The following is a 144179-nucleotide window of genomic DNA, read 5'->3' on the forward strand; positions in this document are numbered from 1 at the left end:
GATCCTACTCAACTCTCCTCCACATAGCCCGATAGGTGCTTTCTCCCCACTACGCAAACTACCTGTTCTTTTGGAGACCCCGCTATCAGATGAACTGGTAAAGAGAACACATGAGGAAGTGTCAACAATGGAAGTCGACCATGCATTGATCACATTGAAAGATTACTGTGATCAGCAAAGAAAAAAGAATCGAGAATTGCAAAAGCAAGTGCAGAAATTACAGAGAGAGAAAGAGGCAACAAATTGTTAACTTCTTAAACATATTGAACTTGAGCAGGAGCTGGCTAGTGCACATGTAGAGCTTGTTGAGATGACTAAAGAGTACAATAACTCTAAGGAACAGCAAAATAAGTACATAGCAAGATTGACAGGGCAGGTCAAAGTACAAAAAGAGTGCATGCCCACTATTAAAACATGGCTGCAAGAAATGAAGGATGAGTTTTTATTCAACTTGACAAAATGGGCGCTGATAAGAGAGAATTACAGATTGAGAATACACTTCTCAAAGGCCGCATCGACGTGCTTGAAAATGTTGAAATCCAACTCAGGGAAATGGGAGCAGAAGTCGACGGTGTGTTTATGACAACATCTGATGTCACTGAAATGAAGAATCACCTCAGCAAAACTGCATAAGAACCTGGGACAATCTTAAAAGTAGCATTTTGCAATTGCTACATGCCCATATCAAGCATTTGCTTTAGCTGCTTATGCATATGAGGCTACGGCACACGAGCTCAAAGATCTCTGAGCAAAAGTAAAGGCAGGAACTCATAAACAAATGCCATTTGAGCAAAATTTTTCCCTTCCAGAAGAAGAACCAGTTAGCACCTCAGCACCTCCTACAATGCAAGCACAAGAGGCTCATTAATCTGTCAAGGTAGAACCGAAGATGCCAGTAATATTTGCACAAGCTGATGCTCTGCACAGCCCAACTTAATCATGGTGTGCTAGTCCACCTAAGTGTTAGATATCAATGCTCCACTCTCGTGTAACTACGCGGGAACTAGCTAACTCTACTTGTAAGCCCCCCATATGAGGAGAAGGCATTTGAGTAGGTCGGTTATCTGGTAGGTCCTGGTTTGGACACCAGATGGGGGCCATGTGTGGCCTGATGGTTGGACAGCTTCATATAGAGTTGGCACACTGCCAACTAGGCTACATGCAAGTGCGGGAAGGCATCCCATGACTGACCGCACTGAGGGTAGATGGAGCATTTCTCAGGGCAGCCCACACTCTCGGGTTGCGGGGCCTGTTTGGAGCCTCAGATGATCTCGGATGGCTCTGGGCCGAATAGATGATCTCGGATTGCTCTATTTTGCACACCGGTTCTATCATGTGGTCGGTGGCCTATTTTGGGACCGACCCCCAGTCGGTTGTTTTGGGCAGACTGGGTCGGTCACCCAATTGGCTCTAACCGACTACTTGTGGTGGGTATATAAGAGCAAGCCCGTGAAGCCCATTTCATCCTCTGGCTACAGCAACCCTGATTCCTTAGCATCCAGCCTCCGTCCTCTACTGTTTCTAGCATGCCATTGAAGCTTCTTTCACAGGAGCGCACGGCTGGGAGGCAGCGCTATCTATTGTATCAGTTTTATAGTAATCAAATTTTTGATTCTCCATACTATCTATTTTCTCTCTTGCGTACGAGATCCTGTTATCTGTTAAGCACAGACGTTGTATTGTTTTCTTACACTAAGACCATAGTAGTAGCAGAAAGTACAGATGCAGAGCAATGTGGCACAGAGGATGCTATTGTCACTTAGAGTATCGAAATTGACCTGGCAGTGATAGTTTTAGGCTTGACCTGAAGGATTATTTCCAGTAAAGGGTTCGAGTCTCCAAAAAGTCTCTCCACTAGAAGTGCCAGGTGTTGAAGACTTAGTCTCCACCTATGTGGCCAATAACCTAGGGTCAGCATAGGATAAGTCAGTCCCATGACAAAAGGCGGTTACTAAGCAGGTAGTGAATACCACTGTCTGTAACGGATAAGTAGTGGGCTAATGCAATAGTATGATGTTTTGTAACAAGGGCTGTTACTAAAAAATATAACTGACTGCAAACTTATAACAGTCGGAAGGGATTTGGACAGCTATAAAAGTCCTGTAACACCCATTTTGAGGTTCAGTGGTCCTCCCTATGCTCCTCTCCTGCCTATACTGTCCACACTCACCTACTCCCATCAGTTCCCTATCCATTAGGGTAAAGGGGCTAGTACACCCATAACTATTTACTAGTGCAAGGGGTGCACCTATTGATTTCTAGAAGTTTTGTGAAATGTAAATGCATCGCATGGACAACCATAGAGGAGGGATATAATGTTTCCAAAAAAAAGAGAGAAAATTTTGGCTTCATGGGAAACGTAAGTATCCAGTACCAAAGGCATTGGTGGGCCAGTACTCTACCACATGTCAACCTGTTATAGGACATCTAACCATTTTCCCCCCTAATCCCATCAACCATAAGGTCATTATCTCTAGAGATGTAATCTTTGATGAGGAATCAGAATGGAAAACCTCAAACACACAAGAGATAGACTCACCAAATACTTAGTCATCTACAGAAAATTTTGATGAAGAAGAGCAAGAATTGCCAAAAACACCCCAAGCAAAGCCACAGCAGCTCAGATGGTCTACTAGGGAAAGCATACCACCTTAGATTGACATATGCTCAGGAAGGCAAAGCAGTTCAGGTTGAAACCACCAACTATGCTCTTATGACTACCATCATGGCTACAGAAGAGCTAGTGTACTTGGTGACATTGATACCCAGAGATCAACCTCTGGATATTGTTTCTTACTCTCATTAGGAGCCGTGTCATGGCTGAGTAAGAAACAACCGACTGTCACCCTTTCATCTACAGAGATGAAGTACAGGGTTGCCTATACAACGGCAGTGGCATGTGAAGCATTGTGGCTCAGGTGGATCTTGGAGGACATGAATGTGGCCCAAGAAGATGCGACTACAGTTATGTGTGACAACCAGAGTTGCATAGTGTTCAGGGTACATTCAACTAATGAAAACACAGAACACACGCCTTCTTAGGTGTGGCAGAGAATTGATAGAGCAATCCAACTACGAAGGAAATGTCTGGTCGAGTATTGGTGAGGTAAAGCAAACTCCCCACCAAGTGTTGATATAGTGATGAATCAACTGTCTAAGATGGATCACGCACACCCAGCTTCAGACCCGTTTCCATGGGAGTCACTATAGCTTTGCAATTTTCCATCTCAAAGCATTTGAGTAGTTCCCTGCAATACTTCTCCTATGAAATAAAGATATTGCTCTTTCCTTGTTTCACCTCAATCCCAAGGAAGTAGTGAAGTATGCCTCAGTCAGTCATCTCAAACTCCTCCATAAGAAGTCTCTTGACCTTAGCAATCTTCTTTATATGATCCCCAATAATGATGAGGTCATCCACATATAGAATCAATACTAGCCGCAAATCCCCCTCTTTGTCGAGATAGAGATTTGCCTCTGATGGACTCCGCTTAAGTCCGATCTTTTGGAAGAACACATCTATCCGCTGGTACCAAGCTCTAGGGGCCTGTTTTAGCCCATATAAGGCCTTCTTCATCTAAAATCCTTGTGGCTATGCCACATATACCTCCTCCTCCAGGTTACCATTCAAAAATGCAGACTTGACATCCATATGAAATATAGGCCAATTGTGATGAGCAGCCAAGGCAATGACTATCCGAATAGTCACCATCCTAGCTGTGGGGGCAAAGGTCTCATTGAAGTCAAGCCCTTCAGACTATGCATAGCCTTTTACCACCAATCTTGCTTTGTATTTGTCCAAGAACCCATCTGACTTGAACTTAAGCTTGTACACTCATTTCGTCCCAATGACCTTTCGCTTGGTTGGTTTGGGCACTAAATCCCAGGTGTCATTTTTCAAAATGGCTTCCATCTCAGCCTTCATGGCTTCCTACCCTTCTGGTATATCCTTCACTTCCTGGAAGGAACGGGGCTTAGCAAGTTGAGCTACCAAAGCGAAGTTTATGGAGGGAGTCTTTATGTTTCTTTGAGACCGTCGCGCTTTTGGAACTGCCCTCGGGTATGTCCGTGACCTGTGAGTCTACTAATGTCTTCAAATACCATTGAGGTAGCTTCTTCTCAGATGGAGGTACTTTGGATGAAGTTGACTTGGGATCTGGCTCTGGAATGGCATGCTTCTCCTCCTCCTCCTCCTCTAGATCTGTTGGCTCCACCTCGTGGATGGTGACTTTGGTGGGGGTAATGCTAGAAGTTCTGGAACCTCCTTGGTAGGCTATGGCTCAGTCTCTTTAAAGATCACATCCCTGCTGGATAAGGATCTTCTTCTTGTCTGGGTCGAACAGGCGGTAGGCTTTGGACTCTTCGCTATATCCTACAAAGATATAGCTCCAACTATGGGGATCCAGCTTTGTTCGATCATCTTTGTGTCCATGCACAAATGCTTTAGAATAAAAAACCCTCAAATGAGAAATGATGGGCTTCTTACCATAATAAGCTTCATATGGAGTCTTGCCATCAACAGCCTTGGTCTAGTGCTGTTGAGGATGTGAAGGTAGTGTTCACGGCTTCACCCCAGTAGGCTTTCAAGAGATTCCTCCCTCGCAACATGGTCAACTCTGTCTCTGTGATGGTCCTTTGTTTCCTCTCAGCATCTCCATTCTGCTGAGATGTGCGAGCTATCTCTTGATCCCTTGCTTCTTGTAGAATCCATTGAACTCGATCGAAGTGAACTCCCCCCCTCTGTCGGTGCGGAAGTCTTTGATTACCTCCCCACTTTCCTTCTCTACATGGGCCTTCCTGACTTTGAATTTTTCGAAAGCCTGAGATTTCTTGGCCATGCAAATACCCATGTCATGCGACTGAAATCATCAACAAGTAAGACAGAATACCACAAACCTGTGAATGAATTTGTTGACATTGGCCGCAGATGTCGGCGTGAACCAACTCGAGCGGCTTCTTGGCCTGTGATGAGGCCTCGTGTGGGAACTTGTCCCTGTGTTGCTTGCCTTCCATGCAAGCTCTGCAGACATGATCATTGCCTGCAATCGATGGAAGTCCATCCACCATCTTTGTCTTCTACATCTTGGAGAGAGTGCCATAGTTGACATGACCGAACCGCTCGTGCCATAATCTGGATCTTCCATGGTCCTCGTGCACCACCAAAGTGTTGAGCCGATATAGCCCATGCTCCTCGACACCTTGAGCCACCACTTGTCCATTTGCCTTGGATGTGATAGTGACCTTGCCATTGTTGAATAATACCGACATATTGTGCTTGTCCATCTGACAGACAGACAATAGGTTCTTGCACAAATTTAGTACGTACAGTACATCGAAAATCAGCTCCTTGTTTCCAATAGTCGTAATGAACGGATACTACCAACACCCTTCACAGGGCATGACCGGTTATCTCCAATAGTGACCTTGGAATTGGGATGCGTACCTTCTATGGTTTTGAACCATTCCTTCTTGTTGGACATGTGCTTTGAAGCTCCACTATCCACATACCAACCTTCCTCTCCCTCATTGACTGCATACGCGGAGCAGTACTCAGTGATGATGAAGAGAGCAATGGTCGTGACATTTGCTGATTCAGTCTTTGGCTCCTCCTTGGACTTGGACTCCTTCTTCTTGAGGTCCGCCTTCTTCTTGTGGCACTCTTTAGCAGAATGACCAAGCTTCTCACAATAGAAGCACTTCATCTGCCTCTTTTTCTCTATATCCTTGGTCTTGTTTTTGTTTTTGGAGTCTTTGAACTTACCCTTGTCGGGCTTGTCCCTCGCCATGAGAGCCTTCTCATTCGATTGTGAAAACAGCTTTTCCCGAGCCTCTTCCTACAATAAGAAAGGCCCAAGCTCCTCAAAAGTGCGAGGCTTGGTCTTTGTTCTATAGTGACCATAGTCCCAAAACTCTTAAAGCTTCTAGGTAGCTTGTGTAAGGTCAACAATGCTAGTTGACTTGACTCTACCTTCTGACCAATTGCCGCGAGCTGGTCCCTCACCATCTTGACTTTTGTCAGATGGTCATGAACATTGTCACCTTCATTCACGTTCAGGTTGTACAGTTGGTGTTGAAGCATCAGAATCCGAGGTGTATTGTCCGTTTCATACAAATCCTTCGGGATAGCCCATTCCTCTAGAAATGTCTCGGCTACCTGGATGTGCGAAAGAACAGAGTCTGCCGTGGTCCCTATGATTAATGCTAGGGAGTGGGCATATCTCTCTTCCCAATTCTCAAGTTCTTCACCATCCACTGGAATGAGAATGTTCCCCTTGTTATCCAACAAGTCTTTCAGTTTTGCCTCCACCCCTGTCGTCAGCTTCCACAACTTCCGGGCCACAAGATGGCTTCGGATCTTCATTTTCTAGATTGGGTAGTTCGACCTATCTAGCTTCCTTGACTCTCCAAAGTTCAGGATTGTAAATGCGAGGAATCTGGAGGAGGAAGGAAGAGAATGGACTAAAGAGGTAATAGTAGAATCTTTGTCCTCCATCCTTGATGTAATAAAGAACAACAAACTGAATATATAGTGGAGAACTTGACCACGCACCTAAACCTGAGTGTCGATTGGAGTCGCCCTCTAGCAGAGGTACTCCGATCTAGAGATGTGGACCTAGCTCTGATACCATGTTGGAAATAGAGGATATAATCACTCACACCTCACTTCCTCTCTAGCTCATACAACACTCAAAAAACTAAAAGAGAGATAGGCCAAAACTCAGACATATTCCCCCACAATCGTGGGCAACAAAAGCTCAAGAGAGAGTCTGTACAAACAACTCGAGTGCTATCCAAAAGATGCTGAGTCTCTTCCTCTCCCTGTGCACTTACCTGTGTGCAAGGCTGTAAGTGCAAGTGATGAGGAATGAGGGGGGAAGGGGGGGCTATTTATAGGAGGGGCTAGCCCCCCTTGATTTGGCCTACCAGGGAGTTAGCTCCTTGCCCTAGACACTGCCCTGCCAGCCCACCAACCGACCTGGCTGGTCAGCCTTTACTGGTTGGTCAAGTCGGCTCAGGTCTGCTACCCTACTGCCCTATATAAAGGGCCCCCTATATAAAGGGCCCATAAGCCTTGCTTATGGGCTGCTATTGCAGCTGCCAAGTTTGCCCGTGCATAGGTCCAAGAGCACCTCAAACAGCGTGTCATCTTCTTGTTGTTGTGCAGGTTGTCGGATAGGTCCGTCTTCTTCCCTTTTCATCTTCCCTACCCCCTATGGTCTCTTGCCCCCTTGTCCCCTCAAATCGGGGGCTCACAAGTGGGGCAGTGACCTTCTAACATATGGGACTCTCCTTCACAGTTACATTTATGGTACTCAGAATGGAGGAAAGAGATTGTGCATATTCCATGTTATTGGGCAGGCCGTGGTTAAGGGCTGCCAAAGTAAAACAAGACTGGGGTTTAGAAAGAATTATGATCAGGAAAGGAAAAAAGAAGTTCAAAATCAATCTCTCTTCAAGGAGAAGCTTTCCAAAACAAGCTCAGCCATTACAAGTAGAGGGCATTAAAATGATAGCAGAATTTGAGGAGGAAATTTTCCTTAGGAGAAATCCCATGGATTTTCCCATATTTGGAATTGATGTAATCAAAATTATTGATTAGTATACATGCTCCAATCAAAAAATAGAACCATTCAACCTACATCCGACCACGGTAGAACCGCACATAGTCGAAAAACAGTCAGAACCAAATTCTATCAGCACCAGCATCAAAAGTGATAATCAGGCCTAGCCAAATGACCCACTCCATGAGAATAATTAGAAATCAGCTGCACAGGCCATCCTAGAATTTGAAGCTCAATTTGAATAACATATGCAAAAGAGTGCTAGAGTCCGACAAGATGACTTAGAGGAGATGAACCTTGGAGACCCCTACAACCCCAAGACAGTTTTGGTAAGTACAGGTCTACCCCCACCTTTCAAAATGGCTTTAAAAGACTTATTGATAGAGTATAAGGATGTCTTTGCTTGGCATTATACTGATATGAAAGGAGTAGACCCCAAGTTCTATCAGCACAGAATCAACCTAAAGCAAGATGCTGTGCCAGTGATTTAGGGAGAATACATAATGAATCCTAAGTATGCAAAACAAGTTAAAGAGGAAATTAATAAGCTATTGAGAGTTGGTTTTATTCATCCTCTCACACATGTTACTTGGCTTTCACCTATTGTGATTGTGTCAAAAAAGAATGGAAAACTCAGAATACGTGTGGACTACAAAAAGCTCAATGCTATCACAATTATTGATCCTTTTCCTCTACTATTTTGTGATTCTTACTAGATGTTGTAGCAGGTCATGAAATCTATAGTTTTCTTGATGGTTTCAGTGGATACAACCAGATAAGAATGGCACCTAAAGATAAAGACAAAACATCATTTGTCACTGAATGGGGAGTATTTGCCTCTAATGTTATGACATTTGGTCTTAAAAATGCTCCTCCCACATTTCAAAAATACATTCAAGAGGTATTTGCTGAGTATCTTACATCTTTTATGAAAGTTTTCCTTGATGATTTTTTGGTATTTGGGAAAAAAGTGGAGCATCTACAACAGCTGAGCTTATGCTTTGCCAAGTGTAGAATGGTTGGTCTAAGCTTAAACCCAGTCAAATGTGCATTTATTGTAAGTAGAGGAATTCTACTATCCATGCAAATGCTCTCTGATACACATAAAAGTTTGAAGTATAAAAATTTTACCCTCATTAATTCCTAAGAAAAGTATCATACACAACCATATCCAGTTTCCTCTTCATCATCACTCTGTGGCTTATTTGTGGGTAGAGGATTGCTAGTAAAATTCAAATTTTGACATAATTGATGTTAAAAAGCTTAAACAAGATTCAGAAGTTGATCCAATGTTATTTGAACTTTGTTGGACTCCAAAAGCTCTTTAAAGAAGAGTGTGGGATCTTCCTTTTCATGCTTGTCCTTTTGTTGTATCTGACTTCTATTTTTGAGCGTGGTGTCTAGAATTGGAACTGTCTGTCCCTCTGTGATTTTTGTCATCTTGACTTTGTCACCACTGTTTTGTTGCTTTGTTGAATCCGAGCTAGTTCCAACCAGCAAATCTCGTTTATCTTTTGGAATATATCTCTGTTTGGTGGAAGCTTGAACTCTTGTTTGTGTGTCTGGAGGCTTGTCAAATTGATGTATGTTGCCATGCTGAAGTTGACTCTAGTTTTAGCTTGATGTCAAACGTTTTCTATCTAAAGACTATCGGACTGTGTTTGGAGTTATCCGAGGTCGAGCTTAGCCTTACCTTTGTTTTGGAGTTGGGATCTTTGTGCTTCTGACACTGTATTATTCTCAAGTATTTGCTGTAGAGCTTGATTTTTGACCTGTGTCTAATTGGGCCAGTTCATTGGCTTTGCTGTCGTTCTTGGTGCATCTCCAATGCCGAGCATGGGCTTTGTACCTTTAGATCTAGTCACTGCCAGTGCTTGTATATTACTCTAACTTCTTTGAGTTTGTTTATTGTAATCCTCATTTATAGGATCCAAGTACACCATATGAACTCCTGGTGATGGTTGTTGTTGCTAATTCTGAATACCTCTTGCATTATAGTTGATAATGGGGATTCCTCTTTCTCCTCGATGCTTGCACCAAAGTTCACACTGCGGACCTTGTTTGTGTCCTTCCATGCCACAATATGTGCATGGTTGATTCTGGCTTTGTCCTTGTTGATTTTCCCAATTCTGTTGATTGGGTCTTCTTGGTTGTGGATTGTTGAATCGTTGTTGTCCTTGGCTACTGACTGCAGTTTGATTGGCTGCCACAGGTGGGGCTTGGTTGTTTGAATTGTGTACATGAGGAACTGTCCCCCTGAAATTTGGATTATACCAGCATCTTTCTTTCTCATGATTGTCCTTCTCACAAAATGCACAAGTAATTTTAGGTGGAGGTGGGGGCGTTTTTAAAGTTTCCAATTGCTCGTTGATCATTTGCTCTAACTTAGAGAGCTTGTCTATTTTCTTCTTGCCTTTTGAATTGTCTTTGTCTTTGCTCTGTCTTTTCTTTTTCTTGGACGTCTCTTCTTCATCACTCTCTTCATCTTTTGTGTCATTTGCTATTGCATCACTTTCCTCTTCTTCTGCATCAGTATCTATTTCTGTTTCAAAATCTATGTCAGAGTCAGAATGTCTTTTCTTCTTTTGTTTCTTAGACCTTGACTTTGTGCCAAGTCTTCTTTATGCTCTTTGTGTAGCATCAACCATGTTGTTAAAATCATTTACTCCTCCAAGTTGATCTCTACCAGGTACTGCTGTTCGTAATTCCTTATTGAGTCCTTTACAAAAATAGTCTCTCAACTGGTCATTAGTTGGTTGTTGATTGTTTGTCAACCTCCTATTCAGATTTTTAAACATTTGTGCATAGTCCTCAACTAACAGATGTTTTCCTTCATATTTCGAAGCTTCTTGAGTATGTCTTCTGGAGTTTTTTTCTTTACAAAAATGGCTTAAAAAGGCAGTTTTCAATTCATCATAAGATTGAAAATGAGCTACACCATATTGCATAAGCCAATTCATTACCTTACCATTAAATGTTGCTGCAAACTGTTCTTTTTTGGTGAGGTCCGACAATTGTCCGAATCCGCTTGTAACCCATCTTGTCTTGAACTATTCGACATGACTGTCTGGATCTTGTCCTTTCTTGATGGTGAATTTAGATGATTTCACCAAGGGATTCTGCATTCTTGGTTGTTGTTGTTGTCTTTGAGGTGGAGCTTGTTGTCTTCTTTTTGGAGGTGGAGGTAGTGGATTGAAGTCGAAGAGTTTCCTTTGAGCTCATAAAAATAAGTGTGCTACAAAATTTGTCGCAATACTCCTCTTAATTAATTCTTTAGCAGGTGATTGCACCATCAATTGGGTAAGTTTGAGCTGTACTTCACTTACTTCTGTGCCATGCACAAAATTGTCAAAGGAACTTGTTTCACTTAGTGTGTAATCTAGATCGTGGAAAATGTCATCCTGATCATCCGTCTGTGTGCTCGCTTCTAGTCTAGTACGGTTTTTGATTTAGTAGGCATAGCCAATTCGGCAAGGCGACGTTTGCTCCTGAGAGTTATCCGACATGGACCAAGGCACTCGCCATGTAAGAGAAAAATAGAGCACTTAAAGTAGTATGCTCAACCTATAGGGATAGTACCTCTGCATTTACCGTGGCATGTGTATCTTCTAACGCAGAGTGCCACTCTGGATCTCCTTGTGGTCTTGTTCTTGGCTATCCTCCACTCTGCTCTATAGAATGTGAACTGGCTAGATAGTCATGGCTAGTTTGGAGTACACTTAGGTCCTATGCCAGCTTATCTTGCTATGTTGTATGTGTGGATAGAAATATTTGGAGTTGAGATTCCCTATGATGCAGTTCCAATGCATGTTGCACTTTCAGCCTATCCATCTCCATGTTATAGGCTCTCTCCTTGTCTTGGAGTTGTTTGATGTATTGCTACTCCTAAGCTCATGCTTCTTTTTCCTTTTCTAGTTTCAGATGTTGCTTCTGGCACAAAAGCATTTGTGTATGGCATATTGCGTTAAAGACAAAAGCCCCTAACTAGGCAAACGTGTCATCCATGATACGTTCATGTAAGTGCAACGACCTTTTAGCCTAGGCATACCTGTCTCAGTAAAGGACGTGCAATCAACTGTATTTATAATGTTGCCTAGCTCTTCAAATTTGGCTTGCATGTCTTTCTACTCCACTGGCTCCAAGGCGGCCACATGTCCTAGATTATCAAGCCCGATGTAGTCAGTAGGTGCTCTGGTAGCACCGTTGTTTCGTGCCAAGGTCTCATATAGAGGGATAGTGAATATCTCATCAATGTTCTCTTCTTTAGGGTTCACAAGAGACCTTTTTCGTTTCACTCCCCTCAAACACCTATAATCTTCCTCCTTTATACGTATGTGCCACTATGGAGAATGATTTCCAAGATGATGAAGTAAGATAAATGGACATCATATTATTCTCAGGCACAGGAGGACACTCCATAGACTACGACAAACCACCACTGTCAAAGATATAACCTGGAATAGAGTCGACCTGTGTAGCAACACTGGTACATGTGACATCGAAAGTACTGGGTGCAACATAGCTAGTACGTGGTTGGCGAGGAGACATGGCAGTGGAGGGCGGTAGGAGAGATAAGTGAGGAGCCTGTAGCTGTGAGGAGGGAACCAAGAGTGCCCGTTGCCCATTAATAACCCTATCCCTACCCATGCCCAATGTAAGATTGAGATTGAATGAATGAGTGGGCTGTGGTGTACTAGTTGATCCAACCTCCTGAGATGTAGCACAGACCTACGGTGCACATGATGTAAGGATCCGCGAAACAAGGAATGAAGTTGTATCGAATGGGTGGTCATTGGAGTGGTAAATCAAGTGGATCCAGAGTATCCTCTCCCTCCCGAAAAGTAGCAATACTAGAATCCATGATTGTGCTTATCACTGAGGAGACCATTATCAGATGAATGGATGGAACACCCAAAGAAGATGCCAAAGCCACAGAGGAAGTATTTGGCAAAATAGGTTGACTCGCAACCTGTGCAAAACTGACCACTAGCTGGGCTCCTTAAGCGCATGAAGTAGGTGGATCCTCCTGAGAGAGACATGATGGTAGTGGTGGATGTAGTAGCACTAAGAAAATTATGGCACTGTCAGGGGAGGTGGAAGAAGGTGAGGAAGAATATGCCACCCAAAAAACAAAAGGGGCTAGGTGGTTAGATGGGAGCCGTGCAGCTACAATAGGAAAAGGGGTAGCCTACCATTGCTAGAGAAGCTGGGTAAGATGTGGCCCACATGTGCATGGATATGTCCTCCTGTGACATTTTCTCTCAATGGCACGAAAGGTGGAATGAAACAGAGAGGTGAAGTCAAAAGGAGTCGAGGGCGTTCAATGCGAAGCAAATTCTCCATATGATAAAGATATGGCAAGACAATGAATACAAACGTGCAAAGAAATACATGGTGAGTACCTCCTCTCTCATCTGCCCTTCCACAACTTGTCGGCAATCTTCTCCCCTTCTGTGCCACCTACACCCGCGAGAAAGGATGTTAGGTACTCGCAAAATGCCAAGCCCCATCATGGAGTGGGGGAGGGTGAATAGTTGGAGCCCCAATGATTAGAACTGGAGTCGCTAGAGTAAGTGGGAGAATGAGCTGCAGGATGATCCCTGTCCTCAGCAGAAATTACGGTGATGTTGGGGCCCGATGGAGCAGATGGAGATGTATAGCGGAAGTACCATGTTGAGCACAAGTACGTGTAGGAGAATCTGGGCCAATAGAAGGATCATGTGTATCATACGTGTAACTGATGCACCTAGGGTTAATGGAGAAGAAGTCTTGGTCTTCTTGAGGAGCTATCCAGATGTAGGGGAATTCATGGAGCTGCTTGCCTGGGTGGCTTGTGTCGCTGGAGAGGGACCTGCTTGCCTAGGTGGCCAGTGTCACCTGAGAGGGGCGTGAGGGGGACTCCTGAGAAGTCATCTTCACATAAAAGGGAGTGAATAACTTGTCTTTGGGCAAGCGAGGTTTGTATTTGGTGCACTGCTCTGGCATAGAGGAGAAGGAGATAAAGGAGATGCCAGGGAGGAGAGAACTCAGCATGAGCATGAGGGGAGGTGATATCCACATAAGAGGTAGGTGGGGGCAATTGATGGAGATAGTAGGGGGGCGAATGAGGCACCCAAGAGAAGGGGGGAGGGGATATTTGGATGTTGGTGTGAAGAGGTGGAGAGGGAGAAGCGTAAGGGGACAACCAGGTGATGGTGCAAGGGGGGTTGTAGGAGCGAGATGTATGGAGCAAGGGTGAAAGCAAAGGGGGGTTGTAGGAGCAAGAGAAGGAGGCAAGGGGGAGCTGTAGGTTGCGAGAGGAGAAGGCAAGGGAGGATGTAGAGAGGGGCTATAGGCAAGTAGAGTAGGAGGAGGAGGGGAACCTGTAGGTTGCAAGGGGAGAAGGCAAGGGGGGTTGTGCACTATAGGTAGGGGGAGCAGCTGAGGGAGGAGAGAGTGGTAGGAGGAGAAGATGAAGGGGGGGTTGGTGCACTGTAGGGAGGGGGAGCAATTGAGGGAGGAGAAGGCGAGGGGGCTTGTACGTTGTAGGGAGGAGGGAGCAGTTAAGGGAGGAGAAGGGGGTAAGAGGAGAAGGCGAGGGGGACTGATGCACTATAGAGAGGGGGAAGCAACTGAGGGAGGAGAAGGTGGTAGGAGGAGATGGTGAGGGGGGGGGGTGCACTGAGGGAGGGGGAGTTGGTGCACTGTAGGGAGGGGGGAGCAGTTGAGCAAAGAGAAGGGGGTAGGTGGAGATGGAGGGGATGAAGGTGTAGGAGGAGCCTGGGTACGAGGGGGATTGCAGGAGGATTTACGATGGGGAGGGGTGGTGAGGGTAGGGGATCGATTGGAAGGGGGCACAATGGAGGAAGAGATGGCCGTGGAGAAGGGTGATAGAGGGGAGGAAGAACAGCAATGAAAAGGTGAAGGAGGTGGCAAAAAAGTAGATTCGCTAAAATTAGAGGTAGTTCTAAAAATAGCTTAGGGAGCTATATGTGAGGGAGGTAGAGAGAGGTCATTAAGGGAAGGAGAGTGTGCAAGTAAGAGAGAGGTGATGGCTTTGAGGTGCTCTTCACTATCAAAGCTAGAGGTCATGAATTGACCCTTCGCATCCACCACCGAAGCTAAAGGTCATGAATGGACCCTTTGCATCCACCACCGAGCCTAGAGGATACAGAACCTCCTTCTTCATTCATTACCGAAGCTAAAGGACACCGAGCCTCCTTATTCACTCCACCGTCGAAGCTAGAGGATGCCGAGCCTCCTTGTTCACTCCACCACTGAAGCTAAAGGACATTGAGCCTCCTTATTCACCCATCACTGAAGCTAAAGGACATGGAATGTCCTAGAAAAGGTCCTTCTGCATGAGGAAAGAGAAGGTTGGTCTTCACCGAGAAGAGAGAAAGTCTTTCTGCATGAGGAGAGATAAGGTGCTTCCTTTTGCACAAGAGAGAAGAGTTGGTATGCACCACCAGGAGAGAGAAGGTCCTTGCCACTGCCACTAACTCCTTCTGCACCAGGAGAGAGAAGGGCCTTTTGCACTAGGAGAGAGAAGGTTGTGTTGCACCACCAAGAGAGAGAGAAGGTCCTTTTACTGAGAGAGAAGATTGGTTGCACCACCTGGAGAGAGAAGGTCCTTTTGTACCAAGAGAGAGAAGAGCCTTCTGCACCAGGAGAGAGAAGGTTGTGCTTGGTGGAGAGAGAAGGTCCTTTTACACCAGGAGAGAGAAGCTTGGTTGCACCACCTGGAGAGAGAAGGTCCTTCTACACGAGGAGAGAGAAGGGCCTTCTACACCAAGAGAGAGAAAGTTCTTTTACACTAGGAGAGAGAATATTGGTTGCACCACCAGAGAGAGAAGGCTCTTGTGCACATGAGAGAGAAGATCCTTTTACACCAGGAGAGAGAAAGTTGGTTGCACCACTAGAGAGAGGTCTCTTGTGCACAAGAGAGAGAAGGAAAGAGAAGGTTGTTGTGAACGAGGAGAGAGAAGGTTGTGTGTACAGGAGAGAGAAGGTTGTGCACATGAGAGAGATGGTTGTGCAAAGGAGAGAGAAGATTGTTGTGCACGAGGAGAGAAAAGGTTATGTGCACAATAGAGAGAAGGTTGTTGTGCACGAGGAGAGAGAAGGTTGTGTGCACAGGAGAGAGAAGGTTGAATGCTGAGGATAGAGATGGTGGTTGTGCACGAGGGGAGAGAGAAGATTGTGTGCATGGGAGAGATATAGTAGTGTGCACTAGGAGAGAGAAGGTTTATGTGCACTGAGAAAGTTTATTTTTAGAGAGAGATGGGGCACATCTAGAGATGATGCATTTAGAGAGAGAGAGAGAGTGAGTAAAACGTTTGAGAGAGGGTGTGTGTCTAGAGAGAGGGTGCATTTAGAGAGAATAAGAAAATGTTTCTAGAGAGAGAGTACATTTAGAGAGAGAAGTGAGAAAAGTTCTTTAGAAAGAAAGTGCATCTAGAGAGAGAAAGTGAAAAGTTTTATAGAGAGAGATTGCATTTAAAGAGAGAATGAGAAAAGTGACCACACGTCGTCTCCCATGTCTTATGTCAACATGGAAAAAAAACCATTGCACCATGGACTGAGTGTAGATATGATACATTGCACAAGTTGGCGAGTGACAGCGTCATGTTGTATCCTTGTCCCAAGTGATTAATGACATATGTCCCAAGTCTTGTATCCTTGTTCCAAGTGATTGAGTCATGATATGACATATGACCCAAGTCTTGTATCCTTATTCCAACATGTCATGATATGACATATGACCCAAGTCTTGTATCCTTGTTCCAAGTGTCAAAGACCAAGAAGGATTTGTGTTGTGAAGCTTGAAGGTGGCCCACTTACACCCCATGAAACCGATACCATTAAGGGGAGAAATGCACCAAAAATGTATTGAAAAAGTAGGATAGAGTGAAACGTAATGAAAGCTAACTAATTGAACAGCCACACCTTTTTTTTTGGGGGGGAAATGATATATACGAACTCCTCTAGAAGAGTTTAAGCATGTTCATATCTCTTCACTCTGGAACCATTTACTAGGGCTGGAAGCACCATATCGTTCAAAGTGGCCAAATACACATGGCCACTAGGAAGAAGCTTGGAGATGAAGTAAGGTCCAGTCCACCCACTAATAAATTTAGGTTTATGGTTCAAAAACTTGTTGGAATACAAGAGAACCATTTTAAACTCATGGCGATGGAGGTTCCTATCATGCCACGCCCGTTGCCTATTCTACCAAACTTCCTGTGCAGGAACGGCCTCCTGTCAATGCTCTTCTAAGGCTTCAAGATCCCAAAGTTGTTCAAGGGTGCAGGCCTCCAAGTTGTCATCCATCTCAAAAATGATCCTAGTAGTCTTCATATGAAATTCATAAGGCATAACTGCCTCAAGGCTGTAAACCAATTGAAATGGTGAATACCCACCAGTATTGGCCTTATATGCGATCTTGTAAGCAAAAAGAGCTGCAAGGAATAAAATATCCCACTCCGCTAGAGAATTAAGACACAATCAGGTCATGATACGACACTTGGTCTTATTAGAGCTCTCAGCCAAGCCATTGGCACAAGGGTAATATGAACTAGATGTCTTGTGAATGATTTGTATTTGGGTGGTGAGGTCAGCAATGACATCATTCAAAAATTGGGTGCCTCGATCGCACATCAATTCCACAAGGCATCCAAATCTAGAGATGATTTGATCATAAAGAAATGTAGCTACCACTGAGCAGTGCATGCCTTCATAGCCTTGGCCTCAACCCATTTGGTGCCATAGTCTATGGCAACCAAGGCCTACTTGTTCCCTCTTCGAGTGGCAGGAGAGATGGGTCCAACAAAGTCCAAGCCCCATCTATAGAAGGGGGTCATAGGGCTGAATGGATTTAGGGGAAGGTACTCAACGTCGGGTAGGCTTGACAGCTCATTGGCATGAGTCACACCGGCACAAATGAACATAGCAAATTTGGAACAACTTCAGCCACCACAATCCGACGTGCATTATCTTTCGAACAGTGGCCTCTGAGGCCCCCCCATGCCTAAGTAAGCCTCTTCAAGAATGGCCTGTGTTTCATGGGGAAGTACGCACCGCCAGAGGATATGGTCTTTACATAGCTTGTACGATTGTCCAACAATCAGTTCGAAGGGGGCAACCTGAATGATATGTTTCCTCTTTTGGGCTGGGGTTAGCGCTTTAGGAAACTCACCTGTGGACAACAAATGTATAATTTTTGCATACCATGGTGGAATGGAGCCCACAATCGAGCTTCCTTGCACTTTTCAAAACCCATCTCAACTTATTTATGTGATCCAAGAATACCTCAAGAAACCTTCCAATATTCTCTTGGAAGAGTTTGGTGATGAGACGTTAAAATGTTGCCAAGGCATTGTAGAGACCAAAAGGCATCATCTTGTAGGCATACGTTCCCTGTTGGGTGACAAAGGTGGTCTTCAATTGATCTTGTCCTCGGACCCAAACTTGGTTGTACCCACTGTACCCATCCATGAAGGAGTATAGAGCATGACCAACTATTGTCACTAGCACCCTATCGGTGAAGGAAAGGGGAAATCTATCTCGTCTTGTGGTGGCATTTAAACTCCAATAGTCAACACACACCCAGAGCTTGCCCGCCTCCCTTTTGCGCATGATTACAATTCCACTGACCCACTCAGAGTAGTTTACGGGATATATTAACCTTGCTTGTTCCTTTTTTTTATGTCCACTTGGACCGCCTTGCAATAGTTGGGATTTATGCGGTATGGGCCTTTGATCATTGGGCATGCCTCTGGGTATAGGTCGCTGCGGTGCTCCATGAACTCAGTTAGGACACCCTTTAAGTCTTTCTAGGACCAAGCAAAGACATCCACATATTCCATGAAAAATTGGTTAAAGCAACAAGAAGATACTCGTGCTCCCAGACAACTTGCTACCTTCAAATGTTGAGGTTCGTCCTCAGCCGATGTTGAGGTACTGCCAATCCCATGCCTGATACACGTGGTGAACACTTGTGGATGTGGCGGGAGTATGTTCAAGGGAAAATTCCCCACTCACTTCCCTCAACCGGGATGGAGGAAAGAATGCTGATGTGATCTCTGGAACTGGTTGAGATGTAGAAGGGGCATTAGAAGAGGACTTCTTTTTACCTTTTTGAGCCTACTTGAGCATCCCATGGTATGGTAAGCCTTCCACCTCATATGTGGTTACGGGAACATCTTTTGTTGTACTGAGATCTGCTTCCAAAAGGTACAAGTCAAGCAAGGTAAGGTTCCTAACATCTCCTTCTTTAGGTGCAAGGCGTGTTGGCCCAATGCTCGAGAAAGCTTTAACTCTAATGCCTATGTGAACTACTCCCCTTAGGTGCTCTCCTTGCTCTTGGTTTTGGCTATGTCCAGCCTCATGCTTGAAAGTGCTTTGTGTCCATGGAGGAGGTAGTGCCCACACCACTGGTCTTTTGCCGACACTAGTCATGTTGTGGTGAGGCCCGGCTTGCATATCAAACTAATTTGAATAATCATACACCCATCTAGTACACTCTAGATCCTCTACATTAGTGTCATTGATCTCCATTATACTATTAGTATCATGAGTCTGCTTATCCGCAATGGTTGTGGACTGGCCCCCTTGAGGGTTGGTGCTACCCATGTCGTGTGTCAAGATTGGACCTAGCTCTTAAGGGTTGGTGCTGCACATGTCATGTGTCAACCTTGGACTTTCCTACTCATTGGCTCTGATGACGCTGGCAATCTCAGCATCAACCTCCCCTATAGTTGTGTGAACCATCCGCTGATATATGTGAGGATTGTCGCAGAGACCAAAGGGCATTGTGTGATAGGTGAGCTCGCCTAGACCAAGGGTCGGAGCTCTATCAAGGCTTGCTACTTTCTGGTTCCTTTGACTTGGAGGTTGGTCATCATCTGGAGAACTTTGTTCCACCATGTTAATGGACAAGGAGCCCAAGGCTCCCATCCAATCTAAGATAACCGCTTCATCCTCATATGGCTCAGCATGATCCAACAAGTAGGTCAAGCTTTCAAAATCATCCACAGCTTGTGCTTCCTCTCCTCCATCTTGGTCATCTGCCATGGGCCAGCCCCCAAGAGCCCAATGCTCCTCTTCCATTCTAGCTTGTTCTTCAAAATCCTCTTCCCCTTGTTCGATGGGTCAGTGTCGTGTCTTTCCTGAAACCATATCTATTTCTAGGGATGTGGATCCTAAGGGCAACCTAACTTCACATGTGGACCAATCTTGAATGGTCTTTGCTAACCACAACCATGGTCGACCAAGAAGTAAAGGATAGGTTTTGTAATCCTCGGTCATGTCCAAAACAACAAAGTTGGACAAGAATGTCACACCGCCCATCTTCATGTTAACACCCTTGACTACCCCCATAGGCTTCACTCTATGTTGATCAGCCATGCAAACTTGGAAATAGACGTCACTGGTCAACTTCAAGCCCAATTGTTGTAGCATACCTTCGGGCATGATGTTCATGGCTACACCCCCATCCAAGAAGACATCCTTCAGCTCCACACCATCAATATCCACAGTGAGCCTAGACTTTGTTCACATGTTAGGGCAACATAAGCCAAGCAGTGATCTCCATCTTCAATCAGTCAGGTCTCTAGTGTGGGCTCGCCCTGAACAGGTCCCTTATGTCGACTTCCTGCCATGCAGTTCGGGAATGCAATGGTCTGGTCCTTGATTTATGGGGACAACAAACAAAGTTGACATAAGGTAATGTTAGGCTTGAATTCCATCAGGTCTTGGATTAAGGAGTAGGGCTGGGTAGTTGCCTTTTGTAACCTCATTCTCCTAGCTTCTATCTGAGGGTCAAAGCTCACGCGAGATGGACAGTGCAAATGTGAATGTCTAGTCATTGACTCATGTAATGTTTCTTCCAGCACCTACTTCCCTTTGTCTTATGATGTACCATGTCTCAAATGTACAGTTTGTGACTCATGTTATGGTTCTTCCATCACCTACCTCTCTTTTTCTTGTGCCGTACCATGTCTCAATGGCCGTCTCTCTTGGAGAAGATTGGAAGGTCCTGTTTGCTCCTCCTTACCCTTGTTTTGTCCTATGGTTGTCACCTCCTTTGCGAACTTCATTGTTCTGAACTTTCGGGAAGGAAACTGAGGTGTGCTTCCCTCCTCGTAACTACTAGTTTAAAGATAATTGATGGCACTCTTGACCACCGCCTGATACCTTGAAGTCATAGATTGGTCGCCTGAGCTTCCGCATCCTCATGGACTTCTGAGTCTTCACATGGACCTTGTTGAGTAACTCAAGAAGTCTAGCTTTTTCTAAAGGACTGAGAACCACCACACCCACCCCAGAGGTTGAAGTGGGTGCAAGAGTTAAAGGGCATCCTGAGGGAGCAGTACTAAATGTGGGTACCATGGAGACATACGGTGGAGAAGCTGATAAGGCAACACCCCGTGCAGAGGACCACACTCGTGAAGTCACTATTGATGTAGCCATAGAGGAAATAGATGGTACTGCATATGTTGCAGGCAGTATCATTGCGAAAGTAGATGGTGTGGACATAGGAAACATCGGGTTCAATGAGGATGCAAGGGCAGTTGGAAAAGAGAAGGATGGGGTCGAAGCCATGTATGATGGATAAGTAGTAGGAAAGGACACAGATAATGGAAATGGCAACATAGAGGGTAGGGACATGACCAGAGCAAAATGAGAACTCATGGGTGTCATGGATGTAGAAACTAGACTCGACGGACCGGGGTTATGCATAGGAGATGAAGCTTGACCACTAGATGTCAAGTCCGGTGCTCAAGAAGGCACTACTCCTGTTGAAGTGGCTGTTGATGAAGACATCATTGATGAACTGGTTATTGCAAGAGGAGAAGAGGTGATGTATTGACCTTGATGAGCTCCTGAGGAGCCTTCGTCCTTCGTACTTTCCTCTTTCACCAACTCTCTGCTTTGTACTTCTTCTTCTCCAGAGTCCGGATCTGACCACTAGGGATCTTGTTGGTCCAGAACAATGAGAGTTTCGATGAAGTTACTTGCTTTGGCTACTACTCCAATGGGTTCACTTTGTGCTCTTCTAACTACTCCATGTGCACCGCCTACAGCCACCCTGTATTTGACAAGGAACCGCCAGATGAAACATCTGTGCCACCTATGAGTCAGGTCTACAGAGGTTGGCAGAGGTCGATTGCGTGACATGAAGACCCTTGACACATGCCCATGTGCTTGGGTGATGTGTCCTCTTGATGACCATGTCCCCATGTGACTATGCCATCCTAGTGACCATGTCCTCTCCATGACTTGTGTCATCTTCTGACCATGTCCTCCATGACTTGTTGTCACCTCCATGACTTGTGTCATCCTGTGACCTTGTCACCTCCATGATGACTTGTGTCATCTTGTGACCTTGTCACCTCCATGACTTGTGTCATCCTTGTGACCATGTCATCACCTGACAAAGTGACTGGACATAGTTGGTCTTGCATGATTATTGTATAACAAACCCCCTTACAAAAAAATAAAAGGCTCGGAGAAAAAGGGCATAATGCCCAGAGCTGACAGTGCCAAAGGAGTAAGGAGATGCTAGTAGGGGTGAATATGACATCACTGATACCCTGACTAATCATAGGAAATTTCTTTCTTGTCACAACGACAAGATCCACCAATTTGGTTTTTAGAAGCCCTAAGAGCATACTTTCATAGTACCCTGAAATGACCCTGCTACCAAACACCATGTGGTTTCATCCTCTCACACCGCCAATAGAACAATTGTGCTCAAATAGGGCCTTACCGTTGTTGTAGGGGGGCGAATATGTCCTTACCTCCGGCCTATCGGATCATCTTCCGCTATTGTGGTGCTTCTCCTTGCCAGTGGTGATTGGGAGATCATTTGATATTCCGTTTAAGTTCAATAAGTAATACTTGCTCTATGAAGAATGCTATGGTTGATGGCATGAGTGCCGGGTCTGGCATTGCAGGCCAAAGCTCTATAAGGTGGGACCGGCAACAAAAGCCATCTCTGAGAGGTTTGGTTGAAGGGAGGTTGCCCGAAATTAGGAAATCAATCTAGCAACCCTAACGTTGTTCACAAAAGATCTTGCCCTTTTAACGTTGTTGGTGGAAGTAGAAGTTGCTTTACAAGTGTGTGTTGGGGAAAGGGCGGAACAAGCCAGAGTGAAAGTAGATAGCTATGGCCTCGAGGGTGTTTTTCCAAGCAATTGGTCGTACATAGACTAGTGGATTGGTGGATAAGAAGGGTAATCCAGTCATCGAGTTCTAGCACATTGGTGAGGTATTTAAAAATGAATTGGGGGGTATTGTTGGGAAGTTGATGATAGGAGATAATGCCTTGGAATGATAAGGTTCAAGGGTCTTTGGTTAGTGTGGGTTGCAAGGTCTCTGATGGTGCTAGCTAGACCCCTTATGGAAGAGGAACTCTGGGATATCCCTTGAGGAAAATGGGGTCCACCCCTTGTGCAACCGACAAAGCCCATGGGCCATACTCATTGCTAATCTAATTCAACAAAGGACAGCGGAAAAGTCAAGATCAACGAGCGTATTTTCCGGGATTCTGGAATCTGAATCCATGGAATATTCAGACAAGATTCCTGAATGTCGCCGTGTCTCATTGAAACTTTGATGGCGTCGGATCACTGCTTCCAGCCTGCTCCTCCTGCTCAAGACTCCTCCTCCGGCACCTTAGAGCAATGGGATGGTGTGCATGTTTACGTCAATTACCCTGCCTCACCCACTACAGCTGCGGTCGTCCTTGTCTCTGATGCCTTTGGTATAATTCGCTGTGCTGTGATCTCCTCTTGAAGGAGAAAGGTGGCGCGAGTAGAGAGATGTTTTACTTGCATGCGTGCTAATGTGCAGGCGCCGTTTTATTAGAATCCGTAATCACAAGAGTCGATACTGAATTTAATTTTCATTTTAAGACAAATCTTTTGAGCCTGAGTAAGCTTCTTTGATGCTCGTATATAACGATGCCAGTAGCGATCGTGTCCGTTTTCGCGTGACATTCACAAGTGATGGGAGTGGCTATGAGTTCAAGCTCCTCGTCGTTGCCTTGTGTCACAGGCTGTAGGATATCGTAGCCTTTGAATGGAGCACATAGAAATTTAGGTAATCACAAGAGTCGATACTGAATTTAATTTTCATTTTAAGACAAATCTTTTGAGCCTGAGTAAGCTTCTTTGATGCTCGTATATAACGATGCCAGTAGCGATCGTGTCCGTTTTCGCGTGACATTCACAAGTGATGGGAGTGGCTATGAGTTCAAGCTCCTCGTCGTTGCCTTGTGTCACAGGCTGTAGGATATCGTAGCCTTTGAATGGAGCACATAGAATTTAGGCGGGAATGGAATTGAGCAAGCTGCCACTTAATTGCGACTGAAGGGCAAGAGCACAAGCTACCAGTTAAATGTGACTAAATTGTCAGTATGCAATCTCTTAGGCTATCCTACCCTATAAATGGAGCTCACAGAAATTTAGCTGGGAAAGGCATTCAGCGGGTTGCTGCCACTTAATTGTTACTACGCTGTCAATATACAATCGCTTTCCGAAAGTGGGATAATCCTCATCCTGGGAAAACTTGTTTTAAATTTTCATCAGTAGTGGCGTTAGCTTATTGGCAACAGTATACGGTTTGACGCCAGATCTGTGACACGTTTCTTTTGGCTTTGCAGGATGGGAGGCCCCCCTACTTAGGTATGTGCTTCTTTCCTCCTTGTTCAGCCTTTGCTTGTCGAATAGAACCAGGCCTGAATCTTCCCCTTTTACCGAATCTCTTAAAGATTCATGACCTTTCTTGAATTTTGAAACTCTCCGGACTTTCACTTGAATCTTCTAGCTCAGTTAGAAATCTTAAAGATTCGTTACTTTTTGCATTTTCAGTCTCTCATTGTTCGAATCTTTTCTTGAATGCGTTCTCTGAATCTTAGACGTCTCTGACATTTTGTTTTCCAAACTCCTTTCAATATGCGCTGTAATTGTGATTCAGATTAACCAGGCTTGCACCTCTGGTATAAATCGATCATATGAGGACAATAATAGCAGAGATGTTGAACTGAGAATAGACAAAACATAAGAGATGCTAACCATGCTAATAAATAAGCTTTGGAAGATAGATTTCCCATGGAGTGGCAGGTCAATAGAATTGTACCATCCACAAAGGAGATGGGGCAGCAAGCAACTATAGAACAATCATGGTAAGCAGTTTAATGGCAAAACTGTATAGTACTAGATGTTTTCAGTAATGTGGGTTTTAGGATTTATATGTGTCCTTTTTTGGCTTATGTATTTGTTAGATCAAAATATACTTCTTTTTGGGACAAAGCAGGGACCATATCACTCATCAATGTTTTTCTTTGCAGCCATGCAAGTGCCCATTGCAATTTTAGCAGCGGAAATAGATAACACGACACCAGTTGCATTGGTTGAAGAGTTTCAAACAGTTCTCGCAAGCAAAGCAGGGGTCCTAAATCTTCCTTTTTTGGCCTCTGGAATGCTGATTGCATGGAGAAAAGTGTCTAGAGTTCAGCTAAATTTTAGTAGAATCATTGTTATACACTCCTTTTTTTAAGTGATTTCTTTTTAATGACATGTTGAATCCATCCATCCCTACAGGTTGAATATTTTGTGAAGGTTTATCCTGGAGTCAACATGGCTGGACGTTACGCTATGATCTGAATGATGAGGAAGTCACCAAGAAAGCGGAGGAAGCACATCTCGATATGATTTCTTTGTTTCAAAAGTATTTGCAGTAACACATTTAGCCTCATATGGCATACTTGATTCTCCAACGTGTGCATTAATAGAGAGTGGCCATTGGCCAATATGGTAAGATCAATGGGCCTTTAGTTTGAATCTAGCTCTGTTAAACATGGGCTTAGTTGAACGTTTTAAATGAGCAATACCATGTTCCTTCTTCGATATGAAGTACTGTCATCTTTACAAATGGCCTTTATTAGTCCTGTTACCATAAAATGGCTACCAATCCAAAATAGCATTTCAGAAAGTTAACCCCTTTATAGGTGCACACTAATACCAGTCATGTGATTCACTTTTGCACTTACTTGCTCGGTCTCCTGCTAAGAAACAGAGCCTACCAAATCCTTATGAAATCTTGGTTTTTGTGCTATCATGATGAGAATAAATTATTTAATTTCTTCTTAGCTTTGGCACTGTACACTTGCATCACTGATGTCCCCCCCGTTTCCTTGTTTCACATATACTCTTGTAAAATTGCCTCACCCTTACACATGGGAGATTATGTCACATCTTCTGAATTCTCACCCTCATGTTTATGTTTCTCTTGTAATCCTTAAGCTGTATTGATTCTTGTTACTCACATACTGCACCACTAAATCCATGACCCTTCTTGTTATTCAAACATTTTTATCTCAAAGAGTCAGGTCCGAGATAGAATTCCGGTGATCTTAGCTGTGGAAGGTGATAATTGATTACATATAGGAGGTCACGATCTATGGGAGTGGTGTTTTTCTTCTCCAACTCAGCTCTCCGTGGTCACCCAGGCCCTTGCGGAGCAGAGCCCCATCTTCATCGGCCCCTATCTAGTGTTCTTTATCCTTTGGTATCATGGTTTCAAGGTGGATGATATGAACTCGACACATCATGTTCCACGATTCCCAGTGATCCTCAGGCTCTCTGGCCTTCCCGAAAGAGTATTGATCCATATTTTCCTCCATAGGCGGTTGCTTTGGCACAATGCTACAGTCACCACCCACAGCGGCATCGATTCTAGTAGATGATGGGGTCCGTCAACTCAAGGTGATTGCAGATTGGCTTTTAACAGTCCTTGCCGGACGAGATCTTCCTTAGACCTTGGATGGGGCACGTTGCATCAGAGGGTTGAAGTTTTCAGACTCCCAAGGTAGTGTCTGTGCTGCAAACAGTTGGACCACCTTGCAAGAGCTTGCCCACGTAGTACAAGTAGTGCTGCTTCCTCTAGACAGATGGGGCACCATGCAAGAGCTTGCCCACGTAGTACAAGTAGAGCCGCTTCCTCGAGCAAGATAGTAGCGGGAGGTACTTGTGGCCAGACCTATTCCTTTGGATAGACAACAGCATACGACCCAAACTCCTTGGGTTGAGCGTTTCGACAAGGTAGTACAAAGGAGGCCTGTCGAGCGTGGCTGGAAGAACGACACCCAACAGGCCTCGAGCGTGTCGCCTGTTAAGCAGGCAAAGATGGGTGTAGATGCAGGAGGAGCAGGTTGAGAGAGCCCCTTTGGTTGGCCCCATACACCTAAGGGTGAGGTTTTCTTCGACCTCTTGGCAGACCCAATTTCTTTGCCCCCGCTGATGCTGGGGAGGGGCTCCCTCTTGGTCCCCCCATCCGTGTCACTTAGCCTCCTCCCTGCTCCCTCGCCCTAATCCGTTTCCCCCACCTTGCCCTCCTTTTTCCAACCCCCCTCCCTCCTCTCCGCAGTCATCTCCCACCCACTTCCCCTCTTTTGTTATAGTGAGGCATTGGATCATGCTCAATACCTATTCCCCTTCCATCCCTTCCATTTCCCCCCCCCCTCTTTCTGCTTTCACAGCTCCCTCCCCCTCCCCCTCACCTCCCCTTCCCCCTCTGTACCCACTGCCTCAACCACACCATGCCTGTCCCTTCCCAGATCCCCGTGTCAGAGAGCAACTGCTCAGTCTCATCCCTCTTCCTTGCAGGGTCAAGACAGGACCCCCCAAGGGTAGGTGAGGAGTCCTCCCCTTTCCCAAGGACCCTAGGACCCAAGCCTCGCCTAAGACAACCTTTCCCATTGGAATTTATGGCGATTGGGACCCAAGCGCGCCCAAGACAACCTTTCCCATCGGAACTATGGCGATTGGGGCCCTGATTCCTCCATGGCCTTCATTGTAAAAACTTCTCCTTGCTGGAGCTCTCCCCTCGGCCTCTAGCCAGCCCACTCATCCTCTCCCTCCACCCTCAGCCCCTCTCCCTCGCCCCTCAGCCCCCTCCCCCTCCGCCTTGCCTTCCCTCCCCTCATGGGCCTCCTCCCCGCGGCCTGCTCCTCCCTTCGCCACAGGCTTCTCCCTCGCCTGCGGCGTCCTCTACCCCCCCAAACACTAAAGTCCCCCTGCGGGCCTCCTCTACCCTCCCCCCCTCGGGATGTCTCCCCCTCTCCACCTCTCTACTCCTAACCCCTAGCCTCTCCTCCCTCGACCTCTAGCTCTCCCTCCCTCTCTGCCTACCCCTTCAATGCCTCTTGCCCTCCTCCTTCAACCCTCTTCATCCCCCTCTCTCCCCTCAGCCCTCACCCTCCCCTCCCCTATCTTTCTTCTTCCCCCTCAGCCCCCCCATTCTCTCCCCTCCTCTTTCTAGCCTTCCTCCTCATCCTTATCCTAGCAGCAATTGTTTGGTCGTACGGAGCTCAATAGTGTTCGAGTCAGCCTTCCCTCCTCGATTGACAATGGCTCAGCCTTCAGCCAATCCTCACCCGCTTCCACCGGTCGTGAAAACCAGCACATTCTCAAAAGACGAGCTGCAGCAGCTCAGCACAAAGATACAGAGCAGGAGAGTTCGACATCACTCTTTGCTCGCATCCATGGGTCCCACCCCTCAGGATATAGGCCAGGGACTGGATGCTCGCCGCTTTACCTAGAGACCTCGTAGGGCACCTCACAGATGTTCGTCTGCTTGGTCGAGGTTTCTTCCAGGTTGTTTTTTACTCCCAGGGTGGAGTAGGTACAGTGCTTTAGGCCAGCCCCTTAGCACTGAGCTCGAAGAGGATTTTCTTGACGCCCTTCTCGTTGGGTTTTGACCCTATGGAGGAGGATAGTCAGGCGACTTCACTCTTCATCAGATTCCCCGTCCTCCTTCAAGTGTACCATCGACTCTTATCTTCCATTGGAGCCGCTTTCGGGATGGTCACCAAGATCCCCCCCTTCCCTGGGATGCCTTCTTCGGCAATAGAGGCAGTTAGGTCGGACGGGGTACCGTGTGTTAGGGTCATTGTCTCTGACCCTAACATCACAGATGACCACATCATGCTCCAGTGCCCAGATGGCTCATTCTTCAGGCAGAGCCGAGATCGCTGGGAGATAGGATCAGTGTAGGATTTGTAGGACCCCTGAGCACTTTGCCAGAGATTGCCAGAGATTGTCTAAGGAAGAGGAAAAAGAAAAGGCCTAAAAGGTCCACGGGTGAAGCGCCTCATAGCAGCACCTTGGTTGGACCACTTCACGATCTAGTGCACATCCTACAACTTTTTGTGCTGCTGGACCTTCCACCTTTTCGCCCAGGATCCAGCTACAGCCTCTTATCTTGGACCTTCTTCTATAGCGCAACCAGGACCGTCAGCACATCCTGTTTCAATCGTCCCACGTTGGGTGCCAGCCAGAGTTGTTGAGCCAGTTCCACCTCAAGAGGCTACTCATGGCGCCACGAACCCTCCCTTACAGGCAGGAGATATTCTTGTTCTAGTTTCTTGTGCTGATGAGGTTGCTCCTATCCCCTCACATGTTCATGTGGAGGAGCTTTCACAACTCATTGCCGAAACCCGGGCCTTACTCCAACTTCGGGCTTTGTGCATGGCAGGAGCATCTTTGATAACATCTTCTCATTCTGGAAGGCTTCTAACTGGGCCATGCATAATGGCCATAAGCTTGCCATTCTACTCCTGGACTTTGAGAAAGCTTATGACAGAGTATACCGGGGCTTTCTAGAGGGTACCCTCGTTGCTTTGGATTCACAGATGCATGGATCAGAGGGGTGTTAGCTCTCTACAGACCAGCCCATAGTTAGGTTCTTATTGGTGGAGTCAGGGGAGACATGTTTCAGATTACCAAATCAGTCCGTTAAGGATGCCCTTTAGCCCCCTTTCTCTTTCTATTTGTGGCCGAAGCTATGAGCTATTACTTAGAGCTCAAGCTGATATTATAGGGTTGAGGCTTCCATTGAGGCAGGAGGATTAGCACGGCTGTTTTTTTGGATGCCACACCACAGACACTCACCTCATTCAGGACAGCCTTGGATTTATTTTGCACTGCAGCAGGGGCTCATATTAACTGGAACAAATCCAATGGCTTTTGGATTAGTGATGAGGGCATTCCAGACTGGGGAATGACATAGGATTCACTTGGATTCAGAGAGGTGTTTCCATAGGGTTTCCATCAGGTACCTAGGATGCTAGGTTGTTCTTCAGCACATCAGTTTTCTCCCGTGTTGGAGAGCATCAGGAGGAAACTCATTTTTTGGGGTTCTGTTAGACTTGACCTTGCATCCAGAGTAGTGGTTGTGAACCAGGTATTATTGGCTACTGACTGGTTTGTTTGCTCATGTTGGTGCAGATCTAGAGGTTGTATCTCTCAGCTCATGAGACCAATAAGAAACTTCCTATGGAGTGGGTTAGATGGCACCTCAGATGTTGTAGCCAAGGTGGCTTGGGAGACCCTCATTCTCCCCACAGGGGACGGAGGTCTCAATATTATTGATCCAAATGGCCTTGCTTTGCAAGTTTGTAGTGAGAGGATTGATGCTTGGACAGGAGCCTTGGAAAGATTTTGTCTTACACAACATTCAGTCTTGTACACCTTCTTATGGGGGAGATTGGATGGACAGCTCGAGATGGATCTTTACTTCAGTCCATTTTAGATCTCCCTCTTCCCCTCTCATGGCTGCCATTCTGAAAGCTTGGGGCAGCTTCAGAGGCACTCTTTGGAGAGTCTCACCCTCCTCTCACGAAGAAATAGATAGACAGTCAATCATGTGGAATGACTCTATATTGAATGAGCATGGCAGATCACTAGGAGTGTCACATTATATGCTGTGGTCTAGATGGGAGAGGGGACCTACTTCCACAGTAGGTATCTGCGGCTTTTAGGAAGCTTCCAGAGGATCAAATACTCTTATCAGTTGGCCACCTTAGAGGGATTGCAGTCAGGATGCACCAGATAGACGCATCCATACCAGCAGAGTGGATAGATACAGATGACATGCCGATCACGGAGTCCACTTGGTTGCGATTTTTCACGGTCCGGGTATTCCTTTACAAGTTATTGCCTTGCAGGATGCACATGAGGAGACCCTTGTCTTTGATGTTCAGTCGGGAGGCAGACTTCTCAGATCTTCAGATGATATTCTTTTGGAGATTGCCTTCTAGCTTGTTAGGATTACAGGTTACATGGAGTGGGGCACGGACTCACAGTGGTATCTTGATCCTGACCCTGTTCTCCTGGCACTTGGGTCTTGGAGACTCTGGTTATATGGTGGTTTCCCCATTAGGTTCTTGCAATGGGACCCAAGGAACTGGGAATGGATTTATGAAGGGCACCGAGAGAAGAGCATCCCCTTCTTTCGTTACATGGTCAAAAATGCCAAGAGATTTCAGCTTAGCAGTAGTTGGAGGTCCTCTAGAGCTCCTCATTGGGATAGTTTTTAGATTTGTGCAAAGATGCAAAAAAACTTTTGGAGGAGGCTCTGGAAATCCCTCAGGAACAGAAAGATCACTCTTTTCTTTAGGATTTCTATTCATGAAGGGATTGCAGTGAACCTGTGGAGATCCAGGTTCGGGGTTGACCCTACTTATCCTCGATGCCACACAGCAGTTGAGTCAGTTCAGCAGTACAGACAGGCGAGGTTGATTTGGAAGGGTGTTGCTAGGATATTTAGCATATTTCATAGAGCACCCTTCTTCATGACTTGGGGATCAGTGGCATGGTTATCTCTTACTGGTCCTTAGGTGTTTTTCGAGGGACATGACTTAGACTCAGCCTTCATTATACAACGACACTCTGTGGAGTCATGTTCTCTCCAGGATGTTCCCTTCACTCCTTTTAGAGCTACTCATGCCTCGGTAGACACATCATGGGAGATTCTGGCTAGCATTGCAGCTTGGAATATTTGGAGGGCCAAATGTACGAAGGCGATAGAGGGTTCCCAGGTTCACCCTTCCCAGTCTATGGCCAGTATATGGACTGATACTATACACACACTAATGGCCATCTGGGTGAGCATGACTGGATCCTCCTGAGCAGCTATAGCTAGGAGAGATACTTTTTTCAGAGTTTGGAGAGGATCTCCTTTCTTCTCCGAGTCTCCTTCAGGGTTGAGGTGGCATTTTCAGCCTCCACCTTGAATTTTTGTTAGCTCTTTTTGAGCTGGTTTTTTTTCTCATGCATGGCATGATGTATTCCTGCATTAGAGCTTGCTCTTACGGTTTTCATTCATACTTAATGAAGTAATATTTTTGAAAAAAAAAACTATCTAGATATTCCAGATGAGTATCCACTTATACTTGAGGTACTCAATCACAATTTTGCAGCCCCAAAAAGGGGGCACCATTACCGTAGTTGGAAGACCGACTCAATCTTTTTGGGCTTCAACTTCATGGCCACGGATGAGTAGTAGTGCACTCCCATTCTCTTTTGAGAGATTAGACATTCATGATGATGGACAAGTGGCTGGGGCAGCAACAAGGGAAGGAACTGTGAATCACAATGGAGACACAACTTTCTGGTTAGGCCCTGACAAGAGAGGTTTGAGCCTAGTAGTGGTGGCAGTTTGCTTAAGGCCAGATGGGCATCTTAGACAGATGATTTATTGGCCGTTGAACCAGTGCACTAGAGCCGGTTGGGTTTGTAGGCCTCTTAGTTGATGTAGTGGGCGCTAAAGGTGGGCATTGAGCTAGTGATACCTTTAGTATGCTGCTGCACAGACACGGACTACTCACTCTTGAAGTCTCCCTTGAAAACTTAAAACTATGTTGCCACACACATAGGAGGGCCTCGGTCGCCCAGCCCAATGAGTTGGACCTGAAGATGCAAGACATGGAATGGAAAGGAAAGTAGAAAAGCATGATTAGGCAAACATAAAGAAATGAATGAATGCTAGAAAGAAATGTACAACCAAAGAAAAGTACTTACATGACGAAGAAAGGATTGAGACTTGATTATGTGACATGAGAAAGTGGATAGGCACACTCACACTCTAAGTGTCAAGTGTATATGGGATAGGTCCCATAGTGACTGTGGCACTCTAGGATATAAAGCAGTATAGTACTACACTAGAACTCAATAGAAACACACTAAAAGTCACTCAAATTGACTCCATTTCCTAACACCCTCCCATGGAGAAAAGGTGAGGGACTATAGGTATGAAACCAAAGTCATGATAATGACGGTCATCAAAACTGTGCATGCCGGTCTAGAACTAGACATGGTTCCCACACAATCTCAGAGGCAAGTGAGCATGGCTCAGAGGCTAGTGAGCATAACATAAAAATACTCATCTAGCATGGCTCAGAGGCTCATCATGCATGGATGCATGATCAACTCTAGAGATCTAGGAGACCAATGCACCAACAAATAGACCTATCAAAGCCAAAACATATGGCTCCCACAGTACATCTCCTCTTGGCTCCAAAGACTAATGAGGAACATGGAGCCACACACTAAAAATAGAAAAGAAATACATCATTTTAGGAGGATTATCCAAGGCAGAGTACCTTTATTAACTCAACACAAATTATTCATTTTTGGGAAACACCTCCAAGACAGAGTACCCACACACATCATGCTCAAAAAGCAAATGAATCATCATCTCCATCATCCTCTAGATGTTGGAGACAGACATGTTAGATTTGAGCAGTGAGAGCATGATCCTCTGTCGGATGGTCATCTTCGTTTGCATCATCACTAGTGGCGGATGCCACCCAACTGGCGTGATCCTTCGATTGTTGTTGGGAAAGCTTCTGGTAGCACCTGTCCTCCGTATGACCAAGCTTGTTGCAATATGTGCACTTGAACGATTTAAATGTCTTTCCTTGTGTTGGTGGAGGCGATGGCCTAGGGCTCCATTTGCTAGTGGAGGCAAGAGCTTGTGTAGTATCCGATGAGTAGAATGGAGATTCTTTGTTGCGGCGATCCTTTTCAAGAAGAAGAGACACCATATCTTCGAAGGTAGTCGATGCAATTCGAAGTACTTCAAGGGCATTCTCAAAGCGAGAGATCCCTTCCATACTCGTCATGAGGACAGCCATTTTGTCCTCGTCATCCGGGGGACACTTCAAGTTGGAGAGTTGTTGAACTAAAGATTGAATTTTTGCTATATGTGCACTCAAGGTATCGCACTTTTCCATTTTCAACTTATAAAATTGCATTTTCAAAAAAACCTTGGAGTTGGTGATTTTGTTACCAAATATATTCTCGAGGCGTGCCCAAATCTCCTTGGCCGTTGACTTGAAGTTGATGTGATGCATCAAAGAATCATCTAGGCAAAGCCCGATGATTGCGATGGCTCTTGAGTTGTGTTGCTTCCAAATCTTGCATGTTGGAGACTCCGTTGATGTAGCCATATCTTCATCATCTTCAATGGCATCCCAAACATTCTCCTTCATGAGAAAGAGTTGGACCTTCATTTGCCATGTGGGGAATCCTTCCCTCGTGAACTTGTCCACTAGCAAGGAACTTGCAGATAGTGAACCCATTATGAATATACAAGCTTGTGAATGGCGGGTAGCTTTATAGGACAGCTAGAAGAGCTCGAATGTTTGCTGCTATAGAACGGGCGACCGGCAGCTGATAGTAGAGGAATGTTTGCTATAGAACGGGCGACGGGAAGCTGACAGTAGATGGAGTTGCTGCTAGTGTAATGGCGGACAGAGAGGCGGCAGAATGGCGGGCAGATCAGACGGCAGAATGGAGGGCAGAACAGAGGAAATTGAGCGGGCTGAGCAGTGTGAAATGAAGTGAGCTGAGCAGTGTGGAATGGCGGGCAGAGAAGCAGCAGGATGGTGGGCAGAACAGAGGGGAATGAAGCAGGCTGAGCAGAGGAAATGGAGCAGCACGAGCTTCAGTCATCATGAACTGCACAGTCACCTTCTTTGCTTGATGAAGCCATTGTTGTCAATTTGTTGGTGAGGCTCGGTTGGAGAAGGAGTTGAGCTCAAAGTGAAATAGAGAAAGCAGCCCTCCAAGGGGAATGAGGGAGAGAGGCTTCAATGTCCTCAACCTCTTGGAAGTTAGCCTAGCTCTGATACCATATGAAGATGCAAGATATGGAATGGAAAGGAAAGTAGAAAAGCATGATTAGGCAAACATAAAGAAATGAATGAATGCTAGAAAGAAATGTACAACCAAAGAAAAGTACTTACATGACCAAGAAACGATTGAGGCTTGATTATGTGACATGAGAAAGTACAATGCCTTTTTAGGATAGGCACACTCACACTCTAAGTGTCAAGTGTATATGGGATAAGTCCCATAGTGATGGTGGGGTGGACAATGGATATTCTCATAATTCAAGAGCACATGTTTTTAGCACGTGGTGCCTTGTAGTGGACTGAGTGTGAAAATAATCGTCAAGCCAAGCATCTCTACCACTAAAACTGAAGAGGAAGGCATCCCAAACTTCCCTCTCCAAAGAATGGATGCCACCATCTCTGCCCCCTTTTTCATCTAAGGGTAACTCTACCATGTTGAAGTCTCCTCCTATGATCCATGAATCTGCAATGGTGGCCCAGGAGAGCAACTCCTTCAAAAACAGTACATGATCCCCTCTGTTATTGGGGGCGTTAAGGTTGAGGAGTCCAACCTTGCAACCCCCAATCAAGAGAAGAACCCACTGGGTAAGATCACACCATGTCCAACAACCAAGGGGAGAAAAGAAATACAAGTACTTCCCCTAGTACCAAAGGCAGGTCCAAAAGGTATGACTTGAAAGTAGCTTGCTTGACTTTGTACAATCACTAGCATATCCAATTTGTGCTCTTGCAAGAGGAAAACATCAATAGAGCCACCAGTAACACCTGGATGAAGCTGATTCCGAATTAGCTGTCTGCGGCGGCAATGAGGGACGCCACCAAGGCCCTGCATATTCTAGCTAACAATCCTCATCATCGAGAGGATGTATAATGAAACATCTTACCCGACCTAGTGGCGAAAACAAACCCCTCAACTCCTACTCAAAGAGTGAGGGATGAAACCAAGTGGTGGAAACTCACAGGAGAAAACACCTTGCCACCTGAAGAAGAAGACGCCCTGTCAACAGGAATCCCAATCGCTACCTCACCAAAAGAAGAGGGCACAAAGTCCTCCTCGAGGAAATCTACCAAGACTGAAAAGGAGTTCCTGTGAATCAAGCCCAACACAGGGGTGAGAAGGATCCCTTCAGAGGGAAGTGGATCAACAGGGTACCCAACCCCCTTTCTTCTATCCAAGAGGGGAGTTGAAGGCTGCTTCTGAGAACCCTGTGTCTAAAAAGCTGCGGAGGCCCGTCCAACCAGAGAATGTGCATGGTCAGGGAGAGGGGCTACCACTGAGATAGGGAGAGGGACAACCAATGGGTCTGGAGGAGAAGCTGCAATTGGGGCTGCAACTGTAGCTGAAGCATCCTGGAGTGCATGAGGTGCAACATTGGGAACACCAAAACGGGAGACTCCAAAGCTCCTCAGGAGGTGGAGTCGAGAACGGTGGTCTCCTGAAATGACGGTGGTGGAGGCTGCGTACGAAACGGAACCCAATAAAGCGCTGCGGGTGCCACTGGAGGACGTGAGGTACCAGAGGCAGGAGGCGGCGGCGGTACCGAAAGGACACTTTGTCGAGGAGGAGCGCTCTATCGTGGAAGAGCAGTACCACCACCACCCTGCCGAGGACGAGGAGCTGTCCCACCCCCCTGTCAAGATCGAAGGGGAGCTGCTATACCAGAAGGCTTTTTGGGGCTTTTCTTCTTCCTGGGGCAATCCCTGACGTATGCCCAAGGGTCCCACAGATCCTACACTGGTCCTGTCTACCTGCAACCTCCACTCTTTGCCAAAAGAAAGATCCATCCCAGCCTTGAAGCAAGATGTGATCATCCGAAACGTTAGGGTCCTCCGTACGATCAAAGTGGTCGAGCATTCAAGCTCTACATCCTTCTTGAGCTGCTGCAACTCCTCTTTTGAAAATGTGAGAGTTTTCGCAGCCATTGGAGGCGGAGTAAGATTGGCCGAGGGAGGATCCATCACCAATCGAGGTGAGAAGGCCAACTCGAACAGAAGAAAGCGCTGCGGGAAGAAGAAAGGTGAAGAGGGGCAACAAGAGGAGAGAGGAGGAGAAGGGGTCAGAGGAGGAAGTAGGCAGGGAGGAGGGAGGCAAGAAAAGAGAGGATGCAAGTTGAAGGGGTGGGGGAGAGGGTAGGAAGAGGGGAAGGGGGAGGGAAGAGAGGTGAGAAAGACCCGGGGGGGAGGGCGGGCCGAGGGGCGGGAGAAGGGGCAAGGTTGGAGGCAGGCTGAGGGCGGGGGAGGAGGGGGCTGGAGGGCGAGGGGAGGGGGGCAAGTAGGCGGGCTGAGGGAGGGAGGGGGTAGGGGAAGGAAGGGGCTGAGTGAGAGGGAGAGGGACAGGGAGAGGAGAGGGCTGAGGCATAGAGAGGGGGAGGGAGCAGCGTGGAGAGCGAGAGGGAGCAGCATTTGGCACGTGGACAATTGTGTGGGACTAATCCCATAATCAAATGTGTGTATTGAGGGGCTTTGGATATAAAGGCCTAATTTTTCCTCTCTCTCATCCCAAGTATTGAGGGGCCTTGGATATAAAGGCCTAATTTTTCCTCTCTCATCCCTTGGGATGAGAGAGACGCTCTTTGCATAGCTAGGGGGCGGGCCTTGGGACCCCCCATACCCTCTGCGCGCGTACATTTTTTATGAGATACAGCATGATCAGTGAATCAGCCAAAAAGACGAAGTGCTTAGGCAACAGTAGGATCCGAATTTGCATATAACAAAGACATCCCGTGTTTCTCTACCTTTGAATACCTCCTTTCAACATCCACTAGGCGATGACTAGACTAGCATAATACACACACTGCATATATCCCTTCTCTCCTTTCTATAGTAAGACAGCAGCTATGGCATCCTTGGGTGAAATGACAGTGATAGAGAAATTCTTCCCCGAGTCAAGTGGAATCATGATAGGCCCTTTCTCTTTGACTTTTAGGTTTGTCCCGGCCATACAGATTCAGCCCCTTTCTTTGTCAACTGATGAACGGGATGAAGCACCTGAGTCCATTCCCACAAATTGGTCCCATAATACATGACTTTTTGTAAGACAGTCTCCAGATACCGGTCCGTTCCCACAAAAATGTCCCATAATTCATGACTTTCTGCAAGAAAGTCTTCAGATACTAGGTTGTTCTTGGTGCTGGCAAAGCCTGTATTGTTGAGACCTTCTCAAGGTTCATTTCAATCCCTTCTGCTAAAATAAGTCTCGCTTTGTCATCTACTATATGACATTTACTAGAGCATCATCTATTATTTTTAGAGCTAAAAGAGTATTCTCCAAATGTTTCCCAACCGAATTGTAGATGCAAACATCATCTATGAAGACTCGTATGAATTTCCCCAAATAAGGTTCGAACACATGACACATTAACCTTTGGAAAGTGGCTGATGTACTAACCAGACCAAATAGCATGACTCGGAAAGCATTAAGTTCTCCAGGGTGTCACAACCGTCATCTTCCTCTTCCTCAGCAATGTGAATCAGGTAATACCTTGAGTACCTATCACACACTATATATAAGAGCTTACTTATCTCCTGCTTCAAAACATCCGCTTGAATCACCGCCAACCTTAAGGGAGGGAGGGAGGGAGGGAGGGAGGGAGAGAGAGAGAGAGAGAATGAGAAATGAGAGAGAAGAGGGGAGGGAGAGAAAGAACAGGAGGCCGCAAATGCCTATCCATGCACGGATTGATCGATTTTATGTTGATAATTGGGCCTTGGATAGAGGAGGATTAGTTTGCATTGCCCCTGGGGTTTCCAATTCGGATCACTTCCAGTGATTCTCATGGTTTCCGAGCCGCATTTGAGAGGACAGTCTGCCATCATTAGGATTCCTGATACCCTTTATGCAAGGAGGACCTCTCAGAGGCAGCTTTGCAGATCTGGGTTTCTCATGTGCAGGGTGGAGTGCCCTCCCCTTCACATATGGCAGCAGCCCTCTCTAATATTAGTGACTTTTATCACCTAGTTGCTAGTTCCAAGAGACGTGACATTCTGAGAGGAGAGATAGGTATTTGGCATCAGTTGGCAGCTTTGCAAAGGGAAGACCAGAAGAGGCCACTTGATGCTTGGATTCAAGAGCGCCTTGCTGTAGCAAGGCTTCATCAGCAGATTTTGTTGGATCAGAGAGCAGAGTTTTCCTTCATGCACAAGAGTCCTTCTGGATACAGATGGGAGGTAGAGTCAATAAGTAGTTCTTCTCTACTCATGGCCCCATACATAGTAGAGAGAGTGTCTCTCAGCTTATTAACTCAGACGGGGGTTTGCAGTCAGATCCAGATGCCGTCATGCTCATAGCTACAGATTTTTATGCCTTCCTTCTTTCATCAGATTTTGGTAGTGTGGCTGCAGATGGTGCCAGACAGGTCATTTGGCAATGTATCCCTAGGTTGGTGAGTCCAGATATGAGAGTCTCTCTTGACGCACCTTTTACCAACCTAGAATTCAGGACTTCTCTTCTTGCCCTTCATAAGAGTAAGTACCCGGGTTCAGATGGGCTTACACTGTCTTTTTTCTTGACCTTTTGGGATATGATTGGGGATCATATCACCTCATCCCTGCAGGGTGTTTGGGACTCCGGTGAGATGCCTGCTCTCACCTACGGAGGGTCTCATACATATAATCCCAATAGGGGGGTGCAGAAGTTTGGTGTCGCAGTGGAGACCCATCACTCTATTGGGCACTTGTTACAAAATCCTAGCGAAAGCAATCTACCTGTGGTTGCATCCCTTACTCCTCGCTGATCTTATTCATGATACACAGATAGGGTTTGTTCATGGTAGAAGCATTTTTATAATATATTCTCCTTTTGGGAAGCTTCTGAGTGGGCCATGAAGAGCAGTCGAAAGCTTGCAATTCTACTCCTGGACTTTGAAAAAGCCTATGATAGTGTAGATCGGGACTTCTTGGAGGGCACCCTTCATCACTTTGGTTTTTCGGATGCATGGATCAGAGGGGTCTCAGCATTGTACAGGTCAGCCCACAGCAAGGTCCTCATAGGAGGGGTTAGGGGAGACAGGTTTCAGATTTCCAGATCAGTCTGTTAGGGGTGCCCTCTTGCCCCTTTTCTTTTCCTCTTTGTGGTGAGGCTATGAGCATTTTTCTTAGGTCTCAAGCTGACATTCTTGGGTCAGACTTCTGCTCAGACAGAAAGAGGACCTTGTGGATTACGAGTTAGCAGATGACACTGCTATCTTCCTAGAGGCCTCTCCTCAGACTCTCACTTCCTTCAGGACAGCTTTGGGTTTGTAACTTGTTTTGTATTGCAGCAGGTGCTCACATCAATTGGAACAAGTCCAATGGCTTTTGGATCTGTGATGATGACACTCTAGATTGGGGGGCTGATTTGGATTTCACATGGATTCAGAGGGTTGTGTCAGTCAGATACCTAGGATGCCAGGTTAGTTTGGATATCTCTTCTTCACAGCAGTTCGCTCCTGTGTTGGAGAGCATTAGGAGGAAACGTTCAGCTAGACTGGACCTTGCATCCAGAGTGGTGGTTGTGAATCAGGTTTTGCTGGCTTCAATCTGGTATGTGTGCTCCTGTTGGTGCAAGTCCAGAGATTGTATCACTCAGCTCATAAGGCCAATCAGGAATTTTTTATGGAGCGGGCTAGATGGCACTACCGAGAATATTGCCAGATTAGCTTGGGACATCTTGATCCTTCCCACATAGGAGGGGGGTCTAAACATCATAGATCCGGACTTGCAATGCAGGGCCTTGCTTTGCAAGTTTGTGGTTCGAGGACTTATGCCTGGGGATGAGCCTTAGGAGAAAAAATCATTCATGGTATTCAGGCTTGCAGCCCTCCTCAGAGGGAGATTGCATGGACAACACCATATGGATCTTCACCTCAGCCCATCTCAGGTCTCCTTCCTCTCCGCTTATGGTTGCAATTCTGAATGCTTGGGCCAGCTTCAGAAGTACCCTTTGGAGAGTTCCTCCCTCCTCTGTCGAAGAGATTGACAGGCAGCCGATTATATGCAATGATAGTATACTTGATGAACATGGTAGGAAGCTTGGTATGTCTCACTGTATGCAGTGGTCCAGGTGGGAGAGAGGCCTTGCTGCCTCCATAAGTTCTTGGAAAGCCTTCAAGAGGCTTCCAAAAGTTCGTCAACAGCAAACGGTTAGTCACCTCAGAGGATGTGCGGGGAGGATACTTCAGATATATGCAGCCCTTCCCCTTGATTGGGTGGATACAGATGACAAGCCCTTCCCCTTGATTGGGTGAATACAGATGACAGGCCCGTTGTTTGTTTTGTGTGGATGGGGGCCTTCTCGAGGACATGCATTCCTCTCCAAGTTATAGCTTTTTTGGGAGCACACAAGGATGCCTTGGGTTTTGATGTACAGGCAGGTTGCAGGCTGGTTATTTCTTCAGAAGATATTCTTTTGGGCATGCCTTTTCAGCCTGTCAGAATCATAGGCTTTTTGGATTAGGGCAAGGACTCTGCATCGCAGCCCTCGTCTTTCTCTTTCAGGTTCTTGGAGGTTGTGGCTCTTTGGAGGAGTCCCCATAAAGTTTCTTCAATGGGACCCCGAAGAGTGGGAATGGATTGTTGTAGGGGACCAAGAGAAGAGCCTTCCTTTTTTTGGTTACATGGTCAGTAATGCTAGGAAGTTCCAGATCAGCTGTAGAGGTTGGAGACCTTCCATGGGAGAGTTATTAGGTTTCCGCTGATTTGCAGATGGTCTTTTGGCAGAGGCTTTGGAGATCCCGAAGAAATAGAAAGGTCACTCTTTTTTTTTGGCTTTCTATTCATGGAGGGATGCATTGAACACGTGGAGGTCTAGATTTGGGGCACAGACCCCACTTGTCCTAGGTGCTCCTCTGCTACTGCTGAGTCGATTCATCATTGTCTATGGGACTGCAAGCCATTTGGATGAGAATTGCCAAGGTCCTTTGTACCTTTGCTCCTTCTCGTTTCTTCATGACATGGGGATCTGTGGCTTGGCTCTCCCTGTCAAGGCCTCAGATCTTCTTTGAGTGGCAGGACGCTTCTTGGGCCATATTGATTTGACGTCACCTAGTCGGAACTTGCTCTTTGGAGGATGTGCCTATCTCCTGCTATAGACCAGTACATGCTGATGGGGATGCTGCTTGGGAGATACTGGCTAGCATCATTGCTTGGCAGATTTTGGAGGGCCAAATGCACAGAGGCCTTAATTGATGTAATGGGGTGTACCTAGGGGTAAAGGTTTGTGTGAGTTTGTGTGTCACCACATGGTGGTTAGTGTGACCAGGTTAGGTGGTAGAAGGTTCTAGTAGGTGTGATTAAGAGATTCATGGAGATGGTGGCATGATTATAGGATCTTGGTAGCTTCTACTATGACATCATCTATGATGTTCACTGGATGTATCTTGGTGCCTATATATTGGGCTCTCCACTCTTCAATAAACACTCTCCATTTGCTTCATTCCATTGTCTCCTTGTTGTTGTTCCATCATGTGGTATCAGAGCCGGTTGATTGAGCCTTGACTTTTTGCCACGTGGTCATCCCTACCAAGATTCTTTCTCTCTTTCATGGAGTCTTCCCCTTTGCCCACGATTTTGCAAGAGCAAATACTCAGCATCCGACCGATGGATTAAGGAATCTTTCAAGCTGGAGATTGTTCATGTATCGGCCACTTTTCTGACCAGAGGGATCTCCCCAAATCGTCGCCAATTTTGTGTGCCGCTTCCTCTTCTTCATGGCGGGATTTCTGCAATGCTAGTTGCATACCTATACCATTCTTGAATTCCTCTTACAGGAGGCTGGGTGACCCCAAGGGCTACCTCCTGATGGAATTTCATCTCTGTTGGTGAAGTATTCGGGCCACACTCGTCGATTTTATAGTCAGAATTCACTGTGTAATGCTGGGCGATGTGATGCATGATTGCGCGGTTCTTCTCTGGTGAATCTTCTCTGGTATCCAGGCTTTCATTCTGTGTGAAAACCCCCATGAATGCTGCTCCTAAAGTGACGAATTTTGGCCTCTAAGATCACTGTATGAAGCTTGACCATTTTTGGCATGTTTGACTGAGTTTGACTCTGTTGACCAAGTCAAACCTCAAAATTTGTTGAGGGCTTTTGTTCCCGGCATGCTCTTTGCCTTTGGAGAGCATTGGTTTGTCTTCTTTGACTATGGCATTATACTTTGAAAGTGTTTTGGAGAAGTATTCTATACTCATGTTTATAGTGACAAAGGCTTATATGATAATTGAGTATATCATGATATGCATGATGGTTTCCAATGGATATGATTGGAACAAAGGTTTCAACTACAACCATTATGTTGCTTATTTGATTGAAGATGCCTTAGTTATGGTTTCAGCATCTTTCATGATGTATGAAATGAACTTGTATTTGATTGACTATACTTTGCCATACAATCATGAGCTCCTATGTAGTACAAGAGTAGACACTTCCCTTGTTATACCAAGCGGTAAGACCCTCTTTACCATGAGTGCCTTATGTAAGGATACCTATAAAATCATCAAGAAAGGCATGCATATGTCTCTAAGGCTAACCGACTAGAAGCTACTATTGCTATTCTTTTGGAAGTTTATTTTACAAAGAAAGAAGCAGTAAAGATCAAGGAACAAAGAAGCTACATCAATGATATGCCTGTGATCTCGAAAACCATTAAGACAAGGATGACTTCACCAACATTTAAGAAAGTCAAAGATGTTGCAAAGACCTCTATCAATGAGGAGACTTTCATCCAGGAGGGTATTGGCCCTGCCTTCTAGATTTTTAGTTTGCGTGATGGGGTCAATAATGGTTCTCTACCATGGATAGTCCATCCTTAAATCATTGTTAGTCCTTTGTTTGAGGTTTTACCTTGTTGGACCCATGGGGATTTCCATACATAGTCATTGTCCATTCTTCCAGTTGTAAACCAAGAGTCCTAGGAGTGAGTCACAGGTTGGGGCCATGTGTGTTGCCACATGATGGTGGGCAAGCCATGGAGCATCCCATGTACTACTACTGAGGGGTGAGGTCATCAATTTGTGGGAGGGAATGAAGGACAAATTGATGTAATGGGGTGTACCTAGGGGTACAAGGTTTGTGTGAGTTTGTGTGTCACCACATGGTGGTTAGTGTGACCAGGTTAGGTGGTAGAAGGTTCTAGTAGGTGTGATTGAGAGAATCATGGACCTGATTGAGAGATACTGGGAGAAATTTGTGGATCTAGATGCTCTACTGAGCTCAAATATGATGTCATACATGGAGTGTAACCAATGCCAATATATTGGCCATCTCTCATATGAATAAACACGCTTTTTCTTCATCTTGTGTCCATACCATGTTTCCATTGATGCTCCAACAGGCCTTAGACGGATCTCAGGTCCATTCCTCGCACACCTTGCCCAGTATTTGGGCTGACACCGTTCACACATTGATGGCCAGTTGGGCGAGCATGCAGGGTTCTTCCCGGGCAGCCTCAGCTAGGAGGGTTATATTCCTTAGGGAATGGAGGGGTTCCCCCTTTTTCTTAGAGACTACAGCAAGGTTGAGGTGGCACTTTCAGCCTCAACTTTGGTTTCTTTCCAGCTCATTTTGAGTTTTCTGTTTCCTATTTTATGGGGGTTTCCTCATGTACAGCATGATGTATTTCCGCTTTGAGCTTGCTCACGTGGGTATTTTTCATATTTAATAGAAGTCTTTTTCATAAGGAGAAAGAAAAGAAGCTCTCTGCAAAACAGTCCACAGAGCAAGACCAAAAATTGAGTGAGCCGCTGTACTTTATACTTTGACGGGGCATTCCTAAAATACTCTGGAAAGGGAAGTATACGAATATGTGTATGTGACCCTGTTGTCAAGCGGAAGGGAAAGAAGTAAGCTCAGTATCCTTGAATAATGAAGCTGAGTATTTGGCCTTGATACATGGCCAGAAACACTGCCAAGAAATTGGGATTCAGAGGTCTCGTGTCTGTGGGGATTCTTTATGCCACATGCAAGGAGCTTGGCAAGTGCACAACAAGACACTCAAACCTTTGCAGGAAGAAGCAAAACTGTTACGCAAACAGTTGGAGGTGAGTTCATTTCTGCACATTCCCAGCAGGAAAAATGCATGGCATGATGCATTAGCTCTCAATGAGACAGTGAGTGTTTTGGTTTTAGAATCAGGGCTAGAGAGTTTACAGGATATAAAAAATTACCTACAAGAAGGGAGACCTCCTGAGAGGTTGTCCAGACAGAAACAACAAAAGTTGCTTGTGAAGGCTAAGCCTTAGAAGCTGTTGGGAGATACATTGTACAACATGGGAAAAGATCTGGTGCTGTAGAGAGTGATCGGGAAGGTGGAAGCACAGAAAGTGATGGCATGAGGATATCTGTGGGGGCCACTTTGCACATGCAAATACAGCTACAAAGGTTTTGGCAGCAGGGTACTTTTGGCCAAGTATGCATAGAGATATTCAGGAATGGTGTACCACTTGCCATACCTGTCAAGCTTTTGGGAAAAGAGAGAAAGAAAGAAGAAAGAAAGTTTATTAATGTCCACTGGAGATCTAAAAAGGTCTATGGGACAAAAGAGAGCTGAAAAGGGGCCTGCTACATGCCCCCTGTTCTTGTATTAGGCCTTTTTCGAAAAATGGGGGATAGACTCTAGAGCCTCTACCACGCTCCCGCCATGGGAAGTATTATATTATAGTGGCTACAGATTTTGTTATCAAATGGGCTGAAGCCAAAGCGGTGGCAGACTGCAGTGCCAAGAGGGTGGCCAATTTCTTAGTGGAAAACAATTGTTCATGGTTTGGATGCCCTCTTGAAATTGTGACAGATCAGGACCCTGCGTTCAGAGGGAGGTGTTTTAGAACTTGCTATCAAAGGTTTCTGTGTGAAGCATAGGTGTTCGTCAGCCTATTATCCTCAGTGTAATGGTCTAGTAGAAAAGAACAATGGGACCCTGTGCAATGCCATTGCTAAGATGATTGAAAGAAACAGGAGTGAATGGGACAAGTGGTTGACTACAGCCTTGTGGGCAGATTGTATTACTCATAAGGTGGCCGCGAAATCTATCCCGTTCCATCTAGTGTATGGGACAAAAGCAGTCTTACTGATTGAGCAGAACTAGCCACCTTGAGGTTGGCTGTGTAGCATGACTCAGATATGGCAAAAGCATTTTCAGCAAGGTTGTCTGTTTTGGAGAGGCTAGATGAACAAAGGCAAGAAGCCTTGATCTTAAATGAAACGTATCAAAAAATCATGAAGGCCAGGACAGATGATAAAGTTCTTGCAGAAATTTATGAGGGTGGTGATTTGGTTCTCAAATATTACAGCTGGCTTGATCATTGGCCGGACAAGAAGTTTTTGGTGAGGTGGGAAGGAGTGTATGTGATCTTGAACGCCTTTACAAATGGGAAGGATTGTATGTGATCTTGAAGGCCTTTAGAAATGGGGCATTGAGTTGAACATAATGGGAAAATACTTGAAGAACAGGTGAATAAATTCTGCCTTAAGAGGTTTAAGGCGAGACATGAGGTTTAAGGCGAGACATGACGTGTGAATAAGAGAGTAGAAATTTGTACAGCCAGATGGATGGAGGCATGGATGGCTCCTGCGGTGAATTAAACTTTCCGTCTACCAACATGTTTTCATACTTGGCAGCCAGGGACGAATATGTTACAAATATTTTAGTTTATCCTAGACACCCTTCTAGCTTTCAGTCCATGGCTGTCTAGATAGAGCAGTAAGCAGTATTTACTCCTATATTTGAAAATTGATGATGCATTCTCTGCACCGCCAGACTGTTTCATGTCATGGCAGGATGAAAGGGCTGCCATAAAAGCAGCCGAAGCTAAGTACAGGAGTTCACAGTCAGGTAACCAACGGGTGGCTTGATGTGATTATCGTAACCTACAGGTGACTGTGGCGTGATTGTCATAACCAACAGGTGGCTGTGACGTGATTATCATATAGCAACAGCAGTTGCTGATTAGTTTGACAGGAGCAATTAGTAAACCAGCAGGCAGCAATAATGGCTTCCACCGAGGCAGGAAACAGCAGCAAAGGATCTTGCAGGCAGGGCGGTGGCAGCAGACAGCAGGTCAAGAAATCTGACATATTATACAGGCCAGGCCAGCAGGCCCACAGCTGACCCTGCAGGCTGGTTAGCAGAATTTTTAATCAACTAACTCGAAGGGGAGTTTAGCTGTATATAAGGGGCCTCGCCTTGAGCATCAATAGTTCAAGCTTCAAGCGATTCAGCAAAGCCCCAGTTCGGCAGTTCATAGAGCAGTCGATCCCACAGGGATGCCCAACATTCATCCACAGTATGCCTTCCTAGAATTGGAATCATTCATGTTATTGGCTCAACAAACAATAATATTCTCCAAGGAGAGGGGGGCTAACTGCATCCAATGCATATGTGCTTTTCAGGGCTCACCTTGCGAAGCAGCACATGCTTACTTCAGTTCGATAGCTAATACATGCTTTCACACTCACTTTGTAGCATGTGCATGCGTGTGACATTCGACAGATAGCTTGCATGCAGGTTGCATTGGTATGAGACCTAAATTGGGGGGCAAGCTCGCAAAGTTTCTTGGAGTGAAACTTATGCTAAGAAAGAATGATAGTCTGGTGGTATAGCTAAGTCATGAAGGAATGGGGTTGGGAGTTGTTATGAAAGCATATCCCCCACCCGGACTTAGGTCCAATCCTTATGGCAGCACTAGTAAGCATACCAACAAATAGTGGAATGGATAGTGAGACCTGTTCTCTTCGAGGAATAAAAAATATCGGGCAAAAGAGCAGGGTTTTGCCTCATCACCAGTTTCAGCATCCCATGCCTCTATGAGGAGCTTCGTCTGTTGTTCCCATGGTGGCTTAAGGGAGCAAGCAATGAGGTCATCGGTGGTGGAGACAAGATACCCAGGTGTGTCTTTCAAAAGGCAGCCTCCCAATACCTCATGCAGACATTCTGTGACTCGTCGGAAGCTTTAAGCCAAAGGATACATGGTGGTCTTGTGATTCACACGATCCACTCCGTTGCGGATACCATGACATCCAACAAGGAGTATGCCAAGTCTTCTTGACAACAAAATGTGGGGACCACTCCGTCCATAGTCCTCCCAGAATGCCTCACACCAGCTACCACAATGGCCACGATGCAGCCCACTATCTGCAAGCCCCATAGACTCTGGGTTTGGTCACCAACATCTCTCAGATACACTTAAAGCAAGATTTCAACCATACATATTGAGCAGAAGCGGAGTATTTGGAACGGGATGCTTTGTGAAGGCAGGCTTAAGAAGCAAATGAAGATTGGGGATTGCAACTGGTGAAGGGGAGCAATTTGCACCCGATGCATTTGTACGCTTCAGTCAGCAGCAGCCAGTTCAACAAGTCTTCAACACTCTGTGAGTAGCACATACATGTATGAGCATCAGGGGATAGTTTTCATGCATGCTACAAGAGGATGAGCCAGATTCCCTACCCCATCACACCATACATACAAGTATTCAATATACACCTAGAGCTTTTATAGCAGCATCCTCAACTTGGCAACTAGGTGTGTTTAGAAGTCTTGGTACCCCCCACAAAGACAGGTCACCATCTTGCAGGTCTCTTCTTTAATCTATCTAATGTCCCCTTGTGCAAGGACGTTTTGAATCTTACAAGTGCTCAATGTAGGTGTGTCCTGAAGTCTTGCAAACATCATCCTCTCTTTCACTCAATGGTCTCTCATACAAGCAAGAAGAGCTTTTAACTTCTGTTACTGTTTCTTTGACATTCCTTCTCTAATGAGGATTGTAATTTTATCCTTCCAAGTTTTTTTTACCCCCCCATGAAAGACTTCTATTAAGTATGAAAAAACTCGCGTCAGCAAGCTCAAAGCAAAAATACATCGTGTTGTGCATGAGGAAACCCCCCTGAAATAGGGAACATAAAACTCAGAATGAGCTGGAAAGAAACCAAGGTTGAGGTTGAAAGTACCACCTCAACCCTGCTGTAGTCTCTAAGAAAAAGAGGGAATCCTTCAATTCCCTAAGAAATATAACCCTCCTGGCTGAGGCTGCCCAGGAAAAACCATTTTGGTGAGGTTGTATCTTGCCCACTTTGGCTGGAACAAATGAACTGATCCTTAGCAGGACACCTTGTGATTATACCACCTGCTTACTATTGTTACTACTGCAATAAAACAAGACACTTTGCTCGTTGATGCAGAAAGCGATTTGCGAATGTAAAGAGTCAAAGTCCCCTTTCCAGAAGTTCAGCCACCGACATCCCTTGTTTTCTGCTGGAAATGCGAAACCGCCAATAGTCCTTTTTATTAAAGTTGTGGGGGCCACATGACATTTTTCAAGGTAGACAAGGCAAAATATTAACTGTACCACATTCAACTTGTATTGCAAGTCTTAGTTTTCACGAATGATTCCCCAGTCGTGGGGGACTTGATAACTTTGATGGGGTTTGGTATTATCAAGGGCGACTTTGCTATGGGACAACCATTTGCTAGGCTTGCAATGGAATTTTTTGTATGTCGGAAAAGCCACTAAACATGTCTGATTTGGGACCGACGCTTGTTCAATTATCTTGAATTGGGAAAATATAGAAACCACGCAATCAAGATATGCGACCATTGGGATGAGTCGAGCAACTGGCAGGTGAAGCAGCGAATCAAGTTTGTCACGGAGCATGTAGGAAGATGAAGGTGTTGCAACATAAGGGGTTGGTTCTTGGCAAGATTGCATGAGAGTGATAAGGGAGAGGCCATGGGGAGGCCTTGGCCTTTCGCTCATATGAAAGTGCAGAGCGGCTCAAATTTCTAGCAAGGTGCCTCATTCGGAGATGGTATCTCTCTACTGTTTCCAAATAGGTGAATGCTATGATTTACATTTCACAGCATCAATGGGAAATTCCCCATCTTCACACAACTTCGGATCTTGTACACAATATCCGCGACTTGGAACAACTAAGAATCTATCCCAGGGATGCAAAGAGTAATAAATTTGTATGTGAAAACGTTGGGGAACGAGCCTCAATCCGAGCTTCTAGAGATGAAGGTACATGTACGACCATCTGATCTCCGTCAGAATTTGCATTGAACCCCCTGGGTGCAGACACCCTTCTCTTAAAATAGATTGAAACTCTTGTATGCCCAATCTATGCAATGTGGGTGCTCGATCCAACGATACATTATGACCTTACTTAACTTCATATAATTCCAAGAGCTCCTCGGCACTTTCATATGAGTGAAAGGGAGGAGCTCCTCCACACTTTCATTCGAGGGAAAGGCCTCCCGGTCATCACAGTCATGGGGCGAAGAGTTGACACATCAATAATTAAAAGTTTGATGTGATGGGTACGTTAGGAAGATTTTGACATGTCAGCATTTAGGAAAGTGCTTTGGTATGATGTGATGGGTGGGTAGGTAAGCTTTTGACACATCACTCAGCTCATAGAGCCCACCATTTTCCATGATTTAAGGAGACTTGATCCAAGAGCAAAGATTGCATCTACAAGCCCCCATGACTTTGACGGTGAGAGGATTTTAAATTACATGCTAAAAATGGAGGTGAGTACCTCTCAGTTGAGTTTCATAGAGTGTGCCAAAGAATGCAACCAAAAGGGAAATCGATACATAATAGCGTGCAATATAATAGAGTGTTGAGTGCTTCATGAAACCAGACCATAATGTATGTGATATGAGCATGTTGATTGAGAAGGAGCTTGGAATTTGGAGATAGCAAGGGATACATGCTATAAGACCCAACCATTCGTTGCATCATCAAGCCATGCATCTTTGCTGAAAAGAAATACTTTTCTTTAATAATTCAAGGGGTGACCTAAATTATCAAAGATGTGATCATCATTGTGCAAATAGGGCTGAGCATGCCTTGAGAGAATACAACTACTAAGCGTGATCGTTAACATGGGCGGGAGCGTTCATTGAAGCTAGCAAGGGACACATGGTATAAGACCTAACCATTCATTGCATCATCAAGTCATGGGACTTCATCTTTGCCAAAAAGGAATGCTTGTCTTCATTACTTTAAGAGGCAGCCTAAATCCTGAAAGAAGTGGTGATCATTATGCAAATAGGGCAACATGGACGTGAGCATTCATTGACCATGAAACATAAGGAAAGTTGTGCAAGGCATTCAAATCTAAGACCAAATCATGCTCTAACAATTGAACATCATGGAGATGATGAAGGCAACATGGTCAAAGAACGAGGACATCATCTCAAGTGTTGAAGTAGAGTTTGCCAAATTCCACCAAGATACCAAGACTTTGGGTAAATGTGTAGAAGAAAACATATGTACTCACATTGAAGAAGTTGCCATGGTTGGTTAAGTATAGTTTGGAGAATTCTAGCAAGATACTCAGACTTGGCTAAACATGCAGGAGAATGAGTAAGTTATCAAAGTTGAAGAATATGCCTATGGCAAGAGGCCATGAGGAACATGTTGCTACATGAAGAACAAGTGTCACAAAGCAAGAACAACATATTAGGCCGTGATTGGATGACATGCAATATTTTTATTTTGATGGAATGTTTTCTTGATGTGTGTGCGTCGAATAGATGGATATGATGCATGGAAGAGGCCTTACAGATGAGATTTCTCTTAAGATTTGCAAAGAGCACACTCATTCTTCCTTATTGTCACATTGTTGTTCCACCAAATTGTCTTCTCTCTTTGTCTCTCTGTAAAGGGAAAGCTCCAAAGGGTCTTGCTCGAAAAGGAAGCTGTCATAAGTAGTGATATAAGGGTCAGGCAAGGCTGCCCCCTCTAGCCAATTCTCTCTCTCTCTCTCTCTCTCTCTCTCTCTCTCTCTCTCTCTCTCTCTCTCTCTCTCCACCCCCTATCCACAATTGATCTTCAGTCCCAAATTAGTATAGATTGAGTGTTCAAATCGTGGCACGAGAGTAGCTCGAAGAGAGAGAATATGTTTGTGGTCCTCATGTGAGTGTCCACCCAAGATGGGTCTATCGAGTCATGCCCTCACCCTCTAGCTCTTTATTGTGTTTGGTCCCTAATATGCTTGTCTTGTGTCACTAGAGAAAAAAATTGTGTTCATGCTCTAGCTGGACTCACCCAATCCCTCATGTGCCCTCCTTTGTGCTCGTAGAATTGGTCTCTATGTCTTGGGCATCAAGAATGAAAATAGCCACACACCGTTGATTTGGATGTGCCAGTAACTCTTTGAGTGGGCTAAAATTGCTAGTCAATAGACAGTTGTGCTATCCACGGCGGATCTCAAGGCATCTGAATGCATATTGGTCCTTTGTCTCGGTCTATAGATCCACCTCTCACGTGGGATGCCCCATACCCGAACAAGCTCAACCTGTAACCTATGTGAAGATGCTCGAAACTGACCAATGAAGATCATTAGTGCATGATCTAGATGTAACCCGACGGTTCGATGAACTTGCCTCTGCGAACCGTAAGCACTGAGATCTATATAAAGTGAGTTTCACTGAAAGCTCAGTAAGTGCTAGTCCTATATTTGTGGACTGAAGTCTCTCTATGCAGGACCAATAAGTTTGTCCCCCAAAAGGGACTACCCTACATCCTTGTTGGATGGACCATTGAGTAAAAAAGGAAGGAGTCAGTTTTTGGATCCTCAAAATGTGAATGGAAGCATTGATGCTTGAGTTGGTTGGTGTGGCATATCCTCTACTCAAATGGGCCTTCATAGTTGGTCGCATCGCGATGAAGATTGGACTTGAAAAGATAACACCCACATATGTGTAGTGCAACAATCTGTATCGAAGCCCCATCGAAGGTAAATTGATCTCTATGGGTGGCCACTCAAGATGTGTTGAAGATCATGATCTTGGTTTTACCCAAGTTGACCTTCAAATCATGTGTATCGTAGAAAGACTAGATCGTGTCCAAATGCCATTAGAGACCCTCAGAGAGAGAGAGAGAGAGAGAGAGAGAGAGAGAGAGAGAGAGAGAGAGAGAGAGAGAGAGAGAGAGAGAGAGAGTTATAACTATAACAACTCTTTTCAATGTCTTGATTTGCAATGCAACTCTTTATAACTACGACAATGATTTAGTTTTGCAATATCTAATCTGGGGTTAATCCTCTACCTAATTTGTTACCTCAAGCTTGTAGTAGGCATTTCGTCCAAGGTCCAATGGTGTAATATTAATTCTTAATTACATGTTGTATTTACCTTCTATTTATCTCTCTTTGCTCAAATATACCAAGATTTGATTTTGTTTCTTCAAGTTATTATGATTCTTACTATTGCTCTACGTACACTCATATTCTTATCATTAACATTTTCCTATCCTACCATATATTCTATAGACATGTAATAAATTAGTAGTGCAAATTCAGCAAATATGTAATCAAGAAGTTCTTACGGCTTGCTTTATCGTTGTTGTATGTAGGTGGTAACTTGAGCTATGAGAGACTTGGTTTTAGTTTTATGCCTTGTGTTCCAATGGAAGTGGGTATTGATGTTAGACATAACACTTCACAAGGATTTCATGATGGATTGCCATGCTTTGATATCCCTAGTTGCATAAGTTGTCTCTTCGCACAAAATTGTTATGGTATCTCCTTGCTTAATGAGGGAAATCCTTTTGCTATCAAATTCTATGTTTTGAATGCTATCGGATTTAGATACCTTCCTTCTTGGCATGGAATACACACACATTAACAAACTTGTTGATCAAAGGCGTCATTACAAGATAAAAAATAGTTGTCCTGGGTGAGGCACGAAATTCGTTCAAATTGTCTCACTGACCTTTTGTCTACATGATTCCATAGGTCTTGCTATGCATTGAAAAAGCCTCATATGTCCATATGTCTTGATATGCTTCCATAAGTCTTGATATGGCTTGAATATTAGCTCAAAGCCTCATTATAGCTCAAAGCCTCATTATGTCCATATAAATTGTTCTTCTATGACAGTTTTAGCTCCATAATATATAATAGTCTATAAAACTATTCATGCACTGATTGCATCATGCAAGAGTTTATTAATGATAAGGTCATGGTGTCCATGTACAAAATCTATGAAGTAAATATAAATCTTGTAAATGAAGTGGAGACATTCAACATCACCTTCGATAAGAAAAGGGACAACTACATGCATGGTTATAGGACATAGTACAAATACAGATTACTGCAACAAGGACAACTACATGCATGGTTATAGGACATAGTACAATTACATATTACTCCAGCAAGGACCTACATAGAATTGAAGAGCAGGGAAGAAAATGAAGGATAGACTCAAATGTCCAAGTTTGGGGAAGCCAATGGGAGTTCCACAAGTCTCTTAAAGCTAGACAAAAAGGAAAAGTTATAGAAGGGTGCCAAATTCATGCCTCTACAAAAATAACTTTTTGTTGGCCATTGTGTTATAAAACAAAACATAATGTCAATTTGCTTCACACATTTTCATGTTTCTAAATTTAAATCTAATGCTAGAGATCAACAAATTAGCCACTGTATGCAACCTAAAAATAGCCAAAGGAACTCCCATGAGTCTCATCACAAGTGACCCTTTTGTGAGCCTTGTACACTTTGGAAGCCACAAAAGAGAGCTTTCCTAACAAAAAAACACTTTTTTCATCGACCTATTCAACTTGTTTATGTTGACCATTGTGGTCCCATGTAGATGCTTTCCTTGGAGGATGCCCCATGTTTTCATTGTATTCATTGATGAGTAGTCCTTCACAACCACCCACTTCATTTTCCATAAGCATCAAGCATAAGCTGTGTCTCTTCCACTTGATAATCGAGCGACAAATTGCACAACCCATAAGGTCCTTGATTTTGTGACGGAGGTCAGTATTGCTCACAAGCATTTGATTACTATTTCCATCTGTATGACATCTTCCATCCATTTGAAGATATTCTAGACTCCAAATCAAAACAATGTGTATGAACAAAAATCCCATGCAAAATGTAAATATTGATCATATTGTCTTGCACCATGTTAGAATCGCCAGACTTTCTGCTTCATTCTAAAGCATTTAATTGCAAAACATGGATGCACTAAGTTGTAGGTCCATGGAAACTCCCATGAGCTATCGTTTAACCAAATCTTTACTTGAAACACCTAGGAGAGTGCTTGGTTAACAACTTTTTGTCATAGGTCGTGAATCTTCACCCTTTGCTTTATAGATCAGAATGTTGCTCCTTTTCATAAATCCTATAGACATCAACATTATTATTCATGGTGTCTATGATTGGACTTATAAAATTAAGTGAATTGACCATGCCATGAAATATTCTTAAAGTTGTAATAATTAGAGGTATAGATTGAAATAATTTGCACCTTGTAGAGCTAGTCCATGATATCATCCTAAATCTAAAGGATTTTTTTAACACGACGCTTCCACGCACATACTCCAGCTATCATATTTGTCCTAAGCAAGTAAATTTAGAAAATGAGAAGGGAAAACACTTTCTTTATCAAAATTTTATCAACAAATAGCTCTTGGCCTTATGCTACAAACTCCGAATTTCAGAGGCAATGATTGGTACTAGTCTTTTGGCAAAGTCCAATAGTTTGTTTGGCAGAGGGTCCCCATGGATATGTCAATCTCATGTTCTATTTCTTTGCATGGAGGATCAAAAAATTAAAAAAAAAACTAATTTAAGATTAAAACAATGGTGGAAATTTGAGATGGCTTTGGAAATCACTAAGCTAGTGTCCATACAAAAGTTTTATGTTTGTATAGATAGGGAAATGTACAACTTCTCACCTCATTGGTTTTTCCTGTAGCTTTTCACATTTTAAGGCCAAAAAGTAACTCGAAGATGATTTCTTTTTTGGATTTTTGAAATCATGAAAAAAAAATATTTCTTAGTAAAACTTGAATTTTTGATGATTTTTTTGGGGGGATTCTTAAAAGTGGCTAAGAATAGAATGAGGTTTTACATCTAATTCTTATCATACATTCTTCTAGATACTATTTGCAATTGTGATACCATGTGATGTAGCAAAATTTTTGAAGTTTTATTGTACATAGTTTGCCTTTTTTTTTTGTTACACTTCTAAGGCTTCAAATGTCATTTGGAATAGAAAAAACTACATTATTCTTACAACTCATGTATCTCAAACACAATAAATATGATCCAAAGGATGTGAAATTTTATTTTAAAAATATATGCAAGATGAAAATTGTGGGTTATATGGCATCACCCTTCAATCTATTGGAGGTAGGCCTAACATGAGGATGAGGATGAGGATGAGGATGGGAAATCTATGAACAATGTGGCCATAGAGGGACCCTAGTAATGGGGCTCGTGGAAGCCTTGTATATAAAACACCTTGGACCCCCCTTGAGCATCCTCCCGAAGACTTTGGGGGCTTTAGAGGCATGATGTGGCTAGGCACATTGGGAGATTAAGGAGCCCCATGCATGATGTGGCTAGGCATTGTGAGATTAAGGAGCCCCATGCATTGGGAGTTTTAGGACCCCCCATATACGACATCTTCCACAAGCCCTATGCTTTGTGGCACATGGGCTTCAACATGGTTTCAAAGTATAGTCTCTACGACACAAACCTATGTCCATGGGTAGGCAATACACCTAGATTAGGCACTCTAACACATGGCAAATTGGGTTTATCCTCTTGGGGGGATTGTAAGGGTTGATTTTCTGCCCTTTAATTAATTATAGATAGGCCTAATGCAAGGATGGACAACCTAGAGTCATGTGGAAATAGAGGAGACCTCATTTCCACATACAAATGGGACCTCATGGAGGCCATGCATACATAAGACCATGGTCCCTTGCTGCAACATTCTCTCTAAGACTTTTAGGGGCTCTAGGGGTATGAAATGGCTATGTGGTGGGGGCTTAAGACCCCCATAGATGACGTATTCTACGGGCCCTATTCTTAAAAATAAAAGCTCCACACATGCTAATATTAGCAAGGCTTCCCCCTATAGTATTTTTGAAAGCTACAAAATGAGAAATAATAAGGGCAAAGGAAGGGGCACTACAATGAGACTACAACATATCAATAGATATATCATTCACGTGTGTGCATGTGCATGCGAATGCACACGCACTACTACATATTAAGAGATATATCATGACATACATGCCGGAGTGAAAATTTGTATTTCGTTCCTTCTCTTGTTTGTATTTAGTTTCAATGTCAATCTTCCTTGGAAGATGTCAAATTTAGAATCTCTATATGCTTATCTTTTTTATTATTCCCTTATACAGCCTTAGACATGTTAGGTAGAGCAAGATACATAGCTAAAAGCAAAAGAGCTAAACAGCTTTTATTCAACATTAATAGATATAAAGCTACAAACATGTGATGACGTCATGGCCTAGATGGTCTAGTGCGTCTCACAAATTGTCATTCAAGACATGCAAAGACTTTCAAAGAGTCTTCCTTTGCACATAGATGCAAAGGGCACTCATAGACACCACATTCACCTATACCTTTATTAATTATCTACTAGTATTAGTTCTCCTACCCAAACTCCAAACACTAAGAACCCAAATGATGATATTCCCAAAACTCTCCTAAACTTGGTCAATCTATCCAACACCCCTCCACACTACACTCGCCTATCCTTTTATCGGTTATGTACTACTCTGTTAGTTCTCCCACCCAAACTCAAAACACTAAGAACCAACCTATAGTTTAGGATGACAAATTATTATATTCCCAAAACACTACTAAACTTGGGCAAGACTTGCAAATCAAACACCCCCTCTCAACATATCACCCAACACACCACTATGTTACATGTCTTTATGCTTGAATTTTGTAAATGCTTTGGTCTATATGTTAGGAATCATGTACTCAGTTGGAAGATAGTTACTAAGATCTTTGCTCCTCTAGATGTTTAATATGATTAGGTTTTGTTTTCTTGTGATTGATGTTGCAATTTTTCACCTTTCACAAATCTCCTTATATTAGATTTGTTCAGCATGTCACACATACTTTGTGTTGTCTAGTCACATGCCTTACTCCCAAACAAGCTTCCCATATTTCATTATATGAGCACTACTTAACACAACGTGCATTACTCTCTAGCTCAATTAGGCCTCCTCGACGGTAAATCTAAAGAAATTTGCCAAGTTATGACTAACTCAAGCCATCGCTTTGTTCAACACCTCCAAAAATAACATTTGTGGTTCTCTATCTTCCTTCTTCATGTCACATGTTGCTATGGTCAATAGCTACTACTAGTACACATGGTGTCTTGCAAAGGTTAATCCCACTCCCAATACTATTCACATGGTATAGTGTTACATGGATCACACACAACGCGTGTACAGGCGCGCTTACTGAATTGAAAAAAAAAGTGATGGTCATGTCTATTTGCGTGTCTATTAGTGCATCTACAGACCCGCGTCTATAGGTGCATCTATATAACAGAGAGACGTGCCCATCGACGTGCTAATAGATGCTCTGTAGAAATTTTTTTAAAAATAGAAAGACGTGCTAATAGACATGCTTATAGATGTCTGCAGAATTTTTACAAAAAAACAGAATGATGTGTGGTTGAACAGAATGCTATGTATGCTGTGTGGTTGCAAGAATCCCATTTCTACAATGTACAATGCGATTCTCAAAGCCAATTGCATTTTAATTTACAAGATTCCACGCACGTTTATAGCCGACAATTACAATTCTGAATAAAACATTACAACTCCAAAATGATAGCGAAAGTGAGAGAGGGAGAGAGAGAGGAGTGCACACGATATAGCTACCTGTACACTTAGTGTATTGACAATGAACATGAAGATATACACGTGAACCCCTTAGGGTCAGGGTTAGGGTTTGCCCCTTTGCCCTATGTGGATAGTGCAATTTACACTATCTTTAACACCGCCTCTTAAATTGCACTGGGTAAGTAGAGGGTGCAATGTACAAGACCTTTTTTCTGGATTTTGTTTGGTACATATGATAGCATCCAAAACTGAAAAGAAAACTAAAAGAAATCAGAGGTAGTATGTGCGTATGTGAGCACAGTGACTACGTAGCGGAAGCATGTACAATAAGTACAACTTACGAGATCCTGTAGATATCATAGATTTCCCCCTCTTAAGTTGTGGTTCATCCTTTGCCTTTGGGAATAAAACCCAGAAGATAGGCCGAAAGGGAGAGGAAGGAAATATGTAGAAAGTCAAGTCCACCTGGATCAAAGATTGGTCGATTAAAAGATGACTGCGTGAATAACAGTGTGTATGACTGCGTACTAAACATGTCAAAGCTGAACATGTCATGAGTCACCATGGACTATGTAGCTGCTCTATGGAAGAGGCATCCAGATGTGAGGCTAGTCGATGTAGCGACGTGATCCAACAGGTTGTGACATACAAGGGTGTCACCAACATAAAAGAACTGACAGCAATGTGCGAGGTATGCTGCAGTAATGTAATCTCTGTCAAATGATGCGACGTCGAAGAAGACTGCATAGTCAATGTGGATAGAGTGATCCAGGGGCTGAGAATCTGGGACCGAAGGTTCATGTATGATACGCTGCTCTACTGAATAAGAGGCACGTACAAATGACAAGGTATGGCAACCTGTCAAACCCGTATGCTCGATTGTCATGAGTTGGAGGTCGTCTGATGTGTGCATAGCTAAACATCCATCGGCATGGGATGTAGCGGGCTATCATAGGCTTGAGGTGGAGCTAACAGTGTAAAGGCCTAGAAGCCTGAAATACAACTGAGACTGCATATGATGTCCCTGAGGCAAATGAGGTGCCGAGTACTGATGTAGGGACTGATCTATAATTGTGTATCCAACCATTGATTCATCAAGTATGGATTGTATATGACAACCATAAGTGCATGATGAAACACTGAGTCTCCCCAGGTTGCGCTATGGCTGAACCTGATGATGTCTACTACACTGGGGCAGAGCCGCACTGATGCATAGGTATCCTCGTGTTGAGGAATGATCTGTTGATCGAAAGAGGTGGTGATCATTGGATCCAAGGGTGCAATGCGGCATGACTGAGCCGAATGCTAGAACGTCTTGAAGATTGATGTGTTGATCTGAACTGCTAAAGGGAACTGAGCCCAAGGTATGCTCTGTGTCAGAGGTGAAAGCATCAGTAATGGATCCTCGAATGGAATTACCTGAAGAGATGGATTCACTGTGGCATATATCTCTACATGTGGCAGAAGATGTGAGTGCCTCATACTGAGGACTTACCTGCTGTAAATCTGCATGATCACTGAACTCTTGCTGAGTATCTGCATCTGTGGTAAAGGATGGAGTTGGATCCATGCATGAGGGTAATGGTAGTACATCACTAAAATCGAACTAAGCTGATGTAAATGGGACTGCCTCGTATTGAGGACTTACAGTAGCTGAATGTCACTCATGCTGAGGGCTTACCAAGAAGTGTGCCTCATGCTGAGGGCTTACTGAGGAATGTGCATGATTAGAAATTGTGGGCTGATCCATGCTAACATGTGAAGTATCGGCGTTTGCATCTGATCTGTCAAGGCCAATGAGGCTCAAGTTGGCATCATACATTAGAACATACCCTATGGTAAAACTCCATGATGGAGGCGGTCTGGTGCTCAGTGCAAGAGGCTTACCCATGTACCGGCGAGAGTGTCTACTCATGAGAACATTGTAAAAGACCTGCCACCAAGGGGCTTACACAAAATTGTCAAACCAAGTCATGTGAGAACGTAGTATGCCAAGGATCAAGCCTGTAAACTGAAGATGACAACTGAGTGTCGGGAGTAGCCAAGGGGCTATACAAGGCTGATGTATGTGTGCGGAAACCAATGCCAAAAATAGTCAATAGAAAAAAAAATGATGGAAATTGACAAAGGAGATGGAGAGGAAGACGGAAGATTACACACTAGATTCCCTCGCCCACCACTGAGTGCTCACAGAGGACATGGTCTGGGAAATGACTATGATGAAGAGTTGGTATCAACAGATAGAATTGACGGCCTGAATCGATAGGAGCATCGATCCTAGTCAAATTGGTCTTTTGATGTGACCTTTGAAGGAGATGGAGAGGAAGACGGAAGATTACACACTAGATTCCCTCGCCCACCACTAAGTGCTCACAGAGGACATGGTCTGGGAAATGACTATGATGAAGAGTTGGTATCAACAGATAGAATTGACGGCCTGAATCGATAGGAGCATCGATCCTAGTCAAATTGGTCTTCCAGAACTCCCAAGAGAAAGAACACTCGCAGCCAACCTTTGATAGTCGAGCCTGAAAACGGGCTCAAGGACCCTCAGACAAGACAAACTTTCTCCCACCTTGAGTGAAAAGCCAACACGTCAAGAAAAGAATGGACGTGCGTTGCTAGATCTTAGAGCTTAGAGGGGAGGCGCCACGATATCTTACTCGACGGTTGCTCAAAAAGCTAGAGGAGGGTTCTTCTCCCTTCTAGCGAGAAAGGAGCTTACTACTCGCTTTGCTAGCTCAGGAAGGACAGAGGAGGCCAAGGAAGGACTTGCTACCTCTACTTCAACCCCCAACCCACAAGAAACTAGAGCCCCCCAGAGCAGAGTTCAAAGCTCTTCGATCGTAGCAAAGGAGGTGAAAGAGGAACCTTTGGAACTTCTCCAAGAGCCAAAATCCACCGAAGCGGGAGCAACAGACCCCAACGAGGAGAAGGAGAAGGAAACAAGGAGTCCCTTCACCGCGAGAAGGAAAAGAATGACGCACAGACCCCAGAAGATAGCACTAAACCAGCTGAAGAAGAAGAGGCTACTTGTAGTGAGGGCCAAGAATCTCCAAGAGGTAAGCAGATTGATGCCTTCATCAATGAAGACTTACTTTCTGATTCCATTGAATGGCTTACTACCCATGCATTAATTGGTTTCCTCCTAGGGCCTAGACCTCCTCTAGCCTTCATTGAGAATTGGGTGAGAGCAAATTGGGTTAGACAAGGCATTAGTGTTACCAATGTTAGATTTTTAAGGAAAGGGTTCTTTGTCTTCCTATTTGAGTCTCCAAGCATGGCCTCCAAGGCTCTCAACTGCACCCTTTAGACTGTCAGACACCAACCTCTCTACTTAGAGAAGTGGAAGCATAACTTTAGCTTTGATCTCCCTAGATCCACTAATACTCTTGTGTGAGTAGAGCTCCCATATTTGCCCCTCTCTCTCTGCAACCAACTAGCTTCCCTATGCAGCTGTTTGGGTAAGGTAGTTGGAGTTGAGAAGGAGAACATCAATCCTAGAGCTAAGCCACAAGTGTGTATTAAGATGGATATTGCTAGGGACCTTCCCAACACCTTGGTAATGGTCAACAGGAATGGAAGTGTGTATAGGGAACAACCCCTTCTCTATAAAAATCTTCCAAATTCTTGTTTTTTGTGTGGACTCTCTAGTCATGCAGTTAAGAACTGCTCACAGAGGGGGACCAAAACTAAGCCCAAGGATCCTGCACCCACCTGTAGTAAACAAGCTGAAAAAGGATCCCCAAGCTAGTTTCTACTTAAAAAACCCTTCTCCAAAAGATAAGCCCTGTCAAACCCTTGCTCCCCCAGGATAAAGGCAAAGGGATGATTGATGACACCATAGTTTTGAACAATGTTTTTGACACCCTGGCAGACAGTGAAACTGAGGAGTGGATAAGAAAAAATCAAAACCTAGGCATTGACTCAGATTGAACAGGCTGGTCAAAAGATTTTGAGGAGGATATAAACAGAGAGGATGAGATGGCATCTTCAAAAATCAGTGGGAAGACCTAGGAGGTGATCAAGATATGGGGGTTGAAAAGGATACTGTTGACCAAGGTAAGGCTTTTACTCAGGTACAAAGCAAGAGAAAACTCTCTCAAGGAAAAAATGCCTCCCCTTAGATAAACAGCCCCAATCCCAGGGCTAGAAAGGGAACTAAGAAGAATGTCAAGTAAACTAATAGCCATCCTCTCACTCAATGTCAGAGGGCTTACTGACCCTGGCAGAGGAGTAGAGTTAGATTTTTGGCTAAGAACTAATGCTCTTTCTCCTACTTTCCTTACTCTGCAAGAAGCTAAAGTCTCTGGTCCTTTTTTGGAGAAGAGACTGACTGTTATTGACAAGAGAAGGAAATGGTACTTCACTGACCATGAGGAGGGCAAGGGTGGGGTAGCAATTGGTATACTAACTAAGTATGCTCAGGGTATTTTGGATGTGGAATTGGATACACAGAACAGATGGATTATGGTTAAATTCATGATACATGGGTAGACATTCACGGTGGTGTCACTCTATGCTTCTAATAGTCCACACGAAAGAATGATTAGCTAGGAATCACTCCTACTCTAGTGGCAAGAAATAAATGTTTTGTGGCTGGTGACTTTAACATGGTGGAAAGCTCCAAGGACAGATGGATGGGTAAAGGAACAGTAATCAGAGGTAGAGAACCGACTTTCTGGGAGGACTTGAAAGAAGAGCTAAGTCTAGTGGACATGGGGATGAAGGACACCTTCACATGGTCAAACAGTCAAGCGGGGGACAACAAAAGAGAGGCCAGACTTGATAGGATATATGTCTCACAAGATCTAGTTAGCAAAACTAGCTCTTGCCAGACTCATGTTTTTTCCTCTTTCTTTCTTTCAGACCACAAGCCAGTCTTGCTCAAGTGTGACTTTGGCTTGGGCCAAAAAACCACATCATGGTTTAAGGCTGATCCCAAATTTTTTGACTTAAGGAGTGTTCAAGAAGGTGTTAAACTTATTTGGCTCATGGCTTTCACTAAGTCTCCTTCTGCCAATGAATCCTGGTATACTGTAGTTGACCAGACCTAAAAGTTCCTCAAAAAAGCTAGAAAGGACAGAGCTAAAATTAGGGCCAAGAGGATGGACATCATTCAGAGCATGATTACTACCCTGGAGACCCTAGCTAGACAAGGGGACCCTCAGGCACAGACTGACTTGGTGCTAAAAAAAAAAGAGTTTAGGATTCAAGAGCAGATTCTTCTAAATGACTCTAAGGTATACTTCAGAGATTGGTGGGCTGGAAAAGCTAACAGACCTACTAAGTAGTACTTCAAAAGTATTAGAAGGAAAAGGTCTAATGAAGAGGTACCCCTTCTTAGAAAAGCTGACAACTCTTTGGCCCTGTCCAATGAGGAGAACATTGACCTCATTCAGCTTCATTTTCAGAGTTTATTGTCCTCCACCATTCAAGTAGACAATGAAGTGATTAAAGCTAGAGAACTTTGCAAGGAAGCTAGAAAAATAACTATTCTTAGCTTTGAAAACAAGTACCTGGAGAAATCTCTGACTATAGAGGAGCTTTTTGAAGCTATCAAGGTGATGGTTGATGATAAAACACCAGGAGAGGATGGACTACCAATTGAATTCTACAAAAGATTTTGGTCCATTGTTGGCCCATACCTCCTTCTTTTATGGCAGGAAAGTGTTGAAAGTGGGTGCCTGCCTACACATATCAATGGTGGTGTTATAAAACTTATTCCTAAGGAAGGAGATAAGAGTGAGCTAAGGAACTGGAGACTTCTTACTATGCTCAACTGTAGCTATAAAATCTTTGCTAAAGCTCTAGCTCTGAGGATTAAAAACAAAATGGCCAAGTGGATCCTACCAGAGCAGAAAGGCTTCATAAAGGGCAAACATTTATTTGAAGCTATCATCAACATTTGGGAGGGATGTGAGTATGCCAGAGAAAAAAAACATGACATATGCTTCTTGAAGGTGGACTTTGACAAGGCTTATGATAGACTTGAATGGAAGTTCATCATCCAAGCTCGGCTGATATGGGTTTTGGCCCTCTTTACATTTCTTTTATCAAACTCCTCCTCACAAATGCTACTGCAAAGATTTGTGTTAATGGGATCACGAGCCAACCATTTGAGCTTAAAAGATCTATAAGGCAGGGGTGCCCTATTGCCCCTCTACTCTTTGCGATTGCAGCAGACTCCCTCAGATGGCTTTTCCATCAACAAAGCCAAGAAAACAAGTTGAAAGGTATTGAGCTACCCTCAGGCAAGCACCTTATCTGTCATCAGTTTGATGATGATACAAACTTAACCCTCAAGAATGAGTCACAATATATCAAGGTGGCCATGGAGTCTTCAGATATATTTTGCAAAGCCTTTGGGTCCAAAATCAATCACTCTAAAACTGGATATGCAACTCTCAAAGGTGATGAATAGCAAGTGTTAGAAGGGATGGGATGCCAAAGGGTCAAGCATGGCTTAGTCTTCAGACTGCTGGGTATCCCCATGGGGTTTCATATTTCCCTCAAGCAAAGGTGGGACTGGTTCATGAACAAATTCCAAAACAAGATGGAGAAGTGGAGAGGATTTTAGGCTAGTCTGGCAGGAAGAAGAACTATTCTTAACCATTGCATTTATCCTATTGTTATCTTCCACCTCACAGCTTGGTCCCCCTCCAAAGCTGGAATTAATAGATTCATAAAAACTTGTAGATCTTTTTTGTGGGGAGGCAAGATACCCAAGTTCAGGTGCGACTTCTGTATCAAACCCAAGCAGGAGGGTGGATTAGGAGTTATTGACATAGAACAAGCTGCTCTAAAACTCTCCTTAACCTGGATTTTAAAGGCAATCCTTAACCCTATTGAAGATTCCTTAAGAATGTCAGCTCCCTAAGACCCCTCAGAGTCCTCAAGTGGAAAAACTACCCCATGCTGTCAGCTATATGTAACCCAAAACCCTGTAAACCTAAAGGCAACCAGCTTTGGGTCTCTCTTTGGATAGCTTTTGAAGGGATTAAAAGCCAAATTGTCTTCTCAGGTAAAGGTGCCTTTATTACCTTGGACTCAATTTGGATTTCTATTATTTTCAAAGAAGCTATGCTTTCTGATGAAGAGATAGCCAAGGCAGCTCTTCTATTTAAAAAGGGTTTGCAAAGCTGGGGGCAGTTGTGGAACAAAACAGAACTAAGGTGGAAAACTTGGGTAGAGATTAGGAGAGAGTTTAGTCTAAACAACAAAAGCCAGTCACTTGTTATGAGTAGAATACAACTTTGGAGTGGTAGCCAACAATGGAAGGGGGGATCTTTCCTTGTGTACAATAGGGAATTCAGCTTGGTGGAAAGTTCCTCTTTCTTCCCTATACCCACACCAAGCAGGGACATGGGTGATCTCTGTAGGGTTCTTAATGAGACAGGTGGAAACTTCATGACTCCAAAGAGAAATGGAAATTCAAGTTCTGTGCCATCTGGTCTCCTTCAATTCTAGACAAACTATCTGCCCTGATGTGGCTCATACTGCATAAAGCTGTGTGGATCAATATCAAAGGACTCAGGATTGGGAAGGGTAATGGTAAATGTATGAATTGTCCCTCTACCAATGAAGATATCTTCCATCTCTTTGTGGCTTGTCCAATGGCCAGAAAGGTATGGAAAATAGTCTAACTGGAGACAGGGGAGCCAGTGAATTGGAAGGCCATCTTGCTTGGAGACTCCTCAAGGATAAAATAGGACACTTGGTCACCCTTGAAAGCACATGCTCTTTGGTTTATATGGGTAACTAGGAATAATCTTCAGTTTAATCGAGTTATTTTGCAAGCTGACTTACTGTTTGTTAACTGGCTGAACAAGACCAGAAGAAAATCATAGAATTGATCCACACTTTCCAAGCAGAGGTTGCCCTCTTCAATGCTGACTTACAAGAACACACTCAAAGCTGCTCTAGGATTGATAATTCCACACCCTTTGAAGTCCCTGCTGAGATCACTGAGTTTCTTAATCAGGTACCCTCCACAAAGGTAAAAAAGGAACCTGACTCACCTTGTGAAGCCTAGGCAGATGTATGACATTGACAGCTCTGGAGATTCAGATAGTTTCAATTACTCTGACAGCTACTATTTATGTCTTACTTCAAAAATGTTTTGATGAAACTCTCCCCATGGGGGCTGGTTGTTCTTTACCAAAGAACATGTAAATACTTATGAAGATGATGATATTCTGATATAACAAAAACTTTTTCTACCCCCCCCCCCCAAAAAAAAAGTCAACAATGCGTGACTTTACATGGGTGGCATGTGTGTGTGCAAGAAGTATGCAACAATCCTGAATCTAAGGAGGAGAACTTTGCCAAGTGTCACACTGGTGTGGTGAACTTTCAAATGCCAAGAGTTCTGAACTAGTGTCACATGTGTAAATGTGTACATCGATGATAGAACCGCATGAATTGATGTCAGTGGCAACTAATCGGGTAATGCGGCAATGGCTCACTTGGCTTGGTGGAATTGTATCTCCTCTATGCCAGTGCTAGTCTATAGCTAGACTACACGTCGAATCGCAAAATGAGTTTTAGTTCGTTCATTTTACGTGCTGGATGCGCTGTAAGGGATTTTGAGGTGGTTCCGATGATAAGGAATCAATGATGCTGACCTATGGAAATGTCAAAAGGAAAATCTAATGTGATCAGCACGTAGAGTGCGATCTGGCGAGAATTTTTGCTTTTTGGATCACCTCCAAATTCCCCCTGAATCAAAAGTTATGGCTCCTGGAAGAATGGCCAATTTTTTATCCAAGGAGGGGGTCCAAATTGATGGGTGATGTGGCATTGTGGCCTGTGTGGCACTGTGCTTTGTCACATGCAGAGTACAAAGTGTCCCTGTGGAGAGACAGGCATGACTAGCAGGCACATGATGAGGTGTCACCTGTGCAGGGTTGCCACGTGGCATAAGTTGACCAAACTCCCTAACACATGGTTATCTAAACTGGACCATGGTTTAGTCAATGAGTTGTCCAATGACTTGGTTGCAGATAGCATACAATGTGGCACTACTTGTTGCTAGTGACGTGGCCTATGTGCGTGTATGCTGACGTGTCAGAAGGGATCTACCATGTGGCGGATAACTTGCTGATGTGGCAAGAGTGCCATGTGCTTGTCGATGTAGGTGACCAGCTGGGAGAGATAAGATGCGATGGAATCTCTGAAGATTTCATCGCCGATCGTCGCGTTGGAGCCGGGTCGTCGATGGTGGATGTTTGTCAGCATTGGAGCTCGGCTGTCGTTCCGTGGAGCCGGCTGGAGGTCCATCGAGGTAAGGAGGCATAGCTACGTATGAGCCGTTTGAGCGTGGACATTGGTGTTGGAAACCTGGAGCCTAGAGCTCGCTTTGGTGTCACTGGCCTCTGAGCGCCTAAGAAGGACTGCAAGGATGGCAGGCTTTATTGAGCTTGAGGCACTGGTCAGTGGGGGCCATCACGGAGTGTGAGGCACTAGTCGCGCTGTAGAGGGAGCCGCTGTGAGCCCGTTGTTTGTGCTGAAGCTGTGGTAGACGGCGGCTTGGCATTTGGAGGTCCGGCTTACTGAAGACGATGTTGAAGAAGGCGGGCGTGTGGTCTGCGTTGGGCGAGAGGTGTTGCAGTGTCGTTGTGAGCTATTGATGCGCCTTGCTATTTGGAGGCTCCTCGGTGAAGCTAGCATCTGGGTCAAGAGGCCGTTGCGAAGCGCTGGAGCTGCTTCATGGGCCGTGTGCGCCATTCAAGTCATTGAGAATGTTGAGAGCACTGTGAGTCGTCGTTATGCCGATGGAGGTCCGTCGAGCTACGTTGTCAGTGAGAGTCGAGCCCGTGGGAGTGTGTTGAGGCGTTGATGGAACTGATCGTGGTTGCTGTTTGCATGCAGAAGCTGTGTGAGACAGTCGGCTTGCTCATTGAAGGAGGGTCGTAAGCTATTACATGCTTGAGGAGCGCTCATGGTAAGACTGCTCCATCCGTGGAGGCGTGCCCATACGCGCTGAGTCGTGGAGCTGTCAGAGAGAGATGTGCAGTCGAGCTTGAGTGGGGCAACAGTAGAGCCCCTTGCAGAGGTAAGGCTTGCTCGTCGTTGGAGGCAAGGCGTTGCACGGAGGGCTTGCTAGTTCCCGCTGGGGAAGGCAAAGCCGATGAGATTTCGGTGGTGTTGTAAGTCGATAGGAGGTCGCTGATAGGAGCTGTGGCGCAGTTGATTTAGTGTCTAGCTTAGAGCTAGGGTCGACTGTAGTGGACTTTGAGAGTGCGGGCTTGCAGCTTTGGAGCAGCGTAGGTAGGTCGTTGCAATTGAACTGTTGCTACTTGGAGCTCTCGACCGAGCTGCTCTTAGACCTTACAGAATTCCCAATACTTTAAGGAATGCACAGAGAATCTCTCAGGAAATCAGAGAACAGAGTCTCTTTCTCATTGAACACTCAAGGAAACCCACGAATCTTCTCAACACCATATCTTGAGCTCCAGATATCAGATCTGGGAGGTTTCTGAAGCAAAATCAAGGTGGAGAAGAGCTCTACATTGAGAGCTGAAGATGAATGAAGATGCCTCAATGAGAGGGCTTGTGCCTTGACAGAGCAAGGGCTTGCGTGCCTTGATGGAAGCAAGGGCTTTCACTCTCTCTAATGAAAATCTCTCTCAATGGAAGATGCCTTGCGGAAGGAGGGCTTGACACTCACGAAGGGAGTGAAGCACCATCGGCTCTGTTACCATGATAGCGGAAGTGAGAGAGGGAGAGAGAGAGGAGTGCACATGATATAGCTACGTATACACTTAGTGTATTGACAATGAACATGAAGATATACATGTGAATCCCTTAGGGTTAGGGTTAGGGTTTGCCCCTATGCCCTATGTGGATAGTGCAATTTACACTATCTTTAACAGAAAACGTTTACATCACAAAGCATTCATTGATAAAACATTGCACAAGAAAATTGAATGCCAAAAAGTGCTTGTATATACATATAGCAAGAAGCCAAGCCACCTATGGCTTTAAGTACAAAAAATAAGAGGAGTATATATACATATAGCACGAATCCAAGCCAATGGCTTCAAGTACAAAAAATAATTGCTAGCACTAATTCTAGCAATACTTCTACATCTAATCGGTTGCATCCTCGTCCTCGCTCCCATCTTCATTGCCTTCTTCATCGCCTTCTTCCTCCTCAATATCCTTGCCTTCTGCCTCCTCAATATCCCATGGAGCCTGTAAACAAGGGACAACATGTATCAATGTATGAAAAATCAAGTCTTTATTTACAACATTGACATTTTCAAAGTACTTTTAAATACCTGCAAGGGCGCTCCAGTAGCCCAGATATACTGCTTCTTAGTAATCAACCCCTCATCATAGAAGTGCCTCTAAGTATGTCACCTGTGATGTCCATGATGGTAGGCTGTCTCGCCAGGAGTAGGGTATCTATCCACGATATCAAGCTGTAAGATGATACAATTTGTAGAGGGGTTAGTACAAAGGAACAACCTCCTAATAAACCACATAAACACAATATAATTTGAGATCGATACTTACAAATTGGGCCTCCCATGCTGCAATACCCCCTGCTCCAAAATGCATGTTTCCATATCCCTCCATTTGGATCCGTCGTGCTTCCACGTGCTGCAGGCTGGGGTCCGCTTTCACTGCCTTCATCGCTTTCTTCCACTCGTGCTTATGAGCGGTGTGGAGTTGGCCCCTTGGTGGTTGACCTCCCTTTCTCTTGGCAATCTTTACTAGTGCCTGCCTCTTAAGAAAAGATCTCTTATTGGCAAGGATAATGGTAATCTTTGATTTTGCCCATTTGTCAATGAACGCAACACTAGATGGATTGGGATACTTGGAGCGTATAGCATTGATGGTATCATCAGCCAAATTTTTTTTCTACTCTTTGAATTGAATAAAGCAATCTCTATAGTTGTTATGAACTACAGAGCACATGAAGGCCATGATATCCTTCCCCCATCAAGATGTTGCCCGTCTCATTGAGATATCATAGAAGATCGTACCATCACCCTCTGGCATGTCTGCATATGAATCCTCCCCGCCCCCAATGCTGCCTCCAAAGCACTGTGCCATGCATCCTGTGCCAGAGCTCTCCCTGCTACTACGCCTGCTGCCATGTCGTGAGATGAGCTACTATGATGGGCACTCATCTCTGGAGAAGAGGTTCCTGACTGCACGGGAGTATGTTGGCTGCTCTACGATCTAGAAGGGACTCCTAACTGGCTACAGGGGAGAAGGGACTCCAGACCGTAGGGGAGAAGGGACTCCAGACCGTAGGGGAGAAGGGACTCCAGACCATAGGGGAGAAGGGACTCCAAACCATAGGGGAGAAGGGACTCCTGATGATTGAGGAGAACGCTGGTGGCTCTACCACCTGCTGGACTATCTTGACTCCATAGGAGTAATCTCAGGTGGTGTGGGTGTGGGGTGGTTTGGTTTGTCATGTATGTATATAACTCTTGTGGAGTGGGAGGGTGCCCCAAAATGTTATATAACTGTTGTAACAAGGCATCTCAAGGGTCAGGCCAGGCTCCTGAAGAGCTTTTTGGCCACATCTGAAGAGCTTTCTTGCCACATGATGAATTGCAAAAAAGAAGAGAACAAGATTAGAAGAGAAGAGAAGAAGGGTTGAAGATAAGAAGAGTAGAGAAGAGAAGAGAAGAAAGATAGAAGAGTTGAGAAGAGACGAGAAGAGAAGAAAGAAAGAAGTAAGAGGGGTGTTTTCCATCATGCATGCTCTCTTTCCATATGGATATATAAAAGAGTTATGCTAATTTCCCAATTTCCCTCATGCAATCCCGTGATTTCCATCATGCATGCCCTCTCTTTATCTTGCCCTCATGTTGCAGTCCAATTTCCCTTATGCAATCCCTTATTTCCATCATGCATGCAATCCCTTATTTCCTCATGAATGCTTAAGGCATTGAAAATTCGACTTAAGGGGGGGACTTGTTTAAGAAAATTAGTAATCTCAGTAGGGATTTCAAAAGGTGCGGTGTTGTCAATCCCAAAATAGCTTTGAGTATGGTCTTGGAGGTCAGCATTGAAGAGGGTAGCCAGACTCACCTTGTGAAGCCTAGGCTGCTGCCACAAATGACTCTGACAGCTCTAGGGACTCAGAGAGCTTCAACTACTCTGACTACTTCAATGATGACAACACAGATGATACATATGACTCCTATGTTCCTCTTTTTTGATTCTGTTGCTACTACTGTTATGACAACTCCAAGACTATCTCTTAGAAAAGTTTTGATAAAGAAACTCTCCCCATGGGGGCTGGTTGTTCTATGCTAAAGAACATGTAATATAAATATATATGATGATGATGTTCTTATATAACACAAACTTTTTTTCTGCCCAAAAAAATAAAATAAAAATGACTTAAACATGCATGCAAGGGAAAGGAGAAGGGAAGGATCAAGAAAGGGAGGAGAAAGAGAAGGAAGAATGGAAGGAGAAGGGAGAATGGAAGGAGAAGGGAGATGGGAAGGGGAAGGGGAAGGAGGAGAAGGAGAAGAACTATAAAACTACAGTAGAACTATCGTAGCGCATCTATAGACGCGGCTAATAGTGCGTCTATAGGCATGGTTGCACAGTTTAAAATATAGTTTTACACAATGTTAGATGCGCTCCGATAGATGAATCTTGACAAAATTTTACAACGATAGACCGCCCAACCCCAAAAAGAACAAAAGTACCCAAAAACATTCTTTCTTGCATGCGACAAGGATGAATCTGAAGAGAACAACTTTCCACAAGTACAAGAAGCATCATAGATTGAGAGAGAAGAGCAACTGACAAGAGACTTATGTTGGATAGAGGTATGGAAAGCTTCTTCTCTTTCTTCTCAAAAGCTTCTTCTCCTTCTTCTCTTGTGGCTTCCTTCTTCACCCTCTTCTCTTGTATGCTTGGAGATGAATGTGTATGCTTGGTAATGAGGTGTAAATCGCTTGGAGATGAGCTGCTCTTGGAGCTAGGTGTGGGTGTTGAAAGGAAAGCAAGCGTAGCGGAGTGAGGAAATGAGCAAAATGTAGGTTTAAAAACGAGTTAGCACGTCTATTGGCATGTCTACACTTTGTATTAGACGCACCTATAGACGCATTTCATAGTAAATACGTGCCAATAGACACGCTTTTAGACGTGCTACATAGTTTTGGGATTAAATTTGCAAGCTTTAACACTTTTTTTGAGGAGTTATTATTTGTAGGATGTCTTCATCTTCAATAAGTACCTCCAGTAATGATGAATCCCTCTGTGTCCACCATCGAGAAATGTGGTTGGAGCCAAAAATCAAATGTATGTGTGATCAATGTTGAGGAAACATGTATCGTGCACGTAGAATTACATTCAGTCACATCTCAAAGTACGGAGAATGGGATGTGATTGTATCCATGGTAAGTGTTAAAGTGTTGAGGTTGATCGAGATACCTATGGGTGTTCAAGTGTTTGATATATGATCCTTTTCTAATTTGATACAGGATGCAGTGCCACACTTGCCATATGTTGCCCTTGCTCGTCTTGTGAGGAGGTGAAGCATTGGTGATATGAGGTGGGATTTCAAAAGGGGCCGTTATGGATGCATGGAGTGATGGTGATAGTCGCCCTCCACCATTACCTCATGAGGCTGTGGAGGAGGAGCTGTTTAATGATATGGTGCAAGATTTATTTGCCCATCAGTCCTCAGGTAGGGATGATAGCATGAAATAGGACGATCTTTTTATTGCAGCATCGACACCAGTATTTGAGGGGTGCACATTCTCTTTTCTACGTGCCTCCCTTGAGTTACTAAACTTGCAGACCATTTATGGATGGAGCAATGCAAGTTTGAATGCAATACTCAAGTAAGCTTTCTATTTTGCAAACATGGTGACTTATGCGACTGGATCAATTACTGGAATACTTTTTCTCATTTATGGTCTTCATGTGCAGGCTATTAGTCTAAAATGCTTTCAAGGGAGAATAAATTACTGACCTTAAGAGATATGGCGGGGCAGCATGTGACCTCTCTTGGAGGGTTGGATTACAAGCGCATCCATGCGTGTGTCAATGATTGCATGTTGTTTTGTGGACCACATAAGGAGGCTCGAGAGTGTCCTACTTGTGGCAAGGCAAGATATAGAGCAGATCTCAAAAATTTGGATGTGCCTCGTAAGGTTCTACGACATTTTCCCATAATCCCTCACATCCAACATATGTTCAAGTGCAAATCCATTGCAGAGCTCATGTCATGGCATTCCTCCCATTGATCAACAAATGGCAAGTGGAGATCTCCCGTAGACACTCCTCCGTGGAAGCATATTGAAGACGTGTGGCCAAGCTTTAAGGAAGAACCTAGGAACTTTAGACTTGGATTGGGTAAGGACCGTGTGAACCCATGCATGTCTTGTTTGTGGTCCTTCGCTAGTTTCTTCACAGCCAGAGGACTTGAATAAGGTCATCTATGAGAATCACCATCGATTTCTCCCACCTGATCATCCTAGATATGTTGCCCCTTGGAATGAAGTCCCCCCATAGTCTAATCTGTTGCGTCCAGAGGTGTGATCTCTGTATGCCCTGACTCGATGTAAGTAGGTGATGACCTGAAATGCTGCATCAAGCTGCAATGGTGAAGATCAACTCAGCCTGGATGATCTAGTGAGGAATTGATGGCTTACTGCGAATCATCCATGATAGCATAAGAACATGTAGTCACTCCACATGAGCCCACTCAGAATCTGATACGCCCAGCCCCCAACAAGGGCTGCCATACATCCCCGTTCATCGAACTAAGGAGTCAAAGAGTAGGCATTTGGTCTGAGGGTCGTGAAAATATGAACGGAAGAACTTCCTCTCCAATTTGGCCAACTAGGCATATCCTCTGCTCAGGCGAGCCGGCATCGCCGGTGTCAAAAAAGATATCCCTTAAGTAGGTGTATGATGAAACAATCTCAATCGGTGACTCGTCAAAAGTAAACGGCTCCCAATGCATCGTGACTCGAGATGTACTGAAGATTATGACCTTAGTTTCACCAAGGTTGACCTTCAAATCATGTGATGCACAAAAAGACTGTAGTGCATCTAAGTGCCTCTAGAGGCCCTCTACTGAGGATGATAGGAGTACCACATCATCTATATAAAGATATCTGAATCAGAGTCCCTAGCAAGAGACATCCAGCCCTCCCTAGTGTCTGCATGACTGTCTCAAGCTCATCAATGTAGAGGCCAAACAAGGTGGGTGATAAAGGACACCCTTGTGATCCCAATCATACTCAAAATCTCATATGTCCATCCAAATCTTATCCGAACTTTGCCTGTGACTCTCTTGTAAAGTGCCATGACGGCCCAGATAATGTCTCGATCATAACCCAAGTCCTGCAAATGCATGATGAGGCAGGCTCTCGAAACTATGTCAAAGGCTTTGCGAAAATCCACAAAGCAACAATAAACCATCTGCCTCCATGCCTCGCCTCCTCAATAATACATCTGAGAGTGAGAATGTGATCCATGGTCCCATGATCTTGGCCTGTCCATATCCTCTAAGCCCCCACATCTTTGCGAATCAATTGATCTCAGAATCAAGCACTGACGCATAAATCTTGGACATGACACCCAATCATAATGGTCATGTAGTTTGCTAGGCTCATGGAATCCCCTGCCTTGTGGATGGGTGAGATAATAATAAGAGTCCAAGTACGTGGGAAGCCAAGGCAAACCGCTTCATTAAAGAGATTTGCTAAGATCGGGGCAAGTATGTTGATCCCATATGCAATGAATTAAGTGCATATACCCTCATGATCTTTCTCTCGGCCGTTATGAAGCTTCATCACAGTGTCCTTAACACCCCCCTTAGTGAAGACTATACAGGAAGTAGGATGAGGTATGTGTGAAAGGTCAAGAATTGGCTCATCATATAGTGTGCATGCATATTATACCAAACCTTAGTGTCAGTGAGAGGTGAAGGGGACTGTCTCTCTAGAAATCTTTGCCAAAAGTATTTGGAGTTGTTACTAAACAAAGTGTTTAGTAATTCCTCCTCATTTTGGCAGATAAATTCATGTTTCTTCCGATGAACCAACAATACTCGTGTATCGTTTTAGGTCCAGTCAAAAGGCTATGTTTGGTTTTGAATCTGACTTGGCAGTGCAAAGCCTTACACTCTTCATCATACTGGCTATTGCAAGGGATGGTCCCAAGTGGTGGTGGGCGAGTAGAGCGAGTAACGGCGTGAAGTGCAGTCTCATCAAGTGAGCGGGTGATCAGGGCAGCATCCTCTAGTAGGGGTATAAAGTCAATATATGTGAGGAGCATATAAAGGCGGGCTGACTAACAAGGTGAGAGACTACGATCAAAATGTATGTTCTGATAAGTGCTGTGAATGATCAGAGGAGTGAAGGGTACTGCAAGGTGAGGTATGGAGATACGGAAGAGGAGGTAGGTGTGGTCAGCCCCAAGAGGGAGTGGTGCGATAGAGAAGTCATTGATACAAGAGGCAAAGACAAGGGATCCCATGATGTGATCAACAATGTTGGAGCCTCCACCGTGAGGAAAGCAAGTAAAGACACCCAAAAAAGGTCATCTATATAGACCATCATAAATAATGAGATCATGAATCCTGCCGAGATCTAACAATGCTTGCCCCTAAGATATGATAGGTGTCGACTGAGACTCGCAGCAAACCTGCATCCTCTAGGTCAATGTCTGGTAACATAATAGAATCATCTCTGAAGTCAAGGAGTGATACCTAACGTGCCCCTATCCTCACGTTGGAGTCCCCAACCTAGAGGACTTCCCCGCGGCTCGAGAAATCAACGGTCTTGATAGATAGCTGCGTATAGTGATGTCTCGGTCTCTCCTCGAGTATCTCAGGCAAAGTGTGAGGTCTCAAGGGGAAACTAGCATACTGCAATGAACAAATCTTGGCTTTCCGTGTGTCGAATCTGGATCCAGAGAAACCTAGAGTGTGAGTCTCTCTTCTCTACTGAGATGGCCCCAAAAGAGAAGACTTGTAGAGAACCACTACTCCACTAGACCCTCGTACTCCTCAAGTGTACCTCATCTCATCTCTGTAAGCAGCCTCCCAAGTATAACCATTGACTACTGGTAGAGGCCGCTTTGGACTCTGATGTGTCTCTGTATAGAACACTATGTCACAACCTATATAAGATTCCAAGAAGTGGTTCTGACCATAAGGTACCATTACAGCTCCAAATGGTGCAGGACAGGGTCTCGGATGTCTGAGTCCCACAGATTCTATCCCCCTATATGGGACAGATGCAATATGCCCGACGGGGGCATTTAAGGAGTCGTCCATCTCATACTACCACCCACTTCCTGTCTTTTTAAAACTAATCCCACTGTTGTATCAAAGTGTGTCTCTCCTTTGTCTGTAGGGGAGTGAGATCCTCATCCATGGAGATTGATGGATGGTCTCATAGGATTGATCTACGTCGTAATGCTGCTAGTCGCACCTGTGCAACATGAAATCGTATGATGAGGGGCTGCTCTCGGTTGGGGTCTCTCCCCACTTGCCAGGCCCTCTCGATCCCATGCTCTGATACCCCTAGAGTAGTGGCCACAAATCTAGCTGCATCACTCATCGGTGTACTCTCGGTGTGTGGGATGCCATGAACTCTGATGTTGAGAGCCTTACTGGCTCTCTGCAGCTGCTCCATGAGAGGGGCAGAAACTGTTGCCTTGGCTAGTTCCCATTTAGCCACATCCACCCATCTAGCGGTCTCCTTGCATGCTCGCAGTCTATGCCTCAACAACTGGTGTACTCCCTAGGACTGTACGGATGGAGGTGAACAACTCTCGGAGCTGCGAAATGTCATGTCTGAGCCCCTGGATAAGGCTAGCTTGCTCTTGAATAAAGCGAGGTTGCTCCTGTATAACACAAGCTAGCTCCTGGGTGTAGCTGGCTTGCGCTTGTGCGAAGTGACACCTCTTGTGCTCATATATTGTGTACCTTTATGAGTAGGGCCTCCCATGTGTTTGGTGGGTTAGCTGGTCCTCGCTCTAGCTAAAACTGAAAAGGCTAGGGTACAAGATGGTAGGTGGTGATTGAGCGAGCTGGGAAATAAATGACGATGGCTGAGACATGGATGAGAGGATCCCAATAGGATGCGGGAGAGAGTGACTAAGGCATGGATGAGATGATCCCAGTAAGATGTGGGAGAGATGGCTGACTGAGAGGGACGGGTGAGAAGAAAGTCGAGTAGGCCATAGGTCACCATATGAGTAGGGCCTCCCATGTGCTCCTCTCTTTTTTTTTTGAGAAAAAAATGGTTTATATTATAAATAGTTCAAGGGATATACATTGATGGATCACCACAAAACCGCATTTCTGCGTATCTCAAAACAACTAAGAAGAAAGCGTGAAGCTACTTCAGTCCATCTCAGAGTCAGCCTCATAGTAAATAGAACCGTTGAAGTGGCATTCTTGGTTAAAATTCTGACGATGCTCTAGCTCGTGGTTCATGATTTCAACAAAGAACTACGCAAGGTCGTTGTCATAAATCTTCGAGGCCTACTAACTGTTCAACAAAGAGAAATTCTGCATCAGTAATCTTATCATTAAATTGAAAATCATTCCTGGCAATCCATACAAACCATAGTGCATGCGCTCGTTCCAATGCCCAACGTGATTTTAGCGGCATCTCCGAACAAAATTGCCTTCCAGTTGATAGGCTCTCCTATTTGCATTTGGACTCTCTTCCAGACTTTCCTAGTTGACGCGCAAGCAACAAAGTGGTGGAATATGTATTCCCGTGTGTCATACATCGTCGGCATTACCGTCCCCTTTTTCGATTCTGGGGCCTCGTGTGTTGATCCAAACAGTTTTCAGCATCACCAACCACAGCAGTGTCGCCATCTTCTCGCAGAATGTCTGACCTGTGTGTCAAGTACAGATGCATATATCTTAGACATGACATGTCGATCACTCTAGATCTCTTCCTCACAGCATCCTCTAGCTCAATCTCCTGTCGATCACATGAGGTGCGGATGTAGCTCTCCATGGGTACTCCCTCAACTCGTCCACTCTCAATCCGGAGTCGGTGTGATGAAACATAGAGCTATCCAATAAAGGTCCTTAGTGAATGTGGGAGATGGGTATGGATATCCCTTGGCAGATCAATGAGGCCCTCCTACGAGATGCGCAAGCAATGATCTCTGTAGAACCTGAGCTTCACTAGAAGTTCACTAGGTGCCTACCAATGCGTGTAGCTGTACGAGGTCCCCTCGGATGACCTAGTTGACCTTGTGATATTCTAAAGGGTGAGCCTCGATGTTGTATTGGAAGGGGGGGATCTATCCATGTGGAGCCCTAATCCCTCAGACCACCTACATGTGCTTGCATATCAGCATCTCTAATCACTTTCAATTGCTAGGGAAATAGAGGAGAATGGTGCTAGCCATGGTAGTCTACGTCTCCATGAGGTGCAGGAGCCGTACTCTGTGACGTGGTGCATCAAGCCGCAACAAAGATGCCTCAAACTGAGCTAGAATGATCTGGTGGGGAACTAAGGGCGTGCTACGGATCATCTGTGATAACAGGAGAACCTGGAACCGCTCTACCCTAGCCCAGTGACCCGGCCCCCAACAAGGACTACCATATATGCCTATTGGCCGGACCAAGGAGTCGAAAAGGAGAGCCCTTGGTTTGAGGGTCCTAAAAGTGTGAGTGGAAGCATTGTCTCTCCAATTAGGCTAATGAAGCATATTCTCTGCTCAAACAGGCCTGCATCGCCGGTCTGATCATGCTAATTGTGTCAGAGAAGAGAACTCCTAAGTATGTGTATCATGAAACAATATCATCGAGTGATCCATCAAATGTGAACTACTCTTTATGCATAGCTCCTATTGAAGATAACAACCTTGGTCTTACCAAGGTTGCCCCTCAAATCATGTGACTCACAGAACGCCAATAACGCGTCTAGGTGTCAACTGTTCATTTTCCTTTTACAATGTTTGAATCCAATAATAGTTTAAGTATTATTTCTTATAACGACGTGTACAATTGGGAATATTGAGGATAGAGTGAGTCCTTTGGATGTATACCATACTTGAATTGTTTCTCTATAAAACTTCTTGGGCTATTTCAAATTGAGTATCTCTAAAAATAAATCATTATTATAGGCAGATTAAAGGGAAGTTCTCCCTTTCTAAACCCTCATTACACCAAGTTTTAGAGTTTTAAACATTGATCTTCAAAGATCTAGGCATCCTATGATAGCAGAATTGAGAGAGGGAGAGAGAGAGAGAGGAGTGCACATGATATAGCTACCTATACACTAAGTTGTATTGAACATGAACATGAAGATACACATGTGAACCCCTTAGGGTTAGGGCTCAAGGCTCTCTGCAAAAGAAGATAATAACACCATGTCATCTGCATATACCAGGATCTGAGACAGGGAACCGACGAGAGAGCATCTAGCCCCCTCTAGTGTCTTCATAAAGGTCTTGAGCTCATCTATGTAGAGGCCAAACAAGGTTGGTGATAATGAGCAATGTTGTTTGACCCCAATAGTGCTCATGATCTCCTGTGTCCATCCAGCCCTTGTCGTAGAGTACCATACCACCTAGTCGTAAGCCAGCTCTTGTAGTCGTCTAATAAGGCATGCTCTCGATACTGTATCAAAGGCTTTGCGAAAATACATAAAGCAACAATAGACCCTCTGCCTCTATGGCTTTTGGCCTCAAGACTGTGACACTCATGAGTGTGAATGGTCTCGTGGTCACGCCGAAAATTTGGCTTGCCCCTCTACCTTGAGTCCTTGCATCTCTGTGAATCGCCTGACCTGTGTGTCAAGTACACATGCATATATCTTAGACATGACATGTAGTTTTCCGTGCTCATGGATTCCCCTACCTTATGAATGGGTGCGATGATATTGAGAGTCTAGGTGTGTTAAAAGCCAAGTAAGACTGCATCATTTAAGAGCTTTCCCAAGATTGAGGCTAGGGTGTATATCTTGTATGTAATCCCCCATGATCTTTTACTCGGCCATTATGGAGTTTCAATGCTGCATCGTTGACACTGCCCTTGGTGAAAAGAGTGCAAGAGGTAAGAAGAGGTGAGTGCGAGGGAATGCTCCGCTTTCTATCCTGCTGGTGCAAGTTGTTATGGGTGGCTTGATTTTTCCTGTGAAAATAATTTCTTTTGGAGAACCACCAAGTCCAACCATGCGCAAGATCGGTGAATATCGTTGAGCTGGTAATTGTTTCTAGCGATCCAAATGACCAATAGAGCTAAATCTCATATGGCTACCCAGTTTTTTTTAGCATTCCCCTGCTTTCCCCTAACAAGCAAACATCCCAATTGCATTGCACCCCTGTATAAAATTTGACTGCTTTCCAGACCTTTCTAAAGATATTCTCTCTTGAACCAGGGCATCTTTTGCAAAACCCATTATATCTTCCTTCTCTGTGACCTCCAGCATTAGTCTACACAGCCTGATTATGAAACAGCCATACGAGGATACATCTTTTCAGGTACCTCATTTGTCAAGATTATCTAGAATGTAAAGGCCCATCGCTCTTGTTCTTCCTTTTTCTCCATTTGTTGCTGAGAATGTTGCTCAAGGGGTCACTTTCGGAGCATAAATTGTATATATCCTGTCTGCCATGGTTACTGGGTCCTCTAAGTGTAGTCCCCTTCTAAGAGTTTGAACTACCACTACCATTTTGTGCCTCCTATTTTGGAATAAAGGATAGAAACACTCCAGGTAACCAACCCTGGTGGGGGAGGTTGACCTTACTTGGTTTACTGTCCTTTCTCTAAGCTTACAGTTTGGGGATGCTATGTCAATGTGAGCTATGTGTTATTTCTGATGCAGTTTCAGTTGGAAAGATTGTCACTTCTGTTTCTAAAGTTCAGAGTCAATTGTTGTGGTAAGGTAGGACCTAAGCACCACACTGCTCTGACATGTAGGTTAGTCCTGGTGTTCTATTTCTAATGGCCTAAAATGAGCAATGCTATGAGTTGATACGTACCTTGGTTAGTGAGCCTTCTTGAATGTATGGCACTGACAGGAAGCTTGCAGACAAGGTTGCAGAAGCTGGCTTTGTAGTGGTAGTGCCAGATCTTCTATACGGTGATTCCTATGACCTTGCATCACCGGACCATCAACAATGGATTGCTAAACATGATCCAGAGGGGGTATGGTTGCCCTCCACCTGCTATGTTGAATTTGACAGCCTTGGGATTTTGTTTGTGCAGCTAAAAGTCAAAGAAATCTGATTGTTTGTGACATTCAGAAACCAAGGGAGGATCTTAAGAAAATTACGAAGGCTTTACAAAACAAGGGAGTGACATCGATTGGGGTTGCAGGCTTTTGTTGGGGAGGTATAAGACTTATTGCAGATGATTTGTTACCAGTTTTCTATCTCCAGCTTTCTGAAAGGCTTGGTTGATCTTCTTTACTGACATGCCTAAATGGTTGACATGAGGGTTATAGCCAAAGTCGTTATCACCTCTAAAGGGAGTAACATCAAGGCAGTTGTTATTTTTCATCCCTCTCGAGTTACAATTGAAGATATTAAAGGTGAGCTTTATGATTGGACAGAGAATAATTGGGAAGATATGAAACATCAAAGGGAGGGTAGAACAGAGGCTGAGCTTATGTTTCAATAATGTGGGTTTTAGGATTTAAATGTGTCCTGCTTTGGCTATCCATTTGATAGATCAAATAACTTCTTTTTGGGACAAAGTAGGGACTATATCACTTATCAGGGTTTTTCTTTGCAGCTGTCCAAGCGCCCATTGCAATTTTAGCAGCTGAAATAGATAGGCTGACGCCAGTTGCATTGGTTGAAGAGTTTAAAACAGTTCTCGCAAGCGAAGCAGGGGTCCTGAAGCTTTCCTTTTTGGCCTCTGGAATGCTCATTGCATGAAGAAAAGTCATCTAGAGTTCGGCTAAACTTTATTGGAATTGTTGGTATATACTTATTTTTTAACGTCTGTTCTTTTAATGATGTGTTTTAATGTCATCCCTACAGGTTGAACATTTTGTAAAGGTTTACCCTGGAGTCGAACATGGCTGGACTGTACGGTATGATCTGAATGATGTGGAAGTTGTCAAGCAAGCAGAGGCAGCACATCTCGATATGATTCATTGGTTTCAAAAGTACTTGCAGTAAAACATTTAACTTCATATGGGGTAGTTGATTCTCCAATTTGTGCAGGAGTAGCCATTGGCCAATAAGGTAAGATTGAGGGGGCTTTAATTTGAATCTAGCTTTGGTAACATGGGATTAGTTTAACTTTTTAAATGAGCAATACTGTGTTCCTTCTTTGATATAAAAGAAGTGTCACGTTTAAGAATGCCTTCCTGTTACCATACAAGGTGTAGCATGGCTACCACGTCAAAAGAGCATTTTGGAAAGTTTAAGTTGCACACTAAAAACAGTCATGTTTGTGATTCAGTTTTGCACTTAGTTGATGGGTCTCATATGCTTAGAACAGGGCCTACCAAATCCTTATGAATTGTTGGTTTCGATGCTATCGTCATGAGAATAAATGATTGAATTTTCGTTGGCATTGTACACTTGCATCGTTGATGTCCCCCGTCGTTTCTTGTTTCATTTATGCCCTTGTAAAATGGCATCACCCCTAAACATGGAAAATTATGTCACATCTTCTGAGTTGTCACCCCCGTGTGTAGGTTTCTCTTGTAATCCTTAAGCCATGTTCCTTCTTGTCACTTGTATGCTCCGCCCCTAAATTCATGACCCTTCTTGTTATTCAAAGGTTTCTTTTTTGTGGCAGCAAAGATGGATCAAAATGAACCTTTCCTCTTCATCTCCTCTTGCACAAGTCATGTAGGATTGTATTGGATATTAAGTTTGCTCTTTCCACACTTCAAAATTTACATGCTTGAAAGATGCACATCACGTCATTCTCCTTTATAATGAAGGGGTGAAGTGCACTAAGTTATTGGAGTTGGCGTTAGAGGAACATGTAGCTAGAGAGAGTCAAATAGGAGGATGTGGGGAGGCCTCATCTTGCTTTATATTGTACTTATATAATGATTGGACTCCTTATTATCTAATTAAAAGCTCCCTCTCCTTCCCCTTCAGCCTCAATGCCCATCTCTCTCTCTCTCTCTCTCTCTCTCTCTCTCTCTCTCTTTTCATCGCAGTATTCTATTTTCCACCTGAGACATCCCATCTTGCTAGAGATGTACGTGAGGAGCCCGAGACGTCACCATATGCAGCCCTCCATCTGGACACTATAGACTCCTCGAGCCTCGAGCCACGATGTCCTCGTTGGGGACTTAACACGAGGACTGATACACGTCAGCTATCGCTTTTGGACTTCAGGACGATGCTATCTGCTACCAGGCATTGACATAGACGATGCAGTTATGATACGAGTCTCCGTTGACAAGTAGGCCCCAGTGACATCATATGGACATGCACTTTTGGACATGGTAGGACACACGATCTTATAATTTACAATGGTCTTAGCCGATGGCACTGTGGTCACATGAAAACCCATTTTGTCCTGTTCGAAACCTCGAAACACTAAACAGACGAAACGTTTCAAAATAGCACGAAACGCTCTCAATGAAACCTTTGTTTCGCCCAAATCAAAACACTTTTTTGTCCTGTTTTTCTAGAATCCAACGTGTTTGTGTTTTGAATTTCCTCTTCAGTATCTTGACTTCTATTTCTCTTTGTTCACTCTTACTTAAATATAACATATCTTTTCATCCCTATAAGGGTATATATGAAGTAAGAATTTGAAACCTATCTGTTTCGTCCAATAAGTCGAAATGAAATGACACGAAACTTGTCGAAACGACGAAACAATGAAACTTACGAAACGTTTCTTGTGACTATGCACTCTTCAGGTGGTTTCACTTGTTTCCCACATGTTTAGTTGACTACATCACATATTATTGACTTCCCTGTTTCACCACCCCCTCTAGTGGCAGATCACACCCACTTCTTCTTTAGCTTTTTTATCCCTCATCTCATGACACCACCCACACCACCTCCCATGATTTGCACTTTGACCATAATTTCTTACTCAAATATTCCACACGCCTTCACACCCTGCTCACATACATTGATTGCATACCACTACTAAAGGGCCGTGCCGCTTTTATGACTCGTTCACTTCATGAGACAGTCCTCCGGGATGTCATACTTCTAGTTTGCTTGGCTAGGATGAGGTCTTGCTTCACAATTTCAGGGCTGTCAATGATACACCCCTTTCCCTACACCACCCACTCCACTCGTCCTCCGTCCCTTGGTGAGTGCAAGGCTCTTTGCTACCAACTCAGATTCAAGGGTCGAGACCAACCATAGCCTTCCAAGCGAACTAGAGACGATGTATGAGTACCGTTGACTAGTACGCCAAAAGACATAGGCTTTTGTCTGTCGAAACAATGAGTAATAAACATTTTCTTTGGCAATAACACGAAGTATATTTGGCGGAAGTTCCTTGAGTGGCGATCCCCGTCACTACTCATGGACACCTAGATCTAGCACACCTATGCACGCACACTGCATGACATTCCCCGCCAACCCCCGTCCAGCTTACATGTGCCAACATGGAATATGTAACGGATCTGAATAACTGGGAGATAGAAATGCAGTAGAGAGGATCCAAATGAAGGAAAACCGTGATGATTATGTTGCTCGTTTAGTCTACATATATTTATGGCTGGTACTTGGGTATGATGAGATCATGAGCTCTGAAATGGCGGAACTTATTTTGTGGACAGTAGCCAATGGCGAAGCGTGTTGAGGCCACTACGGAGGAGATAGACATGGAACGAATTGAGTCTATCAGGCAGGTAGCTGAACAAACAGATGCGGAGCACGTGGTTCAATCGGCTCCTACAAAAGTGGTTATGGACAAGAACCCAGAGGGGATACGAAATGTGGAGACGGCCCAAATGGAGGCTACATCCACGACCAAAGATTCGTTCAGATTGTCAATTTCTAACTTGCTCAAGTCCAAATTGGCTGTGGTGTCCTAGAAGAATGCAGCAAAGAAGCAAAGGTTGGAACAGTCGGCCTGGGAGGAGAAAAGCCTTGAATCAACAACAAGATGAAATAAGTGCAAAACTGACACAGTGAAATAGCTACCATGCCTGCTCATTCCAAGCAGGGTTTTTGCAGAACTGTAAATCAGATACTAGATGACTGCTATATCAGGCCGAGATCAAGACAAAGCTCCACAAAATCTAAAGACTAGTCGACAGCTGACTGACGCTGAAAGAACACAGGCGTTGCCATATTGAAAAGATTATCAGACTCTCAAGCTGCTGCTACATCTCCAATGCTCAAAAGCCAATGCCCAGACGACACCAAGCACCAGCCAAGAGGTTGCTTCAGGCAGTGCCTAAAAGGTAGTCTGCCTGTATGGCAAACTGCCAATTGGCAAACACCTCCCTTCTTCTTGACTTTGCAAGACCCCCCTACAAGGTTTACACAAAATACCATAAACTTTCCAACAGGCTAGGAAGCTGGAAAAGCTAGATTGCAAATTAATCTAGTCAAATTATGCACATTAATGATGTGGCAAGCTAAATTAATCGAATAATGAACTGTGGGGAGTAGTCAAACTTAATGGTCAACCGAACTTCCTAAGGCTTATAACTCAAGATAGAGACCTTAGGATTTACCCAAACTTTATCCCAAGTTAACCTTATCATGTGCTCGTGCTCTAGACCAATTTTCGTGCCTAGAGTGTGATTGTGACTAAGATTTGACTCCATTAAGCACCCCAAGGTCATACTTGTTAAACCTCACAATGCATTAATGGTCTCAAATCTGCCTCATACATTGTGTCCCTCCCAGCATCACCAAGGCTCACTCACTAAGCCACTGGAGGATGATGGAATTAGAAATAGTTAGTCCTTGTAGTCCAAAGTGCATATTGTGTAATTATGTTAGAATGCATCAGGATGTGCACACTCTTGTGCGGTAGCTACTTTGGGCTCATGGGTTCTCTACCCTTGCTATGCATAAAATGAATGAAATCTTTTATATTTTTTTATATGTTAGAGTTAAAGGTTCTCTGCCTTGAGTAGTCCCTCTGAAAAGAATGTTTGAAGAAAGAAAAGAAAGAAAGAAAGAAAGTCTATTAACGTCCACTGGAGACCAAAAGATCTATGGGACAGCAAGAAACCCTCTAGTACATCTGCTTTAGGGAGGGCACATGGCAGCTCCCAAGGAGTGCAAAAAGCAATCCCAATTATTTAGAGTACCTACATGATATTCTGGAGAGTAAACAGCCATACATCAGTTTAAGACTGAGAGTCTTTTGGTTTTGATTTAAACTCTCTGATTAGTGCTACCCCTTCACGGTAAACTGCCCATTTTCCATCCTTTCTGGCAGCCCTGACTTTAGCTAATTCAGTTGCCTTAATCTTGATTTGGGTTTGTGTAAGCTCCTCTTGCGGATCAAGCTTCTTCGACAATCTTACAAGCTGAAGGGCACCAAAGTATGGATAGCTATCTTTTGACTTCAGTGTAAGGATTGCATGATCTCTATAGTGTAAAATAGAAGCTGGCCTGGAGTCGTCATCATCCTGCTCATCATCATTCACCCATTCGATGTTGGGCAAACTTGATTTGATCTTTGTCAATATTTCATTATATGTATCCTCCTCTTTGTACCAATCTTTTGGGAGCCCCCCTATTCTAATCTTCAGTGCATTATCACATCTAGCTTCGTGTTCTTTAATCTCTGCTTGGATATCAGACTTACTTGCTTTGTTGTCCACTTCCACAAACACTTCCTTCCTAGCAGTTTGTACTTCAGTGTGAACAAGATCTTTGACTGTAGAGACTAGCTCCGGGGTAAGGGGGGAATCCTTACAAGATTTTACAGCCTCATCAATTACTGCTTGCTTACCAAGCACTTCCAAGATGTGAAGTCGGGCCTTTACTTCTGCTAGCTCCAATCGTAGCTCCCTCACTGCCTATTGCAGATAAAAAATCTGATCCTGTTGCCCGAGGATAGGCCATTTTGAGCCTTCTTGTTGGTAATTCCGTGCGTATGGAGAGGGTTTCATGGCTGCAACTGTAGATTACCGAGTCCTGGTGGATTTTGAAGGAGTTGAGGGGGTTGAGGGGGACTTGGAAGAGAGGATAGGCCAATCCATAGTTGGTTGTATGATGAACCCCCCTGGCTTAACCTAACCCTCGGGTTGGGTTGGGGGTTTAGCCCAACTCGGGGTTAGAGAGAATGTGAAGAGGAGGAAGGTAGGCTGGGCCATGCTTTGCTGGCCATATTTCCTGTTACCCCCTGGCTGAGCTAACCCCCTAGTTGGGCTGGGGGTTCAGCCCAGCTAGGAGAGGCTACGGGAGAAGGGGCGAAGAGGCTACGAGAGGGGGGGCGGAGAGCGAGAAGAGGGGGGGGCGGAGAGGCTACGGGAGAGGGGGGGCGGAGAGGCTACGGGAGGGGAGGGGCGGAGAGGCTACGAGAGGGGAAGCGGAGAGAGAGAGGCTACGAAGGAGGGAGCGGAGAGGCTACAGGAGGGGGGGCGGAGGGGCTACGGGAGGGGGGGCGGAGAGCGAGAAGAGGTGGGGGGCGGAGAGCGAGGGGGGGGGGGGCGGAGAGGCTACGGGAGGGGGGGCAGAGAGGCTATGAGAGGGGGGCGGAGAGGCTACGGAAGGGGAGGGGCAGAGAGGCTACGGGAGGGGGAGCGGAGAGAGAAAGGCTACCAAGGAGGGAGCGGAGAGGCTACGAGAGGGGGACGGAGAGGCTACGGGAGGGGAGCGGAGAGAGAGAGGCTACCAAGGAATAAAGGTCCTCGGCCTTGGATAGTCCTCCTAAAATGATGTATTTTCTCTTATATGTTTGGTGTGTGACTCCAGGTTCCTAGTTAGTCCTTGGAGTCAAGAGGGGGATGTTATGAGGGAGCCATATATTGGTAGTGATAGGGTCTAGTTATCAAGCCTTGCATATGAGTTCTAGGATGTTGGTGCATTGGTCTTCTAGACCTTTCAGTTGTTCATGAATCCATGCTGAGACATTAGCCTCTGAGTCATGTTTGGGATGTAAAGCCATGTGAGTGCTCAGTCCAACCTCTGAACCATGCTCAGACTTCAGCCTCTAGTTGCCATGGGAGCCATGTCTAGTTCATACATTGCACAGTTTAGTAGTCTTGTCACTATCATGTTCTATCCTTGGTTCCATTCCAGTAGTCTCTCACCTTGCCTTCATGGGAAGATGTTAGAATATGAAGCCAAGTTGAGTCAGTTTGGTGTGCTCTAGTGTGTTCTAGTCATAGTTAGGGGAAACGGAAACGGGGAAACGGGGAACGGAAATGGAAACGGAAACGGAAACGTTTCGGGATTTCTGGGAGGGCTGAAACGGGGAAACGCCACGTCAGCAAGGGAGGGGAGTAGATGATGATGGAGGGCTGAAGCAGGCTGCAGGAGAGAAAGGAGAGGAAAGGAGTGAATGGGGCTGAAGGAGGGCTGGAAAACCTTGAGGATGGAGAGAGTATGATGCTGAAGGAGTGGAAGGAGCCTGGAGGCCAAAATCAAAAGCAAAAAGACAAAAAACGGGGCTGGCGGCGGATTTCGCGTGATTTAGGAGACCTAGCAGCCTGTGTTGTCTGAAACGGCACGTTTCAGGGCTCTGAAACGCGTTTCAGCCTGGCTGAAACGTTTCAGCCAGCCGTTTCAGGGTCCTGAAACGTTTCAGACCCTGAAACGCGTTTCAGGTAATGGGGCTTCTCTGAAACGGCGTTTCAGGCCTGGCTAGGCTCTGAAACGCGTTTCAGCGTAACTGTGGTTTTAGTGTGAGTTCTAGGCTAGTATGTCCTATGGATGCCACGTGTCACATTGGGAGTTATCCCATATGCATAGGTGTTCATATGTGTGTGTGTGCTCTATATAAGAGTTGTACTTGTCTAGTGTCAAATCAATTAAGTATCAAGCTACAAGCTCTTTGGTCTACATGTGTGTACTTTCATTTTAGTTCATTGCTCTAGTTATTTCATTTCCATTTCGTTGTCTCTCTTTGAGTATCACTTCCTCTCTCCCTAGCCTACCCTCTCTCTCTCTCCCTCTCCACCATGAAGTCCAACCATTATATTTGTCATACTCTTTAATATCTATACTGTCCCATACCAGTATGATATTGAGAGATAAGAAATATTATACATACCTTGATGGCCATTGGTCGATGCACGAGACTTTAGATCTACATCGGCTAAGGAAAAGAGTGGAGAGGCAGTCCTTTCTTGTCTAAGCCTCTTACCAGCATGGTGCAATTTCAGGCACAGTCCTGATTTCTCTCAAGATTAGCCACTTTGGAATTACCCACTTTGTCTAAGTATGTCCTGATTTCTCTCTCCTACCCTTTCCACTCCTTCTTCCCCTATCTCTCTCTCTTCTGCTCCTCTATCCCCCTTTCTCTAAATCTGTCCCTACCCCTTCACTACATTGGTATCAGAGCTCCGCTCTCTGGCACCTTGCTTCCGTTGGCTTCACCAACCCTGCATTATAGCAATCACTACGCTGAGACGCCTACAGACGCAGCAAGGTACAACCAGCTCATAAGCTGACAGACGCAAGGTCAACGACACTAGCTGCTACGTGCCTATCTAGGCCTATCCTTGCATATTCCACAAGCTTCAAGCTGATGCACAAGTCCACGACAAATGTTTTCGGAGAGCCCCTCCTCAGCTAGGCTTCAGAGCACGCCAACAGTACCGTAAAGGAGCTGCCCTGCTGCCCTGCAAAACCGCAGGCCCAAGCTGCAAATCGACGTTTGTAACGTCGCCCAAATACAGCAGCGCACGAGAACCCTCCGACCAGAACTAATCTGAAACTCCACTGGTATCTGAAGCTCCACACAACCTGCCCGTCGCCACGCCCTCGAGCTGCCCGTCGTTGCTGCTGCTGCTGCTCCCGGGAGGCCTTTCGCTCCCGTCTCTGCTGCTCACACGCCACGTCCGCCAGCCCATCACGGGTCTCCTGCAAGCGCCCTCTCCGTCGCCTTGATTCCACCGCCTCGCCTTGTCCGCCTACCCACGCCACGCCGCCTCCGCCTTCCCCGTCGCCTCTTGCAATAACCTTAGCCTACAAGGTTCTAAAACCTAGGTTAGACTTAATCCAGGGTTAGTTTAGTTAGGGGTTAGGTTTAGGTTGGGTTAGTTAGACCTACATCAAGTTAGTACTAACTAGGGTTAAAAAGAGGATTAGGTTAGACTAAGTCAGTGTCCTAACTATTCTAGAGGTCTTAGGTTAAGGCTGTCCTAACTGTCCTAGGTGACTTAGGTCTTCCCCCCCCCCCCACCCCACCCCTCCAAAAAAAAGAAAAGAAAGAAAAAGAGCAAAAACTCAGAATTCCAGCCTCTTTTAAGGGCTTTCCACAGCCCTATTTGGGCTCATTTGGACCCCGTTTTCGAAGCTTCTTCGACGACCCTTCTTCCGAGCCTCTGCATCGACATTTTCGTGTTTCCACGCATTATCTTAGGTGCTCAGTACGCAGGTTTTTGGTATCTAATTCTCCTTGCCTATATTCAAGCTCCTCTCTCCAAGGCCAATCACCATGGCACCAAAGCGTGTCCCTCGGGATGTATCGCATGACACTGATGAGGCTGCTCAGTATGAGCAAGTGCTTGCCACAATGGTTGCATCCACTGGTGGTGGAGATGTTCCTTCCACTTAGCCTCTCTCTCCTACATTCCGGGAAGTCCAGGCAGCGCAAACGCAGTTTCTGGATGCCCTGTCCTCTATGCTCCAAGGTGCTTTCCGCCAAATAGGACAGAAGTTCAGCCAGCAGCTTACCACAGCCATGGCTATGCAGGATACGGCTCTTGTCCAGATGGGATAGCAGATTGGTTAGCAGATCACATCAACCATTGCTATGCAGGATAAGGGTAAGCAACCCGCACCCCAGCAAGGGGACCATTCAGACAGTCAGGATGTTTTGTCTGCCCCACACAGGGGTTTTATGGCAGATGCCCGTCGTGCTTATGAGCATTAGTCTTCTGGACCATTGCATGTACCCCAGCTTGGGGATTATATGGACATAGATGATGCATTTTCTGTGCCACAGAGCACCTTCTTGTAGGATGTCAGGCCATCTTTTGGCTCTCAGCTTTCTGCATCTATGCAAGCTGAACCGTCTCTTTTGGGCCGACCCGTTGGTGTGCATCCGGCTAGTGCTCCTTTCACCACACCAGCGAGTATGCCTGGAGTTGGCTTCGGTTTATATGGTAGCCCACACCCCTTGGAGAGAGGTCAGTCCTCTTCTCAGCCCTTTGGTATGCCATCATTCCGGAGAGATGCATTTGGCAGAGAGACCCAGCCAGAGTTCATGCACCTATCGCTCCACCGGCAAGCACATATAGCCAGACGCAGCCAATGCATCAGATGGCAGTAGCTTCTACACAGCAGGGGGTTGGTGGTGGGCAGCAAGCCACTTTTGATGACATGTTGGCAGATGCTTTGCGTTCATACAGGGCCCTACCTGAGGGCATCAAACTTGAGATGCCCTTCTCCAATTATGTGAACCTCAAGCGTGATGATGCCCGCACTTCTGGAGACTACACACACAAGAATTATGCAGCTAAGGATATGAAGGACAAACTCACAGTGCATAAGTTTAAAGGGCACACTCGCACTCCCAATAAGTTGGAGGAGTGGCTCACAAAGCTGGAAGACTATTTCCGCTTTTATCCCAAGCCTCAGGAGGAGCACATGCCCACACATGGTGGCGATACATGAGGGATTCGCCTCAGAAACCAACCACTTGGAGGAGTTTCAAAGAATTGATGCCTTATCCCGTATGTGGGCATGGCTTGTGGCGGGATGTAGTTAAATTTGTCAGTGAATGTTTGCCCTGCTAGCAAAATAAAGTGGACAGCCGGTTACCCGCGGGTCTCTTGCAGCCATTACCTATTCCAGAAGGCAAATGGACTCACATTGCTACGGATTTCATCACAGGGTTGCCTTCCACAGAGCAGGGATGGGATAGCATTTTTGTGGTGGTTGACAGAATGACAAAGCAGACCCATTTCATACCCACTAAGACCCGTTATTCAGCATCACAGGTTGCTTGGCAGTTCATCGAGCATGTTTTTAAGCATCATGGTTTCCCTCAGGAGATTGTCAGCGACAGAGATGCAAATTTTATGGGTCACTTTTGGCAGGAATTATATACAGCACTGGGTACTTCTCTTACACCTAGCACCCTGAGATGGATGGACAGTCAGAAAGGGTGAACAAATGGCTGGAGGGGTATTTGAGGCATTTCTATTATGACACACAGAAGTCTTGGGATAAATGGTTGGCACTTGCTAAATTTTGTTACAACACTACCAAGCACATCTCTATTGGCATGAGCCCGTTTGAGGCTATGTATGGATGCACAGTGGGTATGCCATCTTTAGTTGCAGACATGGCTGTGAAAAATCAGCAAGCAAGAAATGACTTGGAGAGTATGGATGCCCTTTTGCAATTGGCTAAAAAGAACATGCAGGATGCCCAAGCCAAGCAGAAGAAGTATGCGGATGAACGTAGGAGGTATCTGTCTTTTGAAGAAGGGGATTATGTGCACTTACGCCTCCATAAGAACCGTTATGACTCGCTGAAGGGTAACACCAACACGAAGCATGCTCACACGTATTACGGTCCTTATAGGATCATACGCAACGTTGGCGAGGTGGCGTATGAGTTGGAGCTACCCAGGACCTCTAGGATTCATAATGTTTTCCATGTGTCCTTGTTGAAGCCACATGTCGGACAGCATGTCCAAGTCCTTCCTGAGCTACCACCTATGGATGAGGAGAGCCACATACTCTATGTTCCGGAGCGCATCATGGGTTTCAGGGATCACGTACTCCGAAACAAAGTCTACACCGAGTATCTTATCAAGTGGCAAGGACTCCCTGAGGATGAGAACTCATGGCAGCCAGAGAGCATTGTCCAGGACAACCCCTATCCCCTACTGGGCTGATTATTATTTGCTGTTTCCTGCACCTATTTAATAGCCCGCATATGAAATTTTGAGGGCAAAATTCTATGGGAAGGGATGGCTGTAATGAAGGGGAAAAAGAGGCCAAGTTAGAGGCCCTTTAGGGGGAAAATGTGGAGGGACTATATAAGTCTCCATCCACCCCCTACTATGTACTTTTTGGATGTGACATCTAATCCTATCTACTCTCCCTTCCTTCTTCTTGTGTACGCTCACTCACTGTCTCTCTCTCTTCCCTACTCCCTCTCCATACCTCATTCTCTTTCTCTCCTACCCTTACCTCTCCTTCTTCCCCTTTCTCTCTCTCTCTCTCTTCTGCTCCTCTATCCCCCTTTCTCTAAATCTGTCCCTACCCCTTCACTACACACACGCTGCAACAACAGCATGCCCTAGAATCTCAATCAAGATTATTTAATAGAAATTGTATTTATACACAGGTTTAGGGTCCTCCATCAAGGTTTTCTCCTTGTAACCTTTTATTGTCCTTTAGAAACTGTTTTCACCTTATTATGAATGTACACATGCATGTACATACTGTATACATGCTATGGGTGGTGTACAGCGTTGCCTCAAAGGCAAATCACAAATCAGCTTAAAGATTCTCAGGGAACTCATGCGTCGCTTTTGTAGTGCACTGCCTTGGCAAATATGCTGTTTTCCCCCCTTTGAGATATGATTGAGTATAAAAAGATGTGTTTTCCAGTGCGCATGTGTGTGTGCACGCATGTTAAATATAAAATATTCGTTGTGCACATGGGTTAAGTTCTTCTCTCGCTGCAGATGTGAAGGCACATAACCCTCAAACAATTGAGACGGCAGCTCAGCTTGCAGAAGTATTCGAGCCTAAATATGCTGAAAAGCACAGAAATGCCATGCGTAGCTCGCATGCTATGGGGTATGACGCTGAGTTGAAGCCTAAGTTTGCTGATTGGACTGATAAGAAATCTGCAGTAGCACCATTTCCTCGCTTTCCTAGTAAGATGCCGTATGCCAGGCCTTACAGGTATCCTGATGCCAAGCCTGGAGGCAAGCCTACTGCTGGAAATGAGCAGGCTGAGATAAAACAACATACACGGGCAATAATGGACAGCAGAAAGAAGGCCAACTTATGTTTTAAATGTGGCGAGAAATGGACTCCTAAGCACAGGAATGTGTGCAAGATGCGCAACAGTGGTACTGCCAAGCTCAGCATGATCATTGACCTCTCAGATGACTAGGAATTGTTTGATGCCCCAGGTTCTTTGGATACGTCTCAAGATCAGATGGCAAATACACATGATGTAGATGAGACTCCTGACACTGAAGCCACGAAGGGCGCCGACTTTCCTTTTGATCTTGGTGGTGCTACTGCGCATGACACTCATGCTTCGCATTCGTATGAGATTCTGCCCACTGGTGGTATGAGAGGCCATAGGCCAACACTCTTTTCTGTGGAGCATCAGGATGCGGTACCTTTTTATGCACGTGCCAACACTCTTTTCTGTGGAGCATTAGGATGCGGTACCTTTTTATGCACGTGAAGATGCAGGTGGTAATGCTCCCGTGAACGAGGATGAGGTTTATTGGGATGCCCAGCCAACACTTTATACTATTTCCATGCATGCCCTGATGGGTGCCAAAAGTGCTGATACTATCAGATTAATAGGGATGATTAATGGCAGGATTGTGCATGTGTTGGTGGACAGCGGTAGCACCCACAGTTTTGTTAACTGCAAGGCCTTACAGAGGGTTGGACTGATTGCTACTAAGATAGACCATGGGCTGAGAGTAGAAGTGGCCAATGGATAGCATATGATTAGAAGATCTTGTTGCCAAGATGCAAGGATTAAGTTCTCTGATGACTATACTTTTGCAGGTGATCTCTTGGCAATTGACATGGGCCCAATAGATGTTGTCCTGGGCTGTGATTGGTTGCAATCACTGGGCAAAATCAGCATGGATTTCAATGCCTTAACACTCCGCTTTGTCCACAAGGATGGATCAGTTACATTGCATGGTATTACAGCTCCTAAATTGCAGGTCATTTCAGCAAGACAGTTGGCCAAAGAGCTCAAGAGGGGCAGCGCCATATATGCATTAAATGCGTCAATAACTAAAGAGGGTGGCACTCCCCGTGTTGATGATTGTGATATGCAGAGATTGCTCTCAGAGTTTGCAGATGTGTTTGCTGATTTGCCATCACAATTGCCTCCGAGAAAAGATGTAGATCATGCCATAGTCCTGGAACCTGGCAGTAAGCCAATCAATAAGGCCCCATACAGACTCTCTAAGGTAGAACGGGAAGAAGTGGCAACTCAAGTGAGGGACTTACTTTTGAAGAGTTTCATCACTCATAGCACTTCTCCTTTTGCATCCCCTGTACTCCTGGTGAAAAAGAAGGATGGTTCTTACCGTATGTGCATTGACTACAGAGACTTGAATAAGGTCACCATCAAAAACAGGTTTCCAATCCCCAGGATAGATGACCTGTTGGATGAACTCAAGGGTGCTCAGTTTTTCACTAAGATTGATTTGAGGTCCGGCTATCATCAGATTAGAATGAAAGCTGGGGATGAGCACAAGACAGCCTTTCGCACAGAGAGGGGACTGTATGAGTTCAAGGTGATGCCTTTTGGATTGACCAATGCACCAGCTACCTTCCAAGCACTCGTGAACAAGATTTTGCAGCCTCTCCTTTTCAAATATGTGCTGGTATTTTTTTATGACATCCTCATTTACTGCAAGGATAAGCATGAGCACATCAGACATATCAAGCAAGTGCTGGAAATTTTGAGATTGCATCAGCTTTATGCTAAAGCCAGCAAATGCACTTTTATGGCACAAGAGGTTGAGTATCTTGGTCACATTGTGAGCAAGGATGGCATTCGAGTGGATCCTGCAAAGGTGAAATGCATTGTGGATTGGCCGCAGCCACGCAACCCTACTCAGTTGAGGGGATTTCTAGGTCTTGCTTCCTTCTACAGGCGCTTTATTCGCAAGTTTGCCAAGCGGGCAGCCCCTCTGACAGACCTTTTGAAGAAGGATGCTTTTATGTGGTCTACAAATGCACAGCACAGCTTTGAAGACCTGAAATTCGCCCTCACTCACGCTCCTGTGTTGGTATGCCTTGATTTTTCACGTACTTTCATTGTGGAGGCAGATTCCAATGGCAAAGGATTAGGGGTTGTGCTAAGACAAGAACACGGGGTAATTGCTTTTGAAAGCAGGAAATTGGATGCCAAGGAACTAGATTATCATGTGTATGATCAGGAAATGTTGGCTATCCTCCATGCTTTCGAAAAATGGCACCACTACCTGTACGGTAGCAAAATCAAGGTTAAGACAGATCATAGGACACTCAGGTATTTCATTACGCAGCCCAACTTGTCAATGAAGCAGAGAGGTGGCTGGCTAAGGTTCAGTCTTATGATTTTGACATCGAGTACAGGAAGGGGAAAGAAAACGTGGTTGCAGATGCCTTATCCCGCATGTGGGCTTGCAGTTTGTCTGCCATTTCTACCATCTACCAGGAGTGGATTCATGGTATTTAGGAAGAATACATGCAGGATTCTAAGGCAGGTTCCATATTTGTGGAGTTACAGAGGCCATCGAGCCAGGGGCATGCTGAATTTAAGCTGCATAATGGGCTGTTGTGGTGCAAGGACAGAATTTATTTGGTGCCAGATTCAAAGTACCGACTGCTGGTCTTACAGGAAATGCACTCATCTCCTATGGCAGGACATGCGGGTATTACTAAGACATATGAAAAGGTTAAACAGAGCTTTATCTGGGATGGCTTGTGGTGGGATGTAGTTAAATTTGTCAGTGAATGTTTGCCCTTCCAGCAAAATAAAGTGGACAGCCGGTTACCGTGGGTCTCTTGCAACCATTACCTATTCCAGAAGGCAAATGGACTCACATTGCTATGGACTTCATCACAGGGTTGCCTTCCATAGAGCGGGGATGGGATAGCATTTTTGTGGTGGTTGACAGAATGATAAAGCAGACCCATTTCATACCCGTTATTCAGCATCACAGGTTGCTTGGCATTTCATTGAGCATGTTTTTAAGCATCATGGTTTCCCTCAGGAGATTGTCAGCGACAGAGATGCAAATTTTATGGGTCACTTTTGGCAAGAATTATATACAGCAGTGGGTATTTCTCTTACACCTAGCACTAACCACCCTGAGACAGATGGACAGTCAGAAAGGGTGAACAAATGGCTGGAGGAGTATTTGAGGCATTTCTGTCATGACACACAGAAGTCTTAGGATAAGTGGTTGGCACTAGCTGAATTTTGTTACAACACTACCAAGCACATCTCTATTGGCATGAGCCCATTTGAGGCTATGTATGGATGCACAGTGGGTATGCCATCTTTAGTTGCAGGTGAAAAATCAGCAAGCAAGAAATGACTTGGAGAGTATGGATGCCCTTTTGCAATTGGCTAAAAAGAATATGCAGGACGCCCAAGCCAAGCAAAAGAAGTATGCGGATGAACGTAGGAGGTATCTGTCTTTCGAAGAAGGGGATTATGTGCACTTATGCCTCCATAAGAACCGTTATGCCTCGCTGAAGGGTAACACCAACACGAAGCTTGCTCACAGGTATTACGGTCCCTACAGGATCATATGCAAAGTTGGCGAGGTGGCGTATGAGTTTGAGCTACCCAGGACCTCTAGGATTCATAATGTTTTCCATGTGTCCTTGTTGAAGCCACATGTCGGACAGCATGTCCAAGTCCTTCCTGAGCTACCACGTATGAATGAGGAGGGCCACATACTCTATGTTCCGGAGCGCATCATGGGTTTCGGGGATCACGTACTCCGAAACAAAGTCTACACCGAGTATCTTATCAAGTGGCAAGGACTCCCTGAGGATCAGAACTCATGGCAGCCAGAGAGCGTTGTCCAGGACAACCCCTATCCCCTACTGAGCTGATTATTATTTGCTGTTTGCTGCACCTATTTAACAGCCCGCATATGAAATTTTGAGGGCAAAATTCTATGGGAAGGGATGGCTGTAATGAAGGGGAAAAAGAGGCCAATTTTGGCCCTTTAAGGGGAAAATGTGGAGGGACTATATAAGTCTCCCTCCACCCCCTCCTATGTACTTTTTGGATGTGACATCTAATCCTATCTACTCTCCCTTCCTCCTTCTTGCCTACGCTCACTCACTGTCTCTCTCTTCCCTACTCCCTCTCCATCTCTCCCTCTCTTTCCTACCTCATTCTCTCTCTCTCCTACCCTTTCCTCTCCTTCTTCCCCTTTCTCTCTCTCTCTCTTCTGCTCCTCTATCCCCCTTTCTCTAAATCTGTCCCTACCCCTTCACTACACACATGCTGTAACAACAGCATGCCCTAGAATCTCAATCAAGATTATTTAATAGAAATTGTATTTACACACAGGTTTAGGGTCCTCCATCAAGGTTTTCTCCTTGTAACATTTTATTGTCCTTTAGAGACTGTTTTCAGCTTATTATACATGCATACTGTATACATGCTTATGGGTGGCGTACAGCCTTGCCTCAAAGGCAAATCACAAATCTGCTTTAAAGATTCTCAGGGAACTCATGCATCGCCTCTGTAGTGGACTGCCTTGGCAAATATGCTGTTTTCCCCCCTTTGAGATATGATTGAGTATAAAAAAATGTGCTTTCCCCCCTTTGAGATATGATTGAGTAAAAAAAAATGTGCTTTCCAGTGCGCATGTGTGTGTGCGCGCATGTTAAATATAAAATATTCGTCGTGTGCATGTTTAAAACCAAAGAGGGGGACGCTTGGTTAACCTTAATCACGAATACACCCGCATGTTGAAAGGAGATTGGAAAACACAAAAATGTCCGAGACACCAAGATTCAGAGGCAGAGCACTCAAAAAGATACTGAAAAAGATGCAGAAATCACGATTCAAAGGCTGAGCTAGAAGATTCAAGTGAAGGTTTAGAGACATTCAAAATTCAAGAAGGTCGTGAATCTTTAAGAGATTCAGTAACAAGGAGAAGATTCAGGCCTGGCTCCATGCGACAAGCAAAGGCTCAACAATGCACATACCTCAATAGGGGGGTCTCCCATCCTGCAAAGTCAAAAGAAACGGGTCACAGATTTGGAGTCAAACCGTGAAACTATTACCAATAAGCTAACGTCTCTACTGATGAAAATTTAAAACATGTGTTCCCTGGATCCACCCACTTTTGGAAAGCGATTGTATACTGAGAGTTTAGTAATAATTAATTAGCAGCTTGTGCTCTTGCGCGCTCAATCCCTTTCCCAAGCTAAAGTCCTTTGGATTACATTCAAAGGGTAGGATATCCTAAGATATTGTATATTTACACTTTAGAAACTATTAACAATTAAGTGGTAGCTTGTGCTCTTGCACGTTCAATTCCATTTGCACCTAAATTTCTATGAACTCCATTCAAAGGCTAGGATATCCTAAAGCCTGTGACACAAGGAAATGGTGAGAAGCTTGAGCCCATAGCTTGTGAAAATTACGTGAAAACGGGCACGATCGCTGCTAGCAGCGTTATGTACGAGCATTAGAGAAGCTTAGCCTTAGTGTGATCAGGCTCAAAAGATTTGTGGCTCAGGCCGTCACATCACGCATGGCAAGTAAAACATTATACGGTCTCGATCTCTCACGCCACCTCTCTACTTCAAGAGGAGATCAAAGCAGTGCGAATCGTACCAAAGACATCAGAGACGAGGACGACCGTAGCTGAAGTGGGTGAGGCAGGGGAACTCAAGTAAACATGCAGACCATCCCATTGCTCTACGATGCCCGAGGGAGATAGTTGAGCAGGAGGAGCAGGCTGGAAGCAGTGATCCGAAGCCATGTAAAGTTTCAATCAGACACGGTAACGTTCAAGGTCTTAATGAATAGTACGAAGATTCCATGGATCCAGAATCCCAAACATAGTCGAATTGTTGCGTGACACGTCACAGGGCATTCAGAATCTGTCTGAATATTCCATGGACCAAAAATTACAGAAAATACGCTTGCTCACTCTTGCTCTCTAATTGGCACGTGATACTTGTGCTGCCCACTTGCTCCGGGTGGTCACGCCGCCCTGCCCACCACCCCTAGTTTGAGGGCCAGGGGATTTCGGCATGTGTCCGTCCACCACAAGAGGGCAGTGGACACATTTTTGGCAAGCACAAATGATTGGCGGAAGATGACAATCCAAACCAATGTTCAGAGAAAATCTGCAAACTATATACAATGAACCTTCAACACTTACATTTTCCCTTGTAAAAAACATTTTCTCAATTTCGTACATCTACAACATTTTAGGCGATTTAGTTACAGTTTAACTAAAAAATGTGCAACTTTCCAAGAAAAACCTTCAAAATTTGAAACCTCAAGTTTTGTGATTTGTTAAGAAAAATGTTTTTTTAAAACTCGAAATAGGAAAAATAACAATTGGTGGAAAAGGTGGCGGACGAGAGGGTAGGAGAGCATTGAAGGCTCCCCTACAAGAGAGACATCCGGAGATAGGGGTGTGTGTGCTACTCCTTTCACTCCAAGTGGACACTTTATGCTGAACTAGGCTTCCGCCCCTTGGTGTGTAACCGGTCTAAATCTTCAACACCTAGCACATATGCCTGCTTGTCTTCTTTGCGAGCTCCATCGTGCTATTAATGCATTACAAGGCTTTGTATAGCTTGAGGTCGCCTTCTCATTAGCCCCTTCTTGTCTTTGGGCAGCTTCGACCCTAGAGTCACCTGGTGTGTTGGAGATCACCACCCGCCCCCAATGTGAGCCCCCATCTGAGGAGGACAAGGTGGCATAGGATGGAATAGTTTGGATTTGGGTGTGTGAATACTGGAGATGCAACCCAACTAGGGATCCGGATGAAAACGAGGATTGCGTTCAGGATATAAAATCCGAATGAGATCCAGTAGAAACTCAAATGACCTTCCAAAACATAATCCTATACTAGGCTTCAAAAGGTAAGAGTCCCAAGTTGGAGCTGTGGATAACCCTGCAGGTTTCTTAGAATATACGAAAGAATAGGATTCTCGAATAGGACCCTTATGATAGAGATGAGTCAAAGCATTGATTCAAGGGTTGACCTAATATGCTAGAGATCTAAAGATAATCTCTATAATGGTCGGGTAGATTTATGGCAGCAATCACAAATTAATTGCAACAGTCAATTGGGAACTAACACCATTGCAATGCCCATGATTGCGAGCGGGAGAGGTAGCTCGATTATGAAGGGCAATCAACTTGCTAATAGAACTGCATGGCTAGTGGTCATGATCGTTGGATCCTGTGCTAGAGACAATGAGACTTAGTAATATGATGTCATTGCAAGTCCATCTCCCATAATCATTGAGCCAAGGTTGAGCAACACAAGCAACCCTAAGCGAGAGTGTAATCAAGGAGTCATTCGGTGTACTGGTATATGTGTTTGTTTCTGTGTGTTTGTGTGCATCATGCTCGAAAGTCTAATCGCGTAGCACCGAGCAAACATTAGACTAGAGAGAAGTTCCTTTGAAGATCAAGGCCCATGGTTTTGAATTTCCACTATGAATCCAAGGGTAGGTTGGGTCATGAAATCCTCTCTCTCTCTCTCTCTCACACACACACACACACACACACACACATTTTTGGTGAATATACACACACACAAACACAATTCCTCTTTGAGCTATCTTGTCCACTATCATTTGTTGTGATTTGTGCTTAATTCTTGCCTAGGTTTTCTTGTTAGCTATAAGTTCTCTCTAGCTTGCAAGTATTCCTACCGCCACTAGTTATAAGTTCTGTCTAGCTTGCAAGTATTCCTCCTCACCCTCCCTTGAAAGAGTGTAGTGAGTTGATGTGATGCGGTTGGTGAGTTTAGGAGTCCTTGTTAGTTGTAACTTGTCTCTCTAACTTGCGAGCATTCATGCTCACCCTCACTTGAAAGAGTGTGAGGAGGTACGGAGCTTCATTTAAGTTCATCACTCTATAGAGGGAAGGAACATCGTGAGCGTGAGGAGTTGATGTGAGGAGGTAGGGCGCTTCATTTAACTCCATCACTTTGTAGAAGGCAGAAACATGTGGTTGTGCTTGTTCATGTGCTTATTTCTTACTTAGGAGTTCTTATTAGTTGTAGCTTGTCTCTCTAGCGTGTGAGGATTCCTACTCACCCACCCTTGAAAGAGTGGGAGGAGTAGATGTGAGAGGCTAGTGAGTTTCATTTAACTCCTTGTGGTTGTAGTCAGCTTGTGGGTGTAGGGGGGAGGTAGTATAGCTCGATTTGACAAGATTGAGGAGCTCGAGCACTCCATGTGTCACTCCTTCCCTCATGAGATTCCCTCATGCACCATCTAAAAGCCAAAAGTTATGGTGAATATGTTCCAAAAGAAAACACTATCCACCACTCAGCTACCATGAATCATCGAACAAATTTGCAAAACCTATTAGTACGTGAGTCCCGCCTTGCATTTTGAATGAGTCCAAGCAACTTATCTAGTGAGTTTTTATTATTCACCTTTGCCCATAAGCCCTAGTAGATTGCGCATCTTGCCATCACACAACCCTATGCTCTCCATAGCCTTGTCGAGCTACTCCCATCTGAAGGGCTTGTTGGTTGTGATCATATCTATGGCTACCTCCTTGTCCCCCTTTCCCAGGTTGGTAACAATAGTGTCTTTCTTTCATACACAAATACTCAATGTTAGAGTCAAATAAACTACAATAGAGTATTTGCTATGTGTGAAAGAGAGTTAGAACATACCTTGAGGGCATAAGCTATGATGACTATGAAAAGAGCAAGACCCTTGGAGGGCATAAAGGAGTTGCTTTCCTTTAGCCACATATGCAATGGTTAAGATTTAAGGAATCTCAGCGTTAAGCTCTCCTCAACTTTCTTAAAAGACATCCTATTGAATTCCCTTTTGCAATCTTCCATAAAGCTCTCAACATGGACTCCTTAGAGCCCTCACAAAGGATCTTCTTCAAGCCATTTTGTCTATCAAGAAAAACACTTCAGCATGTCCCATCCAAATGCAAATGGGATAAATGTGGAGAGTTATTAGTACAAGAGTAATATGAGCATGATAGTCAAGGGATTATACCATGGTGTGTTTGGTGTCTCATCCCCCTGTTCTTTTCCCATCAAAAGATACTCCCTGTTTTCTTTGGAAAGTAACATGAGACTCAACAAGGCAAGATCTAACTTCTACATGTGGAAGTCCTCTCCATCAAGGGTGTGAGGCACCATCACTTATTGATTAACCTAGGCATATAATATTGACACAGATTTGTATGTATAAATATCAGCCCCTATGAGAGATGCAATTAAAGGCTAGCCATTAATTCCATTGGAAGCCAGCAAGACCTCTCCCCCATCCACTTGAGAAGGAAATGCTTCCCATTGAGCACATGAATCTTCCAGCTTACAAGATGCACCCATGTCCAATGTGCCACTTAATTGACCCAAGACTCCTTGTGTCCAGACTTCATTTCCTTATCCAAAATGTTAAAATGTTATACATTAAGGTTATACTATATAATACACACAATTATCTATTCCTAAAAGTTTACTTATAAGGTTATATATAACTCTATGATATTTAACTATTTACAATAGGTCTTGCATTGTGGGAAATGTCTATTTCTATCATTCTTTTTGTACAATTTACATGTGTACAAGTTATATTTGCAACATTTGTCACCATAGTAAGCTAAATAAAAATTATCATTCTATTTCGAGAGAAATTGCACCTCATCAATTTTCTTTAAATTATTCCATGATAGTAAATGGAACTCTCCACAATCTTTAATTCTTTGAAAATTGAAATGCATTTTTTATAAAATGTCTATAACATTGTCTTTGTTTTTTAATAATTAAAGTGCTATGTGCAAACTGTCTTTAATAGTATATCATAGCAAAAGTAATGATCTTTTATATGTCATATAATAATTTGAGCAACCTTTTTAAAGGTACTCAATGGCTTGAGATCAAGACTCAAGATACTATATGACCAAAAATACATTTGCTATGATAGGCATGCGTAACTACACGTGTGATCACTTGAGGCTATCTGGAGGACTTTCAACTTACCTCTTCTATGCTCTTGCTGCATAGGTGACTCGTCCTCAGAATGGCCTATGCCTCTATTGACATGTTAGTCATTTGGATTTGAGGTATTACTGAGTTTGCCAAAGAAAATCTGACTTCTTAGATTTGATGTCCAAAAATACTTCTAATTGAAAATATAGACAATTCCATAATTAAATTACTCTCCCCCTACCTCCTTTCTTCTCTTTTTTCTCCTCCTTTCTTCCCCTTCCTCTTTTTTTTCTTCTCCTTTTTACTTGGCCAGCACTAGAGAGTCTTATGAAATTGTGAAATCTTGTGAAGCCATGTGGCATATTCTAAACTGTAACTAGATCAACAAATCACACTAGCCCATATATTTAGCAATTGGCCGATATTGCATTCAATGTGTGACGTGTCTCTACTCCAATGTCATAGCCGCACTTGATCTATTGCCATAGCCAGACCTCTCTGCATTGTTTCCTACCATGAGCAATCATCCTCAAAACTCTCTCTCTCTCTCTCTCTCTCTCTCTCTCTCTTCCCATTTCTCCCCTCGCCTTTCAGCCTTTCATGGCCTTGCACACAGCGAGACCCCATCGGCCCCTCCTCCAAGATGAGAACACAGAGAACCCTATCGTATGAGGTATGTTTCACCCTTTTTCATCTTGGATTTCTTCACCATCCCACCATAGAATGTTGCTTTGCATTGCAGTGTGTGCAACAGCCCTAAGGCTAGGAACAAGGCTTAAACCACTGCAGTAGCCCCTTCCTGAACACAAGAAGCTTCCTTACATCACTAACTAGTTGAATTTCTCCAAAAGAAAGGAAAGGGCGCTATAGAGAGTGGATGCCGATATCAAAGCAAGATTGCAGGTGGTTTCTACTAAAATTGCAGTGACCCAAAATTCATATGAAGAACAGCAATAATGTAAAAAATCAATGTTAGTAGAAGTCCCACAATGTTAGGAGTAGCCCCACAGATGATTTGAAGCTTTTGAAACAGAAGGCTAATGTTGAATCTTAGAGCAAGTCCATTGTGAAGTTCAAGTTCCACCGACGTCAAAATCACATCATCTCGCCCAAGACATGAAAAAGAAAGCTGCGAAGAGGGAATTGAGAGAGCTTCAATTCACTGGAAAAGACATGGAGGAACTTTGAGAAAACAATTTGGCTATCAAGGATCTTAGATCTCGCCCATTGAATTATGTTTAATAAAATGTTTAAGAGCGAGGAGGATCCTCTGTTTCTGTAGATCAAGGAATTGAACGGTGATAGAAGCAAACTCACACAAAATAAAATACAATTACGAGGACTTCATGCTGATCTTTCCTCAAAACTTGGAGTTATGCCAGAAGGTCCCATGAGTTGTTGTGATTTTTCTTCCTTTTTATTCAATCTTTCTTCTCCTCACACTCTATTTGCTGCTAGAAGGGGCTACTTGCAAGTTTTCGCTCTAGTTGTCAGGCTTCTATGCCAAATGGGCCATCTATAGCAGTCGAACTAGTATAGAAGACAGATGGAATGGTATCCTTCATTTGAGCTGAACAGTGTTGCAATGAACAGTTCTTACTCTAAACAAAATACAACCAGAGAGTATAAAAAAGCTATTGCAGTGGTATCTTTCCGACAAGCCTAGTTTGCTGATGATCCTATTCTCAATCAACAAATGAGGCGCTTCAATTTCTTGCAGATGCAACTGATGGGGATACCATAGTGGCCTTGAATGCTTTGGAAGTGGCTGTTGTTGCAGTTGCAGCTTCAAGAGAAAAAGATGCTTCTCCAAATGTAACGGCAGAGCTGGAAGGGAAATTTTCTCTCTTTGAAATCTAGGTCAATTGTCAATGCTATGAAATGGAAGCTGTTGTTAAAATTATTAGCATGAAGGAGAGACTCGATCCATCTTAAGAGGAATACAAATGGCCTTTCAAAAGGTTTATGTGTGGTAGGCAAGTGACTTCATACAACTGAAGTCAAGAAAACGAAACTGCTTTTCAAGTGGGATTTCCTTTCATGGTATTAGAGCCATGCTTGGAAGACCTGTGGACACCCCAAGCGGGTAGTCATCTTCCAAGAAGGCACACACTCTCTCAGCGTGCATATTCTCAAGTTTTCTCTGTAAGCCTTAGATTGAGAGGAGATCCTTTGAATCCAAGAGGACATCCTCTGCATCCAAGCAAAGAAGAGGATTCTAGTACATAGCTCAAAAGGTAGACCTATCATATCTACATTGAAACCTACAAGAAAATCTCTTGCATACTGAAATCTACAAAAGGGGACATACGCTGCCCAAGGTTCTGAATCTGTTAAGCACCGTATGGAAAAATACTTGCGCCCTGTTCTAAAAGACATAAAGGAAGTCATAAATCTACGGAGAAAAAGGGACCAAAAGCAGATCGTTTAAGCTTGCAAATCAAAACATGGCAACAAAGATCAATGCAAGCGCCAATCTCGCGCTAACTAACTTAGCTCTGCTAAAGCTAGAGAAGGAATAGACCCAGGGATAAAGAGTCCTAATGTGGCTATAGATCCAGGAGATGTAGATGAGAGTGCTAAGCACAATGGTCTGGTTGAGGAGGATCGAGAAATATTAGTTAATTTTGTGGAAGTGGTAGACTACAACAATCTCATCAACTCTATGATAAGACACAAGAGGAGCATTACAACATGATTAGTGCTCTTAACAAGTCCATGCAAGGTGGCAATTATGATGTTGCCTTATACTAGCTTGCAAGAATGCTCGGAGGAGGAGAAAGACCCATGTATGTAGCATGTAGACTTTTTACGTTTGCCATTTTTTTAAAATTCCTTTACACAATGTTAAGGTAGCAATGAAAAAGCACGTGGTTTGGCTATTGGCCCATTATAGAAGCCTATTCTTGCAAGTAATTGGACAATCTATGGTCCAGCTTTTGTTTTGTTATTTCTTTTCATGCATTTAATGCTCTACTCTCCTCCAGGATACTAGTCTACTTAGAGCCATCAATCGTCAGGTTATTTTGTAGTAAATACACCTCGACCCCCTTTTGATTGTAGCAATACACCTAGACTGCCCTTTTGACTTTGTGTATATGTGACCTGATCACATTGTACAGAATTGTTTGTGTGTGGCCATGTCGTTGAAAGGTGCATTCATTAAGACAACAAAGAAAGATGTTCGATCTATTTGTGTTTAATGAGAGCATGTACAATTCCATGAAACCCAAATACAGTAGCCATTGCTCGGAGGCTGCTGACATAGTAACGCGATCCATCTCTAACAACATTACACCTTTCCCATGTTCTCGTCGGGATCTTATTTCGTAGCGGACCTATTATACTACATTGGACCTAAACATCTTCTTGCCGGGACCCTTTGTCCACAAATGAGCAACGTTTTAATAAAAAATCATGGCATTGTCAAGTGCAATTTTCTTGCATGACATTGGAATAACATATTAGTGAGTTCAATTGTGTTTTCAAACATTAATATTAAATCAAGTTTATTCATTTGCAGGTACCAATAAGAAGAGCAAACAAGTGGCAACTAAAAAGATGCAGTTCACACTCCACTTAAGTATGACATTGCAATAGTGCTTCATAGAGGGTCCGCTCTCAAAATGAGAAGAAATGCCTAACAGGGATCATACCGCAATCACAAAAATGATGATATTGAGTCCATACGACTAGTAGATCTGCATTTGTGCAACACATCCAACACAACCAAAAACACTGGATGTGCTCTCCCATGTGCTACACCTCCAGAGCTGGTGGTGATATTTTTCAAAACGGGGGAAAGGAACATTCCCCTATGATAATAAATTTATGGAGAGGGTTGTGCCAACTTTCTTCTATACATTATGTATAGCTTTTCTCTTTTGCCTCCCCTTACCTCAATCTTTCCTGTCCTTGTGCATGTATTCTAATGAGCACCTTCTACTCATGCACATTTATATTCCTTTGCCATTGCATGCCAAACACACTAATCTTTTCGTTTTTGTTTTTGCTAGAGTTCGCAAGTTTGATACAAACATTAGGGGAGAAATGGGGTCTCAAAAGGGCCTCCAATTAGTGTTTCCTAATTTCAAGGGATTAGAGAGGGATTTGAGGTGTACCAACAATGAGAGTGCTCCTTTGTGTGGGGCAATGGTATGTTGAGGTGGAGGGATGGTAGGCATGCAGAGATCCCCTATTGGCTATTCCTCTTACATTGGGGACCACCCAAACCATCCTCCCCCCCCCTTAACCCATGCTTGACCACCCTCCCATGTGTACCCACCCCAGATCATCCCTAAATCTCATTTATGTCTTTGTGGGCCCTTGTGGGCGAATTTCTCTTCTCCTTAGGTGTGCTACAGGTTTGCCCCCTCTTTCTTTGCTCCTCTGCTTTGGTCCAACTGCCCTCTCCCTCCATTCTGGGACCTTTTGGATGAATTTATTTTGTCCTCTAACCTATTGCAGGTCTGCCCCCTTTCTCTGCTCCTCTGCTCTAGCCCAACTGCCCCCTTTCTCTGCTCCTCTGCTCTAGCCCAACTGCCCTCTCCCTCCATTGTGGGACCTTTTGGACGAATTTCTTTTGTCCTATAGCCTACTGTAGGTCTGCCCCCTTTCTTTGCTCCTCTACTCTGGTCCAACTTCCCTCTCCCTCCATTGTGGGACCTTTTGGACGAATTTCTTTTGTCCTCTAGCCTACTGTAGGCCTGCCCCCTCTCTCTCTTCTCCTTTGCTCTAGTCCAGCTGCTCTCTCCCTCCATTTTTCAAAATTTGGGTTGCAGCACCTCCTACAGCTGGTCTTCTCTCTCTTGCTCTTCTCACTATTTTTGTGCCTCCTCTTGCTCTATCCCCTCATGCTCTACCTCCATCTTCTCTTTCCTCTCTTGATCTGCCCTCTCTTGCTCTATGGCCTCTTGCTTAGCCCCCATATCGTACAGGTTCTCTTTCCCTTCTGCAAGTGCTTCTCCTTCTGGTACAGGTGCTCTTTTCCCTCCTACAAGCACTTTTCCTTCTGCTATAGCAACTCTTTGGTCTCCTACAGGAGCTTTTTCCCTCTTTCTTTTCCTTCTCATATAGGATACAACTGCTCTTTCCTCTCCTACAGCTATTGTTTTTCCAACAGGCATGGTCGGGAACATAGTGACACAAGGCGGTAATGCTATTAGCTCTAGTGTGTTCTGGAGGCATGGTCAGGAAGAAAGTGACACAAGCTAGCAATATTGTGAGCTCTAGTGTGAGCTCTAGTGTGTTGTAGAAGCATGGTCAGGAACAAAGTGACCAAAGTGGCCAAAGATGGCAATATTGTGAGCTCTAGTGTGTTCTAGAGACATGGTCAGGAAGAAAGTGATAGAAGTTGACAATATTGTAAGCTCTAGTGTGTTCTAGAACATGAAAAATGCATTGGATGACTTGAACTTATAGTTTGACTAACGAGATAGTCATGGAAGGTTTTGCCAAGGGTCCACATAAGCTTCCCAAGAGGAAGGATGTATTTCTTAGACTATGTACCTTCCTTGCCTATCTTCTTTACAAGATCCTATTTTAACATAGGAGTGGGAAGTAGTGGAATCTTTGATATAACTGACAATGGACTGTCTATAAGTTATGTGCAGGAATACCTTTTAGTCATGGAAAATGAAATGTATAGTCCTTCAACTTTACTTGAAATGGTGAAATAGCAGGCAAGAATCTAGAGAAATGCATGAAAATCTCCATTTTATCCCTCGTGCAATATCAAACAGTGTGTTTGACTAGTACAAGCTGTCCATAAATTATAGGTTGGGCATTTTGGAATTTGCATAGGTTTTCTTCATGACTTGGAGGACATTAAAAGCATTGATGAATTTTATTTTGATGGTTTTATTGTGTGGTTTCGTGTCCAAAGTTTTCAGGTAATATGTATAAAGTTTTCATGCCTAAAGTTTTCATGTCTAAAGTTTACAGTTTATACCTATTTGCCTTGCTTGCATCATTAAAGGAGACAATGCCATGATGGTAAGCATGCTATGTATTGATTTATATTTTATGTTCTTTTAATGTAATGTGCTTTGTTAGATTTGCTAATGTAATGGTTGTTGAATTGATGCAGGAGGCATTTGAGATCTCTCATTAGTGCACTATATTAGTCGATTAGGAGGATATGTTGTGGTCTTCCACATCTAATTTTTAGAATGTCCTACTTAACTACTGAAGTGCATCAAAGTATTGACAGCTTGATCACTGTGATCCACATCACATGGCTTCCCCTATTGCATTGTATCCCATTGGCAATGGTGTAAAAAACTTTGTGCGTGGCTACCTTAAGAGGAGAGCCTTAATGGTATTAGTATTAGGATCTTACTTGGGGATTTGAAAAGCCTCTTTTATCTATGTATTAGAGGTAGCAAAGAGGAGGTACAGGCTATGAAGAGTCTTTGTATTTTAATGGAGAGATTATAATACAAAAATGTACATTTTATCACATTCTATTCCTTGTAAGATACCATGTCATAAGCAATAATTTTGATTGAGTCATGGTTGGAATTTTGAATGTGTTGTTAATTCAACATAAGGTAATGTCGCTTTGAATTGTAGAGTATTGAATACACCACCTCCAATTTTATTGTGTAGAGAGGTGAACCTTTGAGATGCAAACTTGTCCCTTTTCCTTCATTTATATCCAAAATAATTACAAATTTATGACCCCCTCAGCTTGTGACTGATTTTTGAAGGTCTTCTACATTGAATTTGAACATTCGAGGAATTTTCAGTCAAATATCATAGAGCTACTCATGCTCTCGATTTTGAACTAAAAAAATTTACAATCGGAGTTATAGTGCAAAAGTTATAGCTATTTTACTATTCTCTTCATATTCCATGCAATTAAGTTCTATTACTTGTATATATATTTTTGTAAATTTAATTTAGGAAAATATTATGAATATTCCAAGTCAAAATCATACTCTCGACCAAGTTTGGTAATTTTGGTGACCATTTTTGGCAAATGTAGGAGGAATTTGACCATGCATGGCACAGAAGGCAAAGTTGGTCAGGACATCATGGGGTGTCCAAAAATTCACAAACCCGCCACGACATGAATTTGGCCATCTGGAGACCCTCTAGATGGCCAAATTCACGCCATGGCGGGTTTGTGAATTTTTGGATGGGTCAATTCATGCCGTGGCGGGTTTGTGAATTTTTGGACACCCCATGATGTCGTGACTAACTTTGCCTTCTGCATCGTGGTCAAATTCCTCCTTTATTTGCCAAAAATGGACATCAAAATGGCCAAAGTTGTCAAACTCCATCTACCTCTTCAAAATCTATATTTCTTCATAGGAAATCATGAAGTGCATCAATCCTTTACAAGGTGATATTGTGGCCAACCTAAAAATTAAAATAAAAGATACATGGACATAGCCAACCTCCATGACTAAGAAAACATAGAAAATGAAATTTTTAGATACCTCTTCAAAATATATATTTTCTCATGTAATGCATCAAATTATTTCAAGGTGATTTAGTGATATGAAATCAAATATTTCATTGACATAGCCAACCTAAAAGGTGGCTCCAAAGGCAAGATAAACAAAGAAAATGAAAATTTACAAGGTGATGTAGTGGAAGATCAAAGTCCTCTGGATTAAATTAAAAATTACATTGACATAGCCAACCTACAAGGTTCCTCCAAAGTGCAAGAAATTATATAGAGAGTATATTGCCTAGGGGTCTTACCAGAGCTATGCTACAAGGCACATAAGTTGTCATATTGACCAACCGTCATTTGCTAAGTTACTTTGTAAATATTTTCTTTTCCATGTTTATCTATGTTGAAGTTGATGCATCTATAAAGACACATGGATTTCAATTAGGTAGATGAAGGAATTTGACAATTTGGGCCATTCCAATGTCCATTTTTGGCAAATGTTGAAAGAATTTGACCGTGGCATTGAAGACAAAGTTGGTCGAGATATCATGGTGTGTCCAAAAATGCAAAAACCCACCACGGTGCGATTTGGAGGGTGTCCAAATGGCCAAATTCGCGCCATGGTGGGTTTTGGCATTTTTGGACACCCCATGATGTCCCGACCAACTTGGCCTTCTCCGCCGCGATCAAATTCCTCCTACATGTGCCAAAAATTGACATTGAAATGGCCAAAGTCGTCAAATTTCTTAATCTACCCCTTCAAAATCTATATTTCTTCGTAGAAAATCATGAAATGCATCAATCCTTTACAAGGTGATGTAGGAAAATCTCAAATTTTGGTTCTTAAACACTCCATCCAATCAATGTGGTGCCATGGTCAAATCCCTTCTACATATGTATTGGAATGGCCAAACTTGGCAAACAACATTTTATTGACTTGTAAGTTACATCAAAATGTGATATAACTTTTGTGTGCAAGGTTTTTAAACACTCCATCTAATCAATGTGGTGCCATGGTCAAATCCCTTCTACATATGTATTGGAATGGCCAAACTTGGCAAACAACATTTTATTGACTTGTAAGTTACATCAAAATGTGATATAACTTTTATGTGCAAGCTGATATAAAAAAGATGCAATATTAAAAACAATACATAATTAAAATAGACATAACAAAAGATTCACCATTTGGCCATAGATACATGAAATGTTTTTGCTTTAGATAGAAAAATATTATTAGAAATAGGTGTTTGTATTTCAAATTGTATTACAAAGAGGCTTCATAGCCTATTTCTCTTCTTCTTCAACTCTAATACACCAAGGTCTTTGAATCCTCCACTAAGTCCTTAGAAAGACCGCTATGCTATTTGGAATCTCACATTCAACTCGTAAGTTCTTATAATCTCATGTACAACACATTGGAATGGGTCACGTAGGTTGCCTTGGGTCAATACTATGAATTCTCCATGCCTTCTTGTTCCAAATGGATAGATTCTTCATTCCTGCTTGCTACTACACACATGAAGAAACATCATTTTAGAAATTTAAATTTAAATAGATGTAATGCATCATGTGAATTCTTCTTCTTTAATAAACTTTTGGACTTCAAGACTTACATTAGCAGCATCACAAGCTCTAGGCATCTCGTTTGCATCACCATTCCCTTCAAGTCTTGCATTACCTCCAAAACAACTTGCTCATGCATTACTTTGTGTCTTTCGATATGAAGAGTCCATATCATCCATGCCCACCATCCTCATATCATCCTCCATGAAGGTCCTGAACCAACAACTATGGGATCCTTAGCAAAAGCAATGCACCACTGTGGATAATCCAAAGTAAGAAATTACATTGAAACACTACGAAGTTAACATCTTATCTCATATTCTCTTCTTTAGAGCACCTACTGAGGTTCAAGATGCTTCTTTTCTTGAAAAAGACAATCATGGATCACATATTGATCCTGCAATTGTATGGTCACATGGTTACATGGGAGATCTCCTCAAACTTCACTAGGTTGGTACAAGAGGTGAACATGAAGGAGGGACAAATAGTTTGTCAAGGAAAAAAGATTACCATTACTGAAAGCATGATTGAAAATGTGCTAGGCATTCCTGGAGGCAATTTGCAATCACAATTCTTCAAGCAGTGGAAGAGAGAGGATATTCTAAATGCTTAGATTAGTAAAGATGGTGAAGTCAATCTTTATAGCTTGCCAATAGACCTCCAAGATGTGCTGAAGAAAACAATGCACTTCTTTCTTGATACAAGAGGAACCATGAACTTCTGGTAGGTTCAAGCAGCAATAGAGCAACTGAAAGCACGTGATGTCTCTTTCTCAAGGGTAATCTCCAAGAGCATGATAAATTGCATGGATGGCAAATCCAAATTGTCATCTCAGTCCGCTAGAGTTGCAATGCACCTGATGGCATCTACCCTCAAAGGGATTTTTAAGCAATACGATAAGAAGATGTCTTAGAAGGTGACTTTTCTACAAGAGAAAGCCACCGATGTAGCAAAGGCAACACAACTTGACAAAAGTCTGAGGGAGGGTGCAAAAGCCAATGTAGAGGATATAGAAGCGAGGGCATTTCAGGCACGAGAGCAAGCTGAGGCCACTGTAAAAATGGTCGACATGGAAAAGCATAGAAGAGAAGAAGTAGAGAAGTGCATCAAGGAGCTCCAAGATAGGCTTTGAAAAGTTAGAAGTGATGGGGACATTGCGGACAAGGAACTAACAATGATGCGGAAGGAGCTTGAAGATCAAAGAGCAAAAAAGAAGGCTCTTTACAAATGGCTTTGCAACATGCATAATGCATTGAACATTGAAAAAGACCAAATGATGGAGGAACTGAAAAGGGAGAATGCAGAAACCAGAGTGGTGATGTAGGAGCTATGAGAGAGCTTCAAGACTAGGAAGGATGGGGTAGAGAGCAGCAGCCAGGGTGGAGAAGACAATGAGGCAGCTCTCTAGGCTAGGAAGGATGTAGAGAGCAACCATGATGGAGCAATTTGCAGTAGCCACAATGGGGGTTGTTATTTAGAAACACTGGTGGAAGTTCAAAGAGTAGGCTACAAGACCCTGCAATATGCGATTACATGATAGGGTTGTGCACGAGCTTGCAGTGGCTTTCGAAAGCTTTGAAAAGCAGTCTATCATTGTGAGAGATTTCCAAACTAGAGTGGAAGTGTTGGAAACGGCTCATGTTAATGTTTTTGAGCAATTTAAGCAGCTTCAAGAGATGCTGAGGGAATCAGATGAAGCTATTACGCGTAGTGAGCAAAGAGTGGAGGAGATAAAGGAGAACATCTGCAGCCTTAGGATGAGGGAGGAAACAATCAAGAAGCAACTTCATCATGTACAAAGCAAGACTGTGATAGGGTTGTGTCGTTGGAGTAGTTTGTTGTTGTTAGCTTTAGGGCATGGTAGAGTTTAGAAGTGTAATTTTTATGAAGTTTAATTTTTAGAAATGGTGGTATATATGAGAGAGTGGTTAGACCAGTAAATGTAAATTGTACCTACTCTGTGACTAGACTTGCTTGTTGTCCATATGTGATCAATTGACGATCCATATATAGTTGTTGGTGTATGTATGAGTTGATGCAGATTGTTTTCATTCATGAAAGTTTTGAATGTGGACATAGTTTTTGTTTGGTTGTTGATGTCAATGCTGAAGGCCCCAACAACGTATGTATTCATTTGTGTCGGCATTTCGGATAGCATATTTTTAATTGCAGATAATATAAATGTTGTTTGCACTTTTGGAGATTTATAAGCGTTGATTATAACAACAGGTTGTTGTTGATAATGTCTGTGGATTGTTAGCATTGTTTCAATGCCATTTTCACAATTTCTTTTAGCATGGAGCAATTGTGTTTCCTACTTGTACTATGTTGTAATTCCTATGTTTTCACCAATGCATGCTAGTTTGAATCTTGGTAGGGCTAGTTTGTATGGATCGATTTCATGTGTTTCTTGTAGACATAGGAATGTAGCTACTAATATTCTTTTACAATGCATAATATCTTCTTTGCAGTATTTGAAAGACCTAGTGTTGAGTGATTGTATGTTCAAACATTTGTTGTTAGGGTCAGAGAAGTCTAATTGTTTTGTCTTCCATGGTGAATTTGTCTTTAGCCTTTCAATTTCTTGGATAACATTAATGTCGACCTTAATTTGTTTTGATTCAATTTTGTTAAGTATAGATTGGAAGGGTCTCGAATTCTGGAAAGCACCGTGTACACTAGTCTATGTGATCTGATTTGTGATGGGTCAAACACAAGTTCATTCATTGACAGGCCCTGCGCTTGATGCATTGTTCTTGTTGCACCTGGTTGGATTGGAAATTGCATTTTGTAATAGACCATGGTCATGTTGGCTTCCTCAATTTTGGAATTCAGTTATTTATGAAGAAGTAGTCTACCACTTTCCCTACAATTGTTTGATCTCTTTTTAATAACGTCTTCATGGCTTGGAATTTGTTGACGTAATATCTTGCTATTGTAATTGGATCATATCTAATCAAATCTCTTATTGTTCATTGTGTTGCACTTTGGCTTTTGTGATATGAAGCATAAAGATCTTGTAAACATTTGGTAAGCGGTTCCCATTGTTTCTCTACAGAGGAGAAGGTTACGAAAAATGTGGGCCTTCCTAATTATTGAATCATTGCAAACAAGTTCTTCTTTAGATTAAACTTATAATCCAAGGATGTATGAAGGCATGTGAAGCCTCAGTATCCTACACTTGAGGAGTGATAGTGCTATATACACAGCTTGTTGTGCACTAATGTGTTGTGTGTTTAGAATAGCATTTCCACTTTTCGTATTCGTTTAGTTGTTGGTGCATTGGTATTTAAGCATTTTGTCACCGCTTCCTTGATTGCTTGTGTGGTCACTTTGTCTGCTTTAGTCATGTGTGATGTGCAGTATGCAACTACACCATGTGAGTTCAGAACGAACTATATGTCTGTGTTTGCATTCCATAGTTTTGATATTTTAGGGTTGAAATTGTTTGTGTAAATATCTTTTGGCATACGTTGCAGCATTATAGTAGGTTGTCCTATTGTAGTTCAAAGGCAATGAATGTATTGCTCATTTGTAAGTCCAATCTTTTCCAAAAAGTTATTAAAGTCAATAGCCATAGTTAAAGGGTCTGCTAACACCACTTCTATGCTCTTTACCTTGTGCTTCATCTCCGATGTTATTAGTGAAGGGTCCAAGGGGACTTTAGTAGATATTGCTAGAGCAATGAGTGAGAAGCACCTTTTGAATTAGTATTGGACAAAAGCAATTGCCATTGCAAACTACTTGCTTAATCAACTTTTGACTAAACCAATTTAGGGTATGACCCCTTATGAGGCATTCACTCGATACAAGCCACGCATTGGGCATCTCTGCATATTTGGTTGCATAGCTGGATAAGTAGAGGGTGCATGTACAAGATCTTTTTTTGTTTTTTTGGTGCATATAATAGCATCCAAAACTGAAAAGAAAAGTGAAAAGAATCAGAGTAGTATGTGCATGTGTGAGCACAGTGACTACGTAGCAGAAGCATGTACAATGAGAACAACTTATGATCCTATAAATAACGTGGATTTCTCAGTCTTAAGCTGTGGGTCATCCTTTGCCTTTGGGAATAAAACCCTAAAAATAGGCCAAAGGGAAGAGAAAGGAAATGTACAGAAAGTCAAGCCCACCTAGATCAAAGGCTGATCGATCGAAAGATGGCTGTGTGCATGACGATGTGTATGGATGCATTCCAAACAAGTCAAAGCTAAACATATCAGCTGCTCTATAGAAGAGGCATCGGGATGTCAGGCTAGCCGATTTAGCTATGGAGAAAGAATCTGGTAGGTTGTGACAAACAAGGGTGTCACTAACCCAAAAGAACTTACAGCAATGGTGGAGGTATGTTATAGTAGAGTAATCTCTATCAAATGATGCAGGGTCATAGAAGATGGAATAGTCGGTATGGACAAATTGATCTAGGGGCTTCATAAAAGCTGGGGCCAAAGGTGAAGGTGTGATATACTGCTCTGTTGATGAAGAGGCCCATAAGATTGACAAGGTATAGCAACCTGTCAAACCTGTATGCTCAACTGGCATGAGCTGGAGGTCGTCTGATCTTTCCTGTCATGGTGGAAGAACTGCATGAATGCCAAAGGATCAAGCCTATATAATGAGGATGACAACTGAGTTTTGGGAGTAGCCAAGAGGTTGTACAAGGCTGATGTGTATGTGCAGGAATCAATGCCAGAAAAGAGCCAACAATGTGTGACTTTAGATGGGTGGAATGTGTGTGTAAGAATGTGTAGCAATCCTAAATCAAAGAGAGGGATAACTCTACCAAGTGTCACACCGAGTGATGAACTGCCAAATGCTAAGGGACTGAGTTGGTGTCAAATATATGAATATGTATGCCGATGATAGACCCAATGGGACTGATGCCACTGGGAACTAATCGAGTAATGTGGCAATGGATTACTTGGCCTGGTGGAGTTGAATCTCCTCTATGCAGATGCTAGTCTATAGCTAGACTACATGGCAAAGAGTAAAATGCAGCAAATAAATTTTAGTTCGTTCTTTTTATGTGTTGGGTACGCTACAATGGATCAAGAGGTGATTTCGATGATGAGGATTTGATGATGTTGACATGTGAAAAAATAAGATGGTAGATTTGAGGTGCTAAGCACGTAGAGCACGATATGGTGATCATTTTTTCTTATTGGATCACCGTGAAATTCCACTTGGATCAAAAGTTATGGCTCTTGGAAGGATAGCCAAATTTTGATCCCAAGAGGGTGATCAAAATGATGAGGTGGCATTGTGGGACACATGCATCTTACAACTATGCTTGTGTAGAGGCAAGTATGCCTAGGTGGTCCATGGTGACTATGCTGCTGACTTGGTAGCTGAGGTATCATGCTGTGTCCCTTGATGATGTGGACAGATTCCCATCGTAGCAGTGATGATGTGTCACATCTGTGCGACATGGTGCTTAGGGCCATGTGTTGATGTGGTGTGTGACCAAGGTGATGATGTGGCATTAGTGGCCACATGGTAATTGTGGGTTCAAGATGATGTGGCAAATGCTATGCCATTGTACTAGGGCTAACGTGGCAGGTGGGATAGTATGATGTGGCATGATAAGGTGCTGACATGGAGATGACAGTCATGTGGCAAATGCTGAGCCACCCTCCCTAAGGATAGGATGTTCTAGAATCTTGCATGATCTATCAGAATCTACAAAGATTTCATCAACAAATCGATGAAGGCACGATTGGGAGCCACTGTGTCTTGTTGTGCATGGGCGGCCAAAGGTGGTCTTTGTAGGTGGATGTTTCGTCCGGCATAATTGAGGTTGTAGCCTGAGATGTGGGTCTCCGTCTATGTAGAATAGGTTGAGATGCCTCATCATTTCTATGGAGGCCGTCTTGTTTCTGAGTGGGATAGGGGAGCCGTTGCTTTGCTACGAGAGAGGAGTCACTAGGAGCTATGTAGAGGCCAGTTGCCATTACTATACTCACTCGTTGGAGGCCACATTCTAGAGAGCTGTGGAGGCCACATTCTAGAGAGCCGTGGGTTCTTGTTTGTTGCTACATGCCAGCTCTTTGCTGGTCAAGCATCATAGGAGTGTTGTAGATAGTCGGATGGCTATGGCATTCATTGGAAATATCAATTGGTTGTTGCACGTCCTGTGCTGGTTGAGTGAGATTGGAGGAGTTACCTCTTGCGTTTGATTAGGGTATGGGCTGATGAAGAAAGTGCTTGTCTCCACTCTCGCTTGCCATTTTGAGGTAGCACTCCATGAACTGGCTAGAGACTAGCCAGTCGAGTTGTAGCTGGTTAAGTGAGGCTAGGACTCATTGGAGGACATTTGCTCCATCATTCGTTGTGGAGGCCTGTTCGAGGAGCATCACATTGTTGTAGGTCATGGTGGAAGGCTGTTTTCTCCATTTAGAGCTTGAAGGGCGTTGTTCTGCTGTGTTACATCAATGTTTTGCTACAAGAGACACCGCAGTTCTACTCTATGGGCCGCCTTACTGAAGGTGAGGGCCTATGGCAAGACTGGGACTAAGAGGGAGCCCAAAGCTGAAGATGTCGATTCACATCTACCACAATAGACCGCCAGAGGAGAAGCTCCCCCCTACGTCCACGGACCTCCATCCACAAAATTCTCCAGCAAGAAGTTGCCAGCGAGCATCTTTCTAACAAAAAGCTCATTCTAGCACCTATGCACAGACCACCAACCCCCCAAGAAAGATCTACATACAAGCATCTCTCTAGAGAAAGAACGCCATTCTCCATCGCCGAGTGCTGCAAGACGACTGACTTTGGGGCAGCAAGAAAGACGGGAACATGCAAATGCAAAGCATCTCCACTAAAGCCCATGCCAACACATATACACAGAATGCTAAACGCCCAAGAAAGATCTGCATATGAGCATCTCTCTATAAAGAACGCCATTCTCGATCACCAAGCAAATGTGAAGCATCTCCACTAAAAGAACATGCATTAGAGAAGGCACGCGGACCAATGGACGAATTTCCCAAATCCAATGAATTAGAAATTTTTGACACGTGGACCAATGGATGAATTTCCCAAATCCAATGAATTAGAAATTTTCGAAATGCCCTGTTTTTCACTTTCACAAAGAAACGGCTACTAAACCCTATCCCATTGGGGTAGGCCAAAAACACTCAAGAGGAAAGCAAATAATTTAATAATGTTAGTAAGGCCGTGCTCTAGTAGAAACGTGTAATTTTTGAAAAACTTAATTAAGTTGTGTGTTTAAGATTTCCATTTATGGAGATGATCCTACAAAAATTGGCTTTTAATAGCCAAGCCCTCAAAGCAAAAGCGCTTAGTGTACAATCGGAAATTTCGAATGGATAATTCTTTAATTGCCTTTTAGGCTCAAAGGAGAAGCCCTTAGAGAGAATCAATAGAAAATTTCCGTCATTGTTTGAATGGATAATTCTTTAGGGGACGTTGAAGGGATCATCGACTCAGTTTTTCCGATCGAATTGCGGGCGCCCATCATTTGGATGTTGCCTCGTGGGTAAGATTTCTAGGCATGATGAGTCGGTGAAAATATTGTCGCTGCCGTGTTTTGAAGCATCACCCAGCTCTTCTTTCTTTGAATATACTGCCGTGTAATTTGGACTTGTCGACATGAATTGCACAAGCAGAGCGCGTGAATCGTTTGAATGATTCAATTGTACACGGCAACCTGCTGTTGTTACGCGGCATTTTCACAAACTTATACATCAAACGAAGTTCCTGTTACCATCTATCTCTCTTGCTGCAGATCGAGCTTTCAAACTGCAGTGGTTGCTGTTAATTGTCCCGTCGTAATTGCTCGATCTTTGCCTTCTCCAGCTCGCTCCGGATGCTGCCAATCTTTCTGTATCTCTAACAAGTATCTATGGCCGATAAAGTCCATCCTATCGCTCCTTCAGCACCTGTGTTTCCTGAATCCACTACGAATGCATTCGCCATAAACCTGCCCGAGCACGACATTCGGAAAGAGCAGGAACGCAGCTTCCTTAAAAAAACCCAGGACACTTCCTATTACCCTCCCGTTCCGCTTGCTGCCCCCCAACGTTATCGCCCTCGCCGCCGTCGTTCCAACCCGTTTTGTTGGTGCTTTGCATGTCTTTGTGGCATTCTGTCAACCTTCCTTGTACTTCTAGGGATTGCAGCGTTTGTACTCTACTTGGTTTTGCATCCAAAAGCGCCCAGATTTTCCGTCACCGATGCGCACATCTCTAACTTCAACACGACGGCAGCGCCTTCGTCTTCTGATGCAGCCTTGTATCTAAGCGCCGATGTGACATTCACAGTGCTGGCAGAAAACCCCAACAAGAAGATAGGGATTTATTACGATGCAATTGATGTGGCCCTGTTATATGCAGACGTAGAAATTGGGACGGGCTCGATACCGCCATTCTACCAGGGCCACAGGAACACAACGCAGCTGCTCTTGCAGATGATGGGGACGGATATCCCGTTGACAAATTCCACCGGAACGATGTTGCAAACAAACCTGGCCAGCAACAGCAGCATCTGGTTGCAAGCAGATGGCACAGCCCACGTTCGACTGAAGGTCGGAAGCTGGAAATCAAAGGATTCCAAATTCAGGGTTAACTGCGATGTGGAAATCAGCAACATATCTGCTGCAGGGAATGCTCACATTGTCTCTAAGCACTGCAAATTAAAATTGAAAAGGCTCAGACTACTGTAAAGCCATACACGTTTACAAGATCCTTCCAGGCCATAGATTCCGTCGATATTATCTCGAAATTTTCTGCATAGATCTAGTGATTGCGTTACAATCTAAACATATTGCCATCAGGCATGCCATGCATTCCATGATCCACGAATTCACGTATAGATCTGTATCTCAAGTATGTCCAATGAGTTGTATCTCAACTATGTCACACGACTGTTTTTTTTCTCTAGTGTGGCATGTAGGTTTCACTCACTTTATTTTATAGTAATGGATTTTCGTGATATGATGATATGAGCTTTAGATGAGCCTTGATGCGGTTGGCGATGGCTTTAGGAGTTTATACTTTGAATGCAGTATGGTATGGTGACCATGAGGTTTTGATAAGTTTGGTTATGCAAGAGGGACGTTGATATGTGATATAGGCTAAACTTAAATCCAAGAAGAGGGTAAGCATCATTGTAATCATGTTGATATGGAGACAATCAAGGATAAGGATGCTTAGATTGTAGATGCATCATTGTAATCATCTTGTAAGCACTACCTAGGTAGTGCTATAGCATCCATGTGAGGCCATGAGGGTGCCATGTTATGTATTTCTAGGTATTGTTTTTCAAATGATAAGGAAATATGCACGAGCATGTTGGTGCCATCTCGTGTTAAGTGCATGCAATTCCTATTTTAGGTGTCTCTCTCTTCTAGGACGTTTGCAATTCCTCTTGGTTGTTTGCTTATTTGTGTTAGCAATTCATGTTTTTGGTGTCTCCTCGGTGTCTCTCTCTCCTAGGATGTTTGCAATCCTTGTTGCTTATCTCTATTTGAATTTGGGGAGATATTAAGCTTACTATTTGAGCCTTCCTTGGCTTTATATGTTTTGTTCTCCGCGAGGGGGTCATTGAAATTTTATAACCCCAGAATATGTATTTAACAAGAGAGGTTTTAAAAATACCACTTTTCACCCAGAACAATTTACATGCTTATGGGCTTTATTTATATAAATCAAGAAAAGATTCAAATGTTCTTGTAGATTTTTTAAAAATCATAGGGATTTTAATTTATACTTAAACATAGGCGCCTTTCTAATATTATCGATTTCTAGATCAGATTCTATGCCTTTCTCATGGGATCTTGGAATCATGGAATTATGGAGACATCTCCTTGGTTAACAACTCAATTACTTTTTTTGAAGTAGAAAAATATTGTATTATATTGATATAAGAAAGATTCATACATTGATGCTTTCCACCTCTTGAAGAGGAAACCTAGCAACTTTAGCTCCTTCTATCCTACTTCTACCTATGCAAGAAGAGAGAGAGAGAGAGAGAGAGAGAGCTTAGAGCGAGAGAGACTTATTATGGTCTACCTAAGGAATCAATTATACTAATACTATGTGTTTTCTATTTTCAAAACTACACCATACTATAATAATATTGTGTTTCTCTTTTCAATGTATGGGGGGACATACATTGAAAATAGAAAACACACACACACACACACACACACACACACACACAAATATATATATATATATATATATATATATATATAGAGAGAGAGAGAGAGAGAGAGAGAGAGAGAGAGAGAGAGAGAGAGAGAGAGATTAACATCTCTAAAAGGCCAAACGGCCTATGAGACTAAAACAGTTGATACATCTGCTAGTGTTGTCTCATCAAAGAGAACGATAGAATAAATAAGCTGAAAGCTGAGAGCTACTAAAGGTTCTTACAGTACTGCAAGTGACCCAAAACTAATGAAATACCAAGCAAGTATTACTAAAAAGTACCAATTGATCAGCATAGGCAGAAAGCTAATCAATAGAAAGATTGCACTCTTCTCATGTCAAAAATCCCAATCATGGGTAGCTCTAGGATCTCATAACTCGGTGCCACATGTTTTCGGTGTTTGGTAATGATGGCATGGATTCGATGAAGATATGGGTGCCAGGCACGGAGTCTTGGGGGCCTGGGCCTCCGTGACTTGGATATGGCGATGGCTCGGTCCAAAATCACACCACTAGAGTGTGGCAATCTGCCTGTGTGTGATAAGGTGGTGGTGGCACCAAGGGTTTCCAATGGCAAGGAGGGCATAAAACTAGCTGAGGTGCTAGCAGTGAAGAAGTCTCTGAGTGTACTTTGTTTGGGTGGGGCTGGTCTCGAACAAAGTCTCTCTATGTCGCTTGAGCTCTGATAAAAACAAGCCCAAGCATTTTTTATCTTCGTACTCCATCACCCTACGGAGTAGAGGCAAAATCCCTCTTTGAATAGATAGTGGTATCTTTCGCAGATTTCATAATATACCGTGCATCTGCATACGTAATGCTCCTCTGTCTCCACCTCCTACTAGCATAACTGACATATCCGATCCTGAGGGGGGTGTGGGTGTATCTCCCTGTCTCTATCCTCAATTGATGTGATGAGGTTCGAATCTGGCCAATAATACTACGTAGCCCATGAGATAGGTGTATGTCCATGTATGCTGGCTTGGCTATAAGTTCATCTTGAGATAAATGAAGAAAATGGCTCTGGTAGTGTGCCATCTTCTTCCCTAGGGGCTCATGTGGTATAGTCTAGGTTCTCTTAGTCTCCGACTTGACAATATCAGCTCTAATGATCTTGTTTCGGTCATGGCGAGACAAGTCTAACTTGGGACAATCCAAAATGTATTGAAAGGGTGGGAGTGCATCCATTGTCAACTCATGCTCTACAAACCATCTCTGTAGCTGAGCATACCAGCACCATCCTCTGCTAGCTGCTTGGATGATATCATAGCCAACCATGCATATTTGGAGCTAGATAAATCCCACAATCTATGTATGCAATTGCTGCTTGGAACAGAGCCCCAGTCACTAGTGGAGCAGCTGCTAATTCAGCTCGTATTATCGGATGTGGTATAGATGACTTGCTCCGAATCATGCAGGCAATCAATGTCACTTATGGCCTCTCCAATCTCCTCCACTCAATTGCACCCCCTACACTGGGGCCCCATATAGCTGCACCATAAAATAGTGTGGGCACCACCAATGTTTCAAACAACCATAATTTTGTGAGTGGCTCTTGGAATTGTACATGTGCGCACTGTCTCTCTAGTGCCCCCAAAGCTGCATAGCCTCTATCCAATCTAGCATCAATCATGGCTCTCAGCGAAAATTGTGGACCAGAAAAGGTCACTCCGAGGTACACATAAGATCGTATCTACTCTACTATCTCACCTTTGAAAGTGAACTATTGTGCTAGGCGCATCACCTTAGCCTGTGTAGTATTAAATACCATAACCTTGGTTTTCCCAAGGTTTACTATTAGATCCCTGTCCTCGTAAAAATCCTGTAGTGCATCTAAATGTCTTTGTAATCCTTCCAGAGAATCTGCAATCAAAACTACATCATCTGCATAGAGTAGTATCGGTATCAACACTCCTGCTAGGCTGGCTCTAGGTCCTCCTATCTTGTCGATATACTCTGAGAGCTCATCAATGTATATGCTAAATAGTGTGGGAGAGAGAGGGCACCCCTGCTTCACACCAATAGTACTCATAACTACATCTGACATCCCTCTAGGTGCTCTAACTCGGCCATTACCATCTCATACAAGGCATATATCCCCCACTGCATCTCATGTGGTATTCCAATATCTTGTAGTCTTTGCATCAGCCCGGTCCGTGGGATTGTGTCAAAGGCTTTGCGGAAGTCTATGAAGCAACAATATATCCTTTTATGATGATGTTTGCTTTCCTCTATGAGTGCCCGGAGAGTCAGGATGTGATCCAAAGTGGTATAAACTCGCCTGTCCTACTGCTCTGTGTCCATGCATTGCTGCCCATCTGCTCAACTCCTTTTCCAAGATGGATCCATATATCTTGGCTAGGCAGTGGCCAATCATGATAGTCCTGTAATTGTTGGGCATCATTGTTAAGAGAGAGAGACTTATTATGGTCTACCTAAGGAATCAATTATAATACTAAGTACTATGTTTTTTCTATTCTCAAAACTACACCATACTATAATAATACTATGTGTTTTCTATTTTCAATGTCACCCCATACATTGAAAATAGAAAACACATAGTATTATTATAGTATGGTGTAGAGAGAGAGAGAGAGAGAGAGAGAGAGAGAGAGAGAGAGAGAGAGAGAGATATTCCTTAGGTAAACTATTTTCTATGTGTTTTCTTAACTAAGGAATCTCTCTCTCTCTCTCTCTCTCTCTCTCTCTCTCTCTCTCTCTCTCTCTCTCTCTCTCTCTCTCTCATTGTTTAGTTAAGAAAGAGAGAGAGAGAGAGAGAGAGAGAGAGAGAGAGAGAGAGAGAGAGAGAGAGATTCCTTAGTTAAGAAAACACATAGAAAATAGTTTACCTAAGGAATCTCTCTCTCTCTCTCTCTCTCTCTCTTTCTCTCTCTCTCTTTCTCTCTCTCCACCATACTATAATAATACTATGTGTTTCCTATTTTCAATGGATGGGGGGGCCTCGGGGCCAAACTCACTCAACTTTATTTTATTCCTATTTGTCTTGGACCAAGGAGGCTAATTAACTTATGTTTGTCCATGGATTAATTTATTTGTTTGGGTTAATTTATTTATTTAAGCTATGCTTAAGGAGTGCTTAAGAGGATTGCACATTATTCAAGACCTTGGTAAGATTCGAACCCACAATGTTGTCTTTCCCACATGTGAGCCCTACTACTAAGTTATTGGGTGGAAGAGCATACCTAGTGCTAACTAAAATATTATAAATGGTCCCCGCTCCCCCTCCCCCTCCCCCTCCCCATTTAGTACGCGAGTTCTTCTTTAAAGCCCCTCAAATGGTCCCTAGTACCCCTCCCCCTTTAGCACTTGCCTTCTTCTTTAATGCCTCCTTCTTAAGTGGTCCCTCTTAATTGAAACTCCTCCCTCCCCCTTTTATCCCTTAGTTTAATCATGCCCTTGCCCTTTTCCTTTTCACCCCTCTTCTCTTCTCCACAACTAATTAATGGGAAATTTCCATTTTTCAATGTATGGGGGGACATACTTGCTTAAGACATTGATCCCTACTAATTGAAATGCATTTTTGTTAAAGAGTGTTCATCATCATTACCCTTTTATTGCTAGTTAATTGTGTATGCAAAGTTTTTCCAAGATTTCAGAATACCCCATGATAGGATATAGTTTTAATAGCTTCTTAAATCTTGATCTTCATCTTACCAATAACTATAATGGGACTATAATGCTATACATGTAAATTTGTAGAAAAGAATATAGCATAACACAAACCATCATCCTTGATGCATTGAGATTGTATTATGCATACCTTTTCAAGAATATATTCGGACGAAGAATGATACATTAGGGGAGAATTAGGGTCTCAAAAGGGCCTCATAAGGAATGGATTAGGCCTAATGCAAGTGCTCTTGTGGGGTCCAAGGGAGTCCTAACCCCCCCTACCTAGGTGGGTTAAGCCCAGTTGATCCCACCTCTTACACCTCTTACACCTAGGAGGGGGCCACCTCTTACACCTCTTACACCAAGGAGGGGGCACTTTTCCCAAAGTCAAAATTTTGAAATTTGACCAAATTCAAACTTTTGAATTTTGAATTTTAATTCCCTCCTCCTCCCCCCATCCTCCTCCAAGTCTCCCTCCTCCCTTCTCTTCCACATGTCCCATTCCTCCTCCTCCTCCTCCTCCTCCTCCTCCCTCCCACTGCCTCCCTCCTCCCTCCCCCCCTCCTCCTCCCTTTGTCCACATGCCTACTCCTCCCTCCTCCCACATGCATCCTCCTCCTCCCCCTGCTACTTTTTCCTCCTCCTCCCTCCTCCCACATGCGTCCTCCTCCTCCCCCTCCTACTACTTTTTCTTGCTCCTCCTCCTCCCTCATGCTCATCCATTCTCATCTTCCCTCATGCTCATGCCTACTCCTCCTTCCTCCTACTCATGCAAGCTCCTCTTGCCTCCTCATGCTCATGCCTACTCCGGTTGCTTCTACTCCTACTCATGCGTATTCGTCTGCCTTCATCCTCACACCTAGTCCTTCGCTTGCTTCTCCTCCCTCGTAATCATTCATGGTCCTTCTCATCCCTCCTCAAACATCATCTACCTTCTATCACGGCCTATCACAGTCTCTGTAAACTCTGCGACTATTGATGGCACCATTTGAGGAGATCTCCCATGTTACCATGTGACCGTACAGTTGCAAGATCAATATGTGATCCATGATTGTTTTTTTCAAGAAAAGAAGCATCTTGAACCTCATTAGGTGCTCTAAAGAGGAGAATACGAGATAAAATGTTAATTTCGTAGTGTTTCAATGTAATTTCTTACTTTGGATTATCCACACTGGTGCATTGCTTTTGCTAAGGTTCCCTTAGTTGTTCTTTCAGGACCTTCATGGAGGATGATATGAGAATGGTGGGCATGGATGATATGGACTCTTCATATCGAAAGACACAAAGTCATGCATGAGCAAGTTGTTTTGGAGGTGATGTAGGACTTGAAGGGAATGGTGATGCAAATGAGATGCCTGGAGCTTGTGATGCTGCTAATGTAAGTCTGTCCAAAAGTTTATTGAAGAAGAAGAATTCACATGATGCATTATATCTATTTAAATTTAAATTTCTAAAATGATGTTTCTTCATGTGTGTAGTAGCAAGCATGAATGGAGAATCTATCCATTTGGAACAAGAAGGCATGGAGAATTCACAGTATTGACCCAAGGCAACCTACGTGATCCATTCCAATGTGTTGTACACGAGATTATAAGAGATTACGAGTTGAATGTGAGATTCCAAATAGCATAGCGGTCTTTCTAAGGACTTAGTCGAGGATTCAAAGACCCTATTATTGGTGTATTAGAGTTGAAGAAGAAGAGAAATAGGCTATGAAGCCTCTTTGTAATACAATTTGAAATACAAACACCTATTTCTAATAATATTTTTCTATCTAAATCAAAAAAATTTCATGTATCTATGGCCAAATGGTGAATCTTTTGTTATGTCTATTTTAATTATCTGTTGTTTTTTATATTGCATCTTTTTTTATATCAGCTTGCACACAAAAGTTATATCACATTTTGATGTAACTTACAAGTCAATAAAATGTTGTTTGCCAAGTTTGGCCATTCCAATACATATGTAGAAGGGATTTGACCATGGCACCACATTGATTAGATGGAGTGTTTAAAAACCTTGCACACAAAAGTTATATCACATTTGGATGTAACTTACAAGTCAATAAAATGTTATTTGCCAAGTTTGGCCATTCCAATACATATGTAGAAGGGATTTGACCATGGCACCACATTGATTAGATGGAGTGTTTAAAAACCAAAATTTGAGATTTTCCTACATCACCTTGTAAAGGATTGATGCATTTCATGATTTTCTACGAAGAAATATAGATTTTGAAGGGGTAGATGAATAAATTTGACAACTTTGGCCATTTCAATGTCAATTTTTGGCAAATGTAGGAGGAATTTGATTGCGGTGGAGAAGGCAAAGTTGGTCAGGACATCATGGGGTGTCCAAAAATGCAAAAACCCACCACGGTGCAAATTTGGCCATTTGGATACCCGTGGTGGGTTTTTGCATTTTTGGACACCCCATGATGTCCCAACCAACTTTGTCTTCAGTACCATGGTCAAATTCCTTCAACATTTGCCAAAAATGGACATTGGAATGGCCCAAAATTGTCAAATTCCTTCATCTACCTATTTGAAATCCATGTGCCTTTATAGATGCATCAACTTTAACATAGATAAACATGGAAAAGAAAATATTTACAAAGTAACTTAGCAAATGATGGTTGGTCAATATGACAACTTATGTGCCTTGTAACACAGTTCTGGTAAGACCCTTAGGCAATATATTCTCTATATAATTTCTTGTGCTTTGGAGGAACCTTGTAGGTTGGCTATGTCAATGTAATTTTTAATTTAATCCAAAGGACTTTGATCTTCCACTACATCACCTTGTAAATTTTCATTTTCTTTGTTTATCTTGCCTTTGGAGCCACCTTTTAGGTTGGCTATGTCAATGAAATATTTGATTTCATATCACTAAATCACCTTGAAATAATTTGATGCATTGCATGAGAAAATATATATTTTGAAGAGGAATCTAAAAATTTCATTTTCTATGTTTTCTTAGTCATGGAGGTTGGCTACGTCCATGTATCTTTTATTTTAATTTTTAGGTTGGCCACTATATCACCTTGTAAAGGATTGATGCACTTCATGATTTCCTATGAAGAAATATAGATTTTGAAGAGGTAGATGAAGGAGTTTGACAACTTTGGCCATTTTGATGTCCATTTTTGGCAAATAAAGGAGGACTTTAACCACGGTGCAAAAGGCAAAGTTGGTCAGGACATCCTTGGGTGTCTAAAAATTCACAAACCTGCCACGGCATGAATTTGGCCAAAATTCACAAACCCTCCAGATGGCCAAATTCACGCCGTGGCGGGTTTGTGAATTTTTGGACACCCCATGATGTCCTGACCAACTTTGCCTTCTGCACTGTGGTCAAATTCCTCCTACATTTGGCAAAAATGGTCACCAAAATTACCAAACTTGGTCGAGAGTATTATTTTGACTTGGAATATTCATAATATTTTCCTAAATTAATTTTACAAAAATATGCATACAAGTAATAGAACTTAATTGCATGGAATATGAAGAGAATAGTAAAATAGCTATAACTTTTGCGCTATAACTCCGATTGCAAATTTTTTTAGTTCAAAATCAAGAGCATGAATAGCTCTATGATATTTAACTGGAAATTCACCGAATGTTCAAATTTAATGTAGAAGACCTTCAAAAATCAATCACAAGTCATAAATTTGTAATTACTTTGGATACAAATGAAGGAAAAGGGACAAGTTTGCATCTAATAGGTTCGCCTCTCTACACAACAAACTTGGAGGTGGTGTATTCAATACTCTACAATTCAAAAGCAACATTACCTTATATTGAATTAAGAACAGATTCAAAATTCCAACCATGACTCAATCAAAATTATTGCTTATGACATGGTATCTTCCAAGGAAGAGAATGTGATAAAATATACATTTTTGTATTATAATCTCTCCATTAAAATACAAAGACTCTTCATAGCCTGTACCTCCTCTTTGCTACCTCTAATACATAGATAAAAGAGGCTTTTGAAATCCCCAAGTAAGATCCTAATACTAATACCATTAAGGCTCTCCTCTCAAGGTAGCCAGGCACAAAGTTTTTTACACCATTGCCAATGGGATACAATGCAATAGGGGAAGCCATGTGATGTGGATCACAATGATCAAGCTGTCAATACTTTGATCCACTTCAGTAGTTAAGTAGGCCATTCTAAAAATTGGATGTGGAAGACCATAACGTATCCTCCTGCTCGACTAATATAGTGCACCAATGAGAGATCTCAAATGCCTCTTGCATCAATTCAACAACCATTACATTAGCAAACCTAACAAAGCACATTACATTAAAATACCATAAAATATAAATCAATACATAGGATGCTTACCATCATGGCATTGTCTCCTTTAATGATGCAAGCAAGGCAAATAGGTATAAACTGTAAACTTTAGACATGAAAACTTTAGGCATGAAAACTTTATACATATTACTTGAAAACTTTGGACATGAAACCACACAATAAAACCATCAAAATAAAATCCATCAATGCTTTTAATGTCCTCCAAGTCAAGAAGAAAACCTATGCAAATTCCAAAATGCCCAACCTACAATTTATGGACAGCTTGTACTAGTCAAACACATTGTTTGATGTTGCACGAGGGATAAAATGGACATTTTCATGCATTTCTCTAGATTCTTACTTGCTATTTCACCATTTCAAGTAAAGTTGAAGGACTATACATTTCATTTTCCATGACTAAAAGGTATTTTTGCACATAATTATAGATAGTCCATTGTCAGTTATATCAAAGATTCCACTACTTCCCACTCCTATGTTAAAATAGGATCTTGTAAAGAAGATAGGCAAGGAAGGTACATAGTCGAAGAAATACATCCTTCCTCTTGAAATTTGTCCAAAAGGTCCCACAATGGAGGGAGAGGGCAGTTGGACCATAGCAGAGGAGCAGAGAAAGAGGGGGCAGACCTGCAACACACCTAAGGAGAAGAGAAATTCGCCCACAAGGGCCCACAAAGACATAAATGAGATTTGGGGATGATCTGGGGTGGGTGCACATGGGAGGGTGGTCAAGCATGGGTTAAGGGGGGGGAGGATGGTTTGGGTGGTCCCCAATGTAAGAGGAATAGCCAATAGGGGATCTCTGCATGGTTGCCATCCCTCCACCTCAACATACCATTACCCCACACAAAGGAGCACTCTCATTGTTGGTACACCTCAAATCCCTCTCTAATCCCTTGAAATTAGGAAACACTGATTGGAGGCCCTTTTGAGACCCCATTACTCCCCTAATGTTTGTATCAAACTTGCAAACTCTAGCAAAAACAAAAACAAAAAGATTAGTGTGTTTGGCATGCAATGGCAAAGCAATATAAATGTGCATGAGTAGAAGGTGCTCATTAGAATACATGCACAAGGACAGGAAAGATCGAGGTAAGGGAAGGCAAAAAAGAAAATCTATACAAAATGTATGGAAGAAATTTGGCACAACCCTCTCCATAAATTTATTATCATAGGGAAACGTGCCTTTCCCCTGCTTTGAAAAATATCACCACCAGCTTTGGAGGTGTAGAGGGAGAGCACATCCAATGTTTTTGGTTGTGTTGGATGTGTTGCACAAATGCAGATCTACTAGTCGTATGGACTCAGTATCGTCATTTGTGATTGAGGTATGATCCTTGTTAGACATTTCTTCTCATTTTGAGAGCAGACCCTCTATGAAGCACTATTGCAATGTCATACTTAAGTGGATTGTGAATTGCATCTTTTTAGTTGCCACTTGTTTGCTCTTCTTATTGGTACCTGCAAATGAATAAAATTGATTTAATGTTAATGTTTGAAAACACAATTAAACTCACTAATATGTTATTCCAATTTCATGCAAGAAAATTGCACTTGACAATGCCATGATCTTTTATTAAAACATTGCTCATTTGTGGACAAAGGGTCCTAGCAAGAAGATGTCCAGGTCCAATGTAGTATAATAGGTCCACTACGAAATAGGATCCCGGCAAGAGCATGGGAAAGGTGTAATGTTGTTAGAGGGGGATCTCGTTACTATGTCAGCAGCCTCCGAGCAATGACTACTATATTTGGGTTTCATGGAATTGTACATGCTTTCATTAAACACAAATAAATCGAACATCTTTCTTTGTTGTCTTTTAATGAATGCACCTTTCAACGACATGGCCACATACAAAAAATTTTGTACAATGTGATCAGGTCACATATACACAAAGTCAAAAGGGTAGTCCAGGTGTATTGCTGCAATCAAAAGGGGGTCGAGGTGTATTTATTGCAAAATAACCTGATGATTGATGGCTCTAAGCAGACTAGTATCCTGGAGGAGAGTAGAGCCTTGAACGCATGAAAAGAAATAAAAAAATAAAAGCCTTGTCCAGTTACTTGCAAGAATATAGGCTTCTATAATAGGCCAATAGCCAAATCACGTGCTTTTTCATTGCTGCCTTAACATTGTGTAAAGCAATTTAAAAAGAATGGCAAACCTAAAAAGTCTACATGCTACATACAGGGGTCTTTCTCCTCCTCTGAGCATTCTTGCAAGCTAGTATAAGGCAACATCATAATTACCACCTTGCATGGACTTGTTACGAGCACTAATCATGTTGTAATGCTCCTCTTGTGTCTTATCATAGAGTTGATGAGATTGTTGCAATCTACCACTTCCACAAAATTAACTAATATTTCTCGATCCTCCTCAACCAAACCATTGTGCTTAGCACTCTCATCTACATCTCTTGGATCTATAGCCACATTATGACTCTTTATCCCTGGGTCTATTCCTTCTCTAGCTTTAGTAGAGCTAAGTTAGTTAGTGCGAGATTGGCGCTTGCATTGATCTTTGTTGCCATGTTTTGATTTGCAAGCTTAAACGATCTGCTTTTGGTCCCTTTTTCTCTATAGATTTATGACTTCCTTTATGTCTTTTAGAATAGGGCACAAGTCTTCTTCCATACGATGCTGTACAGATTCAGAACCTTGGGCAGCGTATGTCCCCTTTTGTAGATTTCAATATGCAAGATATTTTCTTGTAGGTTTTAATGTAGATAGGATAGGTCTACCTTTTGAGCTATGGATTAGAATCCTCTTCTTTGCTTGGATGTAGAGGATGTCCTCTTGGATTCAAAGGATCTCCTCTCAATCTAAGGCTTACAAAGAAAACTTGAGAATATGCACGCTGAGAGAGTGTGTTCCTTCTTGGAAGACGACTGCCCGCTTGGGGTGTCCACAGGTCTTCCAAGCATGGCTCTAATACCATGAAAGGAAATCCCACTTGAAAAGCAGTTTTGTTTTCTTGACTTTAGTTGTAGGAAGTCACTTACCTACCACCCATAAGCCTTTTGAAAGGCCATTTGTATTCCTCTTAAGATGGATTGAGGCTCTCCTTCATGCTGATAATTTTAACGACAGCTTCCATTTCATAGCATTGACAATTGACCTAGATTTCAAAGAGAGAAAATTTTCCTTCCAGCTCTGCCGTTACATTTGGAGAAGCATCCTTTTCTCTTGAAGCTGCAACTGCAACAACAGCCACTTCCAAAGCATTCAAGGCCACTATGGTATCCCCATCAATTTCACCTGTAAGAAATTAAAGTGCCTCATTTGTTGATTGAGAATAGGATCATCAACAAACTAGGCTTGTCGGAAAGAAACTGCTCCAATAGCTTTTTTATATTCTCTGGTTGTATTCTGTTTAGACTAAGAACTGTGCATTGCAACACTGTTCACCTCAAATGAAGGATACCATTCCATTTGTCTTCTATACTAGTCCGACCACTATAGATGGCCCATTTGGCATAGAATCCTAACAACTAGAGCGAAAACTTGCAAGTAGCCCCTTCTAGCAGTAGATAGAGTGTGAGGAGAAGAAAGATTGAACAAAAAGGAAGAAAAATCACAACAACTCATGGGACCTTCTGGCATAACTCCAAGTTTTGAGGAAAGATCAGCATGAAGTCCTCGTAATTGTATTTTATTTTGTGTGAGTTTGCTTCTATCACCGTTCAATTCCTTGATCTGCAGAAACAGAGGATCCTCTTCACTCTTAAACATTTTATTAAACATAATTCGATGGGTGAGATCTAAGATCCTTGATAGCCAAATTGTTTTCTTGAAGTTCCTCCATGTCTTTTCCAGTGAGCTGAAGCTCTCTCAATTCCCTCTTCGCAGCTTTCTTTTTCATGTCTTGGGTGAGATGATGTGATTTTGACGTTGGTGGAACTTGAACTTCACAATGGACTTGCTCTAAGATTCAACATTAGCCTTCTGTTTCAAAAGATTCCAATCATCTGTGGGACTACTCCTAACATTGTGGGACTTCTACTAACATTGATTTCTGCCATTAGTGTTGTTCTTCAGATGAATTTTGGGTCGCTGCAATTTTAGTAGAAACCACCTGCAATCTTGCTTTGATATCGGCATCCACTCTCTATAGCGCCCTTTCCTTTCTTTTGCACAAATTCAACTAGTTAGTGATGTAAGGAAGCTTCTTGTGTTCAGGAAGGGGCTGTTGCGGTGGTTTAAGCCTTGCTCCTAGCCTTAGGGCTGTTGCACACACTGCAATGCAAAGCAACATTCTATGCTAGGATGGTGAAGAAATCCAAGATGAAAAAGGGTGAAACATACCTCATACGATAGGGTTCTCTATGTTCTCATCTTGGAGGAGGGGCCGATGGGGTCTCGCTGTGTGCAAGGCCATGAAAGGCTGAAAGGCAAGGGGAGAAATGGGAAGAGAGAGAGAGAGAGAGAGAGAGAGAGAGTTTTGAGGATGATTGCTCATGGTAGGAAACAATGGAGAGAGGTCTGGCTATGGCAATAGATCAAGCGTGGCTATGACATTGGAGTAGAGACATGTCACACATTGAAAGTGATATGGGCCAATTGCTAAATATATGGGCTAGTGTGATTTGTTGATCTAGTTACGGCTTAGAATGTGCCACATGGCTTCACAAGATTTCACAGTTTCATAAGACTCTCTAGTGTTGGCCAAGTAAAAAGGAGAAGAAAAAAAAGAGGAACGGGAAGAAAGGAGGAGAAAAAAGAGAAGAAAAGACGTAGGGGGAGAGTAATTTAATTATGGAATTGTCTATATTTTCAATTAGAAGTATTTTTGGACATCAAATCTAAGAAGTCGGATTTTCTTTGGCAAACTTAGTAATACCTCAAATCCAAATGACTAACATGTCAATAGAGGCATAGGACATTCTAAGGAGGAGTCACCTATGCAGTAAGAGCATAGAAGAGGTAAGTTGAAAGTCCTCCAGGTAGCCTTAGGTGACCACACGTGTAGTTTCTCATGCCTATCATAGCAAATGTATTTTTGGTCATATAGTATCTTGAGTATTGATCTCAAGCTATAAAATCTATACCATTGAGTACCTTTAAAAAGGTTTCTCAAATCATTATATGACATATAAAAGATCATTACTTTTGCTACGATATAGTATTAAAGACAATTTGCACATAGCACTTTAATTATTAAAAAACAAAGACAATGTTATAGACATTTTATAAAAAATGCATTTCAATTTTCAAAGATTTAAAGATTGTGGAGAGTTCCATTTACTATCATGGAATAATTTAAAGAAAATTAATGAGGTGCAATTTCTCTCGAAATAGAATGATAATTTTTATTTAGCTTACTATGGTGACAAATGTTGGAAATATAACTTGTACACATGCAAATTGTACAAAAAGAATGATAGATATAGACATTTCCCACAATGCAAGACCTATTGTAAATAGTTAAATAATTTCTTTCGTAGAGTCACGTATAACCTTATAATTAAACTTTTAGGAATAGATAATTGTGTGTATTATATAGTATAACCTTAATGTATAACATTTTAACATTTTGGATAAGGAAATGAAGTCTAGACACAAGGAGTCTTGGGTTATTTAAGTGGCACATTGGACATGGGTGCATCTTGTAAGCTGGAAGATTCATGTGCTCAATGGGAAGCATTTCCTTCTCGAGTGGATGGGGGAGAGGTCTTGCTGGCTTCCAATGGAATTAATGGCTAGCCTTTAATTGCATCTCTCATAGGGGCTGATATTTATACATACAAATCTGTGTCAATTTATATGCCTAGGTTGATCAATAAGTGATGGTGCCTCACACCCTTGATGGAGAGGACTTCCACATGTAGAAGTTAGATCTTGCCTTGTTGAGTCTCATGTTACTTTCCAAACAAAACAGGGAGTATCTTTTGATGGGAGAAGAAAAGGGGGATGAGAAACCAAACACACCATGGTATAATCCCTTGACTATCATGCTCATATTACTCTTGTGCTAATAACTCTCCACATTTATCCCATTTGCATTTGTATGGGACATGCTGAAGTGTCTTTCTTGATTGACAAAATGGCTTCAAGAAGATCCTTTGTGAGGGCTCTAAGGAGTCCATGTTGAGAGCTTTATGGAAAGATTGCAAAAGGGTATTCAAGAGGGTGTCTTTTAAGAAAGTTGAGGAGAGCTTAACGCTGAGATTCCTTAAATCTTAACCATTGCATATGTGGCTAAAGGAAAGCAACCCCTTTATGCCCTCTAAGGGTCTTGCTCTTTTCATAGTCATCATAGCTTTTGCCCTCAAGGTATGTTCTAACTCTCTTTCACACATAGCAAATACTCTATTGTAGTTTATTTGACTCTAACAATGAGTATTTGTGTATGAAAGAAAGACACTATCGTTACCAACCTGGGAAAGGGGGACAAGGAGGTAGCCATAGATATGATCACAACCAACAAGCCCTTCACATGGGAGTAGCTCGACAAGGCTATGGAGAGCATAGGCTTGTGTGATGTGCAATCTACTAGGGCTTATGGGGAAAGGTTAATAATAAAAACTCAGTAGATAAGTTGCTTGGATTCATTCAAAATGCAAGGGGGGACTCATGTACTGATAGGTTTTGCAAATTTGTTCGATGATTCATGGTAGTTGAGTGGTGGATAGTGTTTTCTTTTGGAACATATTCACCATAACTTTTGGCTTTTAGATGGTGCATGAGGGAATCTCATGAGGGAAGGAGTGACACATGGAGTGCTCGAGCTCCTCAATCTTGTCAAATCGAGCTATACTAAAACGTTTAGAGACACCTACTTATCTCACAAGCTCAGAAACTTGCTAGTGCTCAACAAAGTGTTCAAGAACTAAACTCTCTCCCCCCTACACCCACAAGATGAGTACAACCACAAGGAGTTAAATGAAACTCACTAGCCTCTCACATCTACTCCTCCCACTCTTTCAAGGGTGGGTGAGTAGGAATCCTCGCACGCTAGAGAGACAAGCTACAACTAATAAGAACTCCTAAGTAAGAAATAAGCACGTGAACAAGCACAACCACATGTTCCTGCCTTCTACAGAGTGATGGAGTTAAATGAAGTGCCCTACCTCCTCACATCAACTCCTCACGCTCACGATGTTCCTTCCCTCTATAGAGTGATGAACTTAAATGAAGCTCCATACCTCCTCACATGAACTACTCACACTCTTTCAGGTGAAGTTGAGCATGAATGCTCGCAAGTTAGAGAGACAAGTTACAACTAACAAGGACTCCTAAGCTCACCAACCGCATCACATCAACTCACTACACTCTTTCAAGGGAGGGTGAGAAGGAATACTTGCAAGCTAGAGAGAACTTATAACTAGCGGCGGTAGGAATACTTGCAAGCTAGAGAGAACTTATAGCTAACAAGAAAACCTAAGCAAGAATTAAGCATAAATCACAACAAATGATAGGACAAGATAGCTCAAAGAGGAATTGTGTTTGTAAGTGTGTGTGTGTATTCACCAAAAATGTGTGTGTGTGTGTGTGTGTGTGTGTGAGAGAGAGAGAGAGAGAGAGAGAGAGAGAGAGGATTTCATGACCCAACCTACCCTTGGATTCATACTGGAAATTCAAAACCATGGGCCTTGATCTTCGAAGGAACTTCTCTCTAGTCTAATGTTTGCTCGGTGCTGTGCGATTAGACTTTCGAGCACGATGCACACAAACACACGAAAACAAACACATATACCAGTACACCGAATGACTCCTTGATTACACTCGCTTAGGGTTGCTTGTGTTGCTCAACCTTGGCTCAATGATTATGGGAGATGGACTTGCAACGACATCATATTACTAAGTCTCGTTGTCTCTAGCACAGGATCCAACGATCATGACCACTGGTCATGCAGTTCTATTAGCAAGTCGATTGCACTTCATAATTGAGCTACCTCTCTCGCTTGCAATCATGGGCATTGCAATGGTGTTAGTTCCCAATTGATTGTTGCAATTAATTTGTGATTACTGCCATAAATCTACCCGACCATTATAGAGATTATCTCTAGATCTCTAGCATATTAGGTCAACCCTTGAATCAATGCTTTGACTCATCTCTATCATTAGGGTCCTATTCAGGAATCCTATTCTTTCGTATATTCTAAGAAACCTGCAGGGTTATCCATAGCTCCAACTTGGGACTCTTGCCTTTTGAAGCCTAGTGTAGGATATGTATTGGAAGGTCATCTGAGTTTCTACTGGATCTCATTCGGATTTTATATCCTGAACGCAATCCTCGTTTTGATCCGAATCCCTGATTGGGTTGCATCTCGAGTATTCACATGCCCAAATCCAAACTATTCCATCCTATGCCACCTTGTCCTCCTCAGATGGGGGCTCACATTGGGGACGGGCGGTGATCTCCAACAGATCAGGTGACTCTAGGGTCGAAGCTGCCTAAAGACAAGAAGGGGCTAATGAGAAGGCAACCTCAAGCTATACAAAGCCTTGTAATGCATTAATAGCACGATGGAGCTCGCAAAGAAGACAAGCAAGCATATGTGCTAGGTATTGAACATTTAGACCGGTTACACACCAAGGGGCGGAAGCCTAGTTCAGCATAAAGTGTCCACTTGGAGTGAAAGGAGTAGCACACACACACCTATCTCCGGATGTCTCTCTTGTAGGGGGAGCATTCAATGCTCTCCTACCCTCTCGTCCGCCACCTTTTCCACCAATTGTTATTTTTCTTGTTTTGAGTTAAAAAAAAACATTTTTCTCAACAAATCACAAAACTTGAGGTTTCAAATTTTGAAGGTTTTTCTTGGAAATTTGCAGATTTTTTCGTTAAACTGTAACTAGATCGCCTAAAATTTTGCAGATGTACGAAATTGAGAAAATGTTTTTTACAAGGGAAAAGGTAAGTGTTGCAGGTTCATTGTATATAGTTTGCAGATTTTCTCTGAACATTGGTTTGGATTTTATCTTCCGCCAATCATTTGTGCTTGCCAAAAATGTGTCCATCGTGCTCTTGCGGTGGACAGACACGTGCCGAAATCCCCTGGCCCTCAAACTGGGGGTGGTGGGCAGGGCGGTGTGACCGCCGAGAGCAAGTGGGCAGCACAAGTATCACGTGCCAATTAGAGAGCAAGCGTATTTTCTGTAATTTTTGGTCCATGGAATATTCAGACGCAGATTCTCCTACGCTGAATGCCGTGTGACGTGTCACGCAACAATTCGACTATGTTTGGGGATTCTGGATCCATGGAATCTTCGTACTATTCATTAAGACCTTGAACGTTGCCGTGTCTGATTGAAACTTTACATGGCTTCGGATCACTGCTTTCAGCCTGCTCCTCCTGCTCAACTATCTCCCTCGGGCATCGTAGAGCAATGGGATGATCTGCATGTTTACTTGAGTTCCCCTGCCTCACCCACTTCAGCTGCGGTCGTCCTCGTCTCTGATGTCTTTGGTACGATTCGCACTGCTTTGATCTCCTCTTGAAGTAGAGAGGTGGCGTGAGAGATAGAGACCGTATAATGTTTTACTTGCCATGCGTGATGTGACGGCCTGAGCCACAAATCTTTTGAGCCTGATCACACTAAGGCTAAGCTTCTCTAATGCTCGTACGTAACGCTGCTAGCAGCGATCGTGCCCGTTTTCACGTTATTTTCACAAGCTATGGGCTCAAGCTTCTCACCATTTCCTTGTGTCACAGGCTTTAGGATATCCTTAGCCTTTGAATGGAGTTCATAGAAATTTAGGTGCAAATGGAATTGAGCGTGCAAGAGCACAAGCTACCACTTAATTCTTAATAGTTTCTAAAGTGTAAATATACAATATCTTAGGATATCCTACCCTTTGAATGTAATCCACAGGACTTTAGCTTGAGAAAGGGATTGAGCGCGCAAGAGCACAAGCTGCTAATTAATTATTACTAAACTCTCAGTATACAATCGTTTTCCAAAAGTGGGTGGATCCAGGGAACACATGTTTTAAATTTTCATCAGTAGAGACGTTAGCTTATTGGTAATAGTTTCACGGTTTGACTCCAAATCTGTGACACGTTTCTTTTGACTTTGCAGGATGGGAGACCCCCCTATTGAGGTATGTGCATTGTTGAGCCTTTGCTTGTCGCATGGAGCCAGGCCTGAATCTTCTCCTGGTTACTGAATCTCTTAAAGATTCATGACCTTCTTGAATTTTGAACGTCTCTAAACCTTCACTTGAATCTTCTAGCTCAGCCTTTGGATCGTGATTTCTGCATCTTTTTCAGTATCTTTTTGAGTGCTCTGCCTCTGAATCTTGGCGTCTCGGACATTTTTGTGTTTTCCAATCTCCTTTCAACATACGGGTGTATTTGTGATTAAGGTTAACCAGGCGTCCCCCTCTTTGGTTTAAAACATGCACACGACGAATATTTTATATTTAACATGCGCGCACACACACATGCGCACTGGAAAGCACATTTTTTTATACTCAAATCATATCTCAAAGGGGGGAAAACAGCATATTTGCCAAGGCAGTGCACTACAAAGGCGACGCATGAGTTCCCTGAGAATCTTTAAGCTGATTTGTGATTTGCCTTTGAGGCAACGCTGTACGCCACCCATAAGCATGTATACAGTATGTACATGACATGCATAATAAAGTGAAAACAGTCTCTAAAGGACAATAAAAGGTTACAAGGAGAAAACCTTGATGGAGGACCCTAAACCTGTGTGTAAATACAATTTCTATTAAATAATCTTAATTGAGATTCTAGGGCATGCTGTTGTTGCAGCGTGTGTGTAGTGAAGGGGTAGGGACAGATTTAGAGAAAGGGGGATAGAGGAGCAGAAGAGAGAGAGAGAAAGAGGAAGAAGGAGAGGAAAGGGTAGGAGAGAGAGAGAATGAGGTAGGAAAGAGAGGGAGAGATGGAGAGGGAGTAGAGAAGAGGCAGAGACACTGAGTGAGCGTAGGCAAGGAGGAAGGGAGAGTAGATAGGATTAGATGTCACATCCAAAAAGTTCATAGTAGGGGGTGGATGGAGACTTATATAGTCCCTCCACATTTCCCCCTTAAAGGGTCTCTAACTTGGCCTCTTTTTCCCCTTCATTACAGCCATCCCTTCCCATAGAATTTTGCCCTTAAAATTTCATATGCGGGCTGTTAAATAGGTGCACCAAACAGCAAATAATAATCAGCCCAGTCGGGGATAGGGGTTGTCCTGGACAATGCTCTCTGGCTGCCATGAGTTCTCATCCTCAGGGAGTCCTTGCCACTTGATAGGATACTCGGTGTAGACTTTGTTTCGGAGTACGTGATCCCTGAAACCCATGATGCGCTCCGGAACATAGAGTATGTGGCCCTCCTCATCCATAGGTGGTAGCTTAGGAAGGACTAGGACATGCTGTCCGACATGTGGCTTCAGCAAGGACACATGGAAAACATTATGAATCCTGGAGGTCCTGGGTAGCTCCAACTCATACGCCACCTCACCAACTTTGCGGATGATCCTCTAGGGACCGTAATACCTGTGAGCAAGCTTCGTGTTGGTGTTACCCTTCGGCGAGGCATAACGGTTCTTATGGAGGCATAAGTGTACATAATCCCCTTCTTCAAAAGACAGATACCTCCTACGTTCATCCGCATACTTCTTCTGCTGGGCTTGGATATCCTGCATATTCTTTTTAGCCAATTGCAAAAGGGCATCCATACTCTCCAAGTCATTTCTTGCTTGCTGATTTTTCACAGCCATGTCTGCAACTAAAGATGGCATACCCACTGTGCATCCATACATAGCCTCAAATGGTCTCATGCCAATAGAGATGTGCTTGGTACTGTTGTAACAAAATTCAGCAAGTGTCAACCACTTATCCCAAGACTTCTGTGTGTCATGACAGAAATGCCTCAAATACTGCTCCAGCCATTTGTTCACCCTTTCTGACTGTCCATCCGTCTCAGGGTGGTAAGTAGTGCTAGGTGTAAGAAGTACCCACTGCTATAAATAATTCCTGCCAAAAGTGACCCATAAATTTTGCATCTCTGTCGCTAACAATCTCTTGAGGGAAACCATGATGCTTAAAAACATGCTCGATGAACTGCCAAGCAACCTGTGATGCTGAATAATGGGTCTTAGTGGGTATGAAATGGGCCTGCTTTGTCATTTTGTCAACCACCACAAAAATGCTATCCCATCCCTGCTCTGTGGAAGGAAACCCAGTGATGAAATCCATAGCAATGTGAGTCCATTTGCCTTCTGGAATAGGTAATGGCTGCAAGAGACCCGCGGGTAACCGGCTGTCCACTTTATTTTGCTGGCAGGGCAAACATTCATTGACAAATTTAACTACATCCCGCCACAAGCCATCCCAGATAAAGCTTTGTTTAATCTTTTCATATGTCTTAGTAATACCCGCATGTCCTCAGCTTAAATTCAGCATGCCCCTGGCTCGATGGCCTCTGTAACTCCACAAATATGGAAGCTGCCTTAGAATCCTGCATGTATTCTTCCTTAATACCATGAATCCACTCTTGGTAGATGGTAGAAATGGCAGACAAACTGCAAGCCCACATACGGGATAAGGCATCTGCAACCACGTTTTCTTTCCCCTTTCTGTACTCGATGTCAAAATCATAAGACTGAACCTTAGCCAGCCACCTCTTCTACTTCATTGACAAGTTGGGCTGCGTAAGGAAATACCTGAGTGTCCTATGATCTGTCTTAACCTTTATTTTGCTACCGTATAGGTCACTGCCATTTTTCGAAAGCATGGAGGATAGCCAACATTTCCTGATCATACACATGATAATCTAGTTCCTTGGCATCCAATTTCCTGCTTTCAAAAGCAATTACCCCGTGTTCCTGTCTTAGCACAACCCCTAATCCTTTGCCATTGGCATCTGCCTCCACAATGAAAGTACGTGAAAAATCAGGGCATACCAACACAGGAGCATGAGTGAGGGCGAATTTCAGGTCTTCAAAGCTGCGCTGTGCATTCGTAGACCACATAAAAGCATCCTTCTTCAAAAGGTCTGTCAGAGGGGCTGGCCACTTGGCAGCCGCTTGGCAAACTTGCAAATAAAGCGCCTGTAGAAGGAAGCAAGACCTAGAAT

The 144179-nt window shown here is 43.5% G+C and overlaps 3 protein-coding genes across 3 annotated transcripts in view; all 3 read left to right on the top strand.

The window, feature by feature from the left end:
* The first annotated feature begins 23147 nt into the window (after positions 1-23147).
* Positions 23148-82458, top strand: LOC147885699 (endo-1,3;1,4-beta-D-glucanase-like). The gene is made up of 7 exons (XM_087396732.1): positions 23148-23307; positions 24208-24229; positions 81139-81265; positions 81364-81451; positions 81564-81650; positions 81854-81954; positions 82105-82458. Exons 1-7 carry the CDS (start codon positions 23160-23162, stop codon positions 82243-82245), a joined length of 714 nt encoding a protein of 237 aa, XP_087252858.1. The 5' UTR covers positions 23148-23159; the 3' UTR covers positions 82246-82458.
* Positions 82459-120769: 38311 nt separating this feature from the next.
* LOC147885700 (NDR1/HIN1-like protein 26) lies at positions 120770-121919 on the top strand. The gene has a single exon (XM_087396699.1). The coding sequence runs from the start codon at positions 120886-120888 to the stop codon at positions 121702-121704; it is 819 nt and encodes a 272-aa protein (XP_087252825.1). The 5' UTR covers positions 120770-120885; the 3' UTR covers positions 121705-121919.
* An 18452-nt stretch (positions 121920-140371) lies between these two features.
* Positions 140372-144179, top strand: part of LOC147885701 (endo-1,3;1,4-beta-D-glucanase-like) — a 10608-nt gene continuing 6800 nt past the window's right edge. The window contains exons 1-2 of the mRNA XM_087396422.1: positions 140372-140553; positions 141167-141188. Of these exons, the coding sequence (XP_087252548.1) occupies positions 140406-140553; positions 141167-141188 (170 nt within the window). The 5' untranslated portion in view covers positions 140372-140405. The remainder of the gene's footprint in view (positions 140554-141166; positions 141189-144179) is intronic.

The sequence above is a fragment of the Dipteris shenzhenensis genome, chromosome 25 (genome assembly GCF_047967505.1).
Source record: "Dipteris shenzhenensis isolate YYH24624 ecotype China chromosome 25, Dip_SZ_1.0, whole genome shotgun sequence".
Lineage (NCBI taxonomy): Eukaryota > Viridiplantae > Streptophyta > Polypodiopsida > Gleicheniales > Dipteridaceae > Dipteris > Dipteris shenzhenensis.

Excerpts from the sequence above, each read along its gene's own strand:
- LOC147885700 (XM_087396699.1), top strand. The coding sequence starts at position 120,886 with ATGGCCGATAAAGTCCATCCTATCGCTCCTTCAGCACCTGTGTTTCCT.
- LOC147885699 (XM_087396732.1), top strand. The coding sequence starts at position 23,160 with ATGGCGTCGGATCACTGCTTCCAGCCTGCTCCTCCTGCTCAAGACTCC. Across the intron at positions 81,266-81,363 it reads CTAAACATGATCCAGAGGGG|AAACCAAGGGAGGATCTTAA; the intron begins GTATGGTTGCCC and ends TGTGACATTCAG. Across the intron at positions 81,955-82,104 it reads TTCTCGCAAGCGAAGCAGGG|GTTGAACATTTTGTAAAGGT; the intron begins GTCCTGAAGCTT and ends TCATCCCTACAG.